This window comes from Eriocheir sinensis, chromosome 22, assembly GCF_024679095.1.
Source record: "Eriocheir sinensis breed Jianghai 21 chromosome 22, ASM2467909v1, whole genome shotgun sequence".
Classification (NCBI taxonomy): domain Eukaryota; kingdom Metazoa; phylum Arthropoda; class Malacostraca; order Decapoda; family Varunidae; genus Eriocheir; species Eriocheir sinensis.
In genome coordinates, this window is record NC_066530.1 from 12,695,899 (window position 1) to 12,840,077 (window position 144,179).

Consider the following 144,179-nt stretch of genomic DNA (forward strand, 5'->3'; position numbering starts at 1 on the left):
AAAGTCTTTTATTCAAACATTTTCTTTACGGTACTTATGACATTTCCCTCGGAGAATCTGCTGCTTTAAGTGAAGAGCCATAATTGATGTTAAACGGGTTACGAAGGAGAGGGAATCTCTATCTATCTATCTATCTATCAGGGTATCAGGACACCTCTCCTCCTTTTTGGCCACTCCTTTGACCTCTATTCAGGAGCAGTAAGTGGCGGGCTTTTTTTTAATATTTTTCTTTACGCCCTAGCTAGTCTCCTTAGCTGTAGAAAAAAAAAATCTATCTATCTATCTACCTATCTTTAACGTCTCCTCCTCACACTCTCTTAAATAAATACTGAATGGATTTTTTTACATTTTCCACGAGATACTTGCTGTTCAAAGTGGAGTATTTTATTATGCTCAACGGGTACGTAGGAGAGAGAGTCTATATATAAAGTCCTCTTCTCACATACACTCTTATTTAAACATTGAAGGTACTTATGATATTTTCCACTGCGTACTTTTTGTTTTAAGTGAAGGCCAATTTTTTTTTTTTTTATGCTCAACGGGTTACGAAAGGAGCGACAGTCTATATTGCATAACGTCCCCTTCTCACCTAAACTCCTATTTAAATATTGAAGGCACTTTTGTTGACATTTTCCACAAAGTACATGCTGTTTCAAGCGGTACTTTTTTTATATACTAAACGGGTTACGAAAGGATTCATAGTCAATATATACCGTTCCATTTTCCCGGTCTCTTATTTAAACACTGAAGGTACTTTCGACATTTTCCACGAAGTACATGCATGCCGTTTGAGGTGGTAATTTTTTTTAATGCTAAACGGGTTACGCCTCCATCCCTTTAAATTTCGCGCCCTTTCTAATCAAATTTAAAGTATATGCTTGTCTACCCAGTTCTTTATATCTCCATCTCTTTAAATTTCGCTTCCTTTCTTATCAAACTTAAAATATATGCTTGTCTACCCAGTTCTTTAAATCTCCATCCCTTTAAATTTCGCTTCCCTTTCTTATCAAACTTAAAATATATGCAAGTCTACCCAGTTCTTTAAATTTCCATCCCTTTAAATTTCGCTTCCCTTTCTTATCAAACTTAAAATATATATAACGTCCCCTTCCCCTAGTCTCTTATTTCAGCATTGGAGGTACATATGCTATCACCCACGAAGTACTTGCTCTTTATGGGGAGACTTTTAATGCCGACAGAAAGAGGAAGCCGTGTTTATATAAAGCAATCTCTACTCTGTTCCCTCCTACTATCTCTATCCTAAATTTCAATCCAAAGCTGGATGTTGCGCCTACGTGCGCAACGACATCACTTGCTCTCGTGCCCACGACCTTGACTCTTTTGAATTTTCCACCATCTGGTTAAGACTTCACTGTCATTCTATTACTAAATACATCTGTGCTGTTTATCTCTCACCTAACTCTACCAACTATGTAAAATTCTTTGACTATTTGAATTCTAAAGTGGAGCACATCTTGACCCACTCTCCCTTCGCTGAAATCTCCATCCTAGGAGATTTCAATGTTCACCACCAGCTTTGGCTTTCATCCTCTTTCACTGACCATCCTGGTGAACAAGCCTACAACTTTGCTATCCTCAACGACCTAGAGCAGTTGGTCCAGCACCCTACACGTATTCCTGACCGTCTTGGAGATCGGCCCAACATTCTAGACCTCTTCCTTACCTCAAACCCTTCTGCTTATTCTGTCAAACTGTTCTCCGTTGGGCTCCTCCGATCACAATCTTATTTCTGCATCCTGTCCTATCGCTCCTGTACATCCTCTGACCCACCGAAGAGGCGATGCTTCTGGCATTTTGCTTCAGCTCGGTGGGACGACCTGAGGATGTACTTTTTCCGTGGAATGATTATTGCTTCCAGGATAGAGACCCCTCTGTGTGCTCAGCGCATCACAGAGGTGATTGTCTCTGGAATGGAGGCATACATTCCTCGTTCTTTCTACTCACGCTAAAAGCCTTGGTTTAATCACGCTTGTTCTCGTGCTGTCAATGATAGAGAGGTAGCTCACAAAAGATACCAGAGCCTTCAAACTAATGCTAATTATGAACTTTACATTTCTGCCTGAAATCGTGCCAAATCTATTCTCCGACTAACCAAAAATTCTTTCATTAATAGAAAATGTCAAAACCTTGCTTTCCCTAACTCTTCCCGTGACTTCTGGCATCTAGCCACAAACATCTCCTCCAACGTAACTTCTTCATCTTTCCCTCCACTCCTCAGTCCTGACGGCAACACTGCCGTCTCATCTATCTCCAAGGCTGAACTCTTCTCAAACTTTTCTAAAAACTCCACTCTGGACGATTCTGGGCATATTCCTCCTACTCATCCCCCTCTGACTCCTTTATGCCTGTTATAAAGATTCTTCAAAATGATGTTTTCTATGCCCTCTGGCCTCAATCCTCAGAAGGCTTATGGACCTGATGGAGTGCCTCCTATTGTCCTTAAAACTGTGCCTCGGTGCTGTGTCCCTGCCTGGTCAAACTCTTTCGCCTCTGCCTGTCAACATCTACCTTTCCTTCTTGCTGGAAGTATGCCTTCACACAGCCTGTACCTAAGAAGGGTGACCGCTCCAATCCCTCAAACTACCGTCCTATTGCTTTACTTTCTTGTCTATCGAAAGCTTTTGAATCAATCAACCGTAAGATTCAAAAGCACCTTTCCACTTCTGACCTTCTATCTGATCGCCAGTATGGGTTCCGCAAGGGCGTTCTACTGGTGATCTCCTAGCCTTCTTAACTGACTCTTGGTCATCCTCTCTTAGCCGTTTGGTGAAACTTTGCTATTGCGCTGACATATCAAAAGCTTTTGATAGGGTCTGGCACAAATCTTTGCTTTCTAAACTACCCTCCTACGGTTTCTATCCTTCTCTGTACCTTTATCTCCAGTTTCCTTTCTGACTGTTCTATTTCTGCTGGTAGACGGTCACTGTTCTTCCCTAAATCTATTAACAGTGGTGTCCCACAGGGTTCTGTCCTATCTCCCACTCTTTTCTGTTGTTCATTGATGATCTTCTTTCCAAAACGAACTGTCCTATCCATTCCTACGCCGATGATTCCACTCTGCATTATTCAACTTCTTTTAATAGAAGACCCACCCTTCAGGAACTTAACGACTCAAGGCTGGAGGCTGCAGAACGCTTAGCCTCAGACCTTACTATTATTTCCGATTGGGGCAAGAAGAACCTGGTGTCCTTCAACGCCTCAAAAACACAGTTTCTCCACCTATCCACGACACAATCTTCCAAACAACTATCCCTATTCTTTGACAACACCCAGCTATCACCTTCCTCAACACTAAACATCCTCGGTCTATCCTTAACTCAAAATCTCAACTGGAAACTTCATATCTCATCTCTTACTAAATCAGCTTCCTCGAGGCTGGGCGTTCTGTAACGTCTCCGCCAGTTCTTCTCCCCTGCACAGTTGCTGTCCATATACAGGGGCCTTGTCCGCCCTCCACTCACACAGCTCTTCTGGACAGAGTGGAGGCAAAGGCTCTTCGTCTCATCAGCTCTCCTCCTCATACTGATAGTCTTCTACCTCTTAAATTCCGCCGCGATGTTGCCTCTCTTTCTATCTTCTATCGAGATTTTCACGCTGATTGCTCTTCTGAACTTGCTAACTGCATGCCCCCCTCCGCTGCACACGACTTTCTACTCATGCTCATCCCTATACTGTCCAAACCCCTTATGCAAGAGTTAACCAGCATCTTCACTCTTTCATCCATCATGCTGGTAAAGTCTGGAACAATCTTCCTTCATCTATATTTCCTCCTGCCTACGACTTGAACTCTTTCAAAAGGAGGGTATCAGGACACCTCCCGAAACTGACTTATCTTTCGGCCACCTCTTTGGATTCTTTTTAGGAGCAGCGAGTAGCGGGCTTTTTTTTTTTTTATTAATGTTTACTTTTTTGTGCCCTTGAGCTGTCTCCTTTGCTGTAAAAAAAAAAAAAAAAAAAAAAAAAAAAACTAAATATACCACAATTACAGACTCATACCTCCTTTGTCGTCAGTCTGAGCTAAGTACAAAGAGGAAAACGCATATAACTTAATCCCCGGGAATTTTAAAGTACCGCTGTGTCGCTGGACTGGAGAGGAAGAGAGAACGCAACGACTTAAAAATATATAATCCTCAGAAGCTGCCGTCTCTTGTCTCTTTATGTATTCCCGTGTGTTAGGTATTAAAATCTCCATCCAGCTCATTGCCTGTAAATTCATCTGGGTCATAATAGTTTTTCTTTTTACCGTTTCCAGTTCCGGTTCTTCTGTTATCTTCTGTTCATTTGCCTTTAAATATTCTATAGACTCAAATATTTGGACTTACTAGAGGCAGCGGTTCAGGTATTGGTAGCTCGGTGATATGTTTTTTTTTTTTTTTTATCTGGGTCATAATAGTTTTTCTTTTGCCGTTTGCAGTCCCAGCGTCTCTTATTTTTTTTTTGTTCCTTTGCCTTTGACTCTTCTAGAGGCTCAAATATTATAACCTACTAGAGGCAGCGGTTCAGTTATTGGTACCTTGGCGAGCTTTTTATTTATTTGGGTAATAGTACTTCTTCTATTACGGTTTCCAGTCCAAACTCTATTATATTTTGTTCCTTTGTCTTCAATTTTTCTATAGACCTAAATATCATAACTTACTAGAGGCAGCGGTTCAGTTATAGGTACCTTGGCAAACTTTTTTGGGGGGGGTAATATTACTTTTTCTTTTACGGTTTCCAGTCCAAACTTTATTATATTTTGATCCTTGTCCTTTAATTCTTCTACAGACTCAACTATCATAACTTACTAGAGGCATTGGTTCAGTTATTTGTGCCTTGGTGAGCTTATCAATGTTATTTTGTCTGGTTCTATTTTCTTCTACTTTTCCTTATTTTTGTTATATAATCACATGCTATTCTATTTCCTTCAACTGTATTTTTTTCCTGTCCATTTATGTCTCAACCTTCGCTTCGTTTCTTAGTAAACTCAAAAATATATGCAAGTCTAAACACTTCTTTATTATCCCATCCCTTTAAATTTCGCTTCCTTTCTTATACGACTTAAAATATTTGTCAATCCACTCAGGTCTCTGCATCTCCCTCCCTTAAACACCTATCATCACATCCGGCTTTTAATACTTTTCTCTTACCAAGCTTTTACCTCAATCCTCGTGTACTTTTTTCCTATCTTTCGCCTTTAATCCTTCCAAACTAAACACTCCCAGGCACTACAGTCAGGCAGAGGATCAGGAACAAAGCAGGATCAAAGACTACTCCGGGGACACTTTTATCAGGTTTCAGAAGTGTAAAAAATGTGTAAAAAGGATAATAGCCAAATGCCTCTAAAAATGAACGGAACGGTAAATGAGTGTTCAGATGATTGTTCAAATAACGTTTTCCGGGAAGTGTTAAGTGCCGCTGCCTCCGCCGCCTCCTCCTCCTCCCTTTGTAGGCGGTAAAAACGGCTTCTGAGGAGGAGTAAGAAGAAAGAACAGGCGACTTTTGAGGTTCACAAAGGGAGAGGAAAAAATATGATTGCTTTTCCGGTACTAAAGGGGAATGCTGTAATAGATAATGTATGTTTCTTTTTCCCTCTGTAGGTGAAAAAAAAGCCTTAAGAGGGAGAGTTACAAGAGTTACGTAAGAGAGAGAGAGAGAGAGAGAGAGAGAGAGAGAGAGAGAGAGAGAGAGAGCAGGCAGTTTCGGCGGACAACTACTGGTAATGTAAAAAGATGTATAATTGCCAGTACTCAAGAAAACAATGCCAAGGGTTACCACGATTTTTGTTTCCCTTTAAAGGCGAAAAGGATTATTGCTTGAAGTGGAAAAACAAAACATGAAAGAAGGGACAACTTGGAGTGTTAAAAGTACGAGGCTAAAAACGGGATTGCTTTACCTCAATACTAAAGGGGGATGATATAATATGTTTAGTATGTTTCTCCTTCCCTCTGTAGGCGTGGAAGAGGATTAGAGGAAGAATTACAACAGAAGGCATGCAATTTTGGTGAAGTAAAATACACATCTTTGTTTTGCTTTAGTACTTATGGAAAACAATAGCAAGGTTTTCATTTCCCTTTGAAGACGAAAAAAATTGCTTGAGGAAAAAGTAAGTTAGGGAAAAGAAACAGGAAAGATCAGCCGACTTTTGAGGTTCACAATACGGAGCGGAAAAACTATGATTGCTTTTCCTGTACTTAAAGGGGAATGACATAATAGGTTTAATCTGTTTCTCCTTCCCTCTGTAGGCGCGTAAGAGGCTTAGAGGAAGAATTACAAGGGAAAGCATTACAATTTTGGTGAAGGACAGTTTTGGTGAAGTAAAAATACACATCTTTGTTTTGCTTTAGTACTTATGGAAAACAATAGCAAGGTTTTCATTCCCCTTTGAAGACGAAAAAAACCGCTTGAGGAAAAAGTTAGTTATGGAAAAGAAACAGGAAGGATCAGCCGACTCTTGAGGTTCACAATACTGAGAGGAAAAAGTAAGATTGCTTTTCCAGTACTTAAAGGGGAATGACATAATAGGTTTAGTATGTTTCTCCTTCCCTCTGTAGGCGCGTAAGAGGCTTAGAGGAAGAATTAAAACTAAAAGCGGGCAATTTTGGTGAAGCACAATTGGTGAAGTAAGAAATATACATCCTTGTTTTGCTTCAGTGCTTAAAGATTATAAAATAATAATGTAATCTTTTCCCTTTGAAGATGATAAACATACTTGAGAAAAAAAAATACACAGGAAAGAACAGCTGACTTTAGGTGTTCACAATACAGAGAGTAAGAAATATGACTGGTTTTCCAGTACTTAAGGGGGATGACATAATAGGTTTAGTATGTTTCTCCTTCCCTCTGTAGGCGCGTAAGAGGCTTAGAGGAAGAATTACAACTGAAAGCGGACAATTTTGGTGAAGCACAATTAGTGAAGTAAAAATAAAATCCTTGTTTTGCTTCAGTGCTTACGAGAAAAAAAATACTTATGTTTTCTTTCCCATTTGAAGACGATTAAAACACATGAGAAAAAAAAATTACACAGGAAAGAACAGCTGACTTTGGGTGTTCACAATACGGAGAGGAAAAAAAAATATGATTGCTTTCCCAGTACTAAAGGGGGGTGACAATTTTTTTTTTTTTTTTACAACAAAGGAGACAGCTCAAGGGCACAAAAAAGGAATCAATAATAAAAAAAGCCCGGTACTCGCTGCTCCTAAGAAGAATCAAAAGAGGCGGCCGAAAGAGGGTTCAATTTCGGGAGGTCCTCTTATTTGCTCTGTAGGCGGAAAAAAAAACAGAGGAAGACTTAAAGGAGGAAGCAGACAGTTGGGGGTAGAGCGACTGGTGAAGGAAAAATACATATAGTTTTGCTTCAGTACTCAAGAAAAAAAAACAATATCAAGCGTTACTATGGTTTTCGTTTGCCTCTGAGGGCGGAAAGAGTTTGTGAGAAGGAACAAAACAACAAGAGGAAAGAATATGAAACTTTGCGTGTTGAAAATAAGTGAGGAGCAAAAAGTATGATTCCCTTGCCTCAGGACTACAAGAGATGACGTGAAAGGTTAAAGAGGCTTCTTCTTCTCTCGGTTGGCGAATAAAAAAGAAAAAGCCAATAATCAGTGAGGTAAAAAAAAATATATATATATCATTGCTTTGCTGCAGTGCTTGGGAGAAACAACAGCAAGGGGATTCTTTTTTTCTTTGATGATGTATAACACTTTTTTCTTTGTAGATATTTAAAAGAAGTTTAGAGAGAAGATTATGAGTGTTAACAAAAGAAATAAAAAAAGTGAAAAATATACATCATTACTTCGTTTCAGTATTTAGGAAAAACAATGTCAAGGGTTACCACGTTTTTTGTCTCCCTTTAAAGACGAAAAGAAATATTGGTTGAGGAGGAAAAATAAACATGAGATTTAGAGATAGGAGATATAGGAGATTTAGAGTGTTAAAAAAAAGGAGCATATAAATAGAATACCTTTGCATTTAGCACTAATGGAGAATCATATAATAGGTTTTAAACATGTATCCTCTTTTCCCTGTAAATATTTAAAAGAAGCTTAGAGGATAAATTCAAAAAGGGAGAGCAGATTATGGGTGTTAACAAAAGGCATAAAGTTAAAAATATATATCATTGCTTCGCTTCAGTGCTTAGAAAAAACAATAGGAAGGGTAACCGATTTTTCCCCTTTGAAGATGAAAACTAATGCCAGACACTTTTTTCCCCTTTAAAGACGAAAAAAAAGTTTAGGGTGGAAAATAAACAGGAAAGATATATACAGGAAACTTTGAGGGTGGAAAAAAAAAAAGCTAAAATATAATAACGTTGGCATAAAAAAATGCACTGAGGCAGTAGATGTCAGAAAAAGTATATAGTGACATTGTAAATGTGAAAAAAGTACGCATTGAGTCTGTAGATGTCAGAAAAAGTATATAATGACGTTGTAAATGTGAAAAAAAGCAACGAAAAAGTATGAGAGGATGTAGTGTATGTATTGTAAAGTATGTAGTGACCTTGTGTGTAAAAAAAAATTCCTTCACGTTTTAAGTGGCAAAACGTCGGCACTAACTGTTGTAGGTAGAAAAAAGTATCTAATAAACAGAGTAAGTAGAAATATATAAACAATGATGTCATAAGGGTATAAAAAAGTAGGTAATGTCTTTCAAGGTGTGGAAAAAGTCAGCGAATTGTATCTAGGAAATGAGCAGCGTGTTTTTGTTCGTTTTGTCAAATTTCTTTAACTAAATTGTCTTTCTTTCCCTATCTTAGCAATGATGTTATAAGGGTAAAAAAAGTAGGTAATGTCTTTCAAGGTGTGGAAAAAGTAAGCGAATTGTATCTAAGAAATGAGCAACGTGTTTTTGTTCGTTTTGTCAACATTCTTTAACTAAATTGTCTTTCTTTCTCTATCTTAGCAATGATGTTATAAGGGTAAAAAAAAAGTAGGTAATGTCTTTCAAGGTGTGGAAAAAGTAAGCGAATTGTATCTAGGAAATGAGCAGCGTGTTTGTGTTCGTTTTGTCAAATTTCTTTAGCTAAATTGTCTTTCTTTCCCTATCTTAGCAATGATGTTATAAGGGTAAAAAAAAGTAGTGGTTCCTTTCTTTCTCTTTCTTTTTTTCTTTCTATCGTTACACATTCACTTTCTATCCTCCAAAACCACCAATCCTTAATCTAACACTTCAGTAGCAACCTTCTCACCTAACCTTCCTTTCATACGTAATGTCTTTCAATGTGCGGAGAATGTACGTAAAAGAGTTATAAGTGTGTTTACATCGTTAATACAACATAAAAGCGACAAACAAGGAGGTCAGAGAGAGAGAGAGAGAGAGAGAGAGAGAGAGAGGAAGAGGAAGAAGAAGAGAAGAAAAAAAAAAGGAGGGAACTAGGAGAGAGAGAGAGAGAGAGCAAGCATTCAGCAGCTCGACACGCTCCACGCTTCCGTTACGTCCTTGTTCCATACGTGTTGTCTCACATTGACACGAAGACAGTCCGGACCCCACCCCCACTTCTCTCTCTCTCTCTCTCTCTCTCTCTCTCTCTCTCTCTCTCTCCGGTTCGTTCTTTCTTTCTTCTTCCTCCTCCCTCGTCTCTTCCTTTTGTTTTCGTCTTTTCTTTTTTGTCTGTCTATATATCTATCTGACTCTGGGAACACACACACACACACACACACACACCCACGTTTGTTATATATTGAAAGAGAAAAAAATATGAACGAGAGAGAGAGAGAGAGAGAGAGAGAGAGAGAGAGAGAGAGAGAGAGAGAGAGAGAGAGAGAGAGAGAGAGAGAGAGAGAGAGAGAGAGAGAGAGATATATAGATACATAGAAATCAGACCACACAGACTATGGTCCAGACTTGTGGTCTGTCATAAACCTAAGTGATTTTACATTAATCAGAAGACTCCAAAACGTTGCATGTCTACTCTAGTTGATATTAAGTTGAAGGAAGTGACGGTCGAGCTTATTTTTGAAGGAGTCAATCGTGTTACACTGGACCACTGACGGTGGAAGCTTATTCCATTCTCGCACTACAACGTTGGTGAAGAAAAATTTGGTGCAGTCTGAATTTACTTGTCTACATCTGAGCTTTACGCCATTGTTCCTCGTGCGCAAAGTGTCATCGATCATAAACAATGTTGATCTGTCTACATTCGTGAAACCATTAAGTATTTTAAAACATTCGATCAGTTTTCCTCGGAGGCGACGTTTCTCAAGAGAGAACATGTTAAGGGTAGAGAGCCTTTCTTCGTAGGATTTGTTGCGCAAGGAAGGGATCATTTCGTTGCCCGACGCTGAACACCTTCTAATTTAGCAATATCCTTTGCATGGTGGGGAGACCAAAACTGTACCGCATATTCCAAGTGGGGTCTGACTAAACTGTTGTAGAGCGGAGTATTACATCTTTATTCTTGAATACAAAGTTTCTTTTAATGAAGCCCAACATTCTGTTCGCTTTATTTGCTGCATCGATGCATTGCTGTGAGAATTTGAGGTTTGACGCGATTTTGACCCCCAAGTCTTTGACGCATTGAACGCTTTTGAGTTTAACGCCGCGCATTTCGTATTCGAACTTCTTAGAGAGAGAGAGAGAGAGAGAGAGAGAGAGAGAGAGAGAGAGAGAGAGAGAGAGAGAGAGAGAGAGAGAGAGAGAGAGAGAGAGAGAGAGAATAAAACACTACCCTTGTCATTAACACCTTTTAGCTTTCCCTCTCCGCTTACCTCGTTTCGCCAGGTGTAAAATCAGGTAACATCGGATTTTGACTCAATTTGGCACATCAGCAACGCACCTGAATTTAGCCGGGCGACAGAGGGAGTGTTTGCGTTAATACTACTACTACTACTACTACATCTACTACTACTACTACTACTACTATTACTACTACTACTACTTCTGATATCACTACTATTATTTATACTACAACTGTTTATACTTAAGAAATGATGTGTGACTTTGCTCGTGTTGCTACTACTACTACTACTACTACTACTACTACTGCTACTACTACTACTACTACTACTAACCTTGCTACTACTACTAATTACGCTGCTAATCTATGCTAATCATGCGCTTCAATCAGTCATGAAGGCAGTAATTCTCAGCGCAAACAGTTTAATGTTGACAATAATCGAGCGAAGCAGTTTGTTTGCAAAATATATATTCCCCCGCGCGCGCAGTAGCTGACAGATAAATATAAATCACTTTCCTGTAGGCTTCTAATTATTTTTTTGATCATCGCCGAGCAGATATCTGATGTACGGATTTGGAGGGTGATTTTTTTGCTTTTTTTTCTGTATATTATCTTGATTTTTTTTCGTTTTTTGGTTTTGTTCTTTTTTTTGTTTAGTTCGTGGTTTCTTCTTTTTTTCATTTTAAGATCCTGGTTTGACTTACTGTGGTCCTTTATTTATCGGCCTCTGGTTTTTACTTGCACAGATTTGCTTTTTTTTTCTTTAAGTTCTCGTTTTTCGTCCTTGTTTTGATCTTGGTGTAATTTCAGTTTTTTTTCGCTTCTATTTTTGTTCAGAATCTGTTTTCTTATCTTTTTTTTCCTCTCGTTTAAATTTGTTTTTTTCTATACGTTTCTTGCTTTTCATCCTTTTTTTAGATTTTGGTTTAATTTGTTTATTTTTTTCGTTTCTTTATTGTTCAGTGTTTTTTTATTGGTTTCTGTTTTTATCCTCTTGTTTATATATATTTTTTTATTTCTTGTTTTTCATCCTTTTTTTAGATTTTGGTGTAATTTTTGTTTATTTTTTCGATTCTTTTTTGTTCAGAATTTATACTTTTTATCAGTTTGTCATCTTTCTTTTTGTTTTTTTGTTTTTTATAATTTTTTTTTTGTTTTCCATCCTTGTTTAGTTATTGGTTTAATTTGTTTATTCTTTTTTCTTTGTTTTAGATCTTAGTTTCATTTTCCTTTACTTTTCGTTTGTTTTTTGTTCAGAATTTATACTTTTTATCAGGTTACCTTTTTTTCTTTTTTTTGTAAGTTTTTGTTTTCCATCTTTGTTTTAGATCTTAGTTTCATTTTTGTTTACTTTTCGTTTATTTTTTGTTAAGAATTTATACTTTTTATCAGTTTGTTAAGTTTTGTTTTCTCTTTTTAATAAGTTTTTTTGTTTTCTATCCTTGTTCAGATCTTGGAATAATTTGTGTTTGCTTTTCCATTTAATTTTTTTTGTTCACTCTATTTTCTCATTCAACCAAAAAAATATGAACACAACACTCGAAGAAATCTATCTGCACCTTCTATCTCTCTCTGTCTATCTATATCTATCTATCCATGTATATAAAAAAAATCGAGAGTATCTTTTCCTTCTACCTCTCTCTGTCTATCTATATCTATATATATATTTTTATACAGCAGAGGAGTCAGTTCAAGGGCATAAAAAAAGGAAACAAATGTGAAAAAAAGCCCGCTACTCACTGCTTCTAAATCTATGTATAAAAAAGAAAATAAAAAAAACACTAAAATCAAAACCCAGACATACTTTCCTTACGATCACACACACACACACACACACACACACACACACACACACACACACAAAAGAAACATCACCAATACAACTCATCACTCATCCACGAACCGAGAGATGAGTGTTGATATAATTCCGTCGACTTAAACAATAATAATAAAAAGTAAAGACGATGCTGTAGGAAGGCGTTTCCGGTATAGCTCAGAGGACGTCAGGGGTGGAATGAGTTGTGTTCGGGCAAGACAGCGCGAGTGACGAATGAGGGGAGGAGGAAGAGGAAGAGGGGAGGAGGAAGAGGAAGAGGGGAGGAGGAAGGGAAGGAAGGATGGAAGGGAGGAGAAATTGTATTGGGAAGGAGAGAGAGAGCAGTGCGAGAGAGAGAGAGAGAGAGAGAGAGAGAGAGAGAGAGTAGCTTAGTCTAATGTGGATAATTAGTTTTTTTTTTTACCATTACCTCCCCACTGCCATCCGTTTCTGTGTGTGTGTGTGTGTGTGTGTGTGTGTGTGTGTGTGTGTGTGTGTGTGTGTCATATGCAACTTTCCCTTGTCCAATAAGTTTCCGCAGCAACACATATATTTTTACCTTCTCTCTCTCTCTCTCTCTCTCTCTCGTGGCGTGCTGCTAAGGATCGTATCACAGGTGTAACGAGTGACTGACAGGCTGTACAGGTGAGGAATTCAGGACAGGTATCATTACATGCACACCTGACACGCTAATGACGCAACTGATTGGGTCGTAAATGAAGGTAAAGTTACAGGTAGATACATTCCGTGGTTACCTGCCTTTCACTTTTCCTTTCACCTGACGTTTTTTTATGGCCATCTTCGTGAGGTGAGGATCTGATCTTCTCTTTAACCTCTTTTTCGTGTTCTTTGTTCTTTGTTTGTCTTTTTTCATCTCTTTTTTTTGTTTCTCTGTTTATTATCGGCGCTCTCCTTCTTTCACCCCTCCGTTTCTGGTCTTGTGTTTTTTTTTATCATTATTTTCTATGTCATTTTCTGTGTTTTTCTGTTTTTTCCGTGTTCATCTTTTCCCCTCTATGACACTCTTTCTCCTCCTCTTTTCTCTTTAATGGCACTCTCTCTCTTTTCCTCTTTTTCCTTTATGTCTCTTTCTCTGTTCCTCTTTCCTCTTTATGGCGTTTTCTTTCTTCCTCTTCCGTTTTTCTTTCTTTTTTCTCTTTTTGTTTTCTTTGTTTCTCTTTTTTATTATCGGCTCTGTCTCTCCGTTTCTGGTCATTTTTTATCATTATTTTCTGTCATTTTCTGTTTTTTCTGTGTTCATCTTTTCTCTCTATGTCAATCTTTCTCTTCCTCTTTTCTCTTTAATGGCGCTCTCTCTTTTCCTCTTTTTCCCTTTATGTCTCTTTCTCTGTTCCTCTTTCCTCTTCATGGCGTTCTCTTTTTTCCTCTTTTCTCTTTTTAAGTCGATCTCTCTGTTCCTCTTTCATTGCGCTCTCTGCTATCTGTTCCTCTCTTTATATTTCTCATTTCTCAACTGTACTCTCTTTTCCTTTTTTTCTTCGTCTTTTTTCCCGATGTTCTTTTGTTTCAGCTAGATCAACCTTTCTCTTGATAAACTAACACTCACTATACTAACCTTCATCTTCCTTAGTATACCATTTTATTGCCCTTTTGTCTGTTCTCGTTGTTCCTTTCCTTCAGCTTTTTTTTTTCATATTTGTTTCCTTTTTTTTATCCCCTTGAACTGATTCCTTTGCTGTCAAAAAAAAGTCATGCTAGGTTCTAATTTTTCACGCTAACCTGTTCTTCACTAATTTCAACCTTCGCCGTTACGCCATGTCGCTCCCTTTTGGTACTAAGTTCGTGATGGTTTTACTGCTTAGATCATGTTATCGGACTATATTTTACGATAGCATGACTCCTCCTAATTCTTCTCTTCGCTGTTAAATCATTCGCATTTCCCTTTTGATTAAGACAAGGTAGAAAATCATGTACCATAACGTTTTCTACTTATTTTGTACGATCTTTCACCAGCTTTTCCTTCGTTCGCATTTTCCTTTTCATTAAGACAAGGTAGATAATCATTTTTGTCTTTTCCGAATTCTTCTCTTCGGTATTATATCATTCGCATTTTCCTTTTGATTGAGACAAGGTAGAAAATCGTATACCCTAACGTTTCCTAATTCTTTTCTACGTTCTTTCACCTGCTTTTTCTTCCCTTCGCATTTCCCTTTTCATTAAGACAAGGTAGATAATTAATTTTTGTCTTTTCCCAATTCTTCTCTTCGTTGTTATATAATTTTTTTGCCTTGCCTTCCATTCGCATTTCCCTTTTTGATAGCGACACAGCAAAGGCTAGCAGAGGGAGTAGAGAGATTAGGGAGGTTAGGTAGATAGGTTTGCAATCATACCAAGCCTTTTTCTAATTCATCCTTTCCTTATTATACCATTTCTTTACCTTGTGTTTCATTCCCATTTCCCTTTTGATTAAGACACGGTAAATAACACTTTTTACCTTCAAATCACAAAGCCAACACACCCAAGACACATAAATCGAAGTTTTTTATGATACAACAGAAAAAGTTTAAGGAAGAATAATGAAGAGAGGGAAAAAGGCAAAGTGCAGGAAAGTATTAGTTGGCAAAAAAGAAAGATAGAGAAATAAAGGAAGTCGAAGGAGAATAGATAGAAAGATAGGTCGCTGGGTCTTGGGTGAAGCATCGGACTAAGGAGAGAAAGATAAGATAGTGAACAAAGATAGTAAACACCGCAGAGATCCATATTTCCTCTCAAATCGCAAAGTCAAAACACTCAAAACACACGAAACGAGTCTTTTTCTATGATACAACAGATGGAACACGGTCGCTGGGTCTTGGGTGAAGCATCGGACACCTGCGGCTGAGTTATGTATGCGGGCGTATCGGGGAACGGAAGACGATGGAAAGTTTGTCGTTTTATTCTGTCGCCGTCTCTTGCCTTGGTAGGTGTTTCTGTGTCTCTGGGGGGGGTGCGAGCGCTGAAGTTCTCGTCTATATTAATAATCTATGTGGGCTCCTTGTATAGCTGTTTGTACGCCTGTGTTTGTGTCTGTCTGTCTGGTTTCTCCTTTATGTCCTCTGTCTGTTTATCTCTCTTTTTTTTTTTTACAGCAAAGGGGACAGCACAAGGGCACACACAAAATAGGGAAACAACAATAAAAAAAGCCCGCTACTCATTTGTTTGTATGTGCCTGTCTGTTTGTCTGTCTCTGTCTGCCTTCTTCATGTCCTCTGTCTGTCTGTCTGTATCTCTAAGTTTGTCTGTTTGCCTTTCTATCTGTCTTTCTTTAACTGTCTGTGTCCGTCTTCCTCCCTCTCTTTTATCTTTATCTGTATGTCTGTTTGAATGGATCCAATACATTTTAATAATTTATCTTCATGTCCTCTTTTCTTCTTCCTTCTTCTTCCTCTATAAATCGTCGTCTTTTACTTCTTGTTTTCTGTCATTCCTTTTGCCAACTTATATTTTTGTTTAACCTTTCCTTCACTCTGTCATTTTTCCTCTTCTCTTCATTATGCTTCCTCTTTTACTTTCTATATATTTTGCTTTGACTTATTTTATTTCTCCATCTTTCTTTTTGCCAACTTATACTTTCTTTCACTCCGCCTTTTCCCCTCTCTTCACTATCCTTCCTTTAACTTTTCTATCTCTATTCACCATTCTCCTTCTCAGTCCTAAACTTTACGCTAACATAACCTCTTCTTTTCCGTTGTCTTCTACTCTATTACTTCGCTTTGTCATATTTCCCTTACCTCTTAATAATCTTTCCTCCTTTCCTTTCAACCTACATTCACCATTCTCGTTCTCCTTCCCGAGCCTCACTTCTGCTCCGGCAAGGCTCGGGGCTCGTCCAGACAGGAGGCGCGGGGAACATATGATCTTAGCGGGTGAACAAGTCGTCTGCTCACCCTGAAATATGGCACCGGCAGTCTGCGCGTCACTAACAGATTGTCGGGAAGTATTGCTGTCTGCCCAAGAGCGACGGTAGCTTAGAGGAAGGAAGAAAGGAAGAAGGGAGGGGAAGGGAACGAAGGAGGGTAGGAAGGAAGGAAATAAGGGGAAGGGAAGGGAACGAAGGATGGCAGGAAGGAAGGGAGGAAGGAAGGGAGTAAGAAGGGGAGGGGATGGGAAGGGAACGAAGGAAGGAAGGAAGGAAATTGTAAGGGAAGGAAAAGAAAACGAAGTAAAGAAAAGGAAAGGAAAGAAAGGATCGGAGGGAGGGGAGAAGGGAGTAAAAAAGAAAGAAAGAAAGAAAGAGAAAAAGAAAGAAAGGATGGTTGTCGCCACTGTATTGTACTAAAGGGTTATGCAATGTTCCCTCAGTGACGTTTAAGAGAATTTTAAGCCATTTTGAGGAGAAGAAATGAGAGAGAAGACACTGAGAATAAGAAATGTGGGAGGAAAGAAAGTGGGTAAAAAGAGATAATTGAGAGAATAAAGTAGATATGAATTAAGGATGAGTGGAAAAGGAGAGAATGGGAGTAAGAAATGAGGGGAGAAAGAGAGTAGTGAAAGAGAACAGTGAAAGTATGAGGTAAATATGAGGATGAAAGACAATGAAACAAAATAAGGACAGGAGAGAATGAAGTGAATATGAATTAAGGATGAGTGGAAAAGGAGAGAATGGAAGAAATGAGGAAAGAGGAGGTAAAAAGGGAACAGTGAAAGTATGAGGTAAATATGAGGATGAAAGACAATGAAAGTAAGAAAAAAAAAGATTAAGGGAAGGAAAACTAGGTAAAGAAAAATCAGTGAAAATATGAAATAAGTAAAAGTTTGAGAAAAAAAAAGATATTAAGGGAAAGAAAATTAGGTACAGGGCAAAACAGTAAAGGTATAAACTAAGCGGACTCAGTTCTATAAGATAACAGAAAGAGAAAACAACAAACACAAAACTGCAAAATCTACAAAAATACAAAATACAAACGAGAATTACTTAGGCAAATCATACATAGCAAGAGGTGGATGAAATAAACTGAACCAAAAAAAGTGGATGAAAAGAAAGATTAAAAAAAAAAAAAAACCACAACATTCATTAAAACCCCAAAACAGGATAGTACAAAAAGAGACTATACAGGTAATCATTAACAACATCAGGTGGATTATATAAACTCCACAAAAAAAGAATAAAGTGGATGACAAAGGAAGATTATGATGGAAATATTCACCCCATCATCCACTTAAGCTCCACATGATAGCAAAAAAAGACACTATTTAGCTAATCTCTCTCTCTCTCTCTCTCTCTCTCTCTCTCTCTCACACACACACACACACACACACACAGAGGAAGGTGAAGAGATAAGGTAAAAAGAGAGAAAAAGATAAAGGAAATGGGAAGAGAGTAAAAAGAGAGAGGAACACGAATGAATTAGAAAAGAGAAGAAAAAAAGTAAAAAGAGGAATAAAAACAAGTAGGTAACTGAACTCAACTAAAACATGAATAATAAAATAAAATGGATAAAAAAACATTGCAAAAATCTTATTCTAACTCAACTAAGCTCCAAAACAAGATAGTAAAGAGAAACACCACTTAGGTAATACGCAACAACAAGTGGATGTTATAAAGAAAATAAAGTGGATGAAAGGAAAGATCATAAACAAAAAAACACTTATAAAACAGCATCCAAGTTAGTTCGACATAAAAGTAAAAAGTAAGGATAGTAGATATGGCTAATAAAAAAGATAAAAAGAGTAAAGAAAATAGCAAAAACAGTAGAGGAATGTAACAATAACAAGTAGAGAGTAAAGATAGTAGATAAAGATAGGAAATAAAGTAGAAAAATGGTAAAACAAAACAAAAAAACAATAGGTAGATGAAATAACAGGAAGCACAGATAGACCAGATAGATAGACAGATAGATAAATAGATACAGACAGAGAGAAACAGTGAGACAGAATGAGAGAAGTGGATCTGTGCATCAAGGTGGGAAAGAGGGTGCCACAGAGAAGGGGGGGAGGGGGGTAAGGGAGAGGAGCTATAGCAGGTACATTAAAACAACGTCCTTCACAATGATGATAAAACGCAGCGTGCAAGCCGGGCAATGCCAACGCAAGGGGGAGGGAGGGGGAAAAAAAGGGTGACAAGATTAGGACAGAAAGGAAAAAGGGAGACAAGATTAGGACAGTAGGGAAAAAGGGGGATGTAGGAAATTAGGGAAGGGAGGGGAAAAAAGGGAGACAAGATTAGGACAGAAAGGAAAAAGGGAGACAAGATTAGGACAGTAGGAAAAAAGGGGGATGTAGGAAATTAGGGAAGGGAGGGGAAAAAAGGGAGACAAGATTAGGACAGTAGGGAAAAAGGGGGATGTAGGAAATTAGGGAAGGGAGGGGAAAAAAAGGGTGACAAGATTAGGACAGAAAGGAAAAATGGAGACAAGATTAGGACAGTAGGGAAAAAGGGGGATGTAGGAAATTAGGGAAGGGAGGGGAAAAAAGGGAGACAAGATTAGGACAGAAAGGAAAAAGGGAGGTGCAGGATATGAGGGAAGGGAGGGGAAAAAAGGGAGACAAAATTAGGACAGTAGGGAAAAAGGGGGATGCAGGAAATGAGAGTAAAGGGAGAGAGGAAAGGGAGGGGTGGAGGGGTTAAGAGAGAGGGAGAAGATTAAAAGGAAGGAAAAACGGGAGGGGAAAAATGGGAATGGAGGGAATGAGAGGAAAGGAAGAGAGACGAAGGGGGGAGGTGGAGGGATTAAGAGAGAGGGAGAAGATTGAAAGGAAGGAAAAACGGGAGGGAAAAAATGGGAATGGAGGGAATGAGAGAGAGAGAGAGAGAGAGAGAGAGAGAGAGAGAGAGAGAGAGAGAGATGAAAGGATAAATAAAAAGAGAATTAGATAGGAAAAAGAGAAGGAAAATTGAGGTAGTAAGAAATAAAAGGAGAGGAGGAAACGAGAATGAAAAGAAGAGGGGGAGAGAGAGAGGAAGATGAAAGGAAATATAAAAGATAATAAAGGAGAGGAAAAAGGGAGAGAAAATTAGACCGTAGGGAAGAAGGGAGAGCAGGAAATGAGTGAAAGGAGAGAGAGGAAGGAAGATGAAGGAATAAAGGAGAGAAAGAAATGAAAGTAAAATTGTGTTGGAAGGAAAAAAAAAATTGGAGGAAACAAGAGAGAGAGAGAGAGAGAGAGAGAGAGAGAGAGAGAGAGAGAGAGAGGCAGGTTAGGGCATTAAGCCGTACAGTATGTGGGAGAGGAAAAAAGGAGGAAAATTAAGCAGGAGTGGGAAATAAAAAAATGGAGTGGAGGAAACGAGGAAAAAAGAAGAAATGAAGGCGCAGAGAATAACAGGTAGATAAGAACGGAGAAGATATTAAGAAAGAGAAGGATGAGAGAGAAGATAAAAAAGGAGGAAAATTTGGAAGGAGTAAGAAATAAAAAGTGGAATGGAGGAAACGAGAGAGAGAGAGAGAGAGAGAGAGAGAGAGAGAGAGAGAGAGAGAGAGAGAGAGAGAGAGAGGAAAATTGGTCGAGTAAAGGAGATGAATTACAGGGAAACGAGAGGAAAGGAGAAGGGAAAGGAAAAGGGAGAGAGGAAGATGAAAAGGTCACGAAAGAGACAGCGATAAAAAGGAAAAATAAATAAACAGGAACAGGGGGAAAAGGGAGTGAAGGGAATGAGAGTAAAGGAAGAGAGAAGTAGGACAGGATAAAGGAGAGAAAACAAAAGACAAAAATGGAGAAGTAAGAAAAAATAAAACAAGAATAGAGGGAACGAGAGTGAGAGAGTGAGAGAGAGAGAGAAGGGATTAATCAGAAGAGGATAAAGAAAGGAAAAAAAAAATGGACATGAGTAAGAAAAGAAAGCGGATTGGAGGGAGCAACAGACAGAGAAAGAAAGAGAGAGAGAGAAGTGATAAAAAAAGAGAAAAAAAGACAGAAAACGGGAAGAGAGTAAAAGAGAAAGAGATGAACGTGAACGGATTTGGAAAGAAGAAAAAAAAGTAACAAGAGGAATAAAAAAAAAGTAGAATTAGAGGGAGAAAAAGGGAGAGAGAAAGAGAGAGAGGAAGGTAAGGGGATGAAACAAAAGAAAAAGAAAAAAACAAACAATAGAAAGAGAAACGAAGCAAAGAAAAAAACAAACAAAGGAAATGAGAGAAAGAGAAAGGTGACAGGATTAGAGAGAGAGAGAGAGAGAGAGAGAGAGAGAGAATGCAGTAGAAAATAAATGCGAGAAGGAAAAAACAAAGAAAATGAAACAAGAGAAAAGAGGAGAGGAAGACGAAGAAGGGATTAAGAAAGAAGGAGAGAGAGAGAAAGAAAAAAGGAGGGAAGAAGAAAAAAAAGGAAAAAGTAGACTGAAGAAATATCAAAGAGAGAGAAAGGAAGAGAAGGAGAGAAAAAAAAGATTAATTAAGAGACAAAATAAAAAAAAAAAGAAGTTGAAGGAATAAGATTACGAAGAAGAGGTGAGGGAAGACTTTTTTTTTCTTCTAAAGTACTTCCTCCTCCTCCTCTTCTTCTTCTTCTTCCTCCTCCTCTTCCTCTTTCCGGCGCTCCAGTCTTCTTTTCTTTCTCATTTCCTTCCTTTTGATCTTCTTTGCCCCCCTTCCTCCTCCTCCTCCTCCTCCTCCTCCTCCTCCTCCTCCTCCTCCTCCTCCTCCTCCTCCTCTTCTTCTTCCTCTTCCTCCTCCTCCTGCCCAAAGATCATTGCTGTAAAACCTTCAACAAGTGCGTATCCTCCTCTTCCATCTTCTTTTCCTCCTCCTCCTCCTCCTCCTCCTCCTCCTCCTCCTTGGTTGAAGTTGCAAGTTGTAGCACGTCCTCCATTCCTTCTTCTTCTTCTTCTTCTTCTTTATTGTCTTTGTTCTCCTTTTTCTTTTCTTCCCCTTCCCCTTCCTCTTTTGTCTTCTCTTCCTCCTCCTCCTTCTTTATTAGTGTTGTTCTTCATTTTCTTATTTTCCTTTACCTCTTCTTCCTCCTACTCCTCTTTATTCTTCTTCTTTATTGTCTGCGTTCTTCACCTCTTCCTTCTCCCTATTCGTCTTCCTGTTTCTCTTCTTCCTTCTCCTCCTCTTTCCTCTTCTTAAGTGTTTTCGTTCTTTTCTTCCCTGTTTCTCCTATTCCTCTTTTCTTTTCTTCCTCCTTCTTCTCTTTCTTCTTCTTTAGCATCTGCTTTCTTTTCTCCATGAGTAAGAAAAGAAAACGGATTGGAGGGAGCAACAGACAGAGAAAGAAAGAGAGAGAGAGGAAGTCGAAGTGATAAAAAAAAGAGAAAAAAAAGACAGAAAACGGGAAGAGAGTAAAAGAGGGAGAGAGGAACGTGAACGGATTTGGAAAGAGAAGAAAAAAAAGTAACAAGAGGAATAAAAAAAAGTAGAATTAGAGGGAGAAAAAGGGAGAGAGAGAGAGGGATAGGGAGGAAGGTAAGGGGATGAAACAAAACAAAAAAACAAAAACAAAAAAACAATAGAAAGAGAAACGAAGCAAAGAAAAAAACAAACAAAGGAAATGAGAGAAAGAGAAAGGTGACAGGATTAGAGAGAGAGAGAGAGAGAGAGAGAGAGAGAGAGAGAGATAATGCAGTAGAAAATAAATGCGAGAAGGAAAAAACAAAGAAAATGAAACAAGAGAAAAGAGGAGAGGAAGACGAAGAAGGGATTAGGAAAGAAGGAGAGAGAGAGAAAGAAAAAAGGAGGGAAGAAGAAAAAAAAGGAAAAAGTAGACTGAAGAAATATCAAAGAGAGAGAAAGGAAGAGAAGGAGAGAAAAAAAAGATTAATTAAGAGACAAAAGAAAAAAAAAAGAAGTTGAAGGAATAAGATTACGAAGAAGAGGTGAGGGAAGACTTTTTTTTTCTTCTAAAGTACTTCCTCCTCCTCCTCTTCTTCTTCTTCTTCTTCCTCTTCCTCTTTCCGGCGCTCCAGTCTTCTTTTCTTTCTCATTTCCTTCCTTTTGATCTTCTTTGCCCCCCTTCCTCCTCCCTCCTCTTCCTCCTCCTCCTCCTCCTCCTCCTCCTCCTCCTCTTCTTCTTCCTCTTCCTCCTCCTCCTGCCCAAAGATCATTGCTGTAAAACCTTCAACAAGTGCGTATCCTCCTCTTCCATCTTCTTTTCCTCCTCCTCCTCCTCCTCCTCCTCCTCCTCCTCCTTGGTTGAAGTTGCAAGTTGTAGCACGTCCTCCATTCCTTCTTCTTCTTCTTCTTTATTGTCTTTGTTCTCCTTTTTCTTTTCTTCCCCTTCCCCTTCCTCTTTTGTCTTCTCTTCCTCCTCCTCCTTCTTTATTAGTGTTGTTGTTCTTCATTTTCTTATTTTCCTTTACCTCTTCTTCCTCCTACTCCTCTTTATTCTTCTTCTTTATTGTCTGCGTTCTTCACCTCTTCCTTCTCCCTATTCGTCTTCCTGTTTCTCTTCTTCCTTCTCCTCCTCTTTCCTCTTCTTCAGTGTTTTCGTTCTTTTCTTCCCTCTTTCTCCTATTCTTCTTTTCTTTTCTTCCTCCTTCTTCTCTTTCTTCTTCTTTAGCATCTGCGTTCTTTTCTTCCCTCTTTCTCCTATTCCTTCTTCTTCTCTTCTTTCTTTTTCCTCTTCGTTTTTGCATCCTCCTCCTCTTCATCTTCTTCAGCGTCTCATTTCTCCTCTTTTCCTTCTTTCTATTCGTCTTCTTGTTCCTCTTCCTCCTCTTCTTCCAGCTCCTCCTTCTTTATTACTGTATTATAATTTTCTTCTTCTGTTTCCTTTTCCTCCTCCTTTTTCTCCTTCTTCTATAATGTCTTTACTCTTTTCTTTTTCTTCCTATTCGTTTTCCTGTTTATCTTCCTCTTTCTTCTTCTCTTCCTCTTTTGGCTCTTCTGTCACCTCCTTCCTCTTCTTTCTTCCTCTTTGATGTCTTCGTTCGTTTCCTCTTTCTTCCTATCCGTCTTCTTATTGCTCCTCCTCCTCCTCCTCCTCCTTCTTTATTACCGTATTTGTTCTTCTCTCCTTCGTTCTCCTTCTCTTTCTTCTTCTTTTATATCGTTGATCTTCTCCTCTTTCGTATTTTTCTTCTCATTCTTCTTCTTTAGCATCTTAGTTACCCTCTTCTTCCTATCCGTCTTCTTGTCGCTCCTCCTTCTCTTCTCCTTCCTCCTCCCTCTTCTCCTTCTTTTATGTCTTCGTTTTTTACCTCCTTCCTATCCGTCCTCCTCCTCCTCCTTCTCCTTCACCTCCTGTTTCTCTTCTTCCTTCTTCACGGTACTTGTTCTTCTCCGTCTCCTTCTCCTCCTTTTCCTCTTTCTTCTTTACCGTTTCCGTTCTTCTGTCTCTTTCTTCCTCTCCATCTTCCTGTTGCTCCTCCTCCTCCTCCTGCTACTCTTTCTTCCTTAATGTCTTCGCTCTTTACCTTCTTCTTCCTATCCCTCCTCCTCCTCCTTCTCTTCCAGTGTCTTCCATCTCCTCGTGACTTGTTGGCGCGTCCGGGGAAGTGATGGGAACGAGAATCTTGCGTCCCCAGGTAACCCTTCGACGCCGCCCGACCCCCGTTTTCTGTTGGGCTGTTTTGGCGCGGGGACGAAATCAATCTCTCTATTTCCATTTAAGCCCGACGGTCTAATCCATTCAGCGTCCCTTGCGGCCTCCTTGTCAATCCGAGCCTTCACCACCTCAGTCTGGCCTCCCCTTCCCTCTCTCTATCCTCTGCTATGCGCCACTTTCAGGATAATAAAAGGAAGGGGGAGGGAGGGTAAGAGGGAGGGAGATTGATGGATAGAGAGAGGGATTAGAAGTATGAGGAGAGGAAGGTGGAGGGAGGTAAAGAGTGAGAGAAAGGTAGAGAGAGAGAGAGAGAGAGAGAGAGAGAGAGAGAGAGAGAGAGAGAGAGAGAGAAGAGAAGGGGCTGAATGCAGAAAGAGGAGAAAATTATGAAGGAAGAAGTAGGAGAGAGGGAAGGACAAGGAAGGAATTAATAACAAAAAAAATAGAGGAATCAGTTAGGAAGGAAGAAGGGAAGAAGAGAGAAGGAAGAAGGGAAGAAATGAGGAGTCTGAGAGGGAAAGGTATAAAGAGAAGGATGGGAAGGAGAAGGAAAAGACAAAGAGAGAGGGAGATGGAGAGAGAGATTGAACGCAAAGAGTAAAATTTAATGCAAATGAGAAATAAGTCAGGAGAGAAGAATTAGGAGAGAGGGAATGAGACGGAGGGAACGAAGAAAGAATAAAGATAAATACGACAGGAAGGAAGGGACGAAATGTGAAAGAAGGAGAAGAGGAAAATAGAAGGAAGTGGGAAGAGAAGAGAAAGTGAGATTGAATGCAAGAACTAAAAATAACGTGGAATAAATAAGGAAAGAAGAAAAGAGAGGGAAGAGGGGAAGGAATAAGAAATGTGAGAAGGAAAATATGTAGAAGGATGGGAAGAAGGAAGAGAGAAGGAGAGAGATTGGAAGCAAGGAATAAGTAAAAAAAGAAGATGAGAGAGAGAGAGAGAGAGAGAGAGAGAGAGAGAGAGAGATTGAACGCAGGAATTAAAAAATAAAGAGGAGGAAGACAGGAAGGAAGATGGAAGAGAGAGAGAGAGAGAGAGAGAGAGCGGAGGAAGTAAGACAATTTAATATTTTCCTTTACTTTCTTTCCTTCATTTCATTTTCAACTTTCTTAATTTCGTCTCTTAAAATCTTCCTCCTCCTCCTCCTCTTCTTCCTCTTCCTCTTCCTCCCTTGAGATAAACTTTCCTCCTTTCTCTCTCTCTCTCTCTCTCTCTCCTCCTTCACTCTTTTCCCTCTCTCATCTTCCCTTTGTCTTCTCTCCTTTCTTCCCTTTTCCTTCCTATTTTCCTTGTTTCTCCATCTCCCTTTCTCTTTCTCCCTTCCTTCCTTCATTCCTTTCCTCCGTTTTCCCTACTTCCAAATTTCTTTCCTCCTACTTTGTTTCTGCCTAACTGTTCATCCTCACCTCCTTCCTCCCTCTCCTCTATCTGTTTCTTTCTCTCCCTTCTTCTCCCCTTCTCTCTCTCACAGTTCATTTTTTCCTTCTTTTTCCTTCTAGTTTTCTTTATTTTTTCTTCCTTCATGTTTTTTAGCCTCTTCCTTTTTCTCTCCATTTCTCTTCTTGTTTTCCTTCCGTCTTTCCCTACATCCTTCTTCTTCTTTCCTTTCTCCTGATTCCCTTTCACTCTCTCTTCTTCATCGTTTCCCTTCATTGTCTGTTTCTCCATTCCTCTCCTTCCTTCCTTCCCTCCTGTCTTTCTTCTTTATATTTTGTCTGTTGTTTTCTCCTACATTCCTCTCCTTCCTTCCTTCCCTCCTGTCTTTCTTCTTTATATTTTGTCTCTATTGTTTTCTCCTACATTCCTCTCCTTCCTCCCTTCCTTCCCTCCTGTCTTTCTTCTTTATATTTTGTCTCTTGTTTTCTCCTCAATTCCTCTCCTTTCTCCTTCCTTCCTTCCTTCTCTCTATCTTCATTGTATTTCTATTTCTCCACTTCCTTTCTTCCCTCGTCTTTCCCTTCCTCCTCGTTTACTTTCTTTGTCTTTTCCTCCATCCCTTTCCTTCCCTCCTCTCTCCCTTCCTCTCGTTTTCATTTATTGTTTTTCCCTCCATACCTCTCCTTCCTTCTTTCCTTCCCTTCGCTATTGTTTTCCTCCTATGTGTTTCCCTCCCTTTTTCTCCTTCATTCCTTCCCTTAACTTTCCCTTTCCTTATCGTTACCGTTCCTTGCCTTTCCCTCCATCCCACTCCCTCTTCCTTCCTTTTTGTCTTTCTTCCTTACTTTCTTTTTCTTTTCCCCTTTTCTCTCTTTCTCCTTGTTTTCCTTCATTGCTTCCCCCTCCATACCTCTCCTCCCTTCCTTCCCTCCTTCCTTCCTCCCTTCTTTCTTCCTTCCTTCTTTCCTTCCTTCATTCTTCCCTCCTTTGTTTTTTCTTCTTCTTTCCTTTTGCTCTCCTTTTTTTCCTTGTTTTCCTTCTTATCTTTCCATCATACCTCTCCTCCCTTTCTTCCTTCCTTCCTTTCTTTTTTCTTCCTTCTTTTTCCCTTTTCTCTCCCTTCCTCCTTGTTTTCATTCCATACCTCTCCTCCCTTTCTTCCTTCCTTCTTCCCTTTCTTCCCTTTTTCCTTTCCTTCCTTCCTTCCTTCCTTCCTTCCTCCTTCCTTCCTTCCTTCCTTCTTCCTTCCTTCATTCCTTCTTCCCTTCCTTCCTTCTTCCTTTCCTTCCTTCCTTCCCTCCTTCACTCACTCCCTCCTCCTTATCCTCCTTCAGCCAAGCTTCTCATTCCGACTTAAATCCTTCACAGGACTCTGAATGCCTGTTAAGCCTCCTCCTCCTCCTGCTCCTTTAGTTGCCTATGAAGCTTAGGAGGAGGAGGAGGAGGAGGAGGAGGAGGAGGAGGAGGAGAGAGAAAGCGATAGAGGTGTTGCTAATACCTTACTTTTCATTTACTTTTCTTCTCCATTTTCTTCTTTTTTCCTCTTCTCAGTACACAAGATTTCCTCTCCTCTTTTTTTCTTCTCTAATTTGATGAGAAAAAAAATCATCTCTTCTCGTGTCTCTTTTCTTCTTTTTTTCCTCTTCTTTTCTGTATATTTTCTCTTTTCTCAATGGCCAAGACGTTCTGCTCTCTCTCTCTCTCTCTCTCTCTCTCTCTCTCTCTCTCTCTCTCTCTCTCTCTCCGCGATATCTATATAATGTGGTTTTCTGGGCTACATTTCCTCCTCCTCCTCCTACTACTACTACTACTATTACTACAACTACTACAACTACTACTACTACAATTACTACTACTACCCACTTCCTTCTGCTTCTCCTCGTCTTAAAGCCATTACCACCACCACCACCGCCACCACCACCACTCCATTAAGAAGTTCAATTCAGGGTGCGAGCGAGGAAAACAAGCAAGTCGCCTTCAATAACTCTCCAGGCGCTCCTTAACACACATTTCCACTAGTTTGTTTGCTTTTTTGTGTATTTTTCTGTTCCCGACTCTCGCCGTAAATAGTTAGAGTTGGGTTGTTCGGTTTCGGTCAAGGTCTCTCTCTCTCTCTCTCTCTCTCTCTCTCTCTCTCTCTCTCTCTCTCTCTCTCTCTATATATATATATGATCGATGACACTTTGCGCACGAGGAACAATGGCATAAAACTCGATGTAGACAAGTAAATTCAGACTGCACCAAATTTTTCTTCACCAACGTTGTAGTGCGAGAATGGAATATGGAGCATATTTCATTAGTCCAGTGTAACACGATTGACTCCAAAAAAAAGCTCGACCGTCACTTCCTTCAACTTAATATCAACTAAAGTAGAAATGCAACGTTTTGGAGCCTTCTGATTAATGTAAAATCACTTAGGTTTAAGGACAGACCAGCTAGTCTGGACCATGGGGTCTGCGTGGTCTGATTTTCTATGTAATTCTATGTAATTCTCTCTCTCTCAACTATCCTTTTTTGCTTATTCCATTTCCTTCTTTTCTCCTTTTCTTTCATTCATTTTCTGGTTACTGTTCCTCCATTCCTTGTTTCATCTCTCTCTCTCTCTCTCTCTCTCTCTCTCTCTCTCTCTCTCTCTCTCTCTCTCTCTCTCTCTCTCTCTCTCTCTCTCTCTCTCTCTCTCTCTCTCTCGTATGACCTCGTGTTTCCCAAGTGTACAAGCAGGCAGACAGGTAGACTCGACTCCTAATTAAGTCCATCTACCTGTACACACACACCCACGCACCTGTTGTCGGCTGATGAATATTCCCTCCCCGACACACTCTGGACCCGAGGAAGCGACGAACACAACAATGGAATATCGCGAACGTGTTAACATTAATATTTAAACCTCGCGTGCGATTGTAACACGGCGTAGCGCGTGCGATAAACTCTACACTGTGTTTTGCGTCATTCCGAACAACAGGATCAACAGAGTAAAAAATATCAAAGAAGGGACTAACTCATTAACTACATCAATTACCTTATTTATTACGAAATTAATCACCTATATCAATTTCTGCTATATTACCAACTATATGAAAAACTATATTACTACTAAACCATTACTTACTATATTAAAAACTAACAAGATCAATTCGTGCCTAAATTCAGCGTTTTCATCACACTTGTTTCAACTTTTTATTTTTATTTTGTTTCTATGGGTTGTTAAGAACGAGGTGAGGATACTATACGTTACTGACTTACTCATTAATAAAACTAATTTGTATCTCATAATTTAGCATTTCTAACATCCTTTTTCTTCTTCTTTCATTTCTAAGTACGGATTAATTGTAACTCGCTCGCTGACTTAATCACTGACTCACGCAATCAGTAACCAATAAACTAAACTTAAAATGCCAACTATATCAATCACTAACAAACTCAATTACATACTTCCTAAACTAGATCATTAACTATATCATCAGTGAAAGCTAACTAAAATTAATCACTCCCCCGTTAACAAACTCGCTAAAACATATCACTCACTAATTAGCTAAACCAATTCCAACCCAATCAATTTCCACTTCCACCATAATTTTCACTTCCTCTTCCCTTCCTCCTCTTGCAGTCTCTTCCATCCCTTCCTCTCCTCCCTCCATTGTATTCTTTCCTCCTTCCCCTCCTACCCCCCTTATGCACTCTTTCTCTCCTCCTCCCTCCCTTTGCAGTCTTTCTCTCCTAGTTCCTCCATTACTGTATTTCCTTCCTTGCCCCTTTTTCCCTCCCTCCCTCGCATTGTTCCTCTCCTCTTTCTCCCATCCTCCATAGCCTCTCTCTCTCTCTCTCTCCTCCCTCTCTCCCTGTGTCATCCTTCTCTTCTCCATCCCTCCCTTCCTTGCAGTCTTTCTTCCCTCCCTCCCTCCAGTATGCACTCTTTCTCTCCTCTCTCCCTCCTTCAATCCCTTCCAGTCTCTCTTCCCTTCACCCTTTCTCCCTCTCACCTTTGCACTGTTTCTCTCTTTCTCCAAATCCTCTTTTATACCTTTTTTTCTTCTTTTTCCTTCCTCCCTTTGCAATCTTTCTTCCTTCCTCTTGCCCACTCTTCCTTGCACTCTTTCTCTCCTTTTCCCTCCCTCTATTGCAGTTTTTCTCTCCTCCTACACTTCCTCCCTCCCTTGCAGCCTCCTTTCCCTCCCTTCTTCCTTCCTTGCAGGCTTTCTCTCCTTCTTCTCTCCCTTCCCTCCCTTCTTTGCACTCTTTCTCTCCTTTTCCCTCCCTCTATTGCAGTTTTTCTCTCCTCCTACCCTCCCTTCCTCCCTTGCACTGTCTATCCTTTTCTTCCTCCCTCCCTTGCAGCCTCCTTTCCCTCCCTTCTTCCTTCTTTGCAGGCTAGCTCTCCTCCTTCTCTATCCTTCCCTCTCTCCCTTGCGGTTTCCCCCCCTCCCTCCCTCCCTTGCACTCTTCCTCTCCTCCCTTCCTCCAGCCGCGGTCTCCTCCTGAAGGTTATTGGAGGCGGCGGCGGGGACGGACGAGTTTAGCGGCGCCATAATTCCGCGCAACAATACCCGTCACGCGGCATGAAATATGAGTCTTTTGGCGGCGGCGGTGACGGGAGGGTGACACTGCTTGCTGGGGGGGGGGGACCAAGGAAGAAGGGTTAAGAAGGAGGGGGTTGAGGAGGAAGGGTTGAGAAAGAGAGGGTTGGGAAAGGAAGGGGATGGAAGAGGAGAGGATTGGGGAGAAGAGGGTGGGAGAGAAGGGACGACATAGGGGGAGGGGGGAAGAGGGGACAGGGGAAGGAAGGGGTTGGGGAAGAAAGAAATGGAGGAGGAGAGGGCAGGGGAGAAGGGGGGTGGGAGAGAGGGGATAGAGGGGGAGGGGGTAAGAGGGAGGGGCGGGATAGGACGGGACGAAGGAGGAAGAGGGGACTGGGGAAGGAAGGCGTTGCGGAAGGAAGGCGTTGGGGAAGAAAGGGATGGAGGAGGAGATGGCTGGGGAAAAGGGGGGTGGGAGAGAGGGGACAGAGGGAGGGGACTAGGTAGGGATGTGCTAGTATAAGGAACTGAAACTAAGAAGACTTACTGGGGAGGATGACGAGTATAAAGGATTGAAACTAAGAAGGCTTGCTGGGGAGGATGACGAGTATAAAGGATTGAAACTAAGAAGGCTTGCTGGGGAGGATGACGAGTATAAAGGATTGAAACTAAGAAGGCTTGCTGGGGAGGATGACGAGTATAAAGGATTGAAACTAAGAAGGTTTGTGATTGGGGACTGAGTAAGGGTTGAGGGACTGAAGGATTGGAACTGGAGACTAAGGGATTGAGGGTTGAGGGACTGAAGGATTGGGACTGGGGAATAAGGGATTGAGGGTTGAGGGGCTGAAGGATTGGGACTGGAGACTAAGGGATTGAGGGTTGAGGGACTGAAGGATTGGGACTGAAGACTATGGGATTGAGGGTTGAGGGACTGAAGGATTGGAACTAGAGACTAAAGGATTGAGGGTTGAGGGGCTGAAGGATTGGAACTGGAGACTAAGGGATTGAGAGTTGAGGGGCTCAAGGATTGGAACTGGGGACCAAGGTGTTACTCAGGACTGGGGGAGTGAATTGTAGGATTGGATCGCTTTTAAGAACTAGAAATGGGAATCGAAAGGGCTAAGTCTGGTATAGGAAGAATAAGAATAAGAATGAAAAGAGGAAGAAGAAGAAGAAGCAGAAGAAGAAGAGGAAGAAGAAGAAGAAGAAGAAGAAGAAAAAGAAAAAGAAGAAGAAGAAGAAGAGGAAGAAAAAAAAGAAGACGAAGAAGAAGAAGAAGAAGAAAAAGAGGAAGAAGAAGAAGGAGAAGAAGAAGAAGAAGAAGAAGAACATCAACAAGAAGTAGAACAAGAAGAGGAAGAAGAATAACAACAACAACAAGTAGAACAAGAAGACGAAGATGACGAAGACGAAGATAAAGAAGACAGAAAAGAAAAAAAAGAAGGCAGATAACATGTATAAGGGAAAGTATAGATGAGACAAAGATTAGCAAGGGAGCATCATGGCTTAGGAAGGTTGTACTGATTGCCAACCTCTTTTTACGGAGATAAGAAAAGATCCGCTTGAGGGCAGTGCTGAGAGGAGATGAAGAGGCGCGTGTCGAGGTGAAGATAGTGGCTCCCCCGGCGACCCACCTATCGTCTTCCGTCTCATATATCTCATTACTCTTATTTATCTATCTTTTTCCTCCTCCTCCTCCTCCTCCATCTATTATCCTTTTCCTCCTCTTTTTGTTGCTTGTTATGATCATGTAGATATTATCATTGTCATCTAATACTGCTCTTCTTCCTAATCCTCCTCCTCCTTCTGCTCCTCCTCCTCTTCCTCCTCTTCTCCATTTACTACTGCTAATAATTATACTACTACTACTACTACTACTACTACTTTCCTTGTTTTGTTCATTTTCTTCTTTTTCTTCTTCATATTTTTTTCCTCCGTCATTTCCATAACTACTACTACTACTACTACTACTACTTTACTTCTTTCTCCTTCTCTTCCTCTCCTCCTCCTCCTCCTCCTCTCTACCCTTCTCCCATACTCCCATACACTACCATTCCCGCCAAAATTACTCACAGACAGACAATGAAAAGTTAATAAAAAGTAGAGAGAAAAAAAAATAACCGCCTGTCATAACTCACGCCGGACTTAATTCACTTTTGGAAGAATGTCGAGCGCTTAAAAAAAAAAAAAGATGAATAAATATTTCACTCCTGACGCCTTCCTCCTTTCGTTCATTCATCAGCCTCGACGTCTCATTTTCAGCCTACGTTCTATTTTCGTGTCCTAATTTCATTTTTCTCTTCAAATTTTCTCGTTTCAACTTATTTGTCTTTGTTTGTGAGAGTCAATTTATACAGCAAACGACGTCGAGTTATATTTTAGTTTGAGTGATTAATTTCTTCTACTTTCCTCCTACTTTTTTTTTCTAAGCATATTTTTGTTTTGTTTGTGGGTGTTAAGCTATACAGCAAACAACGTTCAAGTTATTATAGTTTGAGTTATTAATTTCGTCTACTTTCCTTCTACTTTTTTTCTAAGCATATTTTTGTTTAGTTTGTGAGTGTCAGTTTATACACAAAATGATTTACCTTTGTTTGAAAATATCTTAATCTTTTCTACATTTCGCCTCTACCTTTTTCCTCCCTTTTTTTGTACGGCTGTCAATTCATACACAAACCAAAGCCATTTATTTTCTTGAACGTTACTTTGTGTTTGAATTGCCTTGGCTTTCTCTTCTACTTTTCTAGTTTGTCATCTGCTTCCTCATCACTTTTTTATTCAAATCCAAATTCAGCGTTTTTCATTTTTTTTCTTTGATTTTAATTATTTCCGTATTGTATTTTATTTCCTCTCTCTCTCTCTCTCTCTCTCTCTCTCTCTCTCACATACACCTCTATATAATTATCTCCTCTATTTTTTCCCCTGTCTCACCGATCCAGCTCTTGAAATGTCTCCTCTATTATCTCCTATGTGTCTATTTTTCTCCTCTATGTCTATTTTTATCAACCACTCCTCTACATTCCCCTTTGTGGGTTGCATAACGCCTCACGCGCCGACCATAACTCTTTCACTCCTCCATCAAACATTTTTTCTCCCTTTTTTCCTGCCTGTATTTTTATCCACTCAGCATCTACTCCTGTCCGCCACACGTCACCCGATATTTATGTGCGACGCCCAAGAGGGGAAAACAAGAGGCTGTTATGATGGAAATATTGTCTCTCTTTTGAATAGTAAGAGACGAACCTTAGTCTGTCTGTCTAGCTGTCTGGGTGTTTCTCTTTTTATTTTTTGGTATAGTAAGGGACGTACTTTTCTATAACTACTACTACTACTACTACTACTACTTTTCTTTACTTCTTTCTCCTTGTCTTCCTTTCCTCCTCCTCCTCCTCCCATACTCCCATACATTACCATTCCCGCCAAAAATTACTCACAGACAATGAAAAGTGAAAAAAAAGGTCTGTGTTTGTCTGTCTACTGTCTGTCTGTTTATCTTTTCGCCTGTGTTTGTCTGTCTACTGTCTTTCTGTTTATCTTTTCGTCTGTCTTTTTTTTCTGTCTGTCTCTCTTTTTCTTCCTTCTGTTTGGTATTCCTTCTCTTCTTCTCTATTAAATTGTGACATTTTGAGTTTTTTTCTTCTTTCTTTGATTTTTATTTTCTCTCTCTTATTCCTACTTCCGGTGTCCATTTCTCTCCTCTAACTCCCACTATTCCTTTTCTTTTTTTCTTTTTCTTTCTTTCTTCCTTCCTTCTTTTCTTTCTCACTTTCTTCCTTCATTCCTCTCTTCCTTCTTGCTTTCTTTCTTCCTTCCTTCTTTTCTTTCTCTCTGTCTTCCTTCATTCCTCTCTTCCTTCTTTCTTTCTTCATTATTTCCTTTATCTCTTCCTTCTTTCTTTCGTTTTCTTTCTCCTTCACTTAAGCACACACCTCGTTTTCTTTATCTATATTCCTTTCATTTGCATACCTATCCTCAGAGTCCTTCTTTCACTATCTCCTACTGTTCGTTTTCTTTCCTACTCTCTCTCTCCCACACTCACACAGACTCCTCGTTTTCTTCATCCATCAGGGGACTCTCTAACTTCCACTTCCCATTTTCTTTTCCTCCTTCCTACAGTAGTTAGCGGTTCCTCGAGACAAATGGGAACATAACTCTTTCTTCTGGGGATAAAAAGCGCATTTATGAACGCTCTGCCGCGGCGCCTGGCTAAGAAACGCTCCCCGAAGACGCATAAGACAGCAGGGAAGGGACTCGAGGCACTTGTTTTAAGGGGAGGCTAATACATACTGGCGAACTCCTCGGGGAAATTCAGGGGTATCTTTTTTTAACTCCTGGAGGAGGCTAAGTGTGTTTGGGATCTGTGTGTGCGTATGTGTGCTACTGTAAGAATGGAAGAGTGGTGGTGGTGGTGGTGGTGGTGTTGGTGGTGGTGGGTGTTGTTGTTGTTCTTGGTGGTGGTGATGGGTGTTGTTGTAAGTGATGTTAGTGGTGTTGGTGTTGGTGGTACTGATGTTGTTGGTGTTGTTGTTGTTGTTGGTGGTGGTGGTGATGAGGAAGAGGGAGTGTTAAATGATGATAAAAATGCTGAATAAATGAAGAACAAGTGGAAAGAGACGAAAGAGATGATAAATATGAAAGAATTGTTGAATGAGTAAAGAGCAAGGTGAGGAATAATGAATAAAGAGCAAGAAAAGAAAAAAAGGTAAAGTAGGATTTTGAAATTAGGACAAGTAATTAAAAGGTAAAAAAAAAAATGAAAACATGATAAATACGAGACGTTAAATGATATACAGCAAGGTAAGAAATAATGAATAAAAATCAAGATAAGAAAAACAAACAAACTAAGTAAGGTTATAAAATCAAGACAAGCAGAAAAGGTAAAAAAAAAAAAAAGATTATAAATATGACAGACGATGACGAAAAGCAAGTTAGGAGAATAACAATAAAAAGGATAAGAAAAAAATGTGGTTATGAAATTAGGACGCTCAGTCAAATGTAAAAAAACCTAAAATTAAAGATGATATATACGAATGAAATGATGAATGAATGAAGAACAAGGTATGATACAATAAATAACATAAAATAAACAACAATAAATATGAAAAACGAAGTGGGGTTGGGAAAATGAAGACAAGCAGTTAAAAGGTGCAGAAAGTCAGGTACTCTTAAAACCAGGTAAACTTGTGCTCTCGTTTCTCACACAGAGATTTAATACTTAAGGTCTTACGCTCTGATTTCGCATCCAACGAACCTAAGCCTAGACTGTCCGTACTTGTGGCTTTAGAAGAGAGTTATTTTCGCGGCCTCACATCGTTAAAATTGACAGTAAGGAGAAAAAAACTCTCCTCAGTTATAATGATGAAACCGATACACAGTTCAGGGGGAAAAAAAAGGTTGTTATTTTTTATCACAACAGACGGCAGACTCAAGAATATAGATAAGGGGAAACAACGATACAAAATTGAGGTGAAAAAAGTCATTATATCATTTAAAAGAAAAAGGCAGAACAAGGATAATATATTGTAAAGATAAATGAAGGCACGAAACTGATGGAAAGGGTAGTTAGGTCTTTATACAACAATGGTAGACAAAGGAATATAAATGAAGAAAAAAAATAGGCAAAACTCGTTATTTCTTATATAAGGCAGACTAAGAACAATAAATAATAAAGAAAAATATGAACAAAACAGAAAAAAGTCCTTACATTTGAGAGTACACAGAAGGCAGATTTGGGAAAAACATAAATAAAAATAAAATAAACCCATTAATAATTCAGGAAAATGTTTGTAATTTCTTTTCACCACAGAAGACAGAACAAGGACAATAAATACATAATGAAGAAGAAAAAACAAATAAACAAAAAAAAAAAAAACGAAATAGAAGTGAGGAAAAAAGAAATCGTTATAACTTATTTTTTTTATAATACGTAGAATAATACGATGAATGAATGAATGAGTGAAGGAAGAAAGGAGAGCAAAGACGGTAGTGATGGAAGTAGGAAGAGAAGAAGAATGGAAGAAGGAATAGAAAGGAAGAGAATAGGGAAATAGGGGCAAGGGATGATTAGAGGAAGGGAAGGAAGACTATAGACGATTAAAGAACAAAAATGACAGTAGCACAATCCGGTCTCAATAAGAAAACAAGAGACTGATACTGAAACCGCTACTAAAATTGAGGAAAAAAAGTCCCACGAGGCGTTTTTTCCGTTCACTTGACTTGTAATTTCCGTATAAGTTTAGTGTTATTCTTCTGGCGGATAATAATGAAAAAAAAAAAAAAAAAAAAAAAAGATCGTGGCGTTCTGGTCCCATAAGAGAAGAGAGATTAAAAAGTTTACTAGATTTACCTTTCGATGATAATACTCCCCTCCTGAGAAAAAAAAGAGGGTATGAGGAAGAGAAATAGGTTGAAAAGAGGAGGAGATAGTTGCTCATTCTTTCCTCCCTCCTCCCCTCCTTCATTATTCTTTCTTTCCTTCTTCCTCTCTCATTATCTACTCTCTACTCTCTCTCGCTCTCTCTCCGGACAAGTCAAATTACTGGGGAAATTACAGCTTCGACAATGAGACGAAATAACAATGCCCTTAAAATTGTAGTCTAATAAAGAACAGGGGAGACTAATGATGTAGCCGATATATATATGTGAAAAAAAGAACTCGTTATTATATATTTACACTAGAGGGCGGACTCATGACCAGAAAAGACATAAAAAAAGAACTATCATGACATTCTGGTCCCATAAAAAATTAGTCCCCGCTTGAAAAATAATAAAAAAAAAGTATGAGGACGAGAAATAGTTGGTAAGAGGAGGAGAAATTACGGAGGAGATTACACCTTTGATAATGAGATGGAGTTCTATCACCTCACACAATTTGAAAACGAGTAAAGGCTTTCCAATCACTTCATCCTCACGCCGCCGAGTCGGGATTCAACTCAAAATCAATTCAAAGTACGATTTTATGATGAAGATTTGACTTGTCCGGAGCGAGAGCCAGAGAGCGAGAGAGTAGATAATGAGAGAGGAGGAAGGAAAGACAGAATAACAAAGGAGGGAAGGAGGAAGGAAAGACTGAAAGAATGAAGGAAGGAAGGAAGGAGAGCAAAAACGGTAGTGAGGGAAGTGGGAAGAGAAGAATGGAAGAAGGAATAGAAAGGAAGAGAATAGGGAAATATGGGCCAAAGGATGATTTAGAGGCAGTGAAGGAGGCTAAAAGAAAAGGATAAAGCTAGGGAAAGACGGTAGTGAGGAAGTAGAAAAGGTAGACAGGAGGAAGCATGAATAGAGAGGAAGAGAATTAAAAGGCAGGGATGATTAGAAAGAGGAAAGGAAGTTAGAGGTAAAGACGGTAGTGTGAAAGTAGAAAAGGTAGACAGGAGGTAACATGAATAGAGAGGAAGATAATTAAAAGGCAGGGATGTTTAGAAAGAGGAAAGGAAGTTAAAGGGAAAGACGGTAGTGTGGAAGTAGAAAAGGTAGACAGGAGGAAGCATGAATAGAGAGGAAGAGAATTAAAAGGCAGGGATGATTAGAAAGAGGAAAGAAAGTTAGAGGCAAAAATGGCAGTGAGGAAGTAGAAAGGGGAGACAGGAAGAAGGAATAGAGAGGAAGAGAATTAAAAAGCCGGGAATAATTAGAAAGGGGGAAGGGGGTTAAAGAAGAAGGTGAATTTGGGGACATACACTATAGCTACGCGTGGCCTTAGTGTTCATCTCCGATTAACCCTTGAGCCTGTGGTGGGTGAAAATACATTCCCTTCTTTCATCCTGTTCTTCATTCTCTTCTTTGACATCTTTTTCTACTCTCAATATACTTTCTCTACTCTACTTTCTACTCCTCTGTACTCAATTCAGGAGCAGTAAGTAGCGGGCTTTTTTTTCATTGTTTATTTTTTTTACGCCCTTGAGCTGTCTCCTTTGCTGTAAAAATAAATAAAAAAATAAACTATCGCCTTGTTCTTTGTCTCCCTCTCTAGTCATCTATTCACTGTTCTCTATTCCCTTCCTTCACCTTGTTATCTCTACCACCCCATTCTCGCTCCCTCTCTCTCTCTGTAGTTACCATAGTCTACCTTTCCCAAATTTCCCAAGGTACCCATTTATCGACCAGACACGAGAGGGAGGATGAACAGATGGGAAGCGCGTCGACTACCCAGGCAAGGATTCGAACCCATGTCCACCCAGAAGCGCTAACCAGTAGACAAGAGAAGGAGATACTGAAGAATAGGAGAAAGATACGATGGGAGGAAGGAAGGAAGAGTTCAAGGGAAGGGAGATGAGAGAGAGAGAGAGAGAGAGAGAGAGAGAGAGAGAGAGAGAGAGAGAGAGAGAGAGAGAGAGAGAGAGAGAGAGAGAGAGAGAGAGAGAGAGAGAGAGAGAGAGATAGAGAGAGAGAGAGAGAGAGAGAGAGAGAGAGAGAGAGAGAGAGAGAGAGAGAGAGAGAGAGAGAGAGAGAGAGAGAGAGAGAGAGAGAGAGAGAATGGGGGATAGAGATAACAAGGTGAAAGAAGGGAATAGGGAACAGTGAATAAAAGACAAAAGAGGGAGACAAAGAAAAAGGCGATAGTTTTTTTTTTACAGCAAAGGAGACCGTTCAAGGGCGTAAAAAAACTAATAGAGAAGGGAAAGAGGAGATGACGAAATAGGTTATGCATATGAAATGATGAATGAGTGAAGAGCAAAATAAGAGATGATGAATGCGTGGGGTTATGAAATTAAGACAAAGTTAAAAAAAAAAAAAAAAAAACAGGAGATAATGAGAAAAAGAGAGATACGAGAGAAGTAAGGAGGGTAAAGTTAAAGAGAAGGGAGAGAAAAGAAGAGCTAGCTATAGACAAGGGAAGGAGGAGATACAGAAGAGAAGGACAATTAAGACAAACAGTTAAAAAAAAAAAAAAAAAAACAAGGAGAAAAAGAGAGATACGAGAGAAGTAAGGAGGGTAAAGTTTAAGAGAAGGGAGAGAAAAAAAGAGCTAGCAATAGACAAGGAAAGTAGGAGATACATATTAAAAAGGAGAAATGGAGATACGAGGGAAGTAGGGAGAGTAGAGAGAGAGAGACAGAGGGAAGGGAAAATGGACGAGAGGAAGGAAAGGGAGAGGGGAAGAAACAGAGAGAGAAAGAGCAGAGAGAGAGGAAGGGAATGTCAGAAAGAGGGAAGGAATCAACACTTTCAACATCACTCTTAACTTCACATCAAACTTCACTTCAAACTTTACTTTCAATCATAGAAGAAAACGATTAAATTATGGAAGGGGAGATCTTTTAAGTAAACAGAAGTCACGAAAAAGATAGATAGAAAGATATAGATAGATAGATAGAAAGAAAGAGCGAAAGCGGGAGAGAGAGAGAGAGAGAGAGAGAGAGAGAGAGAGAGAGAGAGAGAGAGAGAGAGAGAGAGAGAGAGAGAGAGAGAGAGAGAGAGAGAGAGAGAGAGAGAGAGAGAGAGAGAGAGTTATACAGACCAGGCGAAATCAAGGAGAAAATGGAATCTGGCAGAAAGTTGAATAGGGAAGGAAGGAAGGAAGACAGGAAGGAGGGAAAGAGTGAAGGAGGAGGAAGAGGAGGAGAAGAGGAGGAGTAGGAAGAAATGACAATGAGAAGAGGAAGCAATCAGGAAAAGAAACACTAGAGAAGCAGGAAAAAGAAGAAGAAGAAGAAGAAGAAGAAGAAGAAGAAGAAGAAGAAGAAGAAGAAGAAGAAGAAGAAGAAGAGATGATTCGAAGATGCGGAAGGCGGAGAAAATAAGCAGGCAGGGATGAAAACAGGAAGAAAATAAAGATAAAGACGAAGAAGAAGAAAACGAAGGAGGATGAAGAAGTAAGAAGAGGAAAATAGAAGAAAGGAAAACATAATAAGCAAAGAAGAGGAGGAAAAAGAAGATCCGATTCGAAGATGTGGAAGGCATAGAAGATAAAGAAGAAGAAGAAGAAGAAGAAAACGAAGGAAGAAGTAGAAGGTAGAAGACGAAAATAGGAGAAAGGAAACACAGAATAAGCAAGTCAGTCAGCCGGTCAATCAGCCAGTCGGTCAGCCAATCAGTCAGCCAGTCAGTCAGGCGGCAAGTCAGGTCAACACTCAGAACCAAAAAAATACCTCACTTCCTCTTCCCTCCTGGACCTCTGTGTTGTGTTGTGTTGTGTTTTCCCTTGTGTGTTTCCTAAGCGCCGCGTCACTTCTTCCTGAGGCCCGTGAATGCGAGAACGCGACTATTAGAAATCAACACGTCCAGAAGAAGGGAAGAACAAGGACGTGTAGAAACAGTTATATAGTGGATGAAATATGTTTTGCGGAGATAGATAGATAGACAGATAAGAATAGAAGATACAAGGAATATAATTGAAAGAAGGGATAGAATAGATAGGAAATAGATATAATAGATAAAAGTGAATAGATAGAATAGATAAAATTGATGGAATAGATAGAAGGGGATAGATGGAATAGATAAAATAGATAGAAATGAATAGAAGTAATAGATAGAAGATATAAGGGAATAGACAGAAGAAATAAAATACATAGAACAAGTACAAAGAACATAAGTGTAAAAACAAATATAAAATGGAATAACGTTGGAATAGACATTTTAAAACCCTTGACAATGGAGAGCGAAAAGAAAGTTATGAAAGGAATATGAAGTCGATGGAATAACGTACATAGGAGATATTGATATTGAAAAGCGAAAAAATACTTATAATAGGTACATTGAAGTGTTTGGAATAACGTGTGTGAGGAGAAATTCAAACCCTTGGCGATGGACCTAAAAAGAGTTATGAAAGGAAAGTGAAGTCGATGAAATAACGTACATAGGATAAATTTTTACCCTCTGATATTGAAAGGCGAAAAAATAGTTGAAAAAATAGTTATAATAGGTACATTTAAGTGTTTGGAATAACGTGTGTGAGGAGAAATTTAAACCCTTGGCGATGGACCTGAAAAGAGTTATGAAAGGAATGTGAAGTCGATGGAATAACGTACATAGGAGAACTATTTACCCTCTGATATTGAAAGGCGAGAAAATACTTATGATAGGTACATTGAAGTGGTTGAAATATGTTTGTGAGGATTCTTAAGCCTCTGCAAATGGAGACAGAAAAGAAAGTTATAAAAGTTATGTAAAGTCGATGGAATAACGTTTTGTGGATACATATTTACCCTTTGATATTGAATGGGGAAAAAATACTTATAATAGGTACATCAAAGTGGTTGAAATACGTTTGTGAGGAGAATTATTAAACCTTTGCCAATGGAGACAGAAAATAAAGTTATAAAAGGAAAAGGAAGTCGATGGAATGAAGTTTAAGCGGTATTATAAATCTTTGTTCGGTATTATAGACACTTTCGCTTTTCATATCAGCTATTTCTAAAGGTCAAAGAGGGGATCAATCGGGTTCTAATGAGAGTTTCTTTAGGTTCATGGTACAGACGAAGGGTCAGACTACCACCAGGGTCATAAAACTACTCCTGGAAATGCCCAAAACTCCTACGAAAGCCTTGTTAAATATGTGAACTTGGGCGACGAAATGTGATCAATAGGGTTCTAATGAGTGTTTCTTTAGGTTCATGGTATAGACGAAGGGTTAGACTACCACCAGGGTCATAAAACTACTCCTGGAAATGCCCAAAACTCCTACGAAAGCCTTGTCAAATATGTAAGCTTGGGCGACGAAATGTTTAATAATACAACCCTGGAAGTCGAGAAAGAAATTTATAAGCGAAATATGAATTCAACGGAACAACGCGTGCGGAATTCTTTTTAACTTTGCAAAACTTGTAAAAGGAACACAAAGTCGATGGAATGGCAGGCAAGGATATATTTTAAGCTTTTGACTTACGCGAAACAAAAGTCGATGGCATATAGTGCGTTTGGAGATATTTTAAACCTATGACTTACGCGAAACAAACAAGCAAACAAACAAAGTCGATGGAATGGCATGCAAGGATATATTTCAAACTTTTGACTTGCACGAAAAAATACTATAAAACCAAAATCGATGGAGTTATGAGTCTAAAGATATTCTGAGCCTATGACAATCGAATAAATAAAAAATGTTATAAAAGGAACAAAAAAATGGAATAACATCTAAGAAAATTTTATCCTTTGACATTAGATCGAAGAAGGTTTTGACTTACACGAAAAAAAAATATAAAACCAAAATCTATGAAATAATGAGTCTGGAGATATTTTGAACTTACGACAATCGAATAAAAAAAAAAGTTATAAAAGGAACAAAAAATGGAATAACGTTTGATAAGAAAACTTTATCCTTTGACATTTGATCGAAAAAAGTTTATAAATGGAACACGAAGTCGAGGAAATAACACTTAGATATATATATATATATATATATTTTTAACCTTTTATAGACCTAGATATGAAAGCGATTTAGGAGGCTTAGTGAGCTCTTATCTCCGTTCAAGGGCTCAATAAACTCAGGCTAAAAATAAAGTAAACAGGTATTGCGGGTTAGGCTTACAGGAGCTGTCTTGTGTATAGGCATACCCAACTCCTTCAGACTCCCTAATGTACTTTATAAACTAAGGGAAGTCGACGGATTGTGAAGTTACTGCATTTTTTAATCATATGAATATTTTTAGGGGTAATAAGTTTTTGAAGTATGAAGAGGGGAATATCAAGACGTCTCTCCACTCCAAATTGACCTCTCTTTTGGGCACTCCTTTCTACTTTCTATCTATTTTATCTATTCTCTCTATTCACCTCTTTATATTTTATCAATTTTACCTATTCTATCTATTCCCTTCTATCTATTTCATCTATTATATCTATTCAATAAATTTTTATCTATTCCGTCTATTCCCTTCTATCTGTTTTTATCTATTCAATCAATTCTATATATTTTATCTATTCTGTCTATTCCCTTCTATCTATTTTATCTATTGTATCTATTCCCCTCTATGTCTTTAATTATGGGGTTTTGTTTATTTATTTATTTTCGCCACTGAGCTGCATTCTAACTAATAAAAAAAAAAAACATCAGTATCATCAAACCCTCCACATTAATCCCTTTTTTTCCTGGTTCTCCCCTTCACAAACTGCAGTACAAACGCATTAATTTCCTTTTCCCCTCCCCCTCGTCAAGTTCCTGTTATCTTTTTGTTTTCTTTTGATGTCTAATTTTTTTAATACTAATTTTCGGATCAAAGTCATTCCGCGCCCCGACATGCGTTGATCCCTCTCTGCCTTCCCCATCGTGTCTGCTTTTAGGGAAGGGACCAAGAGCCTTTGACATAAAGCTAAGGGTATGTAATAAGTCCTCCTCCTCTCCCTCCTCCTCCTACCCCTTCTCTCTCCCTCTCCCTTCTACTCTGACCTTTTTTCCTTCTCTTTCATATTTCCATTCCCTCCTCTTCCATCTCTTTTGTTTCCTTTTGTTTTTTCTTCTTACTCTTCTTTCCAAACTCACTTTCATCCCTTTTTCTTCTTCTCCTCCTCCTCCTCCTCCTCCACATGGGTGGCGAACCACTACATGTTGTGCAAGAGGAAAGAGACCTCGGGGTCACCATCAGCAGTGACTTGAAACAAATAAAACACTGCAAGTCCGCCTGTAAGAAAGCCAATACAATGCTTGGGTTCATATCGAGGAACTTCGAATACAAGACGCCGGGAGTTATGTTATCCTTGTACAATTCGCTGGTATGGCCCCACCTGGAATACGCCGTGCAATTCTGGTCTCCTAATTACAGGAAAGACATTGAATTCCTTGAGAGAGTACAGCGCCGCGCCACGAAGATGATACCATCACTGAGGACGAAGCCCTATGAAGAGCGACTCGAGCGACTCAACCTCTTCACGTTGGAAAAGAGACGCCTGCGGGGAGACATGATACAAGTCTTTAAGTACCTGAACAAGCTCAGCAACGTTGATCACTCCAAACTCTTCACGCTACAAACCAACCTGAGAGCAAGAAACAACGGAAAAACAATTCAAGCAGAGCGATGCAATACCGACATCGGCAGGAGTTATTTCTCGAATAGAGTTGTTCGCCACTGGAACAGCCTTCCTGCAGAAGTGGTTAGCGCAGGGACCATCAACTCCTTCAAGAAACGCATTGATCGCCACTTTGCTGCAACGGGAGTGAACTGAACGTTCCCAAGAGTAGGTACACAAGTGCTTTAATCCTTCCCTGCAAGCCACTCCTATGGCAAACGGATTGATTGAATCACTGAACGCAGGCAGCCTAGTAATGAGCCAACAGGCTTTCTGCTGCCTGCTAGTCCATGTTTCTCTCTCCCTCCTACTCTGATCTTTTTCCTTCTCTTTCATTTTTTCATTCCCTCCTCTTCCATCTCATCTGTTTCCATTTGTTTTTTTCTTCTTACTCTTCTTCACTCACCTCTTCTTCCTAACTTACTTTCATCCCTCCTCCTCCTCCTCCTTCTCTCTTTCTCTCCTACTCTGATCTTTTTCCCTCTCTTTCATATTTGCATTTCCTCCTTTTCCATCTCTTCTGTTTCCTTTTGTTTGTTTTTTCTTCCTTTTCTTCACTCACCTCTTCTTCCTAAACTCATTTTCATCCTTCCTTCTCCTCCTCCTCCTCCTTCTTCTTCTCTCTCTCTCCTACTCTGATCTTTTTCCCTCTCTTTCATATTTGCATTTCCTCCTTTTCCATCTCTTGTTTCCTTTTTTTCTTCCTCTTCTTCATTCACCTCTTCTTCCTAAACTCACTTTCATCCCTCCTTCTCCTCCTCCTCCTCCTCCTCCTTCTCTCTCCTACTCTGATCTTTTCCTTCTCTTTCATTCCCTCCTTCTTCATTTCTCCTGTTTCCTCTGTTTTATATTTATTCGCATTCTCTTCACCCTCTTCTCTTTCTTCTTCCTCCATAAACTTCCATTCCTCTTCCTCCTCCTCCTCTTCCTCTCTGATCGCTTTTCCTTCTCATAAATTCTTTCATCCTCACCTCCTCCATCTCTTCTGTTTCCTCAAGTTCCATTTTTATTCCTATTCTCCATCTCTCTCATCCTCACTGTCCTTCTAAAATCATTTCCATAACACATTTTTCTTCTTTTCCTCCTCCTCCTCCTATTCCTTGATCGTTTTTCCTTCTCGTAAATTCTTCCATTCGTCACTTCTTCAATCTTCCGTTTCCTTTAGTTGTCTTATTTCTTTTCGTCATTCATTTTCTCTTCTTCCTAACCGACTTTCATTTCTCCTCTTTCTCTTCTTCTCCTCCTACTTTTGTTCCTGTTCTTGTTCTTATCCTTCCTCTTATTCTGCATCGTCCTCTTCCTCACTAACTCTTTTTCCTAAACCGACTTCCATCTCCCTCTTTTTCCTTTCTCTTCTTCTTCTTCTTCTTCCTCCTCCTCCTCCTCCTCCTCTTGTTCTTCTTTCACATTCTCACTGACACTCTTTTTAAACTGACTCCCATCCCTCTTTCTCCTCTTCTCCTCCCTGACCCTTTCCTCTTCCTCCTCCTCTTCCTCTTCATCCGCCTCCTCTTCTTCCTACACTCGCACCAATCCCAGTCAAGTAAAGCCTTTGACCCAACTTCTCCTCCTCCTCCTCCTCCTCCTCCTCCTCCTCCTCCTCCTCCTCCTCCTCCTCCTCCTCGAGATTTAGAACTGTGGGCCTTAACTCGAAGTGAAGAGAAGGTCGCCCTGGGTAAACTATTTAATGGAGAAGTATTATTGGGCGGGTCTCTTAGCGCTGAAGTTTTGCTGTTGTTGTTGTTTTGTTGTTGACGATGATGAAGTTGCTGCTGTTGTTGTTGATGATGATGTAGTTGTTTTTGTTCTTGTTGTTCTTGTTGATGTTGCATGTAGTAATAATAGTCGTAATAGTAATAGAAAAGATGTAGGAGGAGGAATAATAATAATAATAATAAGAAAAAAAGAGTAAAAAGAAAAAAGGTATTTGAAGTAGTGTAGTAATAGTATAGTAGTAGTAGTAATAGTAGTAGTAGTAGTAGTAGTAGTAGTAGTAGTAGTAGTAGTAGTAAGGAATTATACAGCATTAAACTATTCGAATCTAACGTGGCCTTACCTTACTTTAAAATACATCTAACATTTACCTTACCTTCCCTTACCTTCATCCTCCCTTAACCCAATCTGACCTTACCTTATTTATGTCACGTGTACCTTACCTTCCCTTACCTTCATCCCCCCTAACCCAATCTGACCTTACCTTAAATTTATCTCATTTTTACCTTACCTTCCCTTCCCTTCATCTTACCTAACCCAAACCTAACCTTACCTAGATTTACCCCACCTCACCTCACTTCACTGCACACACAAACACAAACACACACACACACACACACACACACACACACACACACACACACACACACACACACACACACACACACACACACACACACACACACACACACACACACACACACACACACACACACACACACACCCCACACACACACACACAAAGGGACCCAGGAAAATGACATCAACAGTTTTGCCTCGTCCTCTCAAAGCAACACGGGCAGACGGATGAAGCGAAACTTGTTGACAATTTCGGAAACAATTAAGATGGAGACGCAGAGGTGAGGGAGGCTGTGAGAGAGAGAGAGAGAGAGAGAGAGAGAGAGAGAGAGAGAGAGAGAGAGAGAGAGAGAGAGAGAGAGAGAGAGAGAGAGAGAGAGAGAGAGAGAGAGAGAGAGAGAGAGAGAGAGAGAGAGAGAGAGAGAGAGAGAAACAAAAATGAAAGTATAAGATAGAGAACAGAATGAAAGAAAAAAGAAAACAGTTAGACATAGAAAGGAGGGTCAAAGAGGGGATAGAGAACAATGAATAAGAAAACAAGATAAAGAACAGGATGAAAGAGGAAGATAAAGAACATGACGAAAGAGGGAGAAAACATGAAAATAAAGGGAATAGAAAACAACGAAAGAAGGGAAGAGAGAACAGTGACAGAGATAGAGAACATGATGAAAAAGGGAAATAAAGAGAGGGAAAAATGCCAAAGAAGAAAATGCAGAACAGAATGAAAGAAGGGAATAGAGAACAATGAAAAGAGACCGAGACAGAGAACAGGACGAAAGAGGGAGATAAAGGAAATGGGCAAAAGAGAACGAGAGAGAGAAAACAGTGTCAAAGAAGAGAACACAGAACAAGAAAATAAAAGACAAACAGAAAACAGTGAAAAGAGACCGAGACAGAGAACAGGACTAAAGAGGGAGATAAGGAAATGGACAAAAGAGAACGAGAGAGAAAAAAACAGCGTCAAAGAAGAGAAAACAGAACAAGATGAAAAACAGGAACAGAGAACAGTGAAAGAGAGAGAGGAAAAGAGAGACAGAGAACGAGATAGAGACCAGAATGAAGCAGATGGAGGATGAAGTTAGCAGTGAAGCAGTGAAACAGGGCTGGGGATGAAGTTGCACGAGGAAGGCCATAGAACATCGGGCAGTTCAGCAGTTCCAGAGTTCACGAGGCGGGGAAATGAATGAGCGCTGGACTCAGGTAGGTATTTAGAGAGGAGCAGGAAAAGAGACGGTGCGAAGTGGTGCGTGGAAGAGAAAGAGAGACAGACAAAGAAACAGGACTAACAGACAGAACGACAGAACATGAAAGACTTATAAGACAGAGAAAATGACAGAGATAGACAGACAAAGAAGAGATACATGCACAGACAGACTAGAGAGAGAGATATTGTTTCTCTACCGTAAAAAAAGAATGGACAGAAACAAGAGAGACAAATACAGAAAGAGATAGATAGATAGACAGAGGCATGCACAGATATACAAACACACAGAGAGATTATTCGGCTCACACGCAGATAGATAAAGAGAAATATAAAAAGAGAAATGAAGGAAAACACGGCAAAAAGACCCCCAGATTAAAAGAAGACAAAGAAAACTAAAATAAATACATGGGAGACAGAGAGGGATAGGCGGATGGAGACACAGACAAGCAAAGACACAGACATACTAAAAAGAAGAAAAAAAGAACTATACCTGCAGGAAGAGAAGCAGAAAGGGAAATCAAATACGTAAGCAGAGAGAGAGAAAAGGAAAGAGAAAAAGTGAATATAAAAAAAAGAAACAAGAAAAATAAACACGGAAGAGATTAAAACAAGACAAACCAACCTAAAGAAAAGGAACGGAGGATGACTGAAAAAGATAATGAAAGAAATATCAAAATTACTATGAAAACAAAGAAAAACAAAACAGAGAGAGAGAGAGAGAGAGAGAGAGAGAGAGAGAGAGAGAGAGAGAGAGAGAGAGAGAGAGAGAGATAATAACAGACAGATACGTACATAACCATGCCAGACAAATAGACAGACAAACAGGAGATACGTAGATAGATAGACAGATTGATAGACAAAAACATAAGAGGGAAATACAGAGATACAGACAAACAGACGCGCACACACACACACACACACACACACACACACACACACACACACACACACACACACACACACACACACACACACAGATTACTAAACAAACACGAAGATTTGACACGGAAAGAGAAAAAAAAAATACAGAGAGAATATAATATAAATAACATGGACAAAAACGAAGATTAAATTAAAACTAGACAAACGAAGCTACAAACAAACACGAGGGAGAGAGAAACAGCGTGAGACAGACATAAAAAGACAGATAATAAACGCAGACAAACTGACATACTAGAAAAAAATAAGAAATAAAAAACAAAACGCACAGGACGAGAGAGACAAAGACAGACTGACCCAATAAAACACACAGCGAAAAGAAAAGAGAGGGAGAAAGAGAAAAGAATAAAAGAAACGAGGAAACGGGAAAAAGATAGATTGAAACAAGACAAACAATACATCGAAAAACACCAACGAAGAAGGATGGCCCCAAAAAACAAAAAACAAAACAAAAAAACAACAAAAAAACAAAGAGGAAGGAAAGAAATACTAATAAAAACTAAGAAAAAAAAGATTGCAAAACCGACAGAACGAGAGAGAGAGAGAGAGAGAGAGAGAGAGAGAGAGAGAGAGAGAGAGAGAGAGAGAGAGAGAGAGAGAGAGAGAGAGAGAGAGAGAGAGAGAGAGAGAGAGAGAGAGAGAGAGAGAGAGAGAGAGAGAGAGAGAGAGAGAGAGAGAGAGAGAGAGAGAGAGAGAGAGAGAGAAATCGAGGAATCTAGCACTGAGAATTCCCCACATCGAATCGTTTCCATCTAAGTCGCGAACAAGGATCTGCAGCGACGAAAAAAAAAAAAAAAAAAAAAGGAAGAAAAAATAAGAAAAAAGAAATGCTGAAGGCGGAACATTCTTTTCTTTTCCTTTATTTTTGTGGAGTAGCAACGCGGAAGACATTTTTTTCTCTCTCTATCCTGGTCTATTTTTCATGCTATGTTAAAGTATTTTTGTGGGAGCTTATTTTTGGAACTAATTTTCATCTTATTTAAGTCTCCCTTGGTAAAAAAAAAGTATTTTTAGTTCTGTATATATATAAAAAAAGATATGTCGTCTAAAATGAAAGTAAAATGGCTTGCTCATTTTTTTCTGGTGCTGGTTTCTTTTTTTTTAACAACTTGGGTAATTAAAAAAAATAATTCTTAATATAAAAAAAAACACCTAAAATGATAGTAAAATGGTTAAGTATCTTCTTCTGGTACTAGTTTTTTTTTATCAAACTCTCTTGATTAAAAAAAATAATATTGGGTTTGCATAAAAAAAGATGGGAAAGTCGCTTAAAATGTAGCAGTATATTGAGGCCAAAGAAAGAATGCAGTGTCTTTCTGAGATTAAAAATGTCAAGGGAGTTTAAAACTCTTTGATTAATTTTGTTTTTAATTTCCCCTGGGAGTAAAAAATCCTCATTAAAGATACATATTAAAGACAGAGAGACAGGTCGGAAGATAGACAAATAAGCATGGAAAAATAGATAGATAGATAGATTTTAATGCGGAGAGGGAGAGGGGATGAAATTATTACTGACAAAACAGAAAAAAAAAACAAGTAAAATATATCCACAAATTATATAGACTGATAGATCGGTAGAAAAATAGGTTAAAAAGCATTACAAACAGCAAACCAATACTCACAAAAAATATGCATAACAGAATAACAGAATCACATATCAATTTATTACTCGCCCAACTCTTTCTAATTTTGCTTTCAGTTCAATAGATAGATAGATAGATATGAGGTAGACAGATAGGCGGATAGATAGTCAAATAGTTATATATGGAAATGAGGACAGGGGACTCAATATTGACAACAGTAATTAAAACAAAAAAAAAAAACAAATCCACAAACAATAAACGAAATAACATTAATCTGATCGCATATCATCAAATACTAATCCACTCTTTTATGATTTTCCCTTTATTTTCATGGACTCAAAACTCACTCATTAAAAGTAAATAGATAAAGAGATATGTAGACAAAGAGGTAGATAGACAGATAGATAAAATAAGAAAAAAGTAAAATAAATAACAGCAGACAAAAAAAAATAAAGATAGATAGACGAAGAAAAAGAAAAGAAGCATTACTAAGAAAACCGTAAAACAAATGACAAATTATTACTAAAAAAAAAAAAAATGATACCGAAGAGAAGAAATAAACAAACAATATACACAAAAAAATTAAAACGAAAACCTAATCCAATATCATCCATACTTCATCCACAAATCTAATCCCAAATCATCCATAATTCATCCACAAATCTAGTCCCATATCATCCATAAGTCATCCACCACCAATATCTAATCCCATATAATTCATCCACCACCAAAGTCTAATCCCATGTCATCCATGGGTCATCCACCACCAAATTCTAATCCCATATCCATAACTCACCTAACCAACCACCCCCCATGCTATTCACCCCCCCTCACCTTTCACCTCTCCCCGCCTGACACCCCCGCGTAGCACCTGAGTAAGCACTGAGTTAGATTGGCTTCTTAGCGGGAGGGAGAAAAAGGACAGAGAAAGCAACGCGAAATTAACTTGTCGAAATCACGAGGACGGCGTATCAGGGCGGGGCACGTAGGAAATTGACTTAGAGAATTTGGAACTTGCTCTCGCTCTCTCTGTGTCGTTTTCTCTCTCTCTCTCTCTCTCAGGTTCTCGTCGTGAAAGGCATATCGACAGGCCGTTATATTTATTTTCTTTCTTTTTCTTTTATTTTATACTTTTTTATTTTTGTGTGAGAAAAAAAGAGCGAAAGGAAGAAAGGAAAGGCATGGAATTTGTTGAAGAATGGAGTGAAGGGAAAGAATGATAGAGGGAAGGGAAGGGATGGGATGGGAAGGGATGGGAAGGGATGGGAAGGGATAGGGAGGGGATGGGAAGGGAACGGAAGGAAAGGGAAGGGAACTGATGGAGTAAAAGGAATGCAAAGGGAATAGGAAAGGAAATGGGGTACAGGAAGAGGAAAGGAAAAGAGAAAGGAAGGGAAAGGGAGAGAAAGTAAGGAGAAGGAAGAGAAAGGAAATGAATGCCAATATATATACACTACATAGATAGACTAAAAACGAGAAAGAGAAACAGATAAAGGGAAAGAGAAAGAGGGAAATGGAAATGTTTAAATAATTGTGAAGAAAGATCGTGTCTCTCTAAAACTCAATATCTTGTGTTCATTCTCGTATTCGGCATTAACATACAAAGAGGACATTTTAGCCAAGTAGAATAACCAAAACGAGACAAGAGAAGCAGAGAAAATAGACAGAGAATGACAGCAAGATAGACAGGAAGGCAAGTGGACGGACAGACAGACGTAGTAAAAAGTAGGTAACAAGTAAAAGAAGTAAAAAGTTCGCAGACTAAGAAAAAAAGTTAGTAAAAAGTAGAAAAGCATAAAGGTTCAGACCCCCCCCCACACACACACACACACACCAACACACCCACACCCACACACTATCTTACATTATTAAACAAAAGTCGAGATAACATATATACACACACTCTCTCTCTCTCTCTCTCTCTCTCTCCTATACACATTCCTCCTCAAACTAAATAAACTATGAATATTTTGCAGACCATAACACCTTTTTACTTCACTCCTCGTACCCAGAACACACACAAAAAGAATGAAAAAAACACTAGAAAAGAAAACGAGAGGAGGAAAATATTGAACCAAGCGGTGTGAGAGAAGGGGAAAAAAAGGAGACGGCCCAAGGGAAAAAAAAAACGAGGAAAGAAAAGGAAAGATGGGATGGAAAAAAAGGTGTGTGTGTGTGTGTGTGTGTGTGTGTGTGTGTGTGTGTGTGTGTGTGTGTGTGTGTGTGTGTGTGTGTGTGTGTTAGATTTTTGCCTGTCAGATAACGGGAAAAAAAAGGAAAAAAATGATACCGGGAAAAAAAGGAGTGAAAGGAAAATAAAAGGAAAAGGTAAAAAAAAACAGGTGTGTGTTCGTGTGTTCGTGCTTTACCTTTCAGAAAATAGGATAAAAAAAAAAAACTATAGTGCGAGCAAGAAATAAATCGGGCCTGGAAAAAGAGGAACGAAGAAATGAAAAGACTGGATGAAGAAAACGTGTTTGTGTGTGTGCGTGTGTCTGTTCGTATATTGCCTCTCAGAAAACAGGGAAAAAAACTGAGCCACGATCATAAGAAAAACAAATAAAACAGACGATTCCGTGAAAAAAAGTAATGAAAGAAAGGAAAGATATGATGGAAAAAAAGGTTGGTGTGTGTGTGTTTGTTCGTGTGTGTGTTCGTATTTTGCCTTTCAGAACACGGGGAAAAAACCTGAGCCACGGCCGTAAGGGAAAAAAAAAAAAAGACGATTCCGGGAAAGAAAGTAACGAAGAAAAGTAAAGATGGGAGGGAAAAAAAGATGTTTGTGTGTGTGTTTGTGTGTTTTTTGTATTTTGCCTTTCAGAAAACGGGAAGAAAACTGAGCCACGTACGTAAAAAAAAAAAAAAGAGAAAAAAGGAAAAGGAAAAGAAAAGGGGTGTATGTGTTCGTAAGTTTGTATTTTGAATTAAGAAAAAAACTGAGCAAACAATGAGTAGCGCGCGCAAAAAAAAAATATATAAATAAATAAATAAATAAATAAAAAATAAATAGTAAAAATCAAATAAATGAAAATAAAAACCAAATAAACAAACAAACAAACAACAACAAAAAAACAGTAGAGGAAAAAAGGGAAAAAAACGGACGAAGACAAGGAAAGATGGGATGATAAAAGATGTGTGCGTTCATGTGTTCGTACTGCCTCAGAAAAAAAAAACCTGGCGAGTAAAAAAAAAATACAGGAAAAAAGTAAAGAAAAGGAAAGATAGGACAAAAAAAAAGGTACGTGCGTGTGTTCGTGCGTGGGTGCTTTGCCTTTCAGATCGTGTCGGGAGCCAATAGGGACGGAGAGGGAGATTCACGGCGCGGACCTACGATTTCCACACATTTTTTCGCTCCTATTTCAAGTTCTGGAGAAATAGTGCAGAGAAAGAGAGGGTGGGCGGGAGGGAGGGAAAGAGGGTGTGAGAGAGGATGAATGAAAGACAGGGAGGAATATAACGTAGGGAAGGGAGGGGAAGGGGAGAAAAGGGAAGGGAACGGAATGGAATAGAATGGAAGGGAAAGGAAGGGAAGGGAAGGTAGGGTAAGATAGAGGAAGGGATGGGAAGGGAAAGGAAGGGATGAGAAGGGAAAGGAAGGGAAGGGAAGGTTAGGTAGAGGAAGTGATGGGAAGGAAAGAAAGGGATGGAAAGGGAAAAGGAAGGGAAGAGAAGGAAGCTACAGGAAGGTAAGGTAAGGGAAGAAAAGGGAAGGGAAGGGAAGGGAATAGAGTAGAAGGGAACCGAATGGAAAGGAAGGGAAGGGAAGGTGAGCTAATGGAGGGTAGGGTAAGGTAGGGTAAGGTAAGGTAAGGGAAGAGAAAGGGAAAGGAAGGGATGGGAAGGGAAAGGAAGGGGAGTTAAAGGAAGGTAAGGTAAGGGAAGGGATCGGAAGGAAAGGATGCGGAGGGAGCTAAGGAAGGGAAAGGATGGGGAGGGTAGCTGAGGGGAGGTATCAGTAGGGAAAGGATGGGGAGGGGAGCTAAGGAAAGGGAAAGGAAGGGACAGGATGGGAGGGGAGCTAAGGAAAGGGAAGGGAAGGGAAAGTATGGAGGGGAACTAAGGAAAGGGAAAGGAAGGGAAAGGATGGGAGGGGAGCTAAGGAAAGGGAAAGGAAGGGAAAGGATGGGAGGGGAGCTAAGGAAAGGGAAGGGAACGGAAAATATGGAAAGGGTAACCAAGGGAAAGGAAGAGAAGGGAAGGGAATGGATGATGGAGAAAGGAGGTGAAGGAAAGGGAAGGAAAGGGAAGGGAAGGAACCGAAACAAAAGGAAGAAAAGGAAAAAAAAAGGAAGGAATGGATGGATAAAAAGTCGTTATTTATTTTCACAACACAAGGCAGACTAAAATAGATAGATAGATAGATAGATAGATAGATAGATAGATAGAGATAGATAGATAAATAGGTAGGTAGAGAGAGAGAGAGAGAGAGAGAGAGAGAGAGAGAGAGAGAGAGAGAGAGAGAGAGAGAGAGAGAGAGAGAGAGAGAGAGAGAGAGAGAGAGAGAGAGAGAGAAAGGAGGTATCTGACTGTGAATTGGAGGTAAAAAGCTGATGGAATAGATAGGAGGAGGACGATAGATGGAGAGAAGAATGATGGAGGGAAGGAAGGAATGGAGGAAACGATGATGAAGGAGGGAATGAAGGGTGATAGGAAGGGAGGAAATAATGAGTTGGAGGAGAAAAGAGAAGGAATAAAAAAAGGAAGGGAGGGAGGAGGAGGAAGACATATGGAGTTAGAGGAGGAGGAGGAGGAGGAGGAGGAGGAAAAGATAAAAGAGGAGAAGGCACAAGAGGAAGAGAAAGTGGAGGGAGGACGAGAAGATAAAAGGAAAGAATACACAAAAGAAAGAGGAGGGAGGAGGAGAAAGTAAAAGAGGAGAAAAAACAAGAGGAAGAGGAAGAAAACTAAACTAAGAGGAACAAGGCTGAGAGGGCGGATGTTTTCTGTCCTAGTAAATCAAATTGGGCCGTGGCATCAGGGCAGGCCGGGTCACTGTACAGCCTCTCTCTCACCACCTTTGACAATTAGCATTTTTACTCACCTTGTTTTTGACGTTACAACCAAACTCCATCAATTCATTATACCTCTGACAGTTATTCTTTCCCGTGAACTTCTTTTTTCCCCTACAAGCTAGACTTATCATTAAACTGAACCTTTGACAATTATCCTATTAATTTACCTTGTTTTTGACGCTACATCCAAAGTCCATCAGTTCATTATACCTCTGATAGTTCTCCTTTCCCCTGAACTTCTTTTTTCCCATACAAGCTAAACCAATCACTGAACAGGACCTTTGACAATTAGCAAATTTTATTCACCTTGTTTTGACGTTACAACCTAAGTCCATCAGTTCATTATACCTCTGATAGTTTTCCTTTACCCTGAACTTCTTTTCCCCCATACAAGCTAGACCTATCACTGAACAGAACCTTTGACAATTATCCTATTTGTTTACCTTGTTTTGGACGCTACATCCTAAATCCATCATTCCATTACTCGTTCAACAGCTTGCCTTTTACTGTAACTTATTTTCCTCCTCTCAAACTAGACCTTTTAGCTTTCTTCAGCTTTTTTCACTTTAAAAACTACGCCCTCCAATTTAGCACCTTTGACAATTAGCTTTTTTATTTACCTTGTTTTTGACGTTACAACCTAACTTCATCAATTCATTATACCTCTGATAGTTCTCCTTTACCCTGATCTTCTTTTCCCCCATACAAGCTAGACCTATCACTGAACAGAACCTTTGACAATTATCCTATTTATTCACCTTGTTTTGACGTTACAACCTAAGTCTATCAGTTCATTATACCTTTGACAGTTCTCCTTTCTCCTGAACTTCTTTTTCCCATACAAGCTAAACATATCACTGAACAGGACCTTTGACAATTAGCAATTTTATTTACCTTGTTTTTGACGCTACAACCAAAGTCTATCAGTTCATTATACCCCTGACAGTTCTCCTTTCCTATCTTTATTTTTATCTCCCTCTTCTTCTCTTGTTATCTTCCTTTGCTTTCCTTTCAGTCTTTTTCCTTTTCATCCTTCAATTTCTATATTTTCTTATTTTCATCCTTTTCTTCTTAGATTTTTTTATTGTACTTTCTTCATTTATTCCTCTCCTTTTCCCTATTTTTTGCCTTTTTTTAAATTTTCATTCCTTTTTCTTCAATCCATTCTATCTGATACTTTTCCACTTCTTTCATTTAATTCTTTTCCGCTATTCCTTCCTCTTATTGCATCGTCTTTCTATTCCCTACACTCCTATTCTATTAGTTTATTTTCCACTTCCTTAAAATCACTCTCTTATTTTCCATATTCCTTCTTTTTATTCTCTTAACTTTCTCTTCCCTCCCGTTCATTCCCTCTTTCCTCCTTCCATTACATTACTTCCATTTCACATCCTTTCCTTCTCCTTTTCATCTTTACCATAATTCTTCCTTATTCCCTTAGTACATTCTCCCCTCGCCCTTCATTCCCTTTTCTCCTCCTTCCTTTCTAATCAAAACCAAATACTACAAAGTCACAGGACCGGCATGAAGGAGGGAGTAAGGAGGTCGAGGCTGAGACGGTTTGGTCGAGTGGCGAGAAGGGAAGATGAGGAGCCTTACATAAGAGCCTTGGAGAGCACCTGTTGAAGAAGGAAGATTAAGTTGGAGGCGGAGAAAGAGGCAGAGAGTACGGTGAAGAGGTGTAGTTTAGACGCTGTTGAAGAAGGAAGATTACCAAAAGGGAGATACAGAGAACAGAGAGAGTAAGGTAGATTGATGGAGAAAAGACGTAAGAGCAAATAGTGAAAGAAAACCAGAGAAATATGTTATGGAGAAGAGAAGACGAGAGAGAGAGAGAGAGAGAGAGAGAGAGAGAGAGAGAGAGAGAGAGAGAGAGAGAGAGAGAGAGAGAGAGAGAGAGAGAGAGAGAGAGAGAGAGAGAGAGAGAGAGAGAGAGAGAGAGAGAGAGAGAGAAGAGGACGGTAGAGAGATGAGCAAAAGGCAAAAGAATAAAAGAAAAAGAAGGAGATTAAGGAAGAGGCAGAGAGAGAAGCAAAGAGTACAGTGAAGATATATAGATTAGGCGTCGGTAAAGAAAGAAGATAAAAAGGAAGAAAGAGAAAAACAAGAGAGAGTAAGTCAAATAGAACAAAAGACAAAGGAGGAAAGAATGTAAGAAAACAGAGAAAGATGTGGCGGAGAGAATGACTGGAGAACACACGAGAGGAACAGATACACAAAAATATACGTTAAAGCGATGACCAAAAGGTGGAGGTGGAGAGAATGAAAGAAACACAAAGAAAAAAACGTTATGGACAAAATGTTACCTGTTGGAGAAAGCCAGACAAAGAGTAGAAACATGGATTTAAGGTTGCAAAGGAAAGGGGCAGCAGAGAAAGATGCAACGAACAGGAATGTATTAGAGGAAGAAGCGATAAAGTTGCAAGGGAAAGAAAGCAACAGAAGAAGATGCAACGAACAGGAATGTATTAGAGGAAGAAGCGATAAGGTTGCAAGGGAAATGAAGCAACAGAAAAGGATGGAATGAACAAGAATGTATTAGAGGAAGATGCCACAGAGAAAAAGAGGAACAGAAAAACAGAGTAGCAAAGGAATAAAGGAATAAACCAACACAGATATAAAGAGGGAAGGAAATATTAAAAAAAAACAAAATAACATCGTAACAGGGAAAGATGCCAAGATTGAAGTAAATGGACTCGTAAATGGTCCAAATCCCTCACTCTTAATTCAAGTACTAACGAAAGGAAAAAAAAAATATAAAAGTTAGTGAAGAAAAGGCAGAAGGAGGTCTAATGTGGAAGTACTGGAGGAAGAAGAACCAAGAGCATAACATTTTCTTTTTGGTTCGTTTTGAGAAAGGGAGGATAAGAGTCTCTCAAGGGTAAATGTTCCTCCTCTCTGAGCCCAGCTTCCATTACTCCTAAGTCTGCCTCAAAAAGAAAATGGAGGGAAAAAACAAATTCGCATCTCCCAACTTTTTTCTTCGTCCAAAAGTAGTTACATAATGTGGCTGTGTGGCGGTCTCTCTCTCTCTCTCTCTCTCTCCAGCATTCTTATCCCTTTCTCCTTTCCTTAATTCCTTCCTTCCTTTCTTTCTTTCTTTCATTATGTCTTTCTTTATATTTTTTTTCTTACTTTCTTTGTCATTCATTAATTTCTTCTATTTTTCTTCCTTTCTTTCCTTTCTTCATTCCTCTCTTCTGCATCCATTCCTTCCTTCCCTCCTTCCTCTCTTCTTTATTTTTCTACTCCTCTTCCTCCTCCTCCTTCATACTGCCTCCTCTTTCCTTCCTCTTTTACCTCCTCCCTCTATACACACACACACACACACACACACACACACACACACACACTTTTCCTCCACACTCCCACGCCCACACACAAACGCACGCACACATACACATACATCCTCCTCCCCTTTTTCCCCCAAACACACACACACACACACACACACACACACACACACACACACACACACACACACACACACACACACATACACACACACAGGATACATATGGACGCTTTATCCTTCTGTTTTGTCCCCTCATCAAAGCGTTTAGGGAGGCTCCACAACCCTTGAATTATCATTTGTAGAAGCGTTTGTGACCCACCCAACCGGCCGTGTGTGTTTGTTTGTTTTCCTAATGTTGTTTTATGGTTCTCCTGATATTATGAATGGAAATGAAATGCAACTTTACTGAGGTTTCTATAAATCTATCTTAGTTTTCTTCTCTATGTCTTTCTTTTTTTTGGTCTCATTCTATCTCTTTTCTCTTATCGTTCTTTCTTTGTGTCTATTTCTCCTTTCTTTCCTTCTTCTCTTTTCTCCCTTCAACTCTGACTCTATTTAAAAAAAAAAACTAAAAAAAAAAACTTACTCTTTCGTTGGGAGAGAGAGAGAGAGAGAGAGAGAGAGAGAGAGAGAGAGAGAGAGAGAGAGAGAGAGAGAGAGAGAGAGAGAGAGAGAGAGAGAGAGAGATAACAAGCGAGACAAACTTTCTCACTCGCAATAAACAAACGAATTTACCTTCATCGTATTTCCTGCCTCAAGTCTTTCCTGCAACCTCTCGTCTCCTCGGCCACTTACCTGAAAAAGAAGAAAAAGAAGAAAAGACATTAGCAAATAATCTGCCACAAGAACAATCTCGGGGAAAAGTATATAATGGAGGAGAATATAGTAGAAAAAGTTATCTCGTTTACTTAATATTAGAGAGTTATCCGTTACTGCAAGGAGTTTCCTGCTACTGCTTCTACAATTGATTTATTACTTTTCTTATAACTCTTCTCCCTCCTGCTCTTTCCTCAGGTTTTTCTACTTTTTTCCTTCTTCCTTGTTTTGGTTCTTAGTTTTCTTCTTTTTCTTCTTTGCTTTTCCTCTTTTTCTTCTTCTCCTCCTCCTGTTGTATGACTTCCCTTACCTACTCTTCTCCCTCCTGCTCTTTCCTCAGCTTTTTTTCTATTTTTTCCTTCTTTCTTGTTTTCGTTCTCAGTTTTCTTCTTCTTTTCTTCCTTGCTTTTCCTCTTTTTCTTCTTCTCCTCCTCCTGTTTTATGACTTATCTTACCCCCTCTTCTCCTTCCTTCTTTTTTCAGTCTTTTCTACTTTTTTCCTTCTTCCTTGTTTTCGTTCTCAGTTTTCTTCTTTTTTCCTTGCTTTTCCTCTTTTTTTCTCCTCCTCCTCCTATTGCTACTATAATTATTTTGCTTGTTCTCTTACTATTTTTCTCTCTCCTCCTCTTTCCTCTACGTTTTCTTCCTTGCCTTCTTTCTTATTTTACTCCCATTTATTTTCCTGTCTCATTCTTCTCCTTCTTTAGTTTTTTTTCCTTTCTCCTCCTTCTCATCTTTTTCTTCTCTTGCTCTTACTCTTCTTCCTCCACCTAACTATCACCATCATCATCATTACATCCCTCCTTCTACTTCTTATCATTTGTCTCTCTTCTTTCTTCCTTCTCACTTTTTCTTTTACTGTTCTCCTTTTCTCGTCAAGTCTTTTTTTTTCTCGTTCACTTCTAATTTTGCTTCTTTTCGTTCTTCATCTTCTCTTCCTCCTCTTAATCTTCATCATCATCATCATCACACTCATCCCGTCGCCTCCCCTCGGCAGGTCCTCAGCCGCTGGGTACGCGAGGATCAGTGTCACTCTGGAGGGTGTTTAGCTTAAGGGGAGCATCTGGGCGGGACGGGGAAAGAGGATTCACGACCTGAACTCTCCTTAAGACTCCTGCCGTAATGAGTGTTCAGAGTGTTTGGGCTTCTTAGGGACTTTGAGGAGTAGGATGTGTTGTCGGATCTCTTACTGAACTTTTGAGTGTGTGTGTGTGTTTCTTTACGTGTGTGTTCTTAGATGTTTGTTATATGCTGTTACTTTATTTCTACGAGCTATATTTTCTCGTTATCTTTCTACTTTTCTCATTAAAGTTGTAGAATCTCTTACTGAAGCTTTTGAGTGTGTGTGTATGTTTCTTTACGTGTGTGTTCTGAGATGTTTGTTACACTCTGTTCCTCTACTTTTACGAGCTATATTTTTTCATTCTCTTTCTACTTCTCTCATTAAAGTTGTAGAATCTCTTACTAAAACTCTATCTAGGTTTATGTTTGTTTATTTGTGTTTTCTAAGATGTTTATTACCACCCTCTTTCTGTTTTTCCTCTTCATCTCCTTTCCTGTCTTCCTGTTTTCCTTTTTCTCTCTCCATTTCTTTCTTCCTTAATCATTTCTGTTTTTATTCTTCTTTCTTCTCTTTCTCCCTCTGCTACTTTATCTCCTTTTCTGTCTTCCAATTTTCCTTTTTCTCTCTCCATTTCTTTCTTCCTTACTCATTTTTGTTTTTATTCTCCGTTCATCTCTTTCTCTTTGCTACTTTATCTCCTTCTCTTTCTTCCTATTTTTCTTTTTCTTTTCGATTTCTTTCTTCCTTACCCATTTCTGTCTTTCTTCTTCTTTCTTCTTTCTCTTTGCTACTTCATCTGCTTTTCTTTCTTCCTATTTTTCTTTTTCTTTTCGATTTCTTTCTTCCTTACTAATTTTTTTGTTTCTTCTTTCTCCTCTTTCTCCCTCTGCTACTTTATCTCCTTTTCTTTCTTCCTGTTTTTCTTTTTCTTTTCGATTTCTTTCTTCCTTACTCATTTCTGTCTATTGTTCTTTCTTCTTTTTTTCTCTTTAACTCTCTTTTCTTTTCTAAGGAGAGGGTCATCGAAATAAATGCTTTAATACACTCATAAAGTTATAATACATTGTTTTTTTTTATTGTTTTTTCCTTTCCTTTAATTTTTCCTTTTCTCAACTTGGCACTCTTAATTATACTTTCCATTTTTAATCTACTCTACTTTTCAATTTACTAGCTTTCCTTTCCTTTGTATTGTGTTATTTCTTCAGATTTGTAATGCCATTCTCTCCCTTCTTCGCTGTAAACAAATAAATAAATAAGAAAATAAACATGTAAATAAATAAATAAATAAACACAAAAAAACAAAGCCTCTCAGGTATCACCGTCGCCTTTCATCTCAACTTTGCCGGGCAGGTGAGAATCGGTTATTAGCCTCGTCGCCTCTTAACGCCAGGTGTGCGCCTGATTAATTGGGGAGGCAGGCTCTCGTCCACCTGGATATTAGGGAAGAGAGGGGAATCTTGCGTCCGTCTGTCTCTCTGTCTGTCTGTCCGTCTCTCAAGGTAATATATTTGTTTGTGTTTTCCCCTCTTTCTCCTTCTCCTCTGTCCATTTTCATCACTGCCTGTCTGTCTGTCCGTCTGTCTGTCTGTCTGTCCGTCCGTCCGTCTGCCTGTCCGTCTCTCAAGGTAATATATTTGGTGTATTTTCCCCTCTTCCTCCTCCTTCTCTTCTGTCCATTTTCATCCTTCCTCGCTTTCCTTTCTCCTCTCTCCTTTTCTCTTCTTTCATTTTTTTCTTTTCCTTTATTTCTCATCACTTTTCTTTCCTCTCCTCGTTTCCATTTCTCTTTTCTCATTCTTTTTCAGTCCCTATTCTTTTTCTTTCCCTTCCTTTCACTCTTTTTTTCCTTTCCTTCTCTTCAGTTTTCTTTTATTTACTTTATTTTGGTTTTCGTTTCTTTTTTCCTCTTCCTTCCTTCCCCCTATCCATTTTTCCACTTCCATTCCCTCTCCTTTTCTTTCGTTTTTAATCCTTTTCTCTCTTCTCCCTTCCCTTCTCTTTCTTTCCTTTCCCTTCCCTTCTATTTTCATCTCTCGTCTTCTTTCATTGTCATCCCTTTCTTTCTCCTTTTCTTTTCTTTCATTTTTAATCTTTTTCTGTTTTCTCTCTTTTCCCTTCCCTTCTATTTCCTTCCCTCGTCTTCTTTCATTTTCATCCCTTTCTTTCTTCTTTCATTTTATTTCCCTTTCTTTCCTTTCCTATCTTGACCTCACCTCTTCCTCCTCCTCCTCCTTCTCCTCAACCTCCTCCTCTTAGACAAATAGCCACCTTCTTAGACCCCCCCCCCCCCTTAACCCTCCTCCCTCCCTCCCTTCACGTTTAACCTAATCAGCTGCTTCAACTAAATGCCCTCAGATGCCGGAACTTCCTTCACAAACTTCCCAAGACCCGCTGCTCGTTTTTCATAACAACATACATATTAACTTCCTCCCCTTCACCCCCTCTCTCTCTCTCTCTCTCTCTTCCTTCTCTCTCTCTCTCTCTCTCTCTCTCTCTCTCTTCTTCTCTTTCCTCTCTCTTCTTTTTCTCCTCTTTCTTCTTCTTATTTCTTCTTCCTTCTTCTTCTTTTGCTTCCTTTGTCCTTTTCTCTTCTTCTCCCATTCCTATTTTCCTTCTCCTCCACTCCCTTTCTCTTTCCTATATTTTTCTCCCATTTTCTCTTCCATATTCCATTTCTTCTTCTTTTTCTTCTCCTTCTTCTTCTTCTTCTTCTTCTTCTTCTTCTTCTTCCTCCTCCTCGCAAGTGTAAGAGGAGGGGAGGAAAAACAAGGGAGCAAGAGAGAGAAATAGCCTCCTCTTCTCTCCCCTTGTTTTCTGCCTCTTCTTCTTCTTTCTTTGCCTTCGTATTGTCTTTGTTATTTTAGTCCTCCTCCTCCTCCTCCTCCTCTTTTTCTTCTTTTTCTTCTTCTTCCTCTTCTTCTTCTTCTTCTTCTCCTCTTCCTTGTTATTGTATCTTTTCATTTCCTGCTCCTCTTCCTTGTTGTATTACTTTCTCTCTCTCTCTCTCTCTCTCTCTCTCTCTCTCTCCTGCCTCTCCCAAACTATCTATCTCCTCCTCCTCCTCCTCCTCCTCCTCCTCCTTCACAGCACTTTTCTCCTCCATTTCCCTTTCCTTTTCTTCTCTCTTTCTGCTCCATCTCCTCCTTCATCTGTTTCTTCTCCTCCTCCTCTTCCTCTGCAATTTTCGTTCTCCCCTCTCCTCTTTCCACATGTTCTTCATCTCCTCCTCTTCTTCCTTCCTTCTTCTCCATATCCTTCTCTGTCTCTTTCTTGTCTTCCTCTGCATTTTTCTTCGTCTTTCCTCTGTCTTCTTCTTCTCCTCAACAATTTATCTCCCTTCTTATGTTTTTCCCTCCACCTCTTCCTCTCTGTTCCCTTTCCTTTCTTTCTTGCTTCTCCATCTGGTTTTTCTTCACCACAATTTCCTCTTGATCCTCTTTCTCGCTCCTCTTCCTCCTCCTCCTGGTCACTCTTTTTGAAAAACATTAATCTAAGCTCTCCACCGGAAAAGCAGTGCAGCAACCTTTATTTGTCAGGAGGAGGAGGAGGGAGGAAGGAAGGGGAGGAGGAGGCTACAAAGAGTATATTAAAGGAAAGTGAGAGGCATACTTCCATCATTTCTCTGCTTTCCATCAATCTTTCTTTTCTTATCATGGGTTTTCTCTCCTCTCTCTCTTCTCTCTCTCTCTCTCTCTCTCTCTCTCTCTCTCTCTCTCTCTCTCTCTCTCTCTCTCTCTCTCTCTCTCTCTCTCTCTCTCTCTCTCTCTCTCTCTCTTATTCCCTCTCTTGCTCCCCTTTCATCGTATCCTTCTCCTATCCTTTCTTTATTCCTATTCTTCCTATTTCCTCATTTTCTCTTCATCTTTTTATTCTCATCATCAACTTTCTCTTTGTTTTATTTCATCTCTTCAGTCTTTTCTTCTTTTTTTTTATTATTCTTTCCTTAAATCTCATCCTTCTCTTTCTTCCTTTTTCTCTTTTCATTTTCTCCCTTCCTATTGTCCCATTTCTATTTTTTTTTTGTTTCTTTTCTTCAGTCTTTTTCATTGTTTCTTTTTTCCCAACTCATTTTCTCCATTATATTTCCTTGTCTCAATTCTCTTTCCTTTATTTCTTTTTTTATCCATTTCTTTCAACCCTTCTTTCTTCCCTTCCTCTCTTTTTTTCTTTTTTCTTCACCTTTACTCAGTCTGTGTTTCTCTTTTATAATCATTCTTAAAATCCTCTTCTCCTTCCTCCTCCTCCTCCTCCTTTCTCTTCTTTCCCTCTTCTCTTTCTCCCTTTCTCCTTCTCCCTTTTTCTTTCTCCGTCCTCTGCAACACTATCACAATCTTCATATAACAAACAACAACGAATACAACACAAAAACAAAAGACGAACGTAACTAACACCAACCACCACATGGGGAGGGATAGAGGCACCCCGCAGTGGGATTGGATTCTTTAAGAGCAGCCGCATGACACACACACACAAAAAAAAAAAAAAAAAAAAAAAAAACCGGAACTGCCAATAAAACACATACTTGACAAGGGTAGCAGCGGGCAGGTGTTAGGCGCCCAGGTGTGAAGGGGAAAGCCTGAGTGATGGGTGTGAGCCTTTCATACGCTGGAAACCTAACTCTCGTGGGGTGGAAAAAAAAGAATAAAAATAACAATGAAAAAAAGATTGATTGTGGAGAGAGAGAGAGAGAGAGAGAGAGAGAGAGAGAGAGAGAGAGAGAGAGAGAGAGAGAGAGAGAGAGAGAGAGAGAGAAGAAAGGAGTGTTTTTTTCGCTCTCTCTAATTTCCTGTTGATCTATACATTTTTTCTTTTAATTTATCTTTATTTTTTATCTATTTCTCAACTCCAATCGCTCTATTTAACTTCCTATTTTTCTTTATTTTTTCTCTATTTGCTAACTTCTATAGGTCTATGCAACTTCCTGTAGGCCTATGTATGTTTTTTTCTTTTAACTTTCTTTCTTTTTCTCTATTTCTCAACTTCTATCGGTCTGTGTAACTTCATATAGGCCTATGTATGTTTTCTTCTTTTGATTTTTCTTTATTTTTTCTTTATTTCTCAACTTCAATCGCTCTATGTAACTTCCTATTTGCCTATATATGTTTCTTCTTTTAATTTTCTTTCTTCCTCTCTATTTGTTAACTTCTATCGCATTATCTGAAACTTCCTATCGATTTATCTGTTTTATTTGTTTTTTCTCTTTCTATTGTCTAATATTAACCTCTATTTCCCTATTAATCTAGAGCAGAGGTTCTCATCCTGGGTGCCACGGACAGTGCCTTGGGGTGCCACGAGATTATCATGAATTTAGAATCATGCCTTTATTTTCTACTTTTTTATGTTAGTCTGCATTTATAACTCTTTAAGTTAATCTAATTCTACTGATGAGTTCTATGTTTGGGCATGTACTGTACCATATGTTAATTTTGGTTTGAGTATGAATAATAATTGTGTATAAGAAGTTAATTCATGTGAGGAGGGGGTGGGGGGTGAAAAAGGGGTGCCACAAAAGGAGTGATATAAGTTCAGGGTGCCAGCACTGAAAAAAGATTGAGAACCACTGATCTAGAGTATTATTGATCAATCTTTTTTTTCCTTTTATTTTTTCCCTCTTTCCCGATTTGTCTATTTACCTCTTATTGCTCTATCCGTCTCTCTATTGATCTCTCTGTATGCCTGTTTCTGTTTTCTTTCCTTTCCTCCTGTCTTTTCTTTTTCCTTTCACTCAATTTCTCTCTCTCCCCCTCTTCCCCTCTACACAACACCACCACCATTACGTTACACAAACAATTAAACATCCCACCACCACCACCATCACTACTGACCCTCCCCTCATCACCACCACCAGCATCACAAAACCACCACCAGCATCACCAGCGCCGTCTAGGGACGTTAAAATTTATCCGCCTACAGGACACTACTTCACGCCGCGGAGGAACAGCGAAGGAGATACGAAGATTGACGACTCCCACTCATCACTTGCTGAGAATGAGACGCGGGTGGGAGAGAAAGGAAAGAAGGGAAGGGGAGAGAGAGAATGGGAGAGTGATGGTGAGAGTAGATTGGAGGAAAGGTGTCGATGAGAAGTAGGGAGGGAAAGGGAGGGAAATGGGGAGAGAGAGAGAAAGGGAGAGTAATGGTGAGAGTAGAGGGGAGGAAAGGTGTCGGTGAGAAGTAGGGAGGGAAATGGGGAGAGAGAAAGACAGAGGGAGAGGAAGGAGACACAGAGGGAAAGGTAAGAATGGGAAAAGGGAGAAAGAAAAGGAAGACAGGGAAGGAAATGGAAAAGGAAAAGGAAAAGGAGGATGAGAAGGAAGATATCTGTTGACAGGAGAAAGAAAAGGAGGAGAAGGAAAATGAATAGAACGAAGAGGAGAAGGAGGAAGAGGAAGAGGAGGAGGAGGAGGAGGACAAAGAGGAGGAGGAGGAGGAGGAGGAGGAGGAGGAGGAGGAGGAGGAGGAAGATTAGCAAGGCATTGTATAGTATGAGCGATATTGATTAAATTTGAGGAAAGTGAAAAATATTGTGACTAAGGAGAAGGACGAAGAGGATAAGAAGATGAAGAAGAAGAAGAAGATGAAGAAGAAGAAGAAGAAGAAGAAGAAGAAGAAGAAGAAGACGAAGAAAAGGAAGTACAATAACAAAATAAGAAAAAAAATATAGTGAACCTGTAGAAAAAACAAAATCATCAACATCATCAGCATCAGCAGGAGGATTAATGTACTCGGAGCTTTCTTTTGTCGTCGCCAGAGGGCTCACGGAGATTAATTATGGGGGGACTTAGACGAAAAACAACAGATTAATTACGCCGGGCCATAATTAGATCCTAAGTGCTAATCAAGCTTTGAATACTAACACTGAAAGCCTGCTGCAATGAATAATAACACAGACTTACGAAAAGGTTGTGTTAGTATGTTCATGGGTTGTTTATGAGGCTAGTGGTAGTGTGACGAGGCTTCTGCTCCGTGAACGTGAAAACACTCATGAAAAACCGACTGATTTCAATGTTATTTTCCTCCTGGTTCATTCCTTATTATTTTCCCATTTTATTGTCTTTGTTTTAACCCGGTAGCTGCAGGGATCATGTTTCTTAAAGGCCCCTCTAAGCGAGAAAAATGAGAAAAAATCATCACTCACGCAAACCATTTCATAATATATATCAACGCATTTGTGATCAGTTTATGCATCATCTATTTTTGGGGGTTTATATCATGGCAAAAATGTGGCCCGTCGCTGGTACACGGTAAAGCCACAAATTTGGCCCGTCGCTGGTACACGGTAAAGCCACAAATTTGGCCCGTCGCTGCTACCGGGTTCATTTTCTTCTTTTAATTCTTTTACTTTTCTACTTTTATTTTCCTCATTTTTCTTCGTCTTTTTCCTCCTCCACCTCCTTCTTCTTCATCTTCTTCTTTGTGGCCTATGGAAATTTTTGTTGAAAGAACCGAAAGCGTCCAAAATACAGGCACATACATTTGTTCCCTTAGTCAAAAACATATTATAAGCCTTATTATAAACGACAGAATACGCACCATATCGTCACCCTCATAAGATAATCGCCTTAGTCATTTTTCAGCGATTTCCAGGTTTTGGTCTACATCAATTCTTCAACATGTGACGCCCATTTTTGTATAGTTGCCTTCGTTATTCAGGGTTTGAGTGTTCTAGAATTGACCTTTTCATTTCTGCCTAAATCTTCAGCCAAATGAGATGATGACAGTTCTTTTCTGATTTCTTGAAACGTAGAAAATAATGACTTAGGCGGTTTCTTTACCAAGGTGACGATATATTTCTGAGCTAAGGGTAACTGAGTAACTAAGTATTTTAACACTGGACACCATTTTTACATTACTCTCTACCTTTGTACTTCGTGAATTCGCAGTATGTGATTTGACTCCCTTAGTATGCGAGAGTACAGAAGCGATATCAGTAACTAGAAAAAAAAGAATAAAAAAATAAAGAAAATAATGACGTCAAACATACTCGTTAACTTATATGTAGATTATGACTTATAAGAGAAAGGTTCAATTATAAAACAACTGTAAATGAGGAAGCAAAAAGATGCAGATAAGAAAATTAGAAAACACAGAAAGTCTAAGAAAACAAGACATGAGAAGAAAACGGAAACAATTATAAACCAACTATGAACGAGTAAACAATAAGATAGAGATGAAAAGAAAACCAGAACTATGAAACAAACCTGGAAGAATAAACAGTCAGACAAAGAAAAGAAAACGGAAACAATTATAAACAAACTATGAACGAGTAAACAAAAAGATAGAGAAGAAAAGAAAACCAGAACTATGAAACAAACCTGGAAGAATAAACAGTCAGACAAAGAAAAGAAAACGGAAACAATTATAAACCAACTATGAACGAGTAAACAAAAAGATAGAGAAGAAAAGAAAACCAGAACTATGAAACAAACGGGGAAAAATAGACAGTAAGACAAAGAAGATAAAGAGGAAAGACATTCGGAAACATCACAATTACCTCACACATTTTATTTTCTTCAAGACAACGAACCATAAAAATACAAGAAAAAAAAAGAAAACCTCAGGGAAACAAAACCACCATATTTACTGATCCTTCTCCTCCTCCTCCTCCTCCTCCTCCTCCTCCTCCTCCTCCTCCTCCTCCTCGGATATTAGAACTCACGCCGTCACGATGCTTCTGGGAGACCAATTTCCGCTTTGCTGCACTTCTGAAGAGGAACATTTACCCCTCTCCCCTTTCCTCCTCCTCCTCCTCCTCCTCCTCCTCTTCCTCTTCTTCCTTTTCCTCCACTTGGTACTCTGCTTCCCGTTCGCCTTTCTACTCTTCATCATCTCTCTTATCTTCCGCTTTTCCCTTCCTCCCTCTCTTCCTTCCTTTATTGATTGGTCTCGTCTTTCCCCTCCTCCTCCTCCTCCTCCTCCTCTTGCTGTGATATCTCCGTTTTCACATTCTCTTCCTCCTCTTGGTACAGCTCCTCTTCCTCTTCTCTCTTTCGTTCTCTTGATCACCACTCGTACTTACTTTTCTTCCTTCCTTCTTTCTCCTTTGTTTTCTTTCTTTCTTCACTAATTACTCTTTGTCTTCTGATATCTCCGTTTCCTTTTTTCTTCCTCCTCCTCCTTCTCTTCTTTTGATGCCTCTTTTGTTTTCCTTAGTCTCCTCTTTTTCTTCTGATATCTCCTTTTTCTTTTTTTCTCTTCCTCCTCCTCCTCCTCCTCCTCCTCCTCCTCCTCTTCTTCTTCTACTACGTCTTTTTTTCCTTCGTTTCCTTCTCTTTTTCTTCTGATACCGATTTTATTTTCCATATTCTCCTTTTCTTCTTCCTTTCGCTCTTCTACTATCTGACTGTCTCTACACTTCTTTTCTTCCTTCCTTCCTCTATCCCTCCCTCCATTCATTCTTTCCTTTCTTTCTTCTTATTCTTTTTCCCCCCTTTTCATTCTCTTCGTCCCCCAATTACCACTTTTTGTACCCTAATCCTAGTCTTCCTTTTTACCCTCTACCAGTCCTTCCTCCTCCTCCTCCTCCTCCTCTTCTTTCTCCTCTTCCTCCTCCTCCTCCTCCTCCTGTAAATCACCCACCAATCATATCTCCTTCGCCTTGTGTTGCCTCCCGCGTCGATACTTGAGAGATCTACTCCTATATTAATCCTGGGTGTTGTATCCATCAATCCTCCTCCTCCTCCTCCTCCTCCTCCTCTTCTCCCCTCTCCTTTCTTCTCTTTCCTTCTCTTCCTTCCTTTCTTGCTTGCTTTGATTTCCTTTCTTCTTTCTTTCCCTGTCTTTTTTTTTTCATTATATTTCATTCAATTTCTTCTCTTTTCTCCTCTTCTCTTCTCATGTATTTTCTCCTCTACTGTTCTCCTCTTCTATCTCCTTTCCTCTCCTGTCTTCTTTCATCTCCTCCTCCTTCTTCTCTTGTCTTCGGGGTAATGGAGGATGGGGGAATCTGGTAAGGCTGAATGATGTATTTTTTTATAGTTATCCATTAATCAGCTCGTTTTTGGATCGTCTTGCAAACTTTTTCTCCCTCTCCCTCTCCCCCCCTCTCTCTTTCAGGGGGAAGGGGAGGGGGGGGGGTATGATAAGCCTCAACACTCTCTAAGCTCATCCGGAGACTGTTTAGTGTACCATTTTGTTCCTTATCTTCCTGTATTAGCCCTCCTCGCCTCCGCCACTACCTCGCTTATCCTGCTAACACCACTACTACTACTGCTACTACTACTACTACTACTACTACTACTTCTACTACTACTACTACTACTACTACTACTTCTACTACTACTATACTGATATTCCTACTTCTATGGGGTTATATAAGGATACGAAGGGATTTGAGGTTTCGATTCTATGTTCTTATGTTTTGAAGTGGGTTTGGATCTTATATTAGGACGGTTTTTGTGATCTGTTGTTTGCTTATTTGGCTTATAGGAGGTTTTGTTGTGTTTGTAGGTTAGTAGTGGTAATTGTGGTGGTAGTAGTAGTAGTAGTAGTAGTAGTAGTTGAGGTATATACAGATTCACGTTGATTATTTAATTCACTGCTTTTAGGTAAATCAAGGAAAAGAAGAGGTAAAGAGAAAAAAAGAGAAAAAAATATGACCGTTGAATTAAAGCAACACAAAAGTAACAAACAAAAACAAAAAACAATAAAAAAATTTGCTAACCACTATGGCGCTGCTGCTACTGCTGTTGACGGTGGTGAGGGAAAAAAGGAAAAAAAAAAAAAAGAATAGAGAAAACAATTGATGTATATTTTTTTTTACCGCAGAATTTCTCATCTCCACCCAAATTAGTCAATATCCTTTTCGTTACCAGCAGGGAGGAAAAAAGAGGAAAAAAGGAGGAAAAGAGGGAAAATAAATGAAAAAATGCAGTTGTTGTGTTAGTCCGGATGGGTGACTTTCATATTGCATTATTTTTTTTCTTTTCTTTTTTTTTACTTGACTGTATTATGAAATTTTGCGTCGTGTCGTGCTGTGTGTGTGTGCGTGTGTGTGTGTGTGTGTGTGTGTGTGTGATGTCGTTTAGTATTTTCGAACCCGCTCCCATTTTCTCTTCTCCTGTTTCCCGTTTTTTTTTTTATGCGCCCCTAATCCGTTTTCTGTTTGGGGTCCATTTCGTGATTGCCATTTCGTTCTCTCTCTTTCTCTCTCTCACTTCTAAATTCATTGTCGGAAAACTGCAATTCGCTTCGGCTGTCAAGTTTTGGATAATGATGTTAGGCCGTCATTTTTTTAACGTTTTTTTTCACAGTAACACAAAACCGAAATGAAAAGAACGCAACCTAAAGAAATGGTCGCTAAAAAGGAATGTAGATAGATAGGCTGCGTGAAAATAGAGATAGATAGGATTTTTTTTTAATTTCTTTACGTTTTTTCACAGTAACAAAACCGAAATGAAAAGAAAGCAACCTAAAGATATAATCGCTAAAAATGAACTTAATCAGATAGGCTGCGTGAAAATAGATAGATAGATAGGAATACATCTCAAATTTTATGCTTTTTACAGTAAAATAAAAGCAAAATTATGAGAAACGAAACCCACAATCTCGCATAAAATAGATAGACAGACAGATACAGTGAAAAAACTATCTCCTTTTGTTATGCTTTTCATCGTAACACAAAAACCGAAATGAAAAACGGAGCCGAAATTTTCACTAGCGAGACAAAAATATACAGATGGAGAGAGGAAAAGAAATGAAACGAGAAATGAGTAGGGGAACTAAAAAAAGACTGACAGACAGACACAGAAAAATATATATATCCTTTTCTAACGCTTTTCACAGTCACACAAAAAATGAATCGCGAGACGGAGCAAAATTTTTCACGAGATAAATAAACAAACAGACAGACAAAGAAAAAAATAGACATTCTTTTTCACGTTTTTTCACAGTAACACAAAAATGAAATGAAAAACGGACCACAAATTTTCGCTAGTGAGAGACAAAGGTAGACAGGTAAAGAAAAAGAACAAAATGAAAAAGGAGAATGAAATGAGGCTAAAATTTTCGCTGAAGACAGAAAGATAGACAGATAGACAGAGGGAAAAATATGTAACCTTCTCCTATGCTGTTCAGAGTAACACAAAATCACAATGAGAAAAGGAACAAAAAATTTCACGTGATAAATAACATAAAACAGACAGACAGTTAGACGGAGTGAAAAATGTTTATCCTTTCCTTATGCTTTTCAGAGTAACACAAAATTAAAACACAAATTTCAGCTGGTAAGAGATAAAATACATAGATAGACAGGAGATAAAAAAATGATATATAGGTACAGAAAAGTAGACAAAAAAAAAAGGATAGGGATAGACAGAAAGACAGGAAATAGAGAGATAAATGGACAAAGAGATAGAGTAGATAGACAGACAGGAAGACAGGATAGAAAGATAGATAAGACATATATAAACAGGAATAGATATGAAGACAGGAGATAGATAGACAGACAGAAAGACAGGATAGAAAGATAGATAGACGTATAAACAGGAATAGATGTAAAGACAGGAGATAGATAGAGACAGAAAGACAGGATAGAAAGATAGACAGACATATAAACGCGAATAAATAGACAGAAGGTAGATAGACAGACAGAGAGGATAGATAGACATATAAACAGCGAAAAATAAAGACAGAAGATAGAGGGACAGAGAGGATAGATAGATAGACATATAAACAGGGATAAACATAAAGACAGAAGATAGATAGACAGGCAGACAGAGAGGATAGATAGACATACAAACAGGAATAAACATAAAGACAGAAGATAGATAGACAGGCAGACAGAGAGGATAGATAGCTAGACATATAAACAGGAATAAACATAAAGACAGAAGATAGATAGACAGGCAGACAGAGAGGATAGATAGACATATAAACAGGGATAAACATAAAGACAGAAGATAGATAGACAGACAGACAGAGAGGATAGATAGATAGACATATAAACAGGAATAAACATAAAGACGGAAGATAGATAGACAGACAGACAGAGAGGATAGATAGACATATAAACAGGGATAAACATAAAGACGGAAGATAGATAGACAGACAGACAGAGAGGATAGATAGACATATAAACAGGGATAAACATAAAGACAGAAGATAGATAGACAGACAGACAGAGAGGATAGACAGACAGACATATAAACAAGGTGAATAAAAAAAAATAAAAAAAATTATACCCCTCTCTCTTCCCGCGTACAAACTCCACCACACTCCCTCGCTGGACTAATGCGTTTCACCCTCAATTCTGTCATAGTTTCCCCTTCGAGTTCACGAATTAAGGAACTCCCTCAATTATTTATAAGCCCGCCAGATTGAAGGAGGGACGGAGCAGGGAAGCAGTTCGGGAGAGTTGAGAGAATATGGATTTTGTAAAGTTTGTGTTTTGTCTGTCTGTCTGTGTATATGTATAATGTGTCTGTCTGTCTGTCTGTTTGTATGTGTTTGTTTCTCTTCAGTGTCATTTTTCTTTCTTTTTTTTTACTTATCTGATGTTCTGTTTGTCTGTCTACCCGTCTGTTTGTCTGTCAGTCTGTTTATCTATCAATCTCTCTGTCTGTGTCTTTTCTCTTCCATGTCTTTCTTTCTTTCTTTCTTTTCTTTCTTTCTTTCTTTCTTTCTTTCTTTCTTTCTTTCTTTCTTTCTTTATCTGATTGTCTGTTTGTGTGTCTGTCCGTCCGTTTGATCTGCTTTATGTCTGTCTGTATATGTGTCTGTCTATCAATCTATCTATCTGTGTGTCTGTATCTACTGCTTTGTCATGTCTTTTTATGTCTGTCTGTATCTGTGTATCTGTCTGCCTATCAATCTATCTATATGTGTGTCTGTACTTATTTTTGTCGTTTTTTTCTCGCCCTATCAAAATGTCTATATGCAAAAGTAAGTAAAGTTAGAGGCAGATGTTTATAGCTGCGCGTGGCCTCAGTGCTCATTTCCGTCGCATTAGTTATTGAGTCATATGTCAAGGTGTAGTAATATTGTTGGCTTTTTTATTCTTTTTTTTTTCTGAGTTGATTTATCGTGTGTACTAATTCTTCTTTTTCTCTTACCTTGCAGGGATCGCGTCATTCTTCGCTTCAGGTAATGTAGAAATGTGGTTTGGGTTGATATGCATTCTTCCTTTCTTATATTAAAATTTCCAGGTTACTAATACTATTTCCTCTTCTTCATCATCTTCTTTTTTTCTTATACTACTACTTCTTCATCTTCTTCCTATTATTATTGCTCTTCTTCTTCTTCTTCTTCTTCTTGCTATTATCATCATTCCTCTTCTTCTTCTTCTTTTTCTTCTACTAATTCTTCATCTTTTTATGATTACTTCCATTTCTCTTCCTTTCCTTCTTCTATCACCACTACTACTACTACTACTACTACTACTTCTACTACTACTACTATTACTACCACTACTACTACCACTACTACTACTACTACTACTATTACTATTACTACTACTACAACAAATATCATAATACAAATAAGAGTAAACATTTCAGGTGTGACTTAATTAAAAGGTAAACACAACGCCTCGTGGAAGAGCATAAAATAAATGAACAATTAAATCAAATAAGACTACTAAGTGACTGGGGAAGCTCAATGTACAAAAAAAAAAAGAAAAAAAAAGAAAAGAGTTGGAAAAATTTAATTACAGTGGTCAAACAACATCAAAGAAAGACAAATAGTTAACTCTCGCCCCTTAGAGTAATCAATGAAAATAATGATATGTTTAAACACTTCACTTATTTTCTTTTTTTCTTTCTTTCTGTCTCTCATTCTACTTCTTCCTTCCTTCCTTCATTCCTCTTTATTTATTTTTATTTTCGGTTCTTGTCTTATTTTCTTTATTTTCTTGCTTCCTTTCCTTCGTTCTTTTATTATTCTTTGCTTCAATTATTTCGTTCTTTGTTATTCCTTACGTTTTTTTATGTGTTCAGCTCCTTTTTCTTCCTTCCTTTCTCTGTTTCTTCCTCTTTCCTTTCTTTTTCCCTTCCTTTCCTCCTTTTCCCTACATTTCCTCTTCTTCTCTCTTTTCTTTTTCACTTACCTTCGTGTTTTTTAGTATTCTTTTATCTTCTTGTTATTCCTTTCCTAATTTCGTTCGATTCTTATTTCTTCCTTTCATTCTTTCTTTCTTCCTCTTTTCTTTCCTCTCTTTTCTTCCTCACTTGCCTTCGTGTTTTTAGTCTTCTTTTATCTTCTTGTTATTCCTTTCCTCATTTCGTTCAGTTCTTATTCCTTCCTTCCTTCACTTCCCACATTCTTTTCCTTCCTTCTTCATTCATAATCACGCGATGTAATTCTCTCTCCTTCCTTCCTTTCTTCCTTCCTTCCACTTCCTTGCTCTCCTCTTATACACTTCCCATCTTCCTTTCCTTCCTTCTGCTATTCATAATCACGCTATTTTATTTTCCCTCCCTCCTCCTCCTCCTCCTCCTCCTCCTCCTCCTCCTCCTCCTCCTCCTCCTCCTCCTCCTCCTCCTCCTCCTCCTCCTCCTTCCTTCCTTCCTTTCACTTCCTTACTCTCCTCTTACACATTTCCCATCTTCCTTTCCTTCCTTCTGCAATCATAATCAAGCTATTTTATCCTCCTCCTCCTCCTCCTCCTCTTCCTACTCCTTCCTTCCTTCCTTCCACCTCCTTACCCTCCTCTTACACCCACGATAACTCACTCACAGATTATCCCACACACTGACATTTCAAATCCTACGCTGAAAGGTTTCTCATCAAAAATTGAAATTCAACCCGACACCGCCCACCCCCCACGCCTTCCTTAACTTCTTCCCTCCCTCACCACGTTTTCCTTTCCTTGGGGCACTTAAGAGGGTGAAAGCAGCCTCGTCCTCCCATCCACTTAAAACGGTCACTTGCATCTCCAAAAAGGGAAAGATTAAAAGGATATCACGCGTTTAAGCAACCAACCTCTCTGGAATATATTACTGACATGAGCGGAGTTGGTGTGGGAGTGTGTGGGAGTGTGTAGGAGTGTGTGTGTGTGTGTGTGTGTGTGTGTGTGTGTGTGTGTGTGTGTGTGTGTGTGTGTGTGTGTGTGTGTGTGTGTTAGTAGTAGCAATTCAGTTCTTATTCCTTCCTTCCTTCCTTTCCTTTCCTTTCCTTTCCTTTCCTTTCCCTTCCCTTCCCTATCCTACCCTTTCCTCTCCTTTCTTTTCCCTATCCTATCCTACCCTTGCCTTCCCTTTCCCTTCCTTTCCTTTCCTTTCCTTCCCCTCCCTTTCCTTTCCCTTCCTTTCCTATCTTTTCCTTGCCTTTCCCTTCCTTTCATTTGATTTCCCTTCCTTTCCTTCCCTTCACACATACAACAAATTAATACTCGCACAAACAACGGAGATAAACAAACGAATAATATATAAAAAAGTATCATAGGAAAACAAACAGAGAAAAATAAAACACAATCAAACTTCACAAATCACAACAAAACACTAAAACAAATCAGGCATCATTAAACGAACATATGAGGCAAAAACAAAAAACAAAACAAAAAATAGTAAACACGAACTTGTTTCATCTCCCTCTCTCTTCCACCTACACACTCATTTTCCCTCTCCCTCCCTACCCTTCTCTATTCCCCTTCCTCCCTTTCATCACTCATTCTTTCCTCACAAAATTTTCTCCTACCTACATTTTCCATTTTCTTCTCTCTCTCTCTCTCTCTCTCTCTCTCTCTCTCTCTCTCTCTCTCTCTCTCTCTCTCTCTCTCTCTCTCTCTCTCACATAAAAAAATAAAAATAAAAACATACATCAAAACAAAGCAATCAAACAACACCATCAGAACACTCACTCTTATAAAAAACAAAACAAAAAATCAGGCATTATTAACCTCACACAGTTACCAACACAAAACAAAAACTCTACATTCACACCCAAGACAGACACATTGATAAAGCCATAGAGAGTGAAAGTGAACATGACGCTGACAGGTACATCGACATTCAATTAAGGTGCGGTGCTTCCTCTTGCTTCAGGTGCCCTCGGAAGCCTCGGTAGCGCGTCATATATCACTCACGGGTCAGCTACGGTCCCTTCATATCGCTCTCTTGCTCTGTGACTCCCGGCGCTCTCTAAGGCCTCATGTGAACCGTGCTGTTTTTAGATCGAGTATGGGAGAGAGAAGAGGGAGAGGGAGGATGGAATTGTAGGAGGAAAGTGTGTGAGTGTGAGTGTGTGAGATGGAGAGAAAGATGGAGAGAGAAGAGAGAAGAGGATGGAAAATGTAGGTAGGAGGAAAATTGTTAGAGGAAAGGGAAGGAGAGGGAGATATGTAGGGGGAGGGAGAGAAAAGTAAGAGAGGAGAAATGGAGGTAAGAAATTAGAAAGGTAGAGAGGAAGAGGGGAAAGGAAACTGAGTGTGTGTGTGTGTGTGTGTGTGTGTGTGTGTGTGTGTGTGTGTGTGTGTGTGTGTGTGTGTGTGTGGAAGAAAGGGGGAGAGGAGGGGAGTGTGTAGGTGGAGGGAGGAAAGAAAAAGTGATAGAAGAGAGTAAAAGGAAAGAGAGAGAAAGGTAGGGAGGAAGAGGAGGAAGGTGAGTAGGTGAAGAGGGAGAATTGGAGGAAAGATGGACAGGTTGAGAGAAGGGAGGAAGGGACAGAGTAAGGAGGTGTGTGCGTGTGTGTGTGTGTGTGTGTGTGTGTGTGTGTGTGTGTGTGTGTGTGTGTGTGTGTGTGTGTAAAGGTTTCTGATGTTTTAAAAGTTAGTTATTGGAAAAAAAACTCAATATGTCTTTTTTTATGCCTCCCAAAGCGACAGATATTGAAACTACATGTGCGTGAGACCATAACACACACACACACACACACACACACACACACACACACACACACACACACACACACACACAACCACAGCCATAAAAAAAAAAACAATCTCGATCATTTCCGGGGCTGATGGAAAAAGACAACCATCTATCTTTTTCTCCGCGGCCACAAAAAAAAAAAAAAAAACACAAAAGGAAGCTGTTTGGATTCTGGTTTCCGTCCGTTCTCGTTTGGTTCATTCCAGGTTTGTTTTTTGGTGTCGTTTTCCTCCTCCTCCTCCTCCTCCTCCTCCTCCTCCTCTTCCTTCCCTTTACCTTCCTTTTCCTCTATCTCCTCTCATGCCTCGTCCTCCTTTTTTTTTTTATTATTTCTATTTTTTTTGTTTTGTTCCTTTTCCTACGCTTCGTTTTTGTCTTCTCTCCTTTCTTTCTTCGTCTTTTTATTCTCTCCCTCTTTCTTCTTCGTTCCTTTCTTCCCCTTGTTCCCCATTTTCCTATTTTTTGCTCCTTCTCCTTTTTGTCTGTTTCTTAGTTTTCTTTCTTACTCTTTACTTTTATTTTCCTGTTCTTCTCCCTTTTTTTTCGTTCTCGTTCGCTCGTTCCCCGCTTTTTCCTCTTTCTTTGTCTCCTCCTCTTCCTCCTCCTCCTCCTCCTCCTCCTCCTCCTCCTCCTCCTCCTCCTCCTCACTGTGATACGTCGTGACAGGTTAAGTTTTCTCTGTCATTATCCTCGTCAAGATTTTGTCCACCTCGTCAACGATTTATTACACACACACACACACACACACACACACCCACACACACACACACACACACACACACACACACAACATTCCCTATCCCCCTCAAACTCAATAACCTCCCTTCCCCTTCCTTCCCACATCCCTCCCTCCCTTCACCTTTCTTCCCTCATCCCTCCCTCCCTTCCCCTTCTTCCCCACTTCCTTCCCTGCCTCCCTCCCTCTCCATCCTCTTCCCACACATGAGGTTCGGCCCAAGCTGTCAGTGATCCTCGACATTTCTTGGGCAATAAAAGAGGTGGCGGAGACATAAAAATAGATAGTAAAAGAAGCGAAATAGTCGGAAGAGCTTTGACAGGAGGGGGAAGATTAAAGCTTTGACAGGAGGGGGCAGATTGAAGTTTTGACAGGAGGGGGCAGATTGAAGTTTTGACAGGAGGGGGCAGATTGAAGCTATGACAGGAGGGGGCAGATTGAAGCTTTGACAGGAGGAGGCAGATTGAAGCTTCCTTTTTTGTGCCCTTGAGCTGTATCCTTTGTTGTAAAAAAATAAAAAATAAAAATAAAATGGAAATACTCAACTTCTACGAAAGCCACATGGGAAATTAATCGGCTTCTCAAGAGTGTTTTTTTACATTCACGGTGCAGAAGCCTTGTCATACTATCACTAGGCTCATAAAACTACCCATGGAAATACATACAACAACCTCTACGAAAGCCATGTGGGTAGTGTAAGCCTCGAATGTTTAAGAATATGGACCAAAGGAATCCCAGCTGAACGTCTTCCTACTCTTGCGCGCCATCTATCGGCAATACCAGACACAAGTTGAGGAGTTAATTGCCATCACAGTTACCTAAGTATACCTGCCGGACCGCTCACCTTCCCCTCCGCAGGTATGTACTGAGTGGAGGAATGCGAGGGGTGAGAGAGGGACAGAGGGAGATAAACAGACAGACAGACGGACACAGACAGACAAACAAATAGGAAGATAAAGGAATGAGTGAAGGAATGTAAAGATAAGCACGGAAGATAAACAGACAGACAGATACAGAAAAATATATAAAAAAAGTAAAGGTATTGAGTGTAGAAATGCAAGAGCGAGAAAGAGAGATAAACAGACAAACAAACAAACGGACAGAGACACAGACAGACAAACATATAAAGAAAACAAAAAAAAGTATGAATGTAGGAGTTTGAGGGGATAGAAAGCAAAGATACAGACAAACAAATACAGGGAAACAGACAAACAGAAAGGAAAACAAACTATATACACGCGTACCTATGCAAATAAAGATCCGTAAAAACACCAAATAAAGATAATAAAGAAAGACGATAAAGGAACATGAAATAAAAGCATGCAAAGGAAGAAAGGGTAAAAAGAATAACTAGAATTAATAGGAATAATAGTAGTAGTAGTAGTAGTAAGAAATAAGTAGGAATATAAAGGAAGAGTTAGTGGGAATAGTAAGTAAACAAACATAAAATGAGAATAGAAGTGACAAAGGAATAAGTCGTAATAGGAATAGTTAATAGGAATAGCAATAGTAAGGAAGTCGTAGAAATTGACCTCTCTTTTGCCCAATCTTCTCTAACATCTTTTTTATAGTAGTGCTTAGCTGCCTTCTTTGTTATCATATGTTTTTGCCCTTGAGCCGCTTCATCTACTGTGACAATAAATAAATAAGTAAATAAAAATAAATAAATAGGAATATACAGTTGGCATGCGTGTGGATGGGAAGTCGAGGTTTGGCGAAGAGGAGGCGATCCAGAGCACGAGAATTCAATTGGCGTCTGGGAATACTGCAGGATTGGCGCGGCGGGGAAGGCGAGGGAGGCAGAGAGGAGCGTGTGAGGCCGCCAAAGTGAATGTGAGCGAGTCTGCATCTCACCCCTAAATTCTCAGACACTCTCAGGTCCCACAACAAACATTTTCAAAGGCTACAAAGGAGATTGGTTGGGTTTTCATGAGTGTTTTAAGCGTTCATGGTAAAAGAGCTTTGTCTCAAACTATCTCAAGGCTCCTAAAACCAGCCATGGGAATATTAATACGACCTCGACGGTAGTTTTAGGAATTTTAGGTGTGCACTTTCAGGTCCCACAACAAGCATTTCTAAAGGGTTCCCATGTTTATGGTGAAGAAGCCTTGTCTCAAACTATCTCAAGGCTCCTAAAACTAGCCATGGGAATACTAACACGACTTCGACGATAGCCTTGGAAATTTTAGATGTGCACTTTCAGGTCCCACAACAGGAACAGGAAATAAAAGCAAGCAACGGAAGAAAAGGTAAAATGAAAAAGTAGAATTAATATGAATAATAATAATAGTAGTAGGTAGTAGTAGTAGTAGTAGTAGTAGTAGTAGTAGTAAGAAATAAGTAGGAATATAAGGGAAGAGTTAGTGGGAATAGTAAATAAACAAACAGAAAATGAAAATATAAGTGGCAAATTCTCAGACACTTTCAGGTCCCACAACAAACATTTATAAAGGCCACAAAGCTGCTGGGAACTATGACATTGATTAGGTTCGAATTATAAGACATTTTGCCGCTCAAGAACACATATTTGACAAGGCTTCCTCCCGAAATTGACCCATCTTTCGGCCACTCCTCTGAGCTTTTTGTAGGAGCAGCGAATAGCGGGCTTTTTTTTTTCATTATTGTTTCCCTTTTTTTACCCTTGAGCTGCCTCCTTTGCTGTAAAAAACAAAAAGTGGTGGGCATTTCAAGTAGTTTTATGACCCTGGTGGTAAGTTTGACCCTTCTCTGTACCGTGAACCTAAAGAAACACTCATTAGAACCCGACTGACTTCCTCTTTGACCTTTCGAAACAGCTGATGTGAGAAGCGAAACTGTCTTATAATACCGAGCTAAGGTGTAAAGGAGACTATTAATTAAGGGAAAAACTGCGATGAAGGAGATTGCGTTTGCATTTTAGAGGAAACTTCTGGAGATAATGATTCATGTTTCTCGCTCATTCACACCTGCTGGGAACTCACATTAATTAAGGGATGAAAGAGGCTACAACAGGGAAAAGTGAGATTATAGAAAGTGAGTGAGTTTGCATCTTAGCGGAGAGCTCAGGAGATTCATGTTCCTCGTTCATTAATACCTGTTGGAAACTCTCACATTCATTAAGGTGAAAGCAGACTAATACAGGAAAAGCCGACAGAGAGGAGAGTGCAAGGCCAGCGTGAGTCTGCACCCCATTCTCCACACATTTTTTTATATTTTATAACAAAGGAGGCAGCTCAAGGGCACACACAAAAAGAAAACAATAATAAAAAAAAGCCCGCTACTCGCTGCTCCCAAAAAAGAATTAAAAGAGGTGGCCGAAAGAAAGATCAATTTCGGGAGGAGAGGTGTCCTGATACCCTCCGCTTGAAAGAGTTCAAGTCGTAGGCAGGAGGAAATACAGATGAAGGAAGACTGTTCCAAAGTTTACCAGCGTGAGGGATGAAAGAGTGAAGATGCTGGTTAACTCTTTCATAAGGGGTTTGGACAGTGTAGGGATGAGCATGAGTAGAAAGTCGTGTGCAGCGGGGCCGCGGGAGAGGGGGAGGCATGCAGTTAGCAAGTTCAGAAGAGCAGTCAGCGTGGAAATATCGATAGAAGATAGAAAGAGAGGCAACATCGCGGCGGAATTTAAGAGATAGAAGGCTATCTGTAAGAGGAGGAGAGCTGATGAGACGAAGAGCCTTAGACTCCACTCTGTCCAGAAGAGCTGTGTGAGTGGAGCCCCCCCACACGTGAGATGCATACTGCATACGAGGGCGGACAAGGCCCCTGTATATGGATAGCAACTGCGCGGGGGAAAAGAACTGGCGGAGACGATACAGAACGCCCAACCTCGAGGAAGCTGATTTAGCAAGAGAGGAGATATGAAGTTTCCAGTTGAGATTTTGAGTTAAGGATAGACCGAGGATGTTTAGTGTTGAAGAAGGTGACAGCTGAGTGTTGTCGAAGAATAGGAGACAGGTGTTTGGAAGATTGTGTCGAGTTGATAGGTGGAGAAATTGAGTTTTTGAGGCATTGAAGGACACAAGGTTCCTTCTGCCCCAATCGGAAATGATAGCAAGGTCTGAGGTTAAGCGTTCTGCAGCCTCCAGTCTGGAGTCGTGTACTTCCTGTTGAGAGGGTCTTCTATTGAGAGAAGTTGAATAATGCAGAGTGGAGTCGTCGGCGTATGAGTGGACAGGACAGTTTGTTATGGAAAGAAGATCATTGATAAATAACAGGAAGAGAGTGGGAGATAGGACAGAGCCCTGTGGAACGCCACTGTTGATATGTTTAGGGGAAGAGCAGTGATCGTCTACCACCGCAGAGATAGAACGGCCGTAAAGGAAACTGGAGATAAAAGAACAGAGAGAGGGATAGAATCCGAAAGTGGGCAGTTTAGAAAGCAAAGACTGGTGCCAGACTCTATCGAAGGCTTTCGATATGTCTAACGCAACAGAGAAAGTTTCACCGAAACGGCTAAGAGAGGATGACTAAGAGTCAGTTAAGAGAGCAGGAAGATCGCCAGTAGAACGCCCCTTGCGGAATCCATACTGGCGATCAGATAGAAGGTTAGAAGTGGAAAGGTGCTTTTGAATCTTCCGGTTAAGGATTGATTCAAAAGCTTTAGATAGACAGGAAAGTAATGCTATAGGGCGGTAGTTGAGGGATTGGAACGGTCACCCTTCTTAGGCACAGGCTGTACAAAGGCATACTTCCAGCAGGAAGGAAAGATAGATGTTGATAGGCAGAGACGAAAGAGTTTGACCAGGCAGGGTGTCAGCACAGAAGCACAGTTTTTAAGGACAATGGGAGGCACTCCATCAGGTCCATAAGCCTTCTGAGAGTTGAGGCCAGAGAGGGGATAGAAAACATCATTTGGAAGAATCTTAATAACAGGCATAAAGGAGTCAGAGGGGGGATGAGTAGGAGGAATATGCCCAGAATCGTCCAGGGTGGAGTTCTTACAGAAAGTTTTAGCGAAGAGTTCAGCCTTAGAGACAGATGAGACGGCAGTGCTGCCATCAGGGTTAAGGAGAGGAGGGAAAGAGGAAGAAGTGAAATTGGAGGATATATTTTTGGCTACATGCCAGAAGTCACGGGAAGAATTAGAAGAAGCAAGGTGTTGACATTTTCTATTAATAAAAGAAGTTTTGGTAATTACTTACGAAGAAGACACCAGACTGAATATAATCTTTTGGCCACTCTGTAATTTTTTTAGGAGCAGCAAGTAGCGTTTTTTTTCATTGTTTTAATTTTGTGGTGCCCTTGAGCTGTCTCCTTTGCTGTAAAGAAAAATGAGTCCGAATCTTCAAATATTTCGCTGCTTACACACCCACATTTGATAAGGCTTTAGTAGGGGTTGTGCTAGTATTTCCATGGGTAGTTTTATGAGCCTAGTGATAGTTTGACAAGGCTTTTACACTATGGACGTGAAAAAACAAACATGAGAAGCAGGCTAACTTACTGTAGGAGGCTTTGGGAATAATATAAGTTGTTGTGAGAGCCGAATGATAAGGCTTTCGTAGGGGTTGTGCTAGTATTTCCATGGGTAGTTTTATGGGCCTGGTGATAGTTTGACAAGGCTATTACACCATGAACGTAAAAAGAACACTCATGAGAACGCCACTACTCTGCTTTGTGACCTTAGAAAAAAATTGTTGAGAGAACCAAGGGCGTGTGACAAAACGGGTTCTGGTGAATGCATTAAATCTGACCTTATTCTTAAGTAAGTTTTTTTTTAAGTAAGTTTTTTTTAAGTAAGTTTTTTTTTAAGTAAGTTCTTTTTAAGTAAGGTCAAGTTAAGGCCAAGGGAAAAGAAAAGAAAAGAAAAGAAAACAAGGAAAAAAAAAGCCCGCTAATCACGGCTCCTATATCAACAAGTAAAGAAGAGTGGTCGGAAGAGATCAGGTGATGCTTTTTGAGTCGTTGTTTTCACACCTGCCAGAAGCTCACGGATTCATTAACGTGAGTGACGAGGTACAGCTGAGGAAGAGAAAAGGTTTATCTCGCGTTTCTGAGTTAGGTTGGGTTTTAATTAAAGAGAGGAAGGAACGAAAAAACAGAACTGATATGACTTCCAGAGAATAATAACATATAATACGTACAAAGCGGATATGATTAGAGGAGGAATAAGGGAAAAACATTAATAAAGCTTCCAGTTCATAAAAAAGGGGGATGTGATAGGAGAGGAAGGAAAGGAAAAACACCACTGATAAGACGTCCAAAGAATTTCACGTAATATTAATATTGAAGAAATGAAAGGAAAAAAATCTAATAACAAGGAAATGAAAAAGGTGAAGAAACCAGAGGAAAGAAAAGTAAGCAGAATAGACTTAAAAGGACAAAATTGAAGAAAAGTAAGCAAAATAGACTTAAAGAAAGGAGAAAATTGAAAGAAAATACCAGGAAACGACAAAACAACAGAATACCAATTGAATTCAAATTTTATGGTGACAGAAAAGAGAGAAAAGAAAACAACCACTAAAAACAGGCTTCCTAAGAATTACAAATGAGACGGTGATTGATTAAAGATTAGAAACAAAGGAAAACTACCGCTGATAAAGACTTCCAAAAAATGACACGTAAGAGCGAAGACATGATTACAGAAAGGAAAAAACACTACCGATGAAGCTTCCAAATAGTGAGACAAAAGAGACGGTGATATTATTAGACAGGAGATAGAGAAAAAACCTCCACTGATAAAGACTTCCAAAGAATAATGCGTATGAGGGGAAGTTATGATTACAGAGAAGAAAACACACATATTGTTAAGACTTGATAAAGAGTTATACAAAAGAGAAGAGATATTATGACAAAGAACGACAGCAAAAAATACACCATTTCTTACCTTTCCTAAGAAAAAACCGGATAAATTCTGATGCAACAAGGACATAGGCAAAAATTGGTTTACTAACAGAGTGGTAGATGAGTGGAACAGGATTGACCGTCAAGTTGTGAGTGCGTATACAATAGCCACATTCAAAAATAGATTAGACAAATTCATGGAGTGATGTTAGGTGGGGTTAGGTTCACAGGAGCTGCCTTGTACAGTTTCACCGGCCTCTTGCAGACTCCTTACGCTCTTAAAACAAAAGACGATGAAAAGATTAAATAGAAAAATAAAAATAAATCACAAAGTTTCCAAAGAATTATAGAAAAAATGACGATGATATGATTTAAAAGAATAAAAAATGAAGGAAACCAAAAATGATAAGACTTCCAAAGAATAACAGGTATACGTAAGAGTGTGATAAGATATAAAAAAAAAAATAGAAACAAACACTCAAAAAACCTTCCGAAGAGTAACACACAAAAGTCGGTGATAAGATTAAAGTGAAGACCTGAAGGAAAACAACCACTGATATGACTTCCAAAGAATAAAATGTAAGTAAGAGTGATATGATAAAATGAAGAAAAATAGAAGAAAAAAAAAAACTCCAAAAACCTTCCCAAGAGTAACACACAAAAGTCGGTGATAAGATTAAAGTGAAGACATAAAGGAAAACAACCAATGATAAAACTTCTAAAGAATAAAATGTACGTAAGTGTGTGATAAGATAAAATAAAGAACAATAGAAAAAAACCCTCCAAAAACCTTCCCAAGAGTAACACACAAAAGTCGGTGATATGATTAAAATAAACACATAAAGGAAAACAACCAATGATAAGACTTCCACAGAACAAGAAAAAAAGGACCATGCTATTTATAAAGAGAGAAAAACACACCACCTTTGAACCTAACAGAGCATAATACCTAAGAACCAGAGATATGATTAAGGGAGTACATCATACGTTTGAAAATATATCCAACAACTCGGAGCAAACTTGTGATAACGCTGGAAATGTGTGGGTAGGAGGAAATTAGCTTTGAGAGAGAAAGTATTATGTCTAGAAGAGCAGGAAATATTACAAGTCTTCCCGGGTTCGTTGAGATATTACGAGAGAGAAAAAAAAGTGTGATAGGAGGTTAGTTATAAGAATGTTGGGTTGACCTGAGGGGTTAAGATGGTAAGAGGGAAAGGACAATCTGTGAGTGAGAAAGTAGAGGAGAGTGAAGTTGAGAAGAGGAAAGGAGAGGAGAAGGAAAAAGAAAGGGAATGCAAAGAAAAAAGAGAGTAAAAGAAAATCACTGTAGAGAGGAAAGAAAAGGGAAGAGAAGGAAGAGGAGAAGTAGAGGCGAATGAAGTAGAGAAGAGGAAAGAAGAGGAGAAGAGAAGAAGGAAAAAGAAAGGGAAGACAAATGAAAAAGAAAGTAATAAAACATAGTAGAGAGGAGGGAAAAGGAAAGAGAAAGAGAAGTAGAAGTGAGTGAAGCAGAGAAGAGAAAAGAAGAGAGGAAAGAAGCAAAAAAAGAGAATGCAAAGAGAAAAAAAAGTAAAAAAAAACATAGTAGAGAGGAAAGAAAGAGAAAGAGAAGGAAGAGGATAAGAAAAGTAGGAGTGAAGTAGAGAAGAGGAAAAAAGAGGAGAGGAGAAGGAAAAAGAAAGGGAATACAAAGAAAAAAGAAAGTATAAGAAAAACATAGTAAAGAGGAAAGAAAAGAAAAGAGAAGGAAGAGGAGAAGTAGAGGAGAGTGAAGTACAGAAGAAGATAGGAGAGAAGAGAAGGAAAAAGGAAGGAAATGCAAAGAAAAACGAAAGTAAAAGAAAACATATTAGAGGAAAGTTGAGGAAAGAGAGGGAAGTAAAATAGACTAAGAAGATGGAAAAAATGGAATATATGAAAAGTGAAATAAAAAATGAAGTAAAATTAAAGAAATCAAAGGGAAAGAAAGGTAAAAAAAAGTAGAGAAAGCAAAGAAAAGAAAAAAGTGAAACTGATTTAGAGGGAAAATATAGGATGGAAATAATCAAAGAAAAAAAGGGAATGGCCAATGAAATTAAATTATATAAAAAGAAGAAAGGATAAAAAATCAAAGGGTAAAAAAATCTGGAAAAAGCAGACGAAGAAAAATAAGTAAAACTGGACTTAAGGGAAAGGACATAAATGAAAGGAAACAACAGGTGAAAAACAAACAAACAACAACAAAGAAACCAAATATCAAAACACGGAACTAAAAACCAGAAGAAAATGATGTAAAAAACAGAGCACTGAGGAATAGAGAAAGAGAACAAAATAAAGAGGAAGCGAAAGAAGAGGAGGAAGAGGAAGAAAAGTCGTAGGAGGAGGAAGAGGAGGAAGAAAACTCGTCGTAGAAGGAAGAGGAGGAAGAAAAGGCATCGTAGGAGGAAGAGGAGGAAGAAAATTCGTTGTAGGAGGAAGAGGAGGAAGAAAAGTCGTAGGAGGAGGAAGAGGAGGAAGAAAACTCGTTGTAGGAGGAAGAGGAGGAAGAAAAGTCGTAGGAGGAGGAAGAGGAGGAAGAAAAATCGTTGTAGGAGGAAGAAAAGTCGTTGAGGAGTAAGAGGAGAAGGAGAAGGAGGAGGAAAGAGGAGGAAAGAGGAGCTAAGAGGCACACCAGCTGGCCAAGAAGCCTATCAAGAGGAAGAGTAATTGGAAGGCCTAAGTTCCCGTCATAAGCCTGTCTTCCGGATAGCTGAGTTAGGCCTCCGCGCGGGGAAATGTTTACTCTTCCCGTTTTCTATTTAATAATTCTACCTGTCCGTCTTCCTGTCCACCTGTCTGCTCACTTTGCTGTTTATTATTTTAGCCGCCAGCCTATTTATCTTCCCTTTCATTTTTCTCGTTTCTCATTTTTTTCCTCGTTTTTCATTAAGTATTTCGTTTTCAGTTGTGTATCATTTTTTATCTATATTTTATTTTTATATATATTTCATCTCTTATTCTTCTTTTTTTCATTTCTCGTTTATCATCCTTTCTTTTTTCCTCGTTTCTCATTTTTTTCCTCGTTTTTCATTAAGTGTTTCGTTCTCCGTTGTGTATAATTTTTTATCTATATTTTAACTTAATTTTCTATATCTATTTATCTCACTTTTTTTCATTTCTCGTTTACCATCCTTTCTTTTTTTCTCGTTTCTCATTTTTTTCCTCGTTTTTCATTAAGTATTTCGTTCTCAGTTGTATATTTGTTTATCTATATTTTTGTTTATTTTTCTATATCTGTTTATCTCACTTTTTTTCATTTCTCGTTTATCTTCCCTTTCATTTTTCTCGTTTCTCAATTTTTTTCCTCGTTTTTCATTAAATATTTTGTTTTCAGTTGTGTATCATTTTTGATCTATATTTTAACTTAATTTTCTAAATCTATTTATCTCACTATTTTTCATTCCTCGTTTTTCTCAATTTTCTTTCATATTTTGTCATCATTTATGAGTTTATTTATTATTTTTCTCGTTTTTCATTACATATTTCGTTCTCAGTTGTATTTTTTTTATCTATCTTTTCACTAACTTTTCTGTATCTATTCATCTCCCTTTTTTATTTCTCGTTTTTCTCATTTTTCTTTCATATTTTGTTCTCATTTATGGGTATATTTATCTATGTTTTCCTTTACTTATCTCTATCTGTTTATCTATCTGAATTAATCTATAGCTATCGATCTATCTATTTTTTTGTTAGTCTCCCTTCTTACCTAAGCACCTACCTACCTACCTACCTACCTGTCTGTCTATCTATCTATCTATCTATCTATCTATCTAACTATCTACCTATCTATATTTACCCTTATTTATATATCTACTTAATTCCTTGTCATTCCATCAAAAAAGTCAGCTATCTATTTATCTATCTAACTATCTATCTATCTATCTTTACCCCTATTTATATATCTACTTAATTCCTAGTCATTCTATCAACAAAGTCAGCTCTCTATCTATCTCTCTATCTATCTATCTAATTTACCCTCTTGTCTCATTATGAAAACAAAAAAATTCATTTCTCAATTAATATTTTCAAGTATTCTCGTATATATCTTTTTCCATCTCAATATATATTTATCCAAACGTTTTTCCACTTTCCATTTTGAACAATACATACATTGATTCCGGTATTTATATGTTTTTTTCTTTTTTGAGCATTTTTATTTTCACGCTTCGCTGCGAATTATTATGAAAAAAAAAAAAAACATCGGATGAAACATTTTGAAACTCAAGAATCTAATTACTTTATCACGCACGAAAGCGCCTCATTTTTGCATGCTCTTTATTTTTATTTTTGTTGTTGCTGTTGTTGTTTCCTTCCAGTCCTCTGACGCTGAAAAGTAAATAGTGTGTGTCCGGGCAAGTATTATTATTATTATTATTATTATTATTATTATTATTATTATTATTATTATTATTATTATTATTATTATTATTATTATTAGTAGTAGTAGTAGTAGCAGCAGTAGAGGTAGTAGCAGTAGTAGTAGTAGCAGTAGTAGCAGTAGCAGTAGTAGTTGTAGTAGTAGCAAAAAATAGTTGTTGTAGTAGAAGTAGAAATAGTAGTGGTAGAAGAAAAAGAAGAAGAAGAGGAAGGAGAAGAAAAATAAGAGAAATAAATTTATAATCAGAGAAAGAAAGTGTGAACGGATGAATGAATTAGTGAATGCGTGAATGAATGAAAGAAAGAAAACAGAATAAATTAAACAAGCATGAAAGAAAAGAAGAAAAAGAAGAAGATGAAGAAAACGAAGACGAAGAAGAAAAAAAGAGAAGCAGAAGAATAGAACAAAAAGAAAATAAGAAAAAATAATAAGTAAAAGCAGAAATATCAACAGAAACATTAACAAAGAAAACAATAACAACAACAATAACAATAAAAGGTGATATTAGACAACTCATTCCCACGTAAATATATCTTCGTATCCGTCTCTGCATCCTCCTCCTCCTTCTTCTCCTCCAAACCAAGATTTATTACCCGTGATAAGAGGAGCCAACGTCATACCCCGCGGCCGTGCAGGAGGCGAGATAAGGGACTCGTCACGGGACACAGAGGCAAGCGACCTTATCAACGGGACGGCCACAAGGGAGGGGCGGAGCGAGGCGGTGCTGGTATATACGTTGATGTTATTGGAGTTGTTTTTATTAGTGCTTTATGGCTTATTATAGATGGTGATACTACGAATATTCTTGTTGTTGTAGAGTAACCTAATGACTTACTGACTAGCTAACGGATATACTGATTAATTGAGTGAGTGAGTGAGTGAATGAGTGAGAGGAACATAACCTTATCAACAACAAAAGAAGAAGAAGACAAAAGCGAAGACGAAGAAGAAAAAGAAGGAGAGGGAGAAGCAAAGGATTTATATAAAATGAGAGGAAAGAAAATAAAGGAAAAAAAAGTGGAGAAAGGAAAGGATGCGAAAATGGCGGTGCTAGTAAATATGTTGTTGTTGGCAAATGCTTTCTGACTAATATATTATGGTTGATGTTATTGCGAATACTGATGTTATTGAAGACTAACCTCATAACTTCCTGATTGACTGACTGATTAACATATTTACTGACTGACTGGCTAACTGACAATATGAAAGCGATTTACTGACTAAGGAAAACATATATACTAACTGACTGACTGACTAACTGAGAATATGAAAGCGATTTACTGACAAAGGAAAACATATATACTAACTGACTGACTGACTAACTGACAATATGAAAGCGATTTACTGACTAAGGAAAACATATATACTAACTGATTGACTGACTAACTGACAATATGAAAGTGATTTACTGACTAAAGAAAACATATATACTAACTGACTGACTGACTAACTGAGAATATGAAGGTGATTTATTGACTAAGGAAAACATATATACTAACTGATTGACTGACTAACTGACGATATGAAAGCGATTTACTGACTAAGGAAAACATATATACTAACTGACTGACTGACTAACTGACAATATGAAAGCGATTTACTGACTAAGGAAAACATATATACTAACTGACTGACTGACTAACTGACAATATGAAAGCGATTTACTGACTAAGGACAACATATATACTAACTGACTGACTGACTAACTGAGAATATGAAAGCGATTTACTGACAAAGGAAAACATATATACTAACTGACTGACTGACTAACTGACAATATGAAAGCGATTTACTGACTAAGGAAAACATATATACTAACTGATTGACTGACTAACTGACAATATGAAAGTGATTTACTGACTAAAGAAAACATATATACTAACTGACTGACTGACTAACTGAGAATATGAAGGTGATTTATTGACTAAGGAAAACATATATACTAACTGACTGACTGACTAACTGAGAATATGAAAGCGATTTACTGACTAAGGAAAACATATATACTAACTGACTGACTGACTAACTGAGGATATGAAGGTGATTTATTGACTAAGGAAAACATATATACTAACTGACTGACTGACTAACTGACGATATGAAAGCGATTTACTGACTAAGGAAAACATATATACTAACTGACTGACTGACTAACTGAGGATATGAAGGTGATTTATTGACTAAGGAAAACATATATACTAACTGACTGACTGGCTAACTGAGAATATGAAGGTGATTTATTGACTAAGGAAAACATATATACTAACTGACTGACTGACTAACTGACAATATGAAAGCGATTTACTGACTAAGGACAACATATATACTAACTGACTGATTGACTAACTGAGAATATGAAGGTGATTTACTGACTAGGGAAAACATATATACTAACTGACTGATTGACTAACTGAGAATATGAAGGTGATTTACTGACTAGGGAAAACATATACACTAAATGATTTACTGACTAATTGGCCACACGGGAAGGGATGTGAGCGTGGTAGTGGTGGTGGTAATGGTGGTGGTGGTGGTGGTGGTAATGGTGTGGTGGTAATGGTGGTGGTGTTGTGTTTGTGTGCTTTCTGCCTTGTTATGGATGGTGTTATTGAGATTATGTTGACTTTGTGAACTACGTAAATAACTAACATGCTTATTGACCGGCTGACTGATTAATGAGCTAACGGTTTGGCTGATTAACTGAATGACAAACTAATCAACTGAGTTTCTGATTAACTGACTGAATTTATAGCTTACTCATTTACAACTAACAAATTAACTGACTGACTGATTAACTAACGAATTAACGGACTAACTGAATGCCAAAGTAATCAACTGAATAAGTAATTGGCTGACTGAACATTTAGGTAACTTATTTACAACTAACACTGACTAATTACCTAACTGACCATTTGAATACCTAACCAATTGAAGAAGGAATAGCGGAATAATTGACTAACAAACTATTTGGCTAACTGAATAACTGGGTATCTAATCAATTAAGAATCAACTTGACTAACTGATTAACTAATTGATAACCCAACAAACTTATCTAACTACTACTACTATTACTACTACTACTACTACTACTACTACTATTACTACTACTCTTATTTATTTTGTTTATTAATTTTGTTTATTGTCTCTATTTTTTGTTTTACTTTATTTTCTATTGTTTCTTTCTTCTTGTTGTCTTTATCCTTTTCTGTCTTTTCTAATGGCGTTTTTTTTTCTTTTTTATACTACTTCTAATTTCATCCTATCCTTCCACCCTTCCACCATCCCTCACTCTCCTTAACTCACACTTACACTCACTCTCTCTCTCCCTTGTCTTTATAATTTTCTTTCTTTTCTAATGGCGTTTTTCTTTTTTTCTTTTTATGCTATTTCTATTTCTATCCCATCCTTTCCACCCTTCCTTCATCCCTCACTCTCCTTAACTCACACACTCTCTCTTTCTCTCTCTCTCACCATCCTCTTCCCTCTCCCTGCTCGGCCAGACTCTCACAAAAACAAGACGCACATGAGTTTATTTTTGGTCATGTCTCGACTTCACTTGCCTGGTTGGTCTGCTTCTCATTCCACCCTAATCCTTCTTCCCTTCCTACAAACCCGATTTTTCCCTGCCTTCCTTTCTTCACTTCCTGCTTCATTTAATTCGTGTTTCTGTTTTTTTCTCTCTTAATTATCTTGCTTGTACTGGCTAATTTACGTAATCTTTTTATTTTTTTTTTGGGGGGGGGGTTCCTTTCCTTCTTTACTTCTCCTTTGATATATTTTTCTTTATTCCTTTCTCCTCGCTTCTATGTTTTAATTCCCTTTTTTTTATCTCTTCATTCTTTCTTTCCTTCCAAATTAACTAATCTTGCTTTCTCCCTTTCCTCTAATTTACTTTTTTTTTCATTTGATTTTTTTCCTCCTTCTATTCATCTTTTTTTTTCTCTTTATGCTTTTCATTCCCACGAACTGAATGACCTAATCTTCCCATGTTTTTCTTCTTGATTTCCTTCTTTTCTCCCTTCTCTCATTTGCTTTGTTCCTTTTTACTCTCGATTTTTCTTTTCTTATATCCTTCTATCTAAGTTTCTTCCTTAACCTTCCTTCCTTTCTTTTCTTTTGTTTACTTTCTATATTGTTCCCTCGTTTCGTATTTCCTTAGGTCTTTCTTTCATTATTTTGCTCATTTCCGCAGTTCTTTTCCTTCTTTTTTTTATCTCTTTCTACTTCCTTTTCTTCCCTCCTGTCTTACCTATGTTCCTCCTTTCCTTCCTTTCCTTTTGTGTACTTTCTTTATTTTTCTTTCGTTCCGTATTTCCTTAGGTCTTTCTTTCATTATTTTGCTCATTTCCGCAGTTCTTTTCCTTCTTCTTTTCATCTCTTTCTTCTTCCTTTTCTTCCCTCCTATCTCTCTCTCCACGTTTATTCATGTTTCATTCTTGCATCCCTCCATCTTGCTCCCTTCCTACCTGTCTTCCTTCATTCCCCCTTTCCCCTCCACACACCTTGATATATATTTCCCACGTAATTCGTCTTACTTTTTTCTTTCTCTCTTGAAAATATTATACCTGTACTTCATCTTACCTCCTCTCTCTCTCTCTCTCTCTCTCTCTCTCTCTCTCTCTCTCTCTCTCTTACCCTGCCTTTCCTCTTTTTTTCCTCCTCTCTCAACTCCTTTACAAGTGGTTCCTCTTACTAACTCAGGGCAAGCCACACTTCTCCTCCTCCTCCTCCTCCTCTTCCCTCAGGCAAAGCAAGAGGAGTAACGAGGAAAGAATCAAGCAAGAGGAAGAGGAGGAGGAGGAGGATGGGGGAGAGGAGGGGGAGGGGGGTCAAAAGGAGGCTGAGACTCACTAATTAGAGGATTTGAACCCGTGTTTGAGGATTAACCAGCCGTCAGGAGAGAGGATCCCCACTGAGCCCTAATGAAAGAGTTATCCTGGGCGGGCGCGAAGGAGGAAGAGAAAGACGAACAGGATAAATCTCTCGAACTCGAACAATTACTGGAGCAACGTTGCCAGATTGTCGTACTCAGAGCCTCGTATTTACCGGTTTCTGAGCCATAGCTATTGCCAAAAACCACCAATAATTAACCATTTTAACGATAACTATATATGAAGGCAGTTATTGTGGACGAGGAGGCAGTTTTTGGGTCGGAAATCGGCAAACATAGGAGGCTGAGTACGACAATATGGCACCGTTGTACTGGATCCGTTTTCTTTTAGTTATCCCTGTAAAGTGCGAGAACAGAAAACGGGGAGATGTCTTTGGTTGGTGTTCTCTGACGTTTTCGGTTCCTTTAACATAGATTTCAAATGGCCACAGAAAAGATTAGACGAAAAATTTACACAGGGTAGATATATTTGACTCGAACACTTCCCGTTTTCTTTTAGGTATCCCTGTAAAGTGCCAACAAAAAACGGGAAATGTCTTTGGTTCGTGTTCTCTGACATTTTCGGTTCCTTTAACATAGATTTCAAATGCCCACAGAAAAGATTAGACGAAAAATTTACACAGGGTAGATCTATTTGACTCGAACACTTACCAAGATCCGTTTTCTTTTAGTTATCCCTGTAAAGTGCGAACAAAAAACGACAACTCAACAAATATTACCAGAGGCCACAGATTAGTCGGAAAAATTTCACAGGATAAATTTTTCTAACCTGGATAATTACTGGGGCCGTTTTGTGTTAGGTACCCCTGTAAAATGTGAAGAGAAAACGGTGCAATGTCTTCGGCTCGCATTCTCAGACGATTTCGGCTCCCAAAGCAAATATTTCTCAAGTCCACAAAGGAGGTTAGTCGGGTTCTCATCAGCCTGTTCTCTTTTTCATGTTCACGGTGCATAAGCCTTCTCAACTACCATTAGGCTCATAAAACTACAGGCCATGGACATACCCACAACTTCTAGGAAAGCCGTATCAAATGTGTGTGTGTGTGTGTGTGTGTGTGTGTGTGTGTGTGTGTGTGTGTGTGTGTGTGTGAGCCTCCGAAATGTTTGAGAATATAGACCACAGAAGCAGCAAAGTTAACAGAAGGAGAAAAAAATTAACTTAGTGTCAACCCAGAAATTGTAGAAACAGCGAAACTTCTTAGCAATGGATAAATAGAAAGTTAAATAGATAGACAAGGCAGCAGCGTTTAAGTTAGGGCAGACAGGAAACTAGGTCGCGAGAGGAAATTAGAACATTTGTCAGAGCAGGATGGAGTACACTAACACCAGACAGAGAATCAGGTGGAGAGGTGAAATTAGAACCTTTGTCTGAGCAGGATGAAGTACACTCACACCAGACAGAGAACCAGGTGGAGGTGAAATTAGAACCTTTGCCGGAGTAGGACACAAACACCAGACAGAGAACCAGTTGGGGAGGTGAAATTAGAACCTTTGTCTGAGCAGGATGAAGTACACTCATACCAGACAGAGAACCAGGTGGAGAGGTGAAACTAGAACCTTTGTCAGAGCAGGATGGACACAAACATTTGACAGAGAAATATGTGCAGAGATGATACTAGAACCTTTGCCGGAGCAGGATTGAGTACACTAACACCAGATAGTGGATCAAGTGCAGAAGAGAAATTAGAACCTTAGCCGGAGCAGGATGGAGTACACTAATATCACACAGATATAAAAAAAAATGGAGTACGTTGGGAAAGGTTTTAAAAGCTGGTGATGATGATAATAACTAACGTAAGTGTACACATTAGAGGACAAACTAACGCTTTTTGTTCTCCAGTAAAAAGGAAAATGACGCTAAATCTTATGAAACGGCTTAAAAAAGAAGGAATTATGGAAGACAAAAATTGGAAGCAAAACTTGAGAGAAAACAAACACCTGAGTTGACACTTCCGGGAATTAATTTGGAAGACTTTTTGACCTTCCTTCTGTAATCTCCTCTTCTTTCTTCCTCCTCATCCTCCTCTTCTCTTCCTTTCTTTGTCTATCTTTATCCTTCTTCCTGTTTGTTTGTTTCATTCCTTACTTTCTTCCTCCTCATCCTCCTCTTCTCTTCCTTTCTTTGTCTATCTTTTCTCTTCTTCCTGTCTATTTGTGTTTCCTTCTTTCCTTTCTTCCTCCTCTTCCTTCTTTCTTTGTCAATCTTTACTCTTCTTCTTGTTTGTTTGTGCTTAATTCTTTCCTTTCTTCCTCATCCTCCTTTCTCATTATTCTCTACTCTTCCTGTCTGTTTATGTGTCCTGTCTTCTTTTCTTCTTCTCTCATTACCTCTTTTTCCTTGCTTTTGCGTCTTTCATTCTCCTTCTTCTGTAATCCTTATGTTCTTTCCTCCTCTTCTTCCTTCCTTCCTTCAGCCTCATCCCTTCCTCCTTAAGTTATCAAACTTTACTCCTCTTCCTGTGTTAATATTTCCTCTCTTCCTTTCTCTCGTCATTCATTACCTCTCTCTTTGTTTTTCGACCTTCCCTCCTCTTCCCTCTTTCTCCTTCTACTCGCCTCCTTCCAGTTTTATCCATTTTTACTCCACTGCCTCTCTCCTTTATTCCTTCCCTTCCTCTCTCCTTGTTTCTTCGTTTTTTTCTTGTTTCCTTCCCTTGTTATCCAATTTTTCACCTCTCCTCGTATTCTCCTTTTGCCTCTTCCGTCTTCATCATTTTTTATATTCCTTTTCCTCCTCCTCCTTCTTGTCTCACGTACAATATAACCTACATTGACCCTCCTTCCTCCCTCTTCGTCAACCGTTCAACTTCTCTTCCTTTTCCTCCTTCTCCAAACTCTCTCTCTCTCTCTCTCTCTCTCTCTCTCTCTCTCTCTCTCTCTCCCTTTAACGTAGACAAGTGCCAGGTCCTTCAAGTTGGAACAAAAAATAAGAAGTTCGATTACGAAATACGCGGCGTTAAACTCTCAAGCGTTCAATGCGTTAAGGACCTGGGGATTAAAATTGCGTCAAACCTCAAATTCTCACATCAATGCATCGATGCAGCAAATAAAGCGAACAGAATGTTGGGCTTCATTAAAAGAAACTTTTTTTTCAAGAATAAAGATGTAATACTTCCGCTCTACAATAGTTTAGTCAGACCCCACTTGGAATATGCGGTATAGTTTTGGTCTCCCCACCATGCAAAGGACATTGCTAAACTAGAAGGTGTTCAGCGTCGAGCAACAAAAATGATCCCTTCCTTGCGCAACAAATCCTACGAAGAAAGGCTTTCCACCCTTAACATGTTCTCTCTTGAGAAACGTCGCCTCCGAGGAAAACTGATCGAATGTTTTAAAATACTTAATGGTTTCACGAATGTAGACAGAACAAAATTGTTTATGATCGATGACACTTTGCGAACGAGGAACAATGGCGTAAAACTCAAATGTAGACAAGTAAATTCAGACTGCACCAAATTTTTCTTCACCAGCGTTGTAGTGCGAGAATGGAATAAGCTCCCACCATCAGTGGTCCAGTGTAACACGATTGACTCCTTTAAAACCAAGCTCGACCGTCACTTCCTTGACTTAATATTAACTAGAGTAGAAAAGCAACGTTTTGGAGCCAACTGATTAATGTAAAATCACTTAGGTTTAAGGACAAACCACCTAGTCTGGACCATGGGGTCTGTGTGGTCTGATTTTCTATGTAAATTCTATGTAAATTCTCTCTCTCTCTCTCTCTCTCTCTCTCTCTCTCTCTCTCTCTCTCTCTCTCGTCCTTAAACCTTTCCCTTTGTTTGCTCTCCCTGTTTACGTTCTTGGGCTCTCCTTCCCCTAAAACTCTGCAGCAAACAAGGCCGTACAAGAGGGCTGAGGTTAAGCTATCGTGTTTGCCGCAGTTACCCTCCCATCGGCGTGTGTATGTGTGTTAGTGTTTGTTGAAGCGAGGCGAACATTAAAAAGGTGAAGATTGCGAGTGGATCAAGTATGTAAGAAAGGAAGGGAAGGGACTGGAAGGGATGGAAAGTAAGAGGAAGGGAGGCATGGGATGAGAGGAGAGGAGAGATGGGAAGAGGAGGAAAAGGATGGGAAGGGAAAGGGAAAACATTGAATGGCAGTTGAGGAGAGACGAGGAGGTACGAGGAGAGAGGTAAAAGAAAGGGAAGAGAAGAAAAAAAGAGTGAGGAAGGGAAAGGGAAAGAAGAAATGGAAGAAAGGGAAAAATCTGAGGAAAGAAAAGGAAACGGAGGAAGCACAGGAATGGAAAATGAGAGGAAAGGGAAGAAAAAGAAAAGTTGGAAAAGGTGGAAGGGGGAGAGCGTGGAAAGCTTTGACCTAAAAATACAGAAGAGGAAATATGAAGGGAAATGAAATGAAATGGAAAGGAATAGAAAGGAAGGGAGGGAAAGGGAGGGAGGAAACATGGTAAGAACGAGAGGAGTGAAAGAGGACGGGAAAAAAAAGGGGGTCGGACATGCAAACTCTTCACAAGAAATATACGAAGGAAAAATATACACCATGATTTTATTTTATTTTTTTCCCTTTTTTTGGGCATTCCTGCAGGTGTGTGAAAAGGGGGAGGGGGGGAGGGAGGAAGAGGGAGGGTAGGGGAGGAGAGCCTGCAAGTTTTCTCACAGGCGAAGAAAACGGGAACTGAATTTAAGACGTGACAGGCATAAGAGAAAACGGGGAAAAAGGTTGCTTGCCATTCACCAGCGGGGCCGAAGGGGAGACTGGGCTAAAGAGGAGGTTGTTTTTCTGTGTGTTTGTCTGTCTGTCTATGTGTGTGTCTGTCTGTCTGTATGTCTATCTATTTTCGTATATGTAATGTCTGTGTGTGTGTATGTCTGTTTGTCTACTTATTTTTGTATATGTATGTCTGTATGTGTGTACTTTAGCTTGTCTGTGCCTGTCTGTCTATATCTATAACTCTACGTGTGTCTGTCTGTATGTATGTTTGTATGTGTGTCTGTCTACCTGTTTATCAAAATGTATATGTGCCTGTCTGTCTGTATGTCTGTATGCCTATCTGTTTGTGCGTTTGTTTATATGTGTCTGTCTGTGTGTGTGTCTCTTTACTTGCCTGTTTATATACCTGTATCTCTGTATGAATGTATGTGTGTGTGTGTGTGTGTGTGTGTGTGTGTGTGTGTGTGTGTGTGTGTGTGTGTGTGTGTGTGTGTGTGTGTGTATGTCCATCTCCCTCGCGTAAGGTTCGAAAAACGGCGGTGTGATATTTCTTTCATGTTTTTCACGTCTGTTATGGATGTGCCAAGAAATACTAAGGGTCGGGAAAATACTGGAGGGCCGCGGGAAAGAAAACACGGAGCAAGTTTGGGAGGAAAATAAAAGTTTGGAGGAGAAATCATGTCACGGTTGGAAGAGGAGGAGGAGGAGGAGGAGGAGGAGGAGGAAAGGGTCGGGATGTCGTGATTGTTGATTTTTGGGTCTGTGCGGAAAGAGGACGAAAAAGTTGTGGTGATTTTTTTTTCTCTTTTTTTTGCGTGATAGGTGTGTGTGTGTGTGTATGGATTACCCTTTTTTGTTTTGAATTAGTTTCGTTATATATTACTATGTCTCATTTTCTACATAACTATAGCATTAACATTTTCTACATAACTATATCATCAGCGGTAGTAGCGGGCTTTTTTTTTTATTATTGTTTTCTTTTTTTTCTACGCCCTTGAACTGTCTCCTCTGCTGTACAAAAATAAAATTATGTATATTGATTTTGGTAAAGCGTTCGACAAAGTTCCTCACCACCAGCTTTATGAGGGAGCTTCAGAATGAGATTATTAAAAACGGAAAGAAGGAAAGGGAGGAAGGAGGCCAAAATATACCACTAGAAAAGGAGGGGAGGAAAGGGAGGAGAGAAGGGGGAAAGGAAGGGAAAGGAAAAGCATGGAAGGAAAAGAACTAGAAATACAAAAGAAGAAATATGAATGGAAGGGAAAGGAAGGCGTAGATGGTGGAAGTGCTGAATTGGATCTGGGTGTGGCTTAGCAGTAGGAAGGGGAGGAAAGGGAGGAACGAAGCGGGAAAAAAAGGAAAAGGAAGAGCATGGAAGGAAGAGAACTAGAAATACAAAAGAGGAAATATGAATGGAAGGGAAAGGAAGGCATAGATGGTGGAAGTGCTGAATTGGATCTGAGTGTGGCTTAGCAGTAGGAAGGGGAGGAAAGGGAGGAGAGAAGGGGGAAAAAAAGGAAAAGGAAGAGCATGGAAGGAAGAGAACTAGAAATACAAAAGAGGAAATATGAATGGAAGGGAAAGGAAGGCGTAGATGGTGGAAGCGCTGAATTGGATCTGAGTGTTATTTTTTTTTACAACAAAGGAGACAGCTCAAGGGCACAAAAAAGGAAACAATGATTAAAAAAAGCCCGCTACTCGCTGCTCCTATAAAAAGATAAAAAAGAATCAAAAGAGGTGGCTTAGCAGTAGGAAGCAAGGAATGCAAAGTGTTACGAGAGGGGTCCTGCAGGGTCCGCTATTGAGCTCACTGCTGTTAATCATTTATAGAACGATTTAGACAAGAATTTCAAGTGATGTTACCAAGTCCGCAGAGTAATAGACGTTTATAAATGGATGAAGGGCTTTAATTAATAAGGTTCTAGTGACAAGGGAGCAGGTTAGGACACATAGCAATGGGTTTAAGTTGGATAAATTCAGATTCATTAAAAACATAGGCAGGAATTGGTTTATCAGAGCAGTGGTGGATGAGTGGAACAGGCTTGGTTGTCATGTCCTCAGTGCTACTATGCTAGACACCTTCAAGAACAGGTTAGATAAGTTAATGGATAGTGAGATTAGGATTACAGGAGTTACCTTGTGTATGTCTACCAGCCTCTTAAGGACTCCTTATGTAGTTATTATTATTTTCACAACAAAGGAAGCAGCTCAAGGGCAACAGATACAAAGTGTGGTATAAAAATAAAAAAAAGCCCGCTTGCTCCAATGAAAGGCGAAGTAGAGAGCAGCCAAACGAGAGGTCAATTTCGGGTGGAGAGGTGTCCTTATGTTCTTATTACTATGTGCACCACGCCGTAAAAGTACATAACTTCGTCTACTCTCCCTGACGTGCCCCGGGACCTCCAACACTGGTACACCGTTGACAGAGGAGAAAGAGGAGACGAGAGACCCTCAGAAACCTTACCTCTGTGTGCTCATGAGTGACAGAAGAGGCCTAGAGGAGGACAGAGTGAGGAAGAAAAGACAAAGGAGAGAAAGTAGAAAGAGTGGGGACGAGTGGGGGAAGACAGGTAGGGAAGATCGGGAGAAGAAGAAACAAGGTGAAAGGAAGAGGAAAATAAGAAAGTGAGGCAGGAGTCGAGAAAAGTTAGGAAAATCAAGAGTGGGGAAAACAAGGTGGAAAGGAGACAGGACAGAAGAGGATTGGGAGAAGGACAGAATAAAGAAATAAAGGAAGAGATTTAAAGAGACAGGTTAAGTAGATCACGGAAGGGAAAAAAACGAGATGGATTGGAAAGAAAAAGATTAAAAAGAACCAAGATGAGAACGACTGAAGAGGAAGAGGAGGACAGATGGAAGAGGATTGGGAGAAGGACAGAATAAGGAAATAAAGGAAGAGATGTAAAGAGACAGGTTAAGAAGATCACGGAAGGAAAAAACGGGATGGAATGGAAAGGAATATAAAAAAGAACCAAATATGATGGACGATTGAAGAGGAAGAGGAGGAGAGATGGAAGAGGAAACATGGAAAAAGGAGAAGAATGGAGGCTCACTGAAGGGAAAAGAGGGGAAAGAATAGGAAAATTAGAGGAGAATAAAAAGAAAGGAAGAAATATAAAGGAAAAAAAGGAAAAATTATGAAAAGGTAAAAAAAAGCAGGAAAAGTGAAAAAGAAAGCGAAAAGCACAAAAAAGTAAGAACGAATATGAGGAAAAAGTTAACAAAATGGACAAAAAGGAAAAAGAAAAAGAGGAAAAATAAAGAAGAGGAAAGAAAGAACAAAAAGAGGAAAAATAAAGAAGAGGAAAGAAACAACAAAAAGAGGAAAAATTTAGAAGAAGAAAAAAAGAACAAAAGAAAAAGAAAAGAAAAAGGAAACAGGCTTGACAAGAGAAGGGGAAAGAATGTACAAAGAGGAAAGAGGATCAATTGAAGAGGAAGGGAGGGGGAAGAAGGGGAAGGAAAGAGACAGGCAGAGGTAGAGGAGGGGAAAGGGGGGATGTAAGGACGGGAAAAGGGAGGGGGGAGAGGGAGATCGGGGAAGGTGAGGGGAGAGGAAGGGTAAGGGAGGGGAAGGAGAGGGGAAGGGAGGGAGGAGGAGCGGAGGGGGTCTGACAATGCATCGTTAACGGTTCCGTGTGAGGGTTCTGAGGACGTGAAGAAGACACAAGAGTTTTGAGAGGAGGAAGAGGAGGAGGAGGAGGAGGAGGTAGAGGAGGAGGAAAAAAATGAGATACAAGACATAAAAAAGGCTTAAGAGAAGGAAGAAACAGACGAACAAGAACGAGAAAAGAAGGAGGAGGAGGAAGAAGAGGAAGAAGAGGAGGAGGAGGAGGAGGAGGAGGACAGCAGGTAATATAGAGTCAGAGATAAAGTAAGGACAATACGGAGGAGGAGGAGCAGGAGGAGGAGGAGGAAAGAGGGAGATAAGTAGAAGAGGGCGAGAAAGAGAAAGAGAAGAAGGAAGAGGGAAAGTAGAAGAAGAGGAGGTGGAGGAGGAGGAGGAAGATGGAGAGGAAAAAGAGAGTTGGGAGACGTGAGAGAAGGGTGAGAGAGAGGACTTGAAAGGGAGGGAAAAATGTGAGAGGTCAACGAAATGGGCCGTGAAGGAGGAGGAGGAGGAGGAGGAGGAGGAGGAGGAGGAGGGGGAGGAGAGGGAGAGTAACCGGAATGAAAGGAAGAAAGGAATGAGAGAAATAGTAGCAATAAGAGGAGAAGGAAAACGAAGAGGAGGAGGAGGAGGAGGAGGAGAAGAAGAAGGAAGAGGAAGATGAAAAAGAAAAGATAATGAAAAAAAAAAGTAACGAAACAAGTACAAAATATCGAAGAGGAAAACGAGGAAAATGAAGAAGAAAAAAATAAGAAAAGGAAGAGGAGGAGGAGGAGGAGGAGGAGGAGGAGAGGAAAGAAAAGGAGAACAAAGGAGGAGAGAGAGAGAGAGAGAGAGAGAGAGAGAGAGAGAGAGAGAGAGAGAGAGAGAGAGAGAGAGAGAGAGAGAGAGAGAGAGAGAGAGAGAGAGAGAGAGAGAGAGAGAGAGAGAGAGAGAGAGAGAGAGAGAGAGAGAGAGAGAGAGAGAGAGAGAGAGAGAGAGAGAGAGAGAGAGAGAGAGAGAGAGAGAGAGAGAGAGAGAGAGAGAGAGAGAGAGAGAGAGAGAGAGCGTGGGGGAGTTGGAGACATAGGAGAAAGAGAGGAAAAAGGCGAAGGGTGGAGAGATGGAAGGAGAGAAAAAAACGAAATAACTGGAGAGAGAAATGAAGAAGAAAGAGGGAAAGAAAGAAGAAAGGGAGGAGGGTGGAGAGAAGATATTGGAGCGAGGAAGACACATAACTTGGAGAGAAGAAAGGAAGAGGAGGGAAGAAAGGAAGGAAGGGTGGAGAAAAGTAAGGAGGGAAGGAGAGAAGAAGAGGTAGGGGAGGAATAAACGAAGGGAATGAAGGAGGTAGGGAGAGAAGGGAGGAAGAGAAAGGGAAGGAAGGTAGAGAGAACATGTAGAAAATAAGAAAGAGAATAAATTAGGGAGGAAGAGGGAAGAAACAGAAGGAGAAAGAATGCAGATAACTCGTAATAAAGAAGAGAATGGAAGAATGAAAGGAGGGAAAAGGAGATAATGAGGATAGAAAGAGAAGTGCAAAATATGAGAGGAAAGGGAGAAGGAATAGAAGAGTGTGAGGAAAGAAGGAGACACTGGATAAGGGAAAGAGACAAGGAGGAAAACATGAGGTAGGTAAGAAATGAAAGAAGGATGAGAAGGGGAAGGAATAACAGGAATGATAGGAGGAAGGGGGTCAAGAGATACGGGAAAGGAGGAGGAGGAAGGAAGGAAGGCGAAGGAGATGGAAGAACACGAAGATAATGGGTTATATAAAGATGAAGATAAAAAAAAAAAAAGATTCTCTAAGTAATATTTCCTCTATAACGAAACCTTGGACTTGAATTACTGAAGAAGAAACGGACAAACGAAGAGGAAAAACGAAGAAGAAAAAGAGGAAGAAGATGGAAAGGAAGAGGAAGAAGATAAGAGAAGAGGACGAAAACAAACACGAGACTTGAACAAAAGAAAAAGAAAAATACGAAAAAGAAGACGAAGAAGAGAATGATGACAACAACAACAACAACAACAACAAAAACAACACCAACAATAAACAAAAACAAGACTAAGAAGAGATTGGCAAACATACCTTCTATTATTATTATTATTATTATTATTATTATTATTATTATTATTATTATTATTATCATTATTACTATTATTACTAGAGTCTTCCCTGCTTCCCTTCCCACGTCCACGAAAGTAAAACAAAACAAGTGAAATCAAACAAGGGTGAAACAAAGTACGATGAAACAAGCAAAGCGAGTTTCAGGGAAGTAATATAAACAAAGGTAAACAAAACGGGGGGAAGTAACCGACACACACACACACACACACACACACACACACACACACACACACACACACACACATTCATTACCTGAGTAGTCTTCTGGCCAATCAGTGGGGAGAGGAAGGTAAAGTCACTCACCTATACGTTGATTGTGTGTGTGTGTGTGTGTGTGTGTGTGTGTGTGTGTTATTCATTGTTATTTTTTTTATTTAAAGTTTTAAGTCTTACGTTATTTGTATTACGACAGATCAACTTTTTACGTGGATTTGTGATTCCTTATACGAATTGATTTTTTTTTGCTGTCTATTTATCTGTATCTATATATCAATCTATCTATCTGTGTTTTTGTCCATCTAACTACCTACTAATTACATAACTTCCTCTAACTATCTAACTACCTCCTATTTATCTGTATCTATCTATCAATCTATCTATGTTTTTGTCTATCTAACTACCTGCTAACTACATAACTACCTCTAACTATTTAACAACCTCCTATTTATCTGTATCTATCTATCTATCTATCTATGTTTTTGTCTATCTAACTACCTACTAACTACCTAACTACCTGTATCTAACTATCCAATTACCTCTTATTTATTCTGGGTTTCTTTCTTTATATCTTTCCACCTATCTTTTTTAACACTATGTATCTATCTATCTATTTATTTATCTACCTATCTACCAATCAAGGGAAGTATCTGTCCTCAAGCAACCACTTTTAATTTCCGTTCGTGTGTCAGTTATTGTGTTCACCCCCCCCCCCCCCGTCCGTCCGTCCGCTCATCCGCTGCCTATCCGCTTGTATCACCGCTGCTAGAGGGCTCCGGAACCCACCATCACTTGCTATTTTATCGTATCATCGCCTTGAGGAGGATTAAGATATCGTACCTCAGCTGTGATATGTGTACGGAATATTTCTTGTCACACACACAAACGCACCCACACCCACACACACACACACACACACACACACACACACACACACACACACACACGCACACACTGAGGAGGAAGACACATAATAAAGAACGAGAAATAAGACACACACAGAGATAAACAAAGACAATAAGTAGAAGCAAAAAGAGGAGGAAGAAGGAAGGAGGAGGAGGAGGAGGAGGAGGAGGAGGAGGAGGAGGAGGAGGAGGAGGATGACTGATGAGATGATTGTGAGGAATTGAGGAGGAAGTAAAAATGCAATAATAATAATAATAATAATAATAATAATAATAATAATAATAATAATAATAATAAATAAATGAATAAATAAGAATAAATAACAATAATACAAAGAATAAAAATACCATGATATAATTGAAAATGATGAAGAATGAAGAAAACGAAATACAGTCTCTCTCTCTCTCTCTCTCTCTCTCTCTCTCTCTCTCTCTCTCTCTCTCTCTCTCTCTCTCTCTCTCTCTCTCTCTCTCTCTCTCTCATCAACACGTCTCACTCTGTAATCTCAGTTTATGGAGGAAAAAGGAAGAAATGGAGAGATGAAGGTGGAGGAAAGAGAGGTGGAGAGAAAATTGAGGGAGGTAAGAAGAGATAAATGGGAGGCAGAGAGAGGAAGGGAGGAAAGAAGAGGGAGAAGTTAGGACGAAGAGAGAGGAGAGAGAAGGGAGGAAAAAAAAAGCAAGGGAGGAAAGAGAAACGAGAAAATGAGAGAGAGAGAGAGAGAGAGAGAGAGAGAGAGAGAGAGAGAGAGAGAGAGAGAGAGAGAGAGAGAGAGAGAGAGAGAGAGAGAGAGAGAGAGAGAGAGAGAGAGAGAGAGAGAGAGAGAGAGGAGGGAGGGAGAAAATAGGATTACCATTGAGTGTTAGGAGTGGATTGGAGGAGGAGGGGGAGGAGGAGGAGGAGGAGGAGGTATTAATAGACAATTTGGGTCAACAGAGAAATGGGAGAGTGAGATTAGGACCAAATATTAGAAGATGATTATGTGACCTCAGTATTGACGTGTGTGTGTGTGTGTGTGTGTGTGTGTGTGTGTGTGTGTGTGTGTGTGTGTGTGTAAGGTAGTAAATGAAATGGAACGGTTCAAAGGGAGTGGATAGGCCTACTGATAACACACACACACACACACACACACACACACACACACACAGCCTCAAGCCCTCTCAATACCACTCTAAGCTCCAATTAATCGTTTTCTTTCGCCACTAACGCCACGCAGTCCAATGGTAAACTAGTCTTGAACGAGAAGCATTTCCACACTCGTATATGTTAATTAAGTCAGAATCACATTGCGTTTCTCTAAGTCCTTCCACATTTATCTCCTTTTGTATTTCCTCATTTTTGGCGATCTCTGTGTAAAGTCAAAGGCACGTGGTGTTTCTTTAAGTCTTTACACAATATATCCATTTTCGTCCTCCTTCTATATGTTAAGTCCTAGATGTTGATTTTCTCTAAGTGCTTCCTAATCTATATACATTTATCTTTCCTCATTTTAGGCGATCTATGTGTCAAGTTGAAGTCACATGGTGTTTCTTTAAGTCTTTGCACAATTTATCCATTTTCTTCCTCCTTCCTCTATATGTTAAGTCAAGACCGTGTTGCATTTCTCTAAGTCATAAGTCCTTACAAAATCCACCCATCGTCTTCCTTCATGTATAATTTTTCCTCCCGCAACTTGCCTCTCTTTTGGCCAGTCTTCAATTCTCTTCTTCAACTCTTCTCTTCAATGCAAGATGGCGCCACTATAAACACTCGCCTGCGCCACAACGGGCTGGAGCCGACCATCAGGCCCCACCACGAAGGCCTACCGGCGCCATAGGCGAAGATGTAAAAAAAAAAAAAAAAAAAAACTCTTATAGGGGAGGTGATGAGCGGGATTTTTTTGTCAACTCTTTTTTTTTTTGCCTCTGAGTTGTTTCTTTTACTGTAAGAAAAAAAGAATGGTGATCTCTATGCTAAGGAGATGATGGTCAGGAGGTGACGGTGATTCTGGGGTGACTGATGTATTGTCGCTTCTCCTAAGACACATTTGATTGACTACATGTGATTTCTTTTACTTATTTTATTTAACGGTGATTCTAGGGTGACTGATCCATTTTCGCTATTCCTAAGACACATTTGATTGAGTTCATGTGATTTGCTTTACTTATTTTATTTGACGGTGATTCTGGGGTGACTGATGTATTGTCACTATTCCTAAGACACATTTGACTGAGTTCATGTGATTTGCTTTACTTATTTTATTTGACGGTGATTCTGGGGTGACTGATGTATTGTCGCTTCTCCTAAGACACATTTGATTGAGTTCATGTGATTTGCTTTACTTATTTTATTTGACGGTGATTCTGGGGTGACTGATGTATTGTCGCTTCTCCTAAGACACATTTGGTTGAGTACATGTGATTTGCTTTACTTATTTTATTTGACGGTGATTCTGGGGTGACTGATGTATTGTCACTATTCCTAAGACACATTTGACTGACTACATGTGATTTCTTTTACTTATTTTATTTGACGGTGATTTTGGGGTGACTGATCCATTTTCGCTATTCCTAAGGCACATTTGGTTGAGTACATGTGATTTGCTTTACTTATTTTATTTGACGGTGATTCTGGGGTGACTGATGTATTGTCGCTTCTCCTAAGACACATTTGATTGAGTTCATGTGATTTGCTTTACTTATTTTATTTGACGGTGATTCTGGGGTGACTGATCCATTGTCGCTATATCTAGGACACATTTGATTGAGTTCATGTGACTTGCTTTACTTATTTTATTTGACTTGCATTGATTTTTAGTGTTCTGGTTGTTACCGTGTTTTATTATTATTGTCATACTAAATTCAACAAGATGTGACTTACTGTATGCTTCTGGTCTTCATATTTAGTGTTTTGTTTATCATTATTATTTATTATTATTGCTGGCTCACTTCATTCAACTCCAGTGATTTATTTTATGTTACTGGCGTTGGCTGTTATTGTTATGTTCTTCATGATATGTATCTCTATTGCTGGGCCACTAAATCCCCGCGTAATTGAACGGTATATGAATGATTACCCTTCTCTGGCTCCTCTCCCCCTAGAAATTACCCCCATCCTTCTCTCTTTCTCCATTCCTTCTCACTGTGTCTCTCTCTCTCTCTCTCTCTCCACTCCTCCATGCTGCCTTTCTATATATATTACTATCTCCATTCCCTCTCTTTCCCCATCCCTTCTTTGCCTGTCTTCCATCTCCCCTTCTGCCTCTCTGTCACCCCCGAAAAATGACCCAATCCCTTCCCTCTTTCTCTTTTCTATCCCTTTTTTGTCTGTCTTTTACGTCATTTTATCTTTCTGTCTCCCCATTTGCCGACACCCCCCCTAAATTAACCTTTCCTTCCTACTGTCTTCCCTGTCTCCTCCCTCAACACCCCTCCCTAAAATTTCTCTATCCCTTCAATTTTTCACCCTCCTCTGTATCTGTTAGCCTTCCACTCTCTCTCCCAATCCTCAAGCTCTCTATCCCCTTAAAATATCCCATCCCTTCCATTTCTCATTTCCTATCCCTTTCCTGTCTATCCCTTCAATCTTTCCCCCTCCTCTGTCTATGTTAGCCTTCCACTCTCTCACTCTCCCAATCCCCAAGCTCTCTATCCCCCTAGAATATCCAATCCCTTCCATTACTCATTTCCTATCTCTTTCCTGTCTATCTTGCCCCCTTTATCTCTTTCTCTGTCTCATACCCTGCCCAACCTAAAATATTACCCTTCCCATCCGTCTCTCTCTGTTCCCAACTACCCCAATCTCTCTCTGTCTCTTCCCTTCCTTTCCCAAGCCTTCCCTTAGCTTAGCAGAGTTTTGGTAACAGCTAAAACTACTTCGAATGCAAGAATTATGAGCCGGTACAGAAATATGACAAGCAAGGAATTCCTGCTGGTGAATGTTTGCATGAATCACGAAGAGGTATGGACCGTTAGCAGGAGCGAGCGAGGGTGTAGGTAGCAGCGTATCTCAAGTTTTGTTTACGGTAAATCTTTATACCTGATACACACACAGCACACCAGACAACACAACATTCTAATAAACTTGTTACACCGGACATACTTGACCTGGATCCACGCCCAAATTCTTCTTAACCTGCATTCCTAAGACTCTATCGATATGCAGAGTGGAGAGAGAGGACAGGTGTGTGGGTGTGGGGGGCGGTTATATGGATTACCTGCATGGATGGCTACTTAAGTTGGTGGTGAGTTGTGTGTTGGTGCCATGCTAGATATTCATTGGTTTGTCTGTTTTATGGTGTGTTTTTGAGTCCGTGTCTAATTGCCTACACACCTAATCAATATGTGTGTGATGAATCAATGTCTATCGACCTACCTACCAACCTACTTACCTAGATAATAAGGCAATCTACCTATTCACCAACAAACTTTCCTACCTTCCTATCTATCAGTCTATCATTAAACTTCCTAATTTACTTAGCTAACTTAATTATCCACCTATTAGTTCGTCTGCCATTCTATCTATATCAGAAGTGCATCCAACCCAACTCACACACACACAAACACGCATCTACTACACAAACAAACAAGCAAACATTAACTACCACACACCACTACCGTCACCTAACCAAACCCAACTTATCTTTTTTTTTTTCACGGTAGAACCAGAAGGCGCACGCACAAACACACTCGCAAGCCCCAGCATCACAAGACCCGTCGTTTCCTTCTCCATTTAGCGGCAACGTACATTACAACTTCGACAAAACGCGCGCCAGCCGCCAAGACTCTCAAGCTATTCTTCAGGACCAAACTTTGCAACAATCCTCCCCCTTCAGAAACTTGTGCGCCGCCCTGTCTACCTCCCCTACCTACCTATCCACCCTATCTATCTACCTTGCGTGCCTTCACCTGACGCTTTAGGGCTATACAGGTAAGAATGTAGGGAAGATAGATACAGATAGATATAGATGGATAGATATATAGATTGATAGGTATTTCAATGTCCACAAGTATCCATAAAAAGAAATTAGGTATTAAATTAATCACTCATGTACTCAAACTCTATCCTAATCAGCAATTAACAAAAGTATCAAGTGTTTATAGTTATTATAAGAGAACGGTTGTGAGATTGAAGGTAAGGAGTGGAGTAGGGAAGGTGAAGGGAAAGGTATTGGACAGTGAAGTTAAACTGTTACCTATTGCTTACCTGACGCCTTGTGGGTAAAAAAATAAAAATAAATAAAAGAAGGGAAAAAGAGAGCGTGTAGTTCTAATAATGAAACAAAAAACAAGAACAAGAAAACGAGAAAAGAAGGGAACGAGATACCGTGTGGTTCTTAAAATGAAACAAAAAACAAAAACAAAAGAAAAAAAAGAAAACGAGAAAGGAAGGCAAAGAGATAGCGGGCTTTTTTTTGTGTGTGTTTTGCTTTGTTCTAATAATGAACCACCCCCTAAAAAAAAGAAAACCTGAACAAAAGGGAGCGAGATACCGTGTAGTTCTTAAAATGAAAAACAAAACCAAACAAAAGAAAAACAAGAAAACGTGAAAGGAAGGGAAAGAGATAGCTGGCTTTTTTTTGTCTTGTTACCCTTGAGCTGTCTCCCTTGCAGTAAAAAAAAGTTCTAATAATGAAAAAAAGAAGAAAGGAAGGACGGTACACACGCAGAGACAACGAAGCACTGACAAGGGACTAAAAATAAGGCAGAGCTGATGAAAAAAATTTGTAAAACGTTATAACATTATCGAAATGAGAAAATATTATGAAGGCGGAGGAAAAAGAGGAGGAAAGTGTTTATGAGGCGTGGGGAAAAGTAGAAGGGAGGAGGATGTATGCCTTAAGGTATTTGTTGAGATAAAAGACGAAACTGCTTGGTAAGAAAAAAGGGAGATTGAGTTGACGGAAATAAGTAGTATAGAAAAAGAGAAATTCAACATCAGAAAAAAAGGGAGATTGTTGAGTTGACGGAGAAAAGAAGTTGAGGAAAAAATAAATTCAACATCATAAAAAAAAAATAGTGAAGAAAGATAAATCACCCAAGGGAATTAACTTGATAAAAAAAGGATAAATTTATCATAGAAAAAAAACTGTAGTGTATAAAGGGGAAATTCAAGAGAGGAAAAAAAATAATGTAAAAAAAGAGAAAAAAATGATAAGAATACCGTGAAAAAAAGATAAATTCACATGAGAAGAAAAAAAAATGTGAGGTAAGAAAAGATAAATTTAGAAGAGAGATAAAAAAACAAGTGTAAAAAAAAGGTGAAATTTAAAAGAGGAAAAATATGCATTAAAAAAAATCAACAAAGGAAAAAGTGTAAAAAAAATATAAAAATAAGCAGATGAAAAAAGAGAAAAATGAAAAAAAAATCAATAAAACAAACAAACAAAACATGAAAAAAAAGGCAATTACGAAAAAGAAAAAAAAAACAGCAAAGGAAAATTAATGCAGTGTAAACAAAAGAGAAATTGAGAAAAAAAAAATCTGAAAAAACCCCCACCAGACCAGAAAAAAAAGAAAAAAAAAAGCGAATGAAAGGATGAAAGAGACGTGAGGGGAAAGTGCCTGAGGGAGGAGGAGGAGGAGGAGGAGGAGGAGGAGGAAAAAAGCTGTTAAGACTTTGGCGAGTTTAAAATTCCAAGAAGAAAAAGAAAGTTGCAGGTGTTTTGTCCCGTGCCCGCGACGTGACCAGGTGAGGGAGTCCAACAGGTGCGCCGCATTTAACGTGTCCCTAATTAGATCACCTGATTCACCTGCAATGCTAGGAGGAGGAAATTAAACTCGGGGCTTCACTTTTTATATTTTTTTTTTTAAGTGTTGTTATTATTATTATTATTATTATTATTATTATTATTATTATTATTATTATTATTATCATTACTATTATTATTATTATTATTATTATTGTTATCATGAGTAGAAGTAGTAGAAATAGTAGTGGTAGTAGTAGTAGTGGTGGTAATAGTAGTAGTAGTGGTAATAGCAGTAGTAGCGGTAGTAGCAGTAGTAGTAGTGGTAGTAGTGGTGGTACTAGTGGTTGTAGTAGTGGTAGTGGTAGTAGTAGTAGTTGTTGTATAGTTGTGTTTTTAGAGCATACACAGGGCGAAATAGTAAGGATGGACGGTTGTGTCGGTATCCCAGTGGTTTACGTTGTTATGACACAGATGGCACAGGCTCCTATTTACAACAGCAGCTCAAAGGCGAAAAAAAAACCGATAAAAAAGTTCGCCAACGCATCATTAAGTAATTTTTTATGCGGCAGCGGATCAGAGTTTTAATTTGAATTCCAATGAAAACGAATACGAAATCAAATACACTGAAATGGTTTTAATTCTATTACAAATAAGAATACTTCTTGAAAGTATTCATGAATACATTCATGAATACTTTTCATTGAAAAATAGCTTCTTGACGCAACAAGGTATAACTGTTTTAAAGTTATGCAACAATAAAATGAGCTCACGAACCTGTACTATACATGACCATTACACGCCCGCCCAGGGGGCTGGAGTTGTATAGAACAATGGAAATTATTTCTGATAATAAATTTTGAAGTATTCGTCAGATTATTCCCAGAATACGAATACTTTTTCCGTGATAGGCGACAGCTTGTGGTGTAAAATAACAAAGAATGACCTCACTCAGTCAGATAATAAGCCTTAAGGAAGCATGTATGATTTTTCGGAATAAAGACGTAAGGTAGCTGTTTGTGGTATTGTTAAGTTAGGTTTATTTTAAGGTATCTTTAAACACATGATAGCCAGCAACTTATGGTATAAATTAACAAAGAATGACCTCACTTTGTTGTATAGAAAATTTCATTAGTAAGGAAGCATATATGAATTTTCTAAGTCAAGACCAATAATAACTTTTTGGGGTTTTGTTAGGTTAGGTTAAGTTTAGGGTATATATCTTCAAACAAAAGATAGCCAGACACTTTAATCATAAATTAAACAAGAAAGACCTCCCTTTGTTAGATAATAAGTCTCATTACTGAGGAAGCATATATAATCTTTCTGAGTAAAGACGTAAAGTAACTGTTCGGGGATTTGTTAGGTTAGGTTAAGTTTAGAGAATTTTCAAACACATGATAGGCAGCAAATTATGGCGTAAATTAACAAAGGAAGAACTCATTAGTATATAAGAACAATAGATCATAAGAACGTAAGGAGTCTGCAAGAGGCCGGTTGGCCTATACAAGGCAGCTCCTGTACACTCAACCCCACCTTACCTCACCATCCATGGCTTTATCTAACCTCTTCTTGAATGTATCTATGGTACTGGCACCCACAACATGGCTCCCAAGCCTGTTCCATTCGTCCACCACTCTATTGGCGAACCAATTCTTGCCTATGTTTTTGTTGAATCTGATTTTGTCTAACTTAAAACCATTGCTACGCGTCCTACCTGGCTCTTTTACTGTCAAAATCTTATTGACATCACCTTTATTAAAGCCCTTCATCCATTTATAGACTTCGATCAAGTCTCCTCCCTCGCAACCTTCGCCTTTCTAGAGAGTGTAGATTTAAATGCTTCAGCCTGTCTTCATACGGCAAGTTTCTCACCCCTTGAATCATCTTTGTCATCCTCCTCTGTATAGATTCTAACATCTTGATATCCATTCTATAGTAGGGGGACCAGAACTGAACTGCATAATTGAGATGAGGTCTAACTAGTGAGAAAATTATTCTCTCTCTCTCTCTCTCTCTCTCTCTCTCTCTCCTCACTGTTTCTATGTTCATTTTTATAATTTCACCTTTCCTTCGATATTATTTTCTGTCTTATGGAAAATCTATTTTAATTTCAGTCTTTATTATTATTGTTATATTGTGTAGCGTGTATGTATTTTGATGTTGAAAGTAAGAAAGTCAGTAAGTAAGAAAGCAAGCTGGACTTCTCCCTGGTGCTAAGAGAGAATAGAGAAACATCCAGCGATTGTCATGAAGCATTGTCCTGAGAGTGGTCAGGAAACTGTCAGGGGTCAATATCGCGTGGGTCGTCATCGGGTTGTCAGTCATGTCCTAAGAGTGTCCAGGGGTCGTCAGGGGTCAATATCGCTTGGGTCGTCATCGGGTTGTCAGTCATGTCCTAAGAGTGTCCAGGGGTCGTCAGGGGTCAATATCGCTTGGGTCGTCATCAGGTTGTCAGTCATGTCCTAAGAGTGTCCAGGGGTCGTCAGGGGTCAATATCGCTTGGGTCGTCATCAGGTTGTCAGTCATGTCCTAAGAGTGTCCAGGGGTCGTCAGGGGTCAATATCGCTTGGGTCGTCATCAGATTATCAGTCATGTCCTAAGAGTGTCCAGGGGTCGTCAGGGGTCAATATCGCGTGGGTCGTCATCTTGTTGTCAGTCATGTCCTAAGAGTGTCCAGGGGTCGTCAGGGGTCAGTATCGCTTGGGTCGTCATCAAGTTGTCAATCATGTCCTAAGAGTGTCCAGGGGTCGTCAGGGGTCAATATCGCGTGGGTCGTCAGGGATTGTTCTTGTACTTCATATTTTTTAGTCTGGATGAGCCTCTTTCTCCCCAGAAGAGACTCAGCCATAACTTTGGTGTTGTGCGTTGATCTGGATCAGCCTCATTCTCCCCAAATGAAACTCACTCATACCAACACACAGCACCTTTATCTTTTTAGTATTTTCTGATTTTTTTGTAGTTTTGTTATTTTTATAGTTGTTGACACTGCCTTGTTGGGGACATTTTTTCTTCCCCGCTCGGCAGTTCCATTAAACGGTCGTGTCTAAAATACCGGTGATTTGTGCCGTGACCCAAGGACCAGTCTCGGCTCGTCTGGCTACTTAGAAGGTCAGAACTATCTTGCTGTCACTTCTACGCCCCCCTCCCCCCGCTGGACCTTCGGGATCCCCGGCACCTCCGTGGACGCCTCGGGGAAGACAAGGCACCCTACCGGGGCCCCTCCAGACCTGCGACGCTCACCAGCTACACCAAGGGCTCACTGTGCTCCCCAGCCTCGCCGAGACGAGGAGGGCGGTTTGCAAGAACTTTCTTCTTAAAACTGCCAGACGGGATTATTAAATCAATCATAAACAGCGTGAGGGCGCCGGTCACCGCGTTTGTCGGATCTGTGATGGAAAGTCGGAGGGCTTCTGCAACGCGACAGAGCATCATCCACCCCAAAAAATCCTCTCGCGACGGCTTTCGGCGCAGCATCCATTTCCCTCTTTCTTTGTCACTTCCCTTATTTCTTTTTTTTTATTATATTTTCCTTCCCTTTAGTCGCCTGTTTCTTTATATATTTTTCTCCTTCCTTCTCTCAATTTCTTCCGTTCTTTCTTCCTCGAACTCCATCAATCGGTTCAGGTTTGGTCACCCTCCTGTATAATGGATATCAAGATGTTAGAAATTAGAATCAAGATATTAGAATGTCAGAATCAAGACGTTAGAATAGATGAGGAAAATGCCGTATGAGGACAGACTTAAGCATTTGTCTTCATTCTCAGGAAAGGCAAAGGTTACGAGAAGTTTATAAATGGATGAAGGGTTTTAATAAGGGAGATGTTAATAGGGTTTTGGTTGTAAAAGAGCCGGGCAGGACACGTAGCAACGGGTATAAGCTAGATAAATTCAGATTCAACAAAGACATAGGCAGGGAATTATTTGCCAGTAGAGTCGTGGATGAGTGAATCAGGCTTGGCAGTCATGTTGTGATCGCCAATACCACAGATACATTCAAGAAGAGGCATGGTTACATTCATGGAGAGCAAAGAAGGTGAGGTTACGCTTACAGGAGCTGCCCAATGGTGCCAGATTGTCGTCCTCAGCCTATTACATTTACCGATTTCCGACCCCAAAATTGTCTCCTCCACTCCAATAGCTAGATTCATTAATAGTTACCGTCGAAATGGTTAACCCGGTAGCTGCGGGGATCATGTTTCTTAAAGGACCCTCTAAGCGACAAAGAAGAGAAAAAAATTATCACTCACGTAAACCATTTCATAATATATATCAACGCATTTGTTTTTTATGGGGGTTTATATCATAGCAAAAATATGGCCCGTCGCTGCTCAACGGTAAAAAATACAAATTTGGCCCGTCGCTGCTACCGGGTTAATTACTGATGTGTTTCTATTTTCTCGCAGCAGTTGTGGGGCCAGGAACGGAAAAATACGATGCTTGGAGTATGACAATCTGGCAACGTTGGAACTGCCATGTATAGGCCAACCGGACTCCTTACGTTCCTGTGTTCTTGTGTAACTGTTTGTGGTTTTATGTTAGAGAGAGAGAGAGAGAGAGAGAGAGAGAGAGAGAGAGAGAGAGAGAGAGAGAGAGAGAGAGAGAGAGAGAGAGAGAGAGAGAGAGAGAGAGAGAGAGAGAGAGAGAGAGAGAGAGAGAGAGAGAGAGAGAGAGAGAAAAGAAAGAAAGAAAGAGAGTATCAAGGGGAAGATAGAAGAAAATTTAAAATGAAATGAAATGAGAGAAAAAAGGAAAAAAAAGGAAAATAAAACGAGAGAGAGAGAGAGAGAGAGAGAGAGAGAGAGAGAGAGAGAGAGAGAGAGAGAGAGAGAGAGAGAGAGAGAGAGAGAGAGAGAGAGAGAGAGAGAGAGAGAGAGAGAGAGAGAGAGAGAGAGATAGTATCAAGGGGAAGATAGAAGAGAAATTTAAAATGAAATGAAATGAGAGGGAAAAAAGGAAAAAAAGGAAAATGGAACGAGAGAGAGAGAGAGAGAGAGAGAGAGAGAGAGAGAGAGAGAGAGAGAGAGAGAGAGAGAGAGAGAGAGAGAGAGAGAGAGAGAGAGAGAGAGAGAGAGAGAGAGAGAGAGAAAAGAAAGAAAGAAAGAGAGTATCAAGGGGAAGATAGAAAAGAAATTTAAAATGAAATGAAATGAGAGGAGAAAAAAAGGAAAATAGAACGAGAGAGAGAGAGAGAGAGAGAGAGAGAGAGAGAGAGAGAGAGAGAGAGAGAGAGAGAGAGAGTATTAAGGGGAAGATAGAAGAGAAAGTTAAAAGGAAATGAAATGAGAAAAAAAGGAAAAAAAGAAATATAGATCGAGAGAGAGAGAGAGAGAGAGAGAGAGAGAGAGAGAGAGAGAGAGAGAGAGAGAGAGAGAGAGAGAGAGAGAGAGAGAGAGAGAGAGAGAGAGAGAGAGAGCAATTCTTCTTACCTTCCATCAATATTTTCTCCTTTCCATCAATCGTATCTTTCTTTTCATTAATTTCTTCTCCTCCTCAAGTCCTTTCCCTTTGGCCAAAAACTACCCATCTTTTCCCTTTCCTTGACCATTCTTTCTTCTACGTGGCCGCCATAAACAGCACCGTCACAGTACAACACAACAGGTGGAACAGGTAATATCCAGGTGCACATCCGTCTCGTCTCCTTAAGCCAACCTCCTCCGGCCTCAACATGCTCAACCTTCACCTTTTTGTCCGTCCACTTCCCTGAATCCCTTCCTGAGAGCGGATGAGAGCGTCTAATCCCCTCTTTCGCCTTCATCTCACATAATAACTTCACGTCCTTCTCTACAGCTTCCCGTGGCCTTGCTCGAGTAATCTCTCACTCACTCTTGACTTATTTTCTTCCATCATGCTTACAGGTCTTTGTACAGCTGTTAAACGCTTTATTTTCTATCCCCTGTTGTGTTATGTTATTCCTCAGTACATCCTAAAGTGTCTATATAGCTGTTTCTTCTCTTACCTTCTATTTCCTTTTGTGGTATGCAATTTCTCCACACAGTATAAGGTTTCTTTTCAGCTGTTCTCTCTTACTCATTCATCTAGTTCTTCTATTAAGCTACTAAGGTCTTAATCCACCTATTCTTTACCTATTATTGTGTTATCTTCTTCGTCCACATTCTTTAAGATTTCTATAGTCATTCCTTTTCTTTCTCTATCATCCAGTTCTTCTATTAAGCTACTAAGGTCTTAATCCACCTATTCTTTACCTATTATTGTGTTATCTTCTTCGTTCGCATTCTTTAAGGTTTTTATACAGTTGTTCTTTTCCTTTCTCTATCATCCAGTTCTTTTATTAAACTACTGACGTCTTTATACAGCTAATCTCTATCTCATATTGTGTTATCTACTTCCACAAATCTCCAGGCTTATAATCTTGAAGTTCTCTAATGTCTTCCTCTTACTCCATAATTTCCTGTTTTTATAATCCACTTTTTTTGTCTTCAGGAGCACCCACTTCAGATATTAACCGTACTATATGTCTATTAAATTGTACGTAATATTTCTCCCCCACAACAACATAATATAACACCACATTACACGTCACACCAACAGCAACAGCAACAACACATCACTACCATCACACAACATCGCACAAGCACCACACAAGTCATGTCCATACTCACACTAATACTCTCATACTCTCCCGTTCTCTCTGGCTTCATATTCCCCATTCCATACCATACACTTACACCATTACGACCACTTACACACTAACACACATCACACATCACCCAGCATCCCTTACATATCCCTCCACACGTATCCTGTAATCTGAGCTCTATGATTTTCCTTTCCCTTTCTCCTCCATCCCTTCCTCTCCCGTGAATACCCACACGTCAGAAGCCGCCAGCCAAGCCTAAACGATAAACAGGAATCAATAAGCGTGGTGACTCGTGTCCGTGATAAGAGAATGGATTGATGAGAGACAGAGGGAAGGGTGAGGAAGAGATGGATAGGGAGGAGGATGGTATTGATGGGGAGAAGGAAGGGAAGGTGAAAGGAGCGAGGGAAGAGGATGATAAAGAGAGACAGAAGGGGACGAGAAGAAGGGGAAAATATAAGAGAATGTTGCAGATAAGGAAGGAAAAGAGAAATGGAGGAACAAATTGGAAGTGTTAAAGATATACACAAGAGGGAAAGAGAAGGGAAGGAAGATGAAAGAGGATGCTATAGATAAAAAGGGAAAATAGAAGAAACGGGAAAAAAGGATGACAGTAAAGAGAGAGTTAAGGAAACGAAAGTGAAGAGAGAAGAAAAAGGGATGATATAGATATAGGGAAAAGGCAAACAATAAAAAGGTAAATAGAAGAAACAGGAAAAAAGTAATAGTAAAGAGAGAGTTAAGGAAAAGAAGAAAGTGAGGAGTGAAGAAAAAGGATGATACAGACAATAGCGAAAAAGGAAAAACAAAGATATGAAGAGATGAAAAGAGATTAAAGAAGAGAAAAAGGAAATAGATATAGAAACCTTGATACCAGAAGGAGGAAGAAGAGAGAAAGGTAAGTAAGGGAAAGAGAGGAAGGGAAAGTTAAATAAATAAAGGAAAAGAGTGAGGAAAGAAGAAAAAGGATGGTACAGATATGAAGAGATGAAAGAGATTAAAGAAGAGAAAAATAAAACAGATATAGAAAACTTGATACCAGAAGGAGGGAGACGAGAGAAAGGCAAGTAAGAGAAAAAGGAAATAGATATAGAAACCTTGATACCAGAAGGAGGCAGAAGAGAGAAAGGCAAGTAAGAGAAAAAGGAAATAGATATAGAAAACTTGGTACCAGAAAGAGGAAGAAGGGAGAAAGGCAAGTAAGAGAAAAAGGAAATAGATATAGAAAACTTGGTACCAGAAAGAGGAAGAAGGGAGAAAGGCAAGTAAGGGAAAGAGAGGAAGGGAAAGTTTAATAGAGAAGGATGATAAAAAATGTGTGTGTGTATATGTGTGTGTGTGTGTGTGTGTGTGTGTGTGTGTGTGTGTGTGTGTCGCAATTATCTCTCTGCCCACTGAAAGGGTCAGAGCAGTGGGCGGACAGCCTTGCCACACGCATCAGCGGTGCCCACTAACCGTTATGGGGACTGAACGCTGCGCTGTGCCGTGTGTTTAGACTTAATGATTCTGTCAGCGGGAATGTTGATAAGGAAGCCGAATACATGTTGGTCACTAAAACATCAGCTATTACGACTGCTACTACAACTAACAATAATAAACATGACAAGAATAACAACACGAATGCAAAAAATATAACTAAAAATGGTGTTGTTTTTATTATTAGTTTTTATTACTTTTCAAATTACTGCTATTGTTATTATTATTATTGCTACTACTACTACTACTACTACTACTACTATTACTACTAAGACAACTACTACAAGTGCTGCTCCTCCTCCTTGTCCTCCTTTAAGTCCTCGTCCTCCTCCTCTTCCTCTTCGTAGTCGTTCTCGTCCTCGTCTTTCTGGTCGTCATCGTCATCCTCCTCCTTCTACTACTACTACTACCATTATTACTACTACTAACCTCTCTACTACAACCACCCTTCATATCGAGCACCTTCCTATTCACTTTTCACAACACAATCTGCAACACTTTATTACCGTTACTTTGTTTCGCAACGCTCCGATCATCAACACTATCGCCAATGTCACCTGTCTCCCTGATCTTGGTTAAACGCGTATTGGTGTTCCCACTCGCGACTCTTCGATCTGGTAACAGTGGCTCGGTTATGTCGGGGAACTGGCTTAGTGTTTAGCGATGAAAGTGTGAGGTTTTATAGAGTTGTGTTTGTCTGTGTCTGTTTGTGTTTTGTATTTACCAGATTTTCCTAGCAAATGATTTTGGATTTTTTTTCCTTTCTAGTTTTTCTGAATTTTCTCATATATTACTTTAGGAGGTTGTGTTTGTCTGCTTTTGCCTTTATCTAGTTTTTCTCATATATATTTTTAAGAAGTTCTGTTTTTGTTTGTCTAGTTTTGTTTGTTTGTTTGTTTTCTTGACCTTACGCTGATGGAGGCTGAAGTATTGAGAATGTCATTTTATTACGGTAATGGACGGCGTTCAAGGGCAACAACAACAACAACAACAAAAAGAGGAAAAAAGGTGTTAAGCGCTATCCGTGTCTGACTCCCTTAACCTTGAATTTCCTTTTGATATGAACTTTTATTATCATGGCGAGGATAATGGAGAGACAAAAGGTGAAAAACAATGTCTGGATTATTAACAAAGCTGACGGTATTTTCTGTTCATCCCACATTAAGTGATTATAGAGACAAAAGGTAAAAAAAAAGTGAAGTATAAATAAAATTCCCTAGCCTTTCCTTTCCTTTCTTTTGAACGTAAACATTTCACTGGAAAGGGATATAAACAGTTTATTTTTTGTAACTGCAACGGTAAAAATAAAATAAAAAAAGAAAAAAAGAAAAACTCGATAAGCACTCACTCACAACAGAAGATAGGAGGAGTTGTGTATGCTAACTAAATATATTACTACAACTACTTCCAATAACCTCCAAGAATAGTAAGCTTCCCTTGTAGTGCCTTCTATTCCCTTCACGAGTCAGCTGTTATTGAGAAAGGGATTAGATAAGAAGAGTTGTATATCATAACGAAATATATCACTACAACTACTTCCAATAATCTCCAAGAATAGTAAGTTTCCCTTGTTATTCCTTCTATTCCCTTCACGAGTAAGCTGGTTGTTGAGAAAGGGATTACGGTCATGGACGGCGTTCAAGCAGACGATAAGAAGAGTTGTATATCATAACGAAATATATCACTACAACTTCTTACAACACGCTCCAGGAATATTACGTTTCCCTTGCAGTCCTTTCTATTCCCTTCACGAGTAAGCTGGTTGTTGAGAAAGGGATTACGGTCATGGACGGCGTTCAAACAGAAGATAAAGTGGAGTTGTATATCATAACGAAATATATCACTACAACTTCTTACAACAGACTCCAGGAATAGAACGTTTCCCTTGCAGTCCTTTCTATTCCCTTCACGAGTAAGCTGTTACTGAGAAAGGGATTACGGAGCGGCAAGGCGGGAAACGGCTGTCTACTTTTCCCACCGGTGTTCTTTGAAAACAAACCTCTTTTATGTAGCGACTCGTGTAAGCTCCTAACCTATCAACACTACGACAAAAAGGACAAAACAGATTCAGGAAAATAAGAACTCGATATGAAAATCTATTAAAAAGAACACTGAAAAGATGATGCTGACCTTATTCTATGTCATGCCAAGTTATGTTATGTTCCTAGACGGCCTATAAAAAGAACTACCAGAAAAAAAACGTTTCCCGTGCAGTCCTTTCTATTCCCTTCACGAGTAAACTGTTATTGAGAGAGGGATTACGGAGGGCAAGGCAAGAAACGGTTGGAAATCTGTATACTTTTCCCTCCGGCGTTCTTCGAAAACAAACCTCTCTTATGTAGCGACTCGTGTAACTTCCTAACCTATCAATACTACGATTTATATAAAGGAGGAGGAGAGAGAGTAAGAAAATGAAGAGAATAATAAGATATGTTGGAATGAAAACAGACACAAGAAAATAAGACATAATGAAACAATAAAAAAAGAAAACAAGAGCTCGAAATAAAAATCTATTGAAAAGAACATTGAAAAGATGATGCTGACCTTATCCTATGTAATGCCAAGTTATATTGTTTCTAAACGGCCTAGAAAAAAAAAACTACCAGAAAAAAAGGGAAAAAAGTGCTAATCGTATGTTTGTTATGGTAACGAACATTAAGAAGAAACCTAACTGCGCCAACATGAAATATGTGTTTTACGAAATACAACGACACGAGAAACAAAACAAGAAGCAAAACCACTAATTTACCTCTTTTTCAGCCACTGTTTTGAATCCTTTTTTATAGGAGCAGTGGTTAGCGGCCTTTTTTTTCATGGTTCTTTTTTTTTTTGCCTTTGAGGTGTTCCCTTGGACGTAAAAAAACAAGAGAAATAAACAAATAAAGGCTTTCAGTAAAATAACGATGAATAAATAAAACAAAAAGAAATACTACAGCAAAAAAGTAAAAAGATAAACGAGTTTCCAGTAATAAAAAAAAAGTATACCTAAAGAAAAAATTACATAAAAAGAAGAAGCGGAAACAACAAGGAAGGATTTACAGTAACATAAGGATAAAAAAAAGTGGTTCAAGTAAAAATAAAGGAGTTTCCAGTAAGTAAAACGCATACCATAATAAAAAAATACATAAAAAGAAGAAGCGGCAACACTCTTCCAGCATCAACAAGGAAGGATTTACAGTAACCATAAGGAAAAAAAAAAAAGTGGTTCCAGTAAAATAAAGGAGTTTCCAGTAAGTAAAACACATACCTAATAAAAAAATACATAAAAAGAAGAAGCGGAAACACTCTTCCAGCATCAACAAGGAAAGATTAACAGTAACATAAGGATAAAAAAAGAAGTGGTTCCAGTAACATAAACGAGCGTAAAAGAAGGAGCCTCAACCCCACTACTTCGGCCACAAACAAATAAGGGTCTTCACAGCGTTACATTCCCCCCCCCCCCACACACACACAACACTAATACAACTTTCGCACTCAAGAAAATCTGAGCGTATAATCACCACCATTAACCGGGGGAGATATTAGCGTGTGAGAGAGAGAGAGAGAGAGAGAGAGAGAGAGAGAGAGAGAGAGAGAGAGAGAGAGAGAGAGAGAGAGAGAGAGAGAGAGAGAGAGAGAGAGAGAGAGAGAGAGAGAGAGAGAGAGAGAGAGAGAGAGATAGAGAGAGAGAGAGAGAGAGAGAGAGAGAGAGAGAATATTCAACATTCCTCGGTGGTCAGCTTGAAGAAAAAAAAGGGGAAATAAGAGACCGGAAGGAAAAGAGAAAGGAAAAAGAGAAGAAGAGAAGAGGGGAAGAGACTGAGAAAGGAAAGAAGGGGATAAGAGGAAAGAAAAAAATAGGTAAAAATGTGAGAAGAGAAATAGAAGAAAAGAGAAAAAGAGCAGAAGAGGAATAGACTGAGAAAGGGAAGAGGGGGAGAAAGAGAAAGGGAAAAAAAAAGGTTAGAAGTGGGAGAAGAGAAAAAAGGTGCGAGTTATTTCTTAAAGCTAACACCCAAAATTACAAACTCCTGGATGTAAAAGAAAAGAAAAAAAAAAAAAAAAGAATCAGTGACTTATTGCGGAGATTTAAGAGAGTTTTGTGGACTGTAACTCTGCTAAGGGTGGACTGTTTTGCGGGCTATTGGCTAAAGTGAGGAGGAGGAGGAGGAGGAGGAGGAGGAGGAGGAGGAAGAGGAGGAAAGGGTGAGCGAGACAGGTTGAGGAGTGTGACAATATGACTGAAGACGATTGGACAAGGGAAGAAACATGATGATGATGATGATGATGATGATGAGGAGGAGGAGGAGGAGGAGGAGGAGGAGGAGGAAGAGGAGAAGGAGAAGGAGGAGGAGGAGAAGGAGGAGGAGGAGAAGACAAGTTAAAGTAAATACACATGAAAATTGAAACGGAATGAAGCAATAAAAAGACGCAAAATGGAAATGGAGCGGAAAAAAAGAAGGCAGTGAAGAGAAGGAAGACGAAATGGAGGAAATGAAAGAAGAAGAAAAGGAAGAAAAGAATTAGACACGTTAGAGTGAACACACACACACACAAAAAAAAAAAAAAAACTGAGAAAGATGGAAACAATAACATGAAAATGAGAATGCAAAATGGAACGGAAAAAGATGGACAGAAGATGAAAGAGGAGGAGGAGGAAGAGGAGGAGGAGGAGGAGGAAGAATAAGAGAAAAAGGAGGTAATGTTCAAGGTTTCTTTTCAAATGTGTTTCGCTGTGTCTGTTTAGGTGAAGCGTGAAACAAGGATTTATTTTTGCCCTTGTCACGCGCGGCCAGGGTGGTATAAGAGCGCACTGTGAAGTAGCTAAGTGCATGTTGTGAAGTATAAAAGTGTGGAGGAGGAGGACCTAAGAAGCGATACAAAGCGTTACAGGTCAAAAGAAAAAGAAGAAGGATCATTGCCTGGGTGTTATTCTCCGTTTCCTTCCTGAGTGTGTGTGTCTGATGGCCAGTTTTACAGTCCAATAGAGTAAGTTTGTAAGCTTCCCAACAAAACACAGACTACGACGAAAATTCCTTGTAGCTTTGGTGTTTGGCGCTGATATAAAAAAGGAGTGAACTTTAGGAAACTACACAGAAAACCTCTTTTATTAGTATGGTATTGAGTGGAAATAACCGATCATTGTGGAACCAGAGACTACCAAATAGCCAATATATTAGTGTTCCAACCATTAACACTGGAAGAAATTTGAATTTTAGGAAACTACACAGAAAATCACTTTTATTAGTATGGAATTAAGTGGAAATAACCAATCATTGTGGAACCAGAGACTACCAAATAGCCAATATATTAGTGTTCCAACCATTAACACTGGAAGAAATTGAAGACAGAAAAAAATCATATCACAAAAATCTGGAGCAAAAGAAAAAAAGAAAATTCACCAAGACTAAAAGACACAACAACGCCAATCAGTAATCAAGAAACAAGAACAAGAACCATAAGTGGGGGCCGTTACAAAGGCTGGACTGGACTGGACTGGTGAATATAGTTTGGTTGGAGGCTTACAATGGGCCAGGTCGACAGTCCAACACAGGGTCATTGTAAGCGCCTAAACCAAACTATAATCACCACAATGATCCGTTGTTTCTAATACCAGACAATAAAGAGATTTCCCGTGTGGTTTTCTATAGTTTCCTTCTTTTTGTATCAACGCCAAACACTATACGAGGAATGCTCATAGAATTTTGTGTTTGGTTGGGGAGCTTGCAAACTTGGTGTAATGGACTGTAAAACTGGTCCAATGACTCGGATTTTTTTTTTTTTTTCTTACGTTGTTGCCTATTGCGCCGGTAGGCATCTTCCCGGTGGGGCCTGATGGTCGGCCCAAGGCTTCTTCCAGGTGGGGCCTGATGGTCGGCCCAGCCCGTTCTGGCGCAGGCGAGTGTTTATAGTGGCGCCATCTTGCGTTGGCTCATGCTGTCCCCCGGAACTCGTTCTTGATTCGCTTGGACGGCTTCCTCTAGAGTCCGGGTTGATGGGTGGTCTTCAGGACAGCATGTGGGTAGTTTTAAGCCACTCGGCGGTGACTGAAAAATCCGAGTGGTAGCGTGAGGATTCGAACCCGCGTCGTCCATCACGCGGCGAATGTGGGTCCAGTACGCTACCAGTTCGGCCACCGCCTATTTGGACTGTCGAACTGGCCATGAGAGTTGAGTTGAGTTTTCGGTCGGGAGTCTTGCCTTTGTAACGGCCCTCCCTGATGTAGCTTTTTCTGGGTCTGTGGTCTTTCTCGGTCTGGGTCTTTTGAGTGTGTGTTGGTGTGGCCGTGTGATATAGAAAACGGGATGGGTGATGTATTGCCAACTCTTTCTCTTCCTTAACTAAATCATACAGAAAATTGAGTGTAATATTATCTGAAGGAATGATTTACTGACCTATTTCTCGTTTTCTTTCGCAGTATTAAAGTTTTCTATGATTTAATGGTATATTGAAGTAAAAATCTTAGAACTGCTTTTCCCACTTTCTTTAACAAGTATCAGATTTTAAAGGTATATTGAGGTAAAAATCATTCTTAAGCTAGTTCACATTCTCATTAACATAATTCAAGCTTTTTTCCAAACTTATTTAAAGTCATACAAAGCGAAAGATCTATCTAATATTATATACTTCCAAGTTTTCTTTACGGCCTTCTGAGTTGTTTCATATTTTATTATTTTCTTCGTTATTTTACTTTGTTATTTTATTCTCTCTCCTTCCTCCCTCCTCTTTTTCTTCCTCTTTTTCCTTCTCCCACTAGCTGACTATCAAGGAATGCCGGGTCTCTCTCTCTGTCGCATTATTAATAGTCAATCGTATATAAAACTCAAAATCAAAATCTTAATTATTTCTCCTTTTTTCACATTATTCTCAGCTAAATTTAAAGGTACAAAGCGGTGAAAAACAACTGTAAGAACTATATTTTATTCTTTTCTTCTTGTCATTTTATTATTTGTTATTAGAATTCAATGATACACTCAAAATCAGAATCACAATTATTTCTTCTTTTTCTTCAACATCATTCTGAGCTAAATTTCAGCGTCTCTAAGTAATCTAATGGTGGAAAGCGGTAAAAACAACTGTAAGAACTATATTTTATTCTTTGCTTTTTGTCATTTTATTATTTATTAGTATTCAAAGGTATATAAAACTCAAAATCAAAATCACAACTATTCCTTTTTTCTACAACATCATTCTGAGCTAAATTTCAGGGTCTCTAAGTAATTTAATGGCACAGGGAGGTAAAGTAAGGCCCTGTCAGAACTACTTCCGTGTCTATTTCCATGTGTTTAAATCTGGAAAGCCACGCAAAGGGCTCGAGTCCAGTTAACGTGTATATAAAGAGGAGAAAAGGCTCTTGAGGTTCTCTGTGTCTTCGAACGGTGGGTCATGGCTTTCCTATTTTCTTCTTTAGCTCATTCCTCCGCGCAGGGCTGAATACCAAGGAATAGCTCTACCTTCTCTCTCTCTCTCTCTCTCTCTCTCTCTCTCTCTCTCTCTCTCTCTCTAGCTTTCTCTGTTTATTTTCCCCACCTCTCTCACTTCTCTCTATTTTCTTCTTGGTTAACCGCTTTATCTTTCTTTTCTCTCTTTACCTCCTCCGTTTAACTTTCTTCTTCGACTCCTTTCTTTATATTTGTTTCTCTCTCTCTCTCTCTCTACATCTTTACTTTCCATTATCCCTTTCTCTTCTCTTTCTCTTCATTCATTTTTACTGGTTTTCTTTCCCCTCTCTCCTACTTCCTTTCTGAATTTATTCCCCTCCCTCTCTTCTTCTCTTCTCCCTTTCTCCTTCCTCCCTCCTCTTTTTCTTCCTCTTTTTCCTTCTCTCACGAGCTGACTATCAACGAATTTCGTGTCTCTCTCTCTCTCTCTCATCATTCTTCCACCTCTTTTCTTCCTCTTCCTCACACTCTTTCATCAATAATTCTCCCCACTCCTTCCTTCCTTTATCACACATTTTTTCTCCTCCTTCCTTTTCCACATCTTTATCCTCCTTTCCTAATCCCTTTACACCCATCTTTTTCCCTATCTTCTGTCCCTTTACCCTCTTATTTTCTCTTCCTTTCTCCCAACAAGCCGGCAAATAGGTCGGTAAAAACACACACACACACACACACACACACACACACACACACACACACACACACACGCACACACACAAACACACAAAAACATTCTCCTATTGACCAAACCACAGCTGCGGGCTCATCTTCGCACGCAACACACACACACACACACACACACACACACACACACACACACACACACCCCCCCCCTCCCCCCCTTCCCCCTCCCCACCTTTACCTTCGTTATATGGCTCGCTCATTAACGTAATTTGGCGTTGTAAAAAGCTTCATTACGCTACAGTTTTATTTGCTCGACGAAGACAATTAAAGGAGCCAAGGAAGGAAGGGAGGAAGACAGGGAGGGAGGGAAGGGATGGAGGGAAGGAGGAAGGGAAGGGAGGGAGGAACGGAGGAAGAAAATGTGTTATTATACCTTCGTAATTATCTTGCTTTATTTGTCTTGGTAATGTGTCTAGATTCTGGTTTATTTTTTAATTTTATTTCTTTTATTTATACTTTATCATAGTCACCGTTTAATTTTCTCTTTTTTTATCTATCTTCTTCCTTCGTCTTTCTCTTCCATAATTTATTTTTTCTTACTTTGTTTCCACTCGGTCATTTTCTTTCTCATTTTATTTGCCTTTCTGTATGTTTGTCTGTCTGTCTGTCTGTTTGTTTCTGTCTGTTTCTAATTATCCACCTGTATGTTTTTTTTATTTTTATAGGTCTGATGCGTTTGTCTGTCTGTCTGTCTGTCTGTCTAATCTATTTTCCTCTCTTAATCTCTATATATCTTTCTCCTCAATCTTCATCCTCTCCTTACCACTTTCTTTTCTTCGTCTGATCTATTTTTTCTTCCCCATTCTCCCTCTGGTATCAATATTTTCTTTTTCTCTTTACCTTCTCTGTTATTTCTCTTCCTCTGTCCTTTCTTCCTTCTCCTCTTTTCTCCTTTCTCTCATCTTTTTATCCTTTCTTCTCCTCCATTTTCACTTCGGTATCAATATTATTCTTTCTTCTTGTATTTACCTTCTCTCTTATTTCTCTTCCTTTCTCCCTTCTTCCTTCTCTTTTCTCCCTTCTCTCATCTCCCTATTCACTCTCCACTCTTTCTTTCTTTTCCATTCTCCCTTCGGTATCAATATTTACTTCTTCTTTTAACCTTCTCTTCTATTTCTCTTCCTTCTCCTCTTTACTCCCTTTTCTCAACTTCTTATTTCCTCTCCCTCTTTCTTTCTTCTCCTTCATTCCCCCTTCGGTATCAATATTTACTTCTTCTTTTAACCTTCTCTTCTATTTCTCTTCCTTCTCCTCTTCACTCCCTTTTCTCAACTTCTTATTTCCTCTCCCTCTTTCTTTCTTCTCCTTCATTCCCCCTTCGGTATCAATATTTACTTCTTCTTTTAACATTCTCTTCTATTTATCTTCCTTCTCCTCTTTACTCCCTTTTCTCAACTTCTTATTTCCTCTCCCTCTTTCTTTCTTTCATGTCCTCCATTCCCCCTTCGGTATCAAAATTTACTTCTTTTTCTTCTTCTTTTTAACCTTCTCTTCTATTTCTCTTCCTCTGTCCTTCTTCCTTCTTTTCTCTCTCTTCTCTCATCTTATTTCCTCTCCCCTTTTTCTTTCTTGTCCTCCATTTCCCCTTCGGTATCAATATATATTCTTTTTCTTCTTCTTTTTAACCTTCTCTTTTATTTCTCTTCCTCTGTCCTTCTTCCTTCTCCTCTTTTCTCCCTTCTCTCATCTCCTCATTCCCTCTCCCCTTTTTCCTTCTTCTCCTCCATTCCCCCTTCGGTATCAATATATACTTCTTCTGCTTCTTCTTTTTACCTTCTCTTCTATTTCTCTTCCTCTGTCCTTCTTCCTTCTCCTCTTTTCTCCCTTCTCTCATCTCCTCATTCCCTCTCCCCTTTTTCCTTCTTCTCCTCCATTCCCCCTTCGATATCAATATATACTTCTTCTGCTTCTTCTTTTTACCTTCTCTTCTATTTCTCTTCCTTTGTCCCTTCTTCCTTCTCTTTTCTCCCTTCTCTAATCTTCTTAATCCCTCTCTCCTCATTCTTTCTTAATCGCATTCCGTCTACTGGAAAATTAATGTTATGCTGGAGAATATAAATAGGGAAGAGCCTCAGCAAGACCAAAACAACTAATACAAGATGAAATTTAAGAAAAGAACAAAGAAAACACATAGACATAAGACAACAAAAAGGTCAGAGATAGGAAAACAATGATAAATGAGAAAAATAAAAAGTGGAGAGCCAAGAATATAAAAAAGAAAATGAAATAAAAAAGTGATGGGGGAAGGATAACAGGTGGAAGAAATATTTATACACAGGTAGACTGGAGGGTGAATAAAACAAACAAACAAACAAACAAACAAACAAAAAACAGCAACACACACACACACACACACACACACACACCTCCGGCTTTGAGTTTGAGCTGTAAGTATTTCTCAATGGAGGAGGGGGAAATACTGATGCAGAGAGAGAGAGAGAGAGAGAGAGAGAGAGAGAGAGAGAGAGAGAGAGAGAGAGAGAGAGAGAGAGAGAGAGAGAGAGAGAGAGAGAGAGATAGAGAGAGAGAGAGAGAGAGAGAGAGAGAGAGAGAGAGAGAGAGAGAGAGAGAGAGAGAGAGAGAGAGAGAGAGAGAGAGAGAGAGAGAGAGAGAGAGAGAGAGAGAGAGAGAGAGAGAGAGAGAGAGAGAGAGAGAGAATAATGTCGATAGAAACTCCTGAAAAACAGAGAAAGAAGAATATTATGCTCCGAATGGGATTCATGATAATGTAATCACTGAGGAAAAGAGAATAAGAGAGAGACGCCTTATCAAAAACACGTTAAAAGGAAGAAGGAAGAATAATAATAGAAAGCAGGAAATGAAAAGAAAATATAAACAGAAAATGGAGAGGTAAAAAAAAAGGAAATAAAATGAAAAGATAATTAAAGACTGATAAGAAGAGGAAAGAAAGCGAGCCATGTTAAAATAATCATCGGAAAGAAAAAAGAGAAGAAACTCAATTAGGAATGAAATTAAAAAAGATTGAAAAGACAGATAAAAAGAAATGAAAGGAAGCCAACATTGTCAAAAAAGAAAATTACAAAGGAAAGAAAATATAAATGAAAACAAAATAAATAGAAAGATGACTAAAAAAAAGGATAAAAGACAAAAAAGAAAAGGAAAAACATCTTATCAAATAAAATAATAAAGAAAATAAGATATAAAAAAGAAACATAAAAAATAAAATAGCACTGTGACAAAAATAAATAGAAAGATGACCAAAAAGGGATAAACGACAGAAAGAAGAAAAGGAAAAAAAAAGCCGTATCAAATAAAATAATAAAGCAAATAAGATATAAAAAAAGAAACAACAAAAAGAATAGCACTGTGATTAAATGCGTGAAAGAAAAAAAATGGAAAGGAAAGAAATGCGACTAAATAAAAAAAATCCGGAGTAAATTGCGTCCGTAAAAAAACCCCACAATATTAATTCCGATACAACCTGATGGAAATTTCTGACTGGCTCGCATCTAAAAAAAAAAAAAAAAAAAAAAAAAAAAAAAAAAAAAAAAAATAATTAAAAAAACGAAATTGTGAATACGCGATGATTAAAATAAGTGTTAATACCTACTGATTAATGACAAACACACACACACACACACGCACACACACGCACGGACGCACGCACACAAACACTCGAATACGTCTTGCTCAGGTGTGAAAAGTAGAGTTCGGGGAATATATTTAATTAACTTTTTTTTATGTATTTGCCTTGCAAGGAATGAGATTGAAAGTCGGGAACAAGTAGAAGAGGAAGAAGAAGAAGAAGAAGAAGAAGAAGAAGAAGAAGAAGAAGAAGAAGAAGAAGAAGAAGAAGAAGAAGAAGAGAAAAACAAGAAGAAAAGAGAAAAAAAGACGAAGAAAAGACAGAAGAGAAGTTAAAGAAGGGGAAGAAAAAAAAGAAGAAGAACAAGAAGGGGAAGAAAAAGGAGATGAAAAATAAGTAGAAAAATAAGTAGACAAAGAAGTAGAAGAAAAAAATAGAACAAGATAATAAAAGTAATAATAAAAAGAAGAAGAAAAAGAAAGAAAAAAAAGATGAGGAAGAAGAAGCAGAAGCAGAAGAAAAAAGAAAAAGAAGAAAAGGAAAAGAAAAGATGAAGCAGAAGAAGTAAAGAAAAAGAGAAAATAACGACCGACAAAACATGAAGAAAAAGAAAACAAAAACATGAAGACAAGCATCAAGAAAAACAGGATAAAGAACGAAGAAGAGCAAGAAGAAGAAAAGAAGAAGCAAACTAAAACCATGAACCCTAATATGAAAAATTTGAAAAACTGGAATGGGAACCTGGAATGGGCGGCGGAATGAGGATTTGCCGCCACGAGAAGAAAAAGGAGGAGGAGGAGGAGGAGGAGGAAGAGGAGGAGGAGGAGGAGGAGGATGAAGAGGAAAGGAGGTGGAGGCGGATGAGATGGGAGGAAGACGAGGAGGAAGAGGAGGAGAGGTAGAAGGAAAAAAGGATGGGAGGAAGACTCAGAGGGAAAAAGAGGAGGAAGAGGAAGAGGAGATGGGAAGCAGACAAGGAGGAGGAGGAGGAGATGGGAGGAAAACGGGGAGGAAGATGAGGAGGAGGAGGAGGAGTGGAAGAAGGGAAAAAGAAAGTAAGGAAGAATAAAAGAGGGAAGTGAGTAATAACGAGGAGGATGAGGAAGAGACAGAGGAGGAAAAATAAAAGGAGAAGGAGGAGGAGGAGGAGAAAACAGAGGAAGAAATGGGAGAAAAACGAGAAAACAAGTAATAAAAGAATGCGAGTGAGAATGAACGAGGGAAGAGGAGGAGGAGGAGGAGGAGGAGGAGGAGGAAAAGGAGGTGGTGGAGAAGATATATAGATGAAAGAGAAAGAGGAGAGGGAGAAAGAAATAAAGAAAAATAAATAAAAAAAAGAAAGTGATAAAGGAAGGAGGGTGGGAGGGAGGGTGATAAAGGAGGAATTGAAGAAGAAAGAGAGGAGAAGAAGGAGGAGGAGACATTGAGAAGAAAGACTAGAGGAAGAGGGAGGGTAACGAATGGGGAGGGAGGGAAAGTGAGAAAAGAGATGGAATGACAGAGGAAGGAGGAGAAGGAGAAAAAAGAGAAAGACGAAAAGGAAGAAAGAGTGAGACCAAGAATTAGGGAGAGAGGGAGATAAAAGAAGGAGGGAGAGGAAAGAGGAAAATTCACATCTATAAGGAGAGGGAATTTAAGTCGGGTCAGTATATTAAAGGGGAGGAAACCTGGAATGCGAGGGAGGGAATCTGAGAGGCGAGGGAAGGCGTATTAAGATCCTTTTGGAATTTGAGTTAAGGTTTATATTCCTGGTGTCTATAGTGCTGGAGGGCGTGGGATGAATGTTTGATTTATCATTACGTATTTTTATTTTTATGATCTTTCCATTCCTTCTATTTTTCGTTTTTTTATCATTATTAATTAGTGTTGAATGCTTAACTTCTTTTATTTTTCTTCCAATTATCACTCTTCAACTTTCCCTTTTTTTTTTCTTCTTGTAGTTTTTGTTTTTCTCATTATATCTATTCTTATTATTTTCCTTTTCCTTCTTTTTTTCGTTTTTTTATCATTATTAATTAGTGTTGAATGCTTAACTTCTCTTATTCTTCTTCCAATTATCACTCTTCTACTTTATTTTCTTCTTTTTTTCTTCTTGTAGTTCTTTGTTTTTTTTATATTATGTTTTCATATTTTTTTGCTTTCTTTTTCCTTTGTTTTCCGTTTCGTTTTGTTTTCTTCTTCCTTCTTCTCTTCGTCTTCTTTTCTCCTTTCTTCTTGTTTTCCTCTTTTTATCCGCTGTTTTTCACTCTTCTTTCGTTGTCTCCTCGTTGCTTTTTTTCTTCCTTCCTTTCTCTTCCCCCACACCTCTCTTCCACTCGTAGCTTTTTCTTCTTCTTCGATATCTATGTATTCTCCTCTTTCTCGTATCCCTCTTTCGTTTCCTTGAACTTCGTTTTCTTTATTTAATTTTCATTTCTTGTTTTTCTTTTCTATTCTCTCTTCTCCCATCTCGTTCTTGCTTCGTATTCTTCTTTTCTTTTTTCTGTACATCTGTTTTTCTATCATTTATCTTCTCCTTCGTTCTTTCAGTGCTGCTCTTCTTCTTCTTCTTCTTCTTCTTCTTCTTCTTCTTCTTCTTCTTCTTCTTCTTCTTCTTCTTCTTCTTCTTCGTCTTCAATTCCTTGTTTCCTATCTTGTCGTTTCTCGAACAATTAAATCCGTTAACTTCTTCAATTTTCAAGTCCTACTCTTCAATCCTTTTCCTCCTCTTCCTCTACCTTCTTCTCTGTCTCCTCGTTCTCCTTCTCATCGTCATCTGTCTCTTTCACTTCCTCCTTCTTTTCTATCTTCTCTTTCTTTTGTCTATCTATATCTCCTCCTCTGTCTCCTTCGTTTTCTTCTTCATATCCTTCTCTTATATCTCTCTTTTTCTCCTCCACCTCCTCTTTCACCTTCGCTTCCTTCTTATTCTTCTCTTACCTACCTCTTTTTCCTCCTCCTTTACCTCTTTCGCCTCAACCTCCTCTTTCACCTTCGCTTCCTCCTTATTCTTCTCTTACCAACCTCCTTCTCCTCCTCCTTTACCTCTTTTTCCTTCAGCTCCTTCTTATCCTCGTTTCTCGACTTCCGATATCCGCTGTGTATCGCATTCTCCGCCATAATGCAGCACCACCGTCCGTTACAAGCCGTCACACACATACGCAGTTGCAGATATTAAACGTTTTTTCTCTCCCAAACCAGAACGAGTGTCGTCTCCATGCGTGCTCGTTCGTGTGGGAAACTGCAATCAGAGAGACACAGAGAGAGAGAGGGAATAAAAAAATCGAGGTTACATTTTAAAAGCAGAATCGCTCGCGTTGTTCTGCGTTTAAATGTGAAGTGAACCGCCATAGAAAAATATAGAGGAAAAATATAGAGGAAAAGAGTATAGTAATAACAGCTGATGCATTGTGAACTCTTGAGCGATGTGTGACGTGATTTGCTTTGTGTAAATTAGAAAGAATTTTGATCAGGATATTATGACAGCGTAGGAGTTAAAAAAAAAATTCACATGCAGTTTCGATTTTAAAACATGTGTATACATCAGAAAGGTGTTGATCGGGAAAAAAATGATAGCAAATAAGAGTCTATAAAAATATTACAACTTGGATATTAAAACAGCGTAGGAGTTAAAAAAAAACACACACACACATACAATTTCGATTTTAAAACATGTGTAAAAATCATAAAGGTGTTGATAAGGAAAGTATGATAGCAAATAAGAGTCTATAAAAATATTAGAGCTTGGATATTATGACTGCGTGGAAGTTAAAAAAACAAACCAATAAAACACATGCAGTTTCGATTTTAAAACATGTGTATAAATTAAAAAGGTGTTGATCAGGAAGAAATGATAGCGAATAAGAGTCTAGAAAAACATTAAAACTTGGATATTAAAAAGAAAACCCATGTGATATTTTAATTCACCATAGTTTTATTGCGCGCAGAATTCCGAGGTTTGTGTTGCAAGAATTACGAAATCAAAATCAGGAACGAGCTCTTCAGGAAATTATAGCAATGATGAAATAAAAATAAAAGCCTGGAAAAAAAGATTAATTTCAAAGCACGGTGTATTGTGAAACCTAAACCTTGTAATGAATGAACGACAACGATGGATTAAAAATAAAAAATAAAAATGAAAGGACTGAAGCAAGATTATGAAAGCGAAGAAAAATACTACAAAAAGCATAAAGAAAGAGCTTGCATTTTAAAATAGACATTATACTCTTGTGACTTCCAAGCCTTTTGTTGAGGGAATTAAGACAAAAAATACATTACCAGGAAATTATGACAGCGAAATAAATATGAAGAGCAACTGTACATAAAAAAAAAAGAACAATCAAACTAAAAAAACAAATTAATGATGGTATTCCAATCTTTCCCTTACTAAGAAACTTCAATTATTGCCAACTCAAAAAACAACAGCACCTTTTAAACAATTTTCCGCTTTTGGTAAATTGCACAACTTAATTTTTTTCGTCTTGGTCTACTTATGCCGTGTAATAACTACTTCAGAAACTTAAAATGAATGATGTAAACATTAACTCGTAAAAGTGGTGCACAGAAGGCTCGTAGGGAACACGGTCTAGCTGACTAATCAGTTTGGTAATTATGTCGCGGGAATGGCCTAGGAAGGGAGAGCTTGTAACATGCAATGGGTCGTGTTATAAGATATTTCGTCGCCTAAGAACACATGTTTGACAAGGCTTTCGTAGGAGTTGTGGGCATTTCCAGGAGTAGTTTTTTTACCCTGGTGGTAGCTTGACCTTTCTTCTGTACCGCGAACCTGAAGAAACACTCATTAGAACCCGACTGACCCCCCAAGAACACATATTTGACAAGGCTTTCGTAGGAGTTGTGGGCATTTCCAGGAGTAGTTTTTTGACCCTGGTGGTAGCTTGACCTTTCTTCTGTACCGCGAACCAGAAGAAACATTCATTAGAACCCGACTGACCTTCTCTTTGACCTTTAGAAATAGCTGATGTGAAAGCGAAAGTGTCTTACAACACCGAACATGGGCGTCAGTATATTAAAACAAACATTACAGCAGCAGAAAATATAAAGAAAACATTGTTCATACCAACTAACTGCATTGATATCAGAGTTTGTTTGTTTGTTTTCTATAGGATTTTTCATCTATCATAATTTTAAGTGAATGATCAATAACTACGATAAAATAAAAAAAAGGAATGAATGAAAAAAATGAAAAAAATATCGGATGGCATTTCAAGACCAGAGTCACGTAAACGTTTTATAGAGATCAATTTTCAGCAACAGCGACGGACAAAAAGGAACGATAAAAAGACATGCTGAATATTTAAAACCATTGCCGAATTTATTGTTGTGAATGTGTGTGTGTGTGTGTGTGTGTGTGTGTGTGTGTGTGTGTGTGTGTGTGTGTGTGTGTGTGTGTGTGTGTGTGTGTGTGTGTGTGTGTATTTGTAAAAGCGATAAAAAACAATAAAAATAAAAGACGAAATAAAAATACAACACACACACACACACAGTATTTCGAAATCAAAACAACGCAACAGAACCAGAGAGAGAAAAAAAGAGATAACATAAAAAAGACGTGTTATTCATATTTCAAAACCATCGCCAAAACTGTTGCGTGAGAGTGAGATAATAACCTCAATGCAAAAGAACAACGAACAAAGAGAAAAAGAGAAAGCGTGGGGGAAGTGGTGGTGGCGGCGGCGGTGGTGGTGGTGCCGACAACAGTATTTCGAAATCACAGCGTCGAGTATTTTTCCGTATAAACTTTCAACAACAACATCAACAGGCAGCGTATTGGAGCACCACCGCTATAGACGAGGTACAAAATAGCAAATAGCGCTCACTTCCCACGCCACACTACCATCCTCGTAAGCACGCGTTGAGGATCATAATCGCACACATTTCGGCGCCCAAGTACACATAATTGACAAGGCTTTCGTAGGAGTTTCGGATATTTCCAGTAGTAGTTTTATGACCCTTCTCCTGTACCTTCAACCTAAGAACATACTTATTAGAACCCGACTGATATCCTTTTCGAAGCCCAAACACACATCATTGGCAAGACTTTCCCAGGAGTTTCGGGCATTTCCAGTAGTGGTTTTATGACCCTTCAGGTAGTCTGTCCTTTCTTCTGTACCATGAACCCAAACAACATACACATTAGAACCCGACTGATCTCCTCTTCGGCGCCCAAACAAACATAACTGACAAGACTTTCCTAGGAGTTTCGGGCATTTCCAGTTGCAATTTTATGACCCTTCTGGTAGTCTGTCCCTTCTTCTGTACCTTAAACCTCAAAACACTTTCATTAGAACCCGACTGATCTCCTCTTCGGCGCCCAAACAAACATAACTGACAAGACTTTCCTAGGAGTTTCGGGCATTTCCAGCTGCAGTTTTATGACCTTTCTGGCAGTCTGACCCTTCTTCTGTACCTTAAACCTCAAAAAAATTTCATTAGAACCCGACTGATCTCCTCTTCGGCGCCCAAACAAACATAACTGACAAGACTTTCCTAGGAGTTTCGGGCATTTCCAGCTGCAGTTTTATGACCTTTCTGGCAGTCTGACCCTTCTTCTGTACCTTAAACCTCAAAAAATTTTCATTAGAACCCGACTGATCTCCTCTTCGGCGCCCAAACAAACATAACTGACAAGACTTTCCTAGGAGTTTCGGGCATTTCCAGCTGCAGTTTTATGACCTTTCTGGCAGGCTGACCCTTCTTCTGTACCTTAAACCTCAAAAAACTTTCATTAGAACCCGACTGATCTCCTTTTCGGCCTTTGGAAGTAGCTGATGGGAGGGATGGAAGCGTCTCACAATACCGATCACACTACCACGAAAGGTTATACAGGAAATCCACGCGTCCATCACCCAGTTCCCCCTCGCGTCGCCGCCCAGACAGTCACGCTCACAGCTGTCCACTAGAATATATATCAACGTTTTCTGGCCGAATTGTGTTTGCGTAAAGCCCCGCGCGTTCGCTTGTTTCCGCGGCGTTTGAAGTGACATTAAACAACGTTGTGCATTGCGGCAAACAAATGATTCTTCCGGTGCCAGGACGGGCGATGTGTCACTGGGTTAAATTTTTATAGGGAAAAAAATCAAATGTGACAAATCGTTTTATTTTTCTCTTACGATAAATGTGAGATAATAAGATATGTACATTATATTAAACATTTCTTTGGGTGCCAGTAAAGGAGATAATTTGCATCGGAACTCATATGAAAAAAAAAATCAACCTAAAAACAACTTACGATGGTATTCCAAACTCACCCTTACTAAAAAAATGTTATGACCAACTCAAAAACCAACAGCAGCTTCCAAACAGCTTCGATGAATACCACAGACTTCATTTTCAAGTACTTCTTTTCGTGGCCTATTTACGATATACTATTGCTAAGAAAATCACGTGGATGAATGTAGCCTTTAACCGTATAAAAAGGAGGAAAAACAGGAATAAGCATTTTCTATATATATGAGAAGGAGAACCAGGTAGAGAGAGATAAGCAAGTGTCATAACGAAACATGGGCTGAAAAAAAAGGACCCAGCATATCCCCGAAAAAGCTCTGAATATTCAAATGAAATAAGTGGGCGTATGTAATTCGCTGAACATACTGAAGGATAATGATTTTGCTTCTCAACGCTATATACTATTCAGCATGGTGATTCAAACCCGGACAAAGAGGAGAGGAGAGGATGCAGAATGGAATAAAGCATTATGTAATTTTAAGTCATTGTTCTGCGACGAAAATAATATATATTAGGTAAATCTATAATCTCTGTTGTGGCACCCTTGTCGCACACACACACACACAAAAAAAAAAAAAAGACCACACAGACAGATCCCCACCCCCTCACACACACACACACACACACACACACACACACACACAAACAGACATCACACAGACAGATCTCCCCCCTCACACACACACACACACACACAAACAGACATCACACAGACAGATCTCCCCCCTCACACACACACACACACACAAACAGACAGATCTCCCCCCTCACACACACACACACACACACACAAACAGACATCACACAGACGGATCTCCCCCTCACACACACACACACAAACAGACATCACACAGATCTCCCCTCACACACACACACACACACACACACACACACACACACACACACACACACACACACACACACACACACACACACACACAAACAGACATCACACAGACAGATCTCCCCCCTCACACACACACACACACACACACACACACGTACATATTTTACGGCCTATGTAACTTCAGCTCCATAGTGCTAATTTGAAGTGTCACGGCGGCTGCAACAATCGGTGACGTGTCATTTCATATGCATCAAAATATTTCACGTTCGAGTCAACTTTCCCTTTGATTAATGACTTTTTTTTTTTTTTACAAACGCTCGTCAGGTGTGTAAACAATCAGGCTTTACTGAATACATTATCATTGGCATGTCCACTTGTCCAGGTGTTATTATTTATTTATTAGTTTTCAATGTAGTGTGTTGACATGTAATTATGAGATTCTTTTGACATTCGCTTACATATATATATCACTTTTTATCTTTTCTTTGTCAGTGTTCCAACTTTCAATATATATATTTTTTCGTTCTGAATATTCTATCTTTTTTTTTGGTGGGTGGATGGGGGGGGGGGGGGGATGCGAATGGCTCCGCTAACATTTTTCTTCCTCTGGCAACACTGCAACGCTCATTTTATATTTATTTTCTTTCTTGTGAATTTTCTGGCATTTTTTGTTTCTGCGTCAATGTTTCGGTTTTCATATTATATTTTTTTTCGAGTAAATATTTCACCTCATATATTTTCCTGGGCCGATATTCTAACTCTAATTATATATTTCTTTTAACTCCTGTAAGTTCTTCAACTGTATTTTTTTTCTTTGCCAACGTTATATTTATTCTATTTTTTTTCTGAATGTCCAACTGATTCTGTCCATTGTGAATATTCCTACTTTCATTTTTCTACCTTTCTCAATATTTCAATCTACATATTAAATCCCGTTCCCATTTTGTCAATTTATTTTCTTCGTTAATATTTCAGCTTTAATTCTTTTTTTTTTTTTTTTTTTTTTACAGCCATGGAGACTGCAAGGGCGTAAAAAAAAAAAAAAAAAAAAAAAAGGCCCGCTACCTTAGGATGTTTGAACACTATATGTACGTTCGCCATTTGTTTCTTTCTATTCATTCTTGCCTTAATGGTTCAAAGTGTTTCTGGTAAATGTTTCAACTTGCAGTTTTGAGCACTACAACTAAATTTCTTTCCGTCCGTTTTCGCTTTATTTAACCTTCAGAGTGTAGTTGGCGGCATCGAGACATACAGACACACACCCATCACACCTGCGCCTCTTACGTAGGTGTTGCTTTTTACTAAACCCGTCCGCTGCAATTGGCACGGATTTGGCTTTCAATGGTAGCCTGGTAACTATACTCCATGTCTTTCTCTGCCTCTGTGGTGTAAAGTGGTGTGTTTCCCATGTGGTATTGGTGTGCTGGATATCCCCTCCCAAGGTGCAGGACTTTACATTTTTTCTTCACTGAATTGTAGCAGATACTTTTTGTTCCATTTCTGTAGCTTGGTGATGTCTGACTGTAGGAAATCCATAGTCAATGAGTTAAGGATATTTTAACACTATACACACCTTTTTCATACGCTTCTTTCCGTCTATTTCTGCTTCAGTGATTCAGCGTGTAGTTCACAGCACCTACTGAGAAACAGACACATGCCCATCACACCCTCGCCTAGTATGTAAATGTGTATCGCAGCTGACTACATATGTTTTTGACGCTCTTAAAACAACACATCATCCTTTCTCGCCAGTTTTCCGCCTTAACGTTTTCCGGCGTAGACGTGACTTGTCCATTCATTTTACAAAGCCTCTGCGAAATGATTTATAGTTCTCTGTATTTGTTTGTTGCAGGTGTGTGTGTGTGTGTGTGTGTTGGTGCTACCTGGAAAACGAGGGGAAAGCGGCGCCCAGGTGAGTCGCGCAGGTAACGGGAACGGTGGGGGAGGGGAAGGGAAGGAAGGGAGGGGAGGGGGTTGATTGTAAGAGGAGGAAGGGAGGGAGGAGAGGGGAAGGGCTTGGTTGTAGGAAGGGTAAGGGAAAGGAGGGGAAAGGAGGGGAAGGAAAAGGTTCGTTGTAGAAAAGGTAAGGGAAGGGAGGGGAAGGAAAGGAGTTGGTTATAGGGAGGTTAATGGTAGGGAGGGGAATAGAAAGGGTCGCTTGCAAGGAGGGTAAGGGGAGGGAGGCGAAGGGAAGGGAAAAGACTGCTTGTAGGGAAGGTAAGGGAAAGTAAGGGAAGAGGAGGGAAGCACATATTTTTTTTACAGCAAAGGAGACAGTTCAAGGGAAAAAAAAAGGAAATAATGAAAAAACAAAAAAAAAAACGATTGGGGACATATGGGAAGGGAAGGGAGTGAAGGGGAAAGGCCGATTGTAGCAGAGGTAATGGGAAGGTAAGGAAAGGGAGGGAGTGGAGAACACTGGAGGGGAGGGAGAACACTGTAGGGGAGGGAGGGGAGGAGAACACTGTAGGGGAGGGGATGGGAGAACACTGTAGGGGAGGGAGGGAGAACGTTGAAGGGGAGGGAGGAGAGAACATTGTAGGGGAGGGGAGGGAGGACATTGTAGGGGAGGGAGGGAGAGCATTGTAGGGGAGGAGGAGAACATTGTAGGGGAGGGAGGGGAGAACATTGTAGGGGCAGGGAGGGAGAGCATCGTAGGAAGGGAGGGAGAACATTGTAAGGGAGGGAGAGAACACTGTAGGGGAGGGGACGGGAGAACACTGTAGGGGAGGGAGGGAGAGCATTGTAGGGAGGGAGGAAGAACACTGTAGGGGAGGAGGGGAGAACATTGTAGGGGAGGGAGGGAGAGCATTGTACAGGAGGGAGGAAGAACACTGTAGGGGAGGGAGGGGAGAACACTGTAGGGGAGGGGAGGGAGAACATTGTAGGGGAGGGAGGGGAGAGCATTGTAGGGGAGGAGGAAGAACACTGTAGGGGAGGGAGGGAGAACATTGTAGGGAGGGGAGGGAGAGCATTGTAGGGGAGGGAGGGAAGAACACTGTAGGGGAGGGAGGGAGAACATTGTAGGGGAGGGGAGGGGAGAGCATTGTAGGGGAGGGGAGGGAAGAACACTGTAGGGGAGAGGAGGAGAACATTGTAGGGGAGGGAGGGAGAACATTGTATGGGAGGGAGGAGAGCATCGTAGGGAAGGGAGGGAGAACATTGTAAGGGGGAGGGAGGACATTATAGGGGAGGGGAGGGAGAACATTGTAGGGGGAGGAGAACATTGCAGGGGAGGGAGGGGAAGAACACTGTAGGGAGGGAGGGAGGGAAAACATTGCAGGGGAGGTGAGGGAAGAACACTGTAGGGGAGAGGAGGGGAGAACATTGTAGGGGAGGGAGGAGGGAAGAACATTGCAAGGGAGAGGAGGGAGAACATTGTAGGGGAGGAGGAAAACATTGCAGGGGAGGGGAGGAAGGACACTGTAGGGGAGATGAGGGAGAACATTGTAGGGGTGGGGAGGGAAAACATTGCAGGGAGGAGGAAGAACACTGTAGGGGAGAGGAGGGAGAACACTGTAGGGGAGGGAGGAAAACATTGCAGGGGAGGGAGGAGAACACAGTACGGGAGAGGAGGGGGAACATTGCAGGAGAGGAGGAGAACACTGTAGAGGAGGGAGAACATTGCAGGGGAGAGGAGGAGAACATTG